The 122,368-nt window shown below is 39.1% G+C and overlaps 1 protein-coding gene across 1 annotated transcript; it reads right to left on the minus strand.

Moving 5' to 3' along the window:
- Positions 1-10,733: 10,733 nt before the first annotated feature.
- CWF19L2 (CWF19 like cell cycle control factor 2) lies at positions 10,734-83,145 on the minus strand. Its single transcript, XM_059824885.1, has 18 exons — positions 83,043-83,145; positions 82,214-82,333; positions 80,694-80,788; positions 77,914-78,049; positions 76,283-76,376; positions 75,031-75,146; positions 72,769-73,487; positions 67,692-67,788; positions 64,603-64,692; positions 61,721-61,730; positions 41,300-41,406; positions 39,898-40,035; positions 23,327-23,539; positions 22,055-22,171; positions 17,697-17,852; positions 16,237-16,317; positions 12,173-12,274; positions 10,734-11,250 (listed from the first exon to the last, which is right to left on the minus strand). The coding sequence occupies exons 1-18, from the start codon at positions 83,082-83,084 to the stop codon at positions 11,110-11,112; spliced, it is 2,574 nt and encodes an 857-aa protein (XP_059680868.1). The 5' UTR covers positions 83,085-83,145; the 3' UTR covers positions 10,734-11,109.
- Between the last annotated feature and the right edge of the window lie 39,223 nt (positions 83,146-122,368).

Genomic DNA, 122,368 nt, shown 5'->3' on the forward strand with positions numbered 1-122,368 from the left:
CAAGGCTACAGGAAGAGATGGGATGTTCTGTGTCTGTAAGTGACACTGGAAACCGTTACAGATGCTTTTTTGCCCCTACAGTCATAGCTAGCTGTTGCCTGACTTCTTGCCTCTCTGTATCGTGAATCATACTCTACTCCCAAGCAGCCTCAGTTCCCACTACTGAAAGAAAAAAAAAAAATTGATGCTACTTTTATTTTCTTTTGCTTGTTTCCTGTAAAATTGCAATTGTTTATAGCCTTTCTGGGTCTGTGCTAATCACTTTTTGTTTTGACTTACAAATCTGTGTAAATTGCTTGTAATACAGACAGTCAAGACCAATGCTTGTGGATCGGTCCCCTGGAATTGGCGACAAAAACATCCCTTTCCTAATTCTGCGCTCCTGTGACAAAGTAACTGAACTGTCAAGTAAAGGAGGTGCACTAATTCCCTAGAAACCGCAGGCCATGGGCAACAAAGGACTCTGAGGGTAATTTAGTGCACTCCACTGCTCCAAAAGAGAGTCACCCCACCCACGCCATTCCCCACAAATGCTCTTCAGCATGTTCTCCAAACCTCCAGATCCCAGGGCTGTGGAGTCCAAAGCAGGGTATGCTACTCCAGCTCAGGCACTGCCACCACTGGCTAGATAAGACACATCACACACGTTCATATATGCTAGTATAACATATACTAAGCAAATGAAAGAAGCTGCAACTATAGTCAGCATTACCTGTCTGGGTTACAATAGGTATTTGCAACATGGATTTGCTTTGCTCATCTTTCAGCATCTTGCTTCCAGCCCCTCTGAGTTTTTTCAGAGGGGAAAAAAAAAATAAAAAAACCCTCTTTTTCAGAGAGTCACAAGTCTCCTTGAATGCAAACATGTCCCATACTAATTTCATTCTGTTTCTGCTTTTTGTGCTTCTCCATGTAGAGCCCTTGCAGACTAAGGTTGTAGGTACCACCAGGAATGCAAAGGAAGCCACTGATGCCTGGTCTGTAACACAAACAAAGCCAGCATTCTGACACCAGATGGCCAAACACCTCACAAACTAGCCCCTTCCTTCTAGTTTAGAAGAAACCCTTACCGTCTTCTTGTATTTTCACATCTCTGATACCTTAAAAATAAGTGTTAATGTTTAAATCACAGCAGTTTACAGAAACCAATATGATAAAGAGGCTTGAAGGTGAATGGGAGAAGTGAGCATCCTCACTGCACAGCAAACTTGCTTCCTATGAATACTACACAACTCTTCTGCGAATCAAGAGCAAGAAAATGGTGAACTGGAGTCCTCACAACCCACTTGCATGTTCTCTCTTCCCATCATTAAAAGACAATCCAGGCTTTCTAGCACTGCTGTTTTGTTAGGCAGGGACTCATTAACCTTTTTAAAGTTAATTATTTAATATGCCATAATCATATTACTGTTCTCATCTACCTGTATTCCTGTTTGATTTGTATAAAAATGTACTAAGGAAGACAACCGCACCGTTTAACTGCAAGACTGAACTTATTTTTAATTAATGGAGAGGAAGACAACAAAATTATCACAGACAGCAGTTCCCACCAAGATTTGATTTGGAAGCTTTGCACAGAAACTAAAAATAAAAGACTGTGCACTCATAAATCATTTAAAACAGTGTTCATGGACAAGGAGCACTTCAAGGAGGATGTGATCAACTGAAGTGAAGGGGATCTCGGGGGTGCACAAGGAGCTGGGATCTGAGAGAACCTTCTAAGTACTCTCAGCAACCCGAGGCCCAAGCGCTGGGTTGGGGCAGGGGATGCTGAGGCATGGGGGCAAATTCCCCTGGTCCAAAGGGACAGCAGTTTCGCAGCTGTCAGAAGGTGCTATGTTGGTCAAAGCCTTCATACGTAGGGAGTTAATGTTTGTAAAGAGCTGTGAAGATGAAAGTCCTGAGGATTAAGATTTCCTTGGAGGGCTTCGCTCTTTTTCTCAGTTTTAAATGAAGTTTATAAAAGGTTTCGTATTCAGTGGGAAATATAAATGCTATTAATTCACACATTCTTCCAGACAGCTATATACAGAGACAAGAATTACTCACACAGATGTGAATTCCATATAATCTGTTTCTGTTCTGATACTGGCTGATATTTTTGCTCTGAAGAGAAAATAACCCAAAAGCTTCCCACAAAAGACTACACATCAGGAAAAATGGAGAGCTGGTTCACAGAAATCCCTCGAGAAGCATGTGCTGTTTGTAAAAAGTGGTAATAGCCAAATTCTCTGTCCACTCTCTGCCTTCAAAAGCATATTAAGTTGTTTAGGGCTTTTAAAATCCCGAATCTATGTTGTAATAGCAGATAATATTTTCCCCAGAGTGCTCAGGAATGGACAGCGGTATATACTTTTAAATTCAACCAACCGGTTTGGAAATCACTGCAAGTACTCATGGCACGTAATTTCAATCTGTGAAGATTTCAGTTCCTGTTAAGTGGTGGTCCTCTCGCTATCTGCTGATAGCAAAGGGCAAAAGAAAGCAGGTAGTTGGCCCTGCCACAAGTATGGGCCAAACTAGGACCCACCTCAAGCTTTCCAGATTTGCTTTACATGGGCAGTCACTTTCCACTCACTCCAAATGCAGTTGGATAAAAATACTAAATACGGGAATACCACATTAATTTTCAACTCACAATAAGCAAAGGGAGAGAATTGCTGAGAACATCTGCCATGAAATACTATCCAATAAGTTGTTTCAATAAAGCTGAGCCATTTCACTGAAATACATTGATTTTGACGAAGTTTTCTTTGCTGACAGACTAAGGTTCAGTGCTCTGATCACTTCTAATTAGAGAGAAGAAAACTCAAGCAAAAGAAACCTCGGATTTCTGACTGTAAAAATCACTATTTGATGTAGAAGTACCTTGCAACATTCGAAAGATTCCTTGCATCCACGTGGAACAAAGACCAATACTATACAGAGATAGCAACACTGCTGGCTAAACCTCTTAACAAGTGCTTCTCTTGGCTAAGAGAGTCAGACATTTGCCAAATTTAGACTACTTCTACATAATAATAGTAAGTACTGGTCCGTGACCAACACAGTCACCAGAGCCTACTGAGTGATTCAATTAACCCATCAGGTCACCTACAGTAGCGTAAGAGGAATCACTCTCTAAGGCTCCATTAACTTCATTGACTAGGCCAACACTATTTTGTGAACTTAGACATGCAGCTTACAGATGGACCCATAAAAGTGTTCTAACATTGTGCTGAATCCCACCAGCAGTGTGTAAAAAAAGATTGTGAATATTCTTGAAATGGGAAGCAAATGGAAACAGATGGAAACAAAAGTGTTGCTTTGCAGCAAAGGGGCACCCGCTTAAGTCTGAGATAGAGAACCTAGCGCATCCTAAACCTGTTGAAATGTAGTGACAGGGAGAAAAACAGCTCAGGAATTAGAGATCTGCCACCTTATCTTCTGATCCTATATGACCACCAGATAGCCAAACTATGTATAAGTCTGAGTAGAACCTGATGTTCCTTCTTCTCCTAGAGCCCTGCAAAAAATATATGTATATCTGCATCAGGTTTAGCTGAGATGGAGTTAATTTTCTTCATAGCAGCTCATATGGTGCTGTGTTTTAGATTTGTGACCAGAACAATGCTGATAACACACTAATGTTTCATCTATTGCTGAGCAGTGTTTGCACAGCGTCAAAGCCTTCTCCCATTTCTCCCTCTGCCCTCCTAGTGAATAGACTGGGAGTGCGCAAGAGGTTGGGAAGGGACACAGCCAGGCAGATGACCCAAACAGGAATGGTATTACAGCAATGTCTGATTTTCTGCCCATTTTTTCCCCACGGAAACACAGAATATAATCCTAGAGTTCACTTGCACCTCACCTTTCCCAGACTATACCGGTTTCTGACTCTTCTAAAGCCACCCTTCCTACTGTTTTTGCTACTTGCAATGCCCACAGCTTCCACATCCATAGCAAGAATAACGGTATCAGAAGTTGCAGCAAGTCCATCAGCAATGAGAAAAGCGATAGCAGGGAAGCAGTTTAGCCAGTGTACACAAGCATTGCAGGGAGCGCATGGATGTGGCATCAATTTCTAATTGCTGCAATACAGTATGCTGCTTAATTTTGTAGATGACTCAGGGGTCTCTAAATAAAATTTTAAAAATCATTTAAGAGCAGAAGTAGAATTCAAAATGATCTCAGCAAAATGGAAAAATGGTCTATGAGAAGGAAACGAAGTCAACAAAGATAAGAGCAAGAACCTAGACTTGGGCAAAAAATACACAGCTATAATAGCAAACTATTGACTTAGGAGCAAGAGAGGATCTGAAGATTGCAGGGAGTCATGGGCTTCTCTACATCATACTCTTGTGAAAAAGGCAAACACTGCATTGGGGATGGGGAATTAATAGGATATTCCACCAAGAATGGCAGTAACCCTTTCATATCAGACACACTGGTAACACCTCACTGAGATATCATATCCATTCTGGAGACTTCTGTCACATCACATCTTTATGAACCAGAGAGACTCCAGAGCACAAAAGAATTATAAGAAAAATAGAAAAAAAACAACCTACAAGAAATACTGAAAGAATATGCACAGCTTAACCTGAAGACTACAATATGGAAAGATGACTTAATTGCAGACTTCAAACATGTAAAAGGAAGCTCCAAAGAATGAAATAATGTTTCACACATTCATAACAGACAAGACAATAAATACTGGATTTGAATCATAGACAATTCAGATTAAAGAGTAGGAAGACAAATGTTTAATGATGAAAAGAGTGAATACTGGAATAAGTTGTCCAGGAAGGCTGTAGATTTTCCCTCCTCAGAGATCTTCATAGAGAAAACACATCTAGGAATGCCACAAATGTACCCGATCTTGTCTTGGGATCAGTTAGATAATTTTATCTCGTGTCGTCCTCCTCTGATTGTGTGGATGTCACAAATCGCTTACGAAAGGCTCAAGGTTTACTTAACACATTTCATAAATCCAGTGTTAACAGATTAAGTACATGAACAAGTAAACCAGAGTGCTGATACTACTCTAACGAGCAGTAGGCATGGTAGTTTTTGTACCTTTTTTTACTGTGTAACAGTAGCAAACCCTCACTATCAACCATGGCAGAGGGTGATTCAGGCAAAAACCCAGTATTTTAGTACAGACTGGTCAATCTTAGTGGCTGACTGGATGAACCGGCCAGTCCGGGCAAATACTTGCTAAGTCTTAGCTTAGGATAAGACAATGCTTGGATAAGACAATGAAAACCTAATTCCTGCAATAGCAGCCACGAAAGAAGAGAAAGGGACTGAAAGAGCACAAGGTCACCACTTCTGATTGAATTTGCTCATGTTAACTTCAACCTAAGAGCCTACATACTCATTCCAGTTGGAGATGCCATCATCCACAAACCCACTATTACTGTCAGTTGTCTTCTTCCACCTCACAGGCAAGTGAGGTCCAAGAGACCTACTGAACTGGAGTCACACATTCAAAGAGTTGTTCAGCACTAAAAGGGAGAACGTTCGAAGACCTGGAAGAGCTATAATGCTTTCCAACAACTACAAAGCACACGCCTGGGGCTGGCTATAAAAAGCATCTAGAGACATGAGAGATCAGTTGGCATCCCCGAATAAAGCCTTGTAAACCTGTGACAACAGCAATGGAGAAGCTGTACAGTGGTAACTGTGTATCTACGCCACATTAAACACGTCAGCTCTGTTAGTTGTTCATATCTTGTCTTACAAGTGCTGCTCAAAGCCATTTTCACATAAAACATCAGAATTAAATAAGATCTTAAAATCACAGAAGAAAGAGCTGGGAGATACTTTGAAAAGTCATCTCGTCCCGTCTCAAGACCAGACAAAATGTACCTATTTATCATTCCAGATTGACAGGTGACCAGTGGTTAGGCATCAATGACCAGAAATCAAAAACCAGAAAATCTTGAAGAAAAATATTGCCCTCAAAGACACCGGTCCATGAAGAATGCCTTCGACTTTACTCTAAAAGGTTAATTGCGCTCCTGTTTTTTGCTAAATTCTTGGGTTTACTGCATGTATGCTCTAAGATACTTGCTTTACAAAAGCTAAAAATTGAAAAAGAATAAATTGATGGATTTTCAATTCTATGACAGAACTTAAAGCAGGTTCATCGGAGCCATTTCAGGACACCAGCTGCCCTCAGACCATATGTACAAAGGCACACACAGCTTGGGCATTGTGGAACGAACTTTTTACATCTACCCACACATTAAGAGCTCAGACTGTGCTTTCTCTGATGTAACCAACACACTCATTTTGTGTTGCGTGATGTGCCTCGGGGCTCTCTGCGTACAGTGCTTAGGTCACACCTAAGAGGCAGGACAGCAGGGAGGGTAAAGATGCTTGTAGTTAAAGATGTCCTGCAATTATGCAGTCCTTTTAAAACATGGTTCTAGTACTTCACAGATGCTTTATCATAAGTCTCAAAATAAACAGAGACAGCTGGGCAGTTGTGCAAGACTGACCATCAAGCAGGATACAATGTTTAAAACTACAAATTCATCAGCTTCTACAATGATAGATAACTCTTTTCCAAAGATTTCCCTGGGACAATCCTAGGATTGTATTATTAGCTTTAAAATCTGGGACCCGAGGAAAGCTTAAATCTTCTTTTAGAACCAACTTCCAGTGTTCTTAATTTGGGAGTAAAATTTACACTAGCTTCCCTGTAAAGGATGTAGCAGCATGACTTTCTTGCATGTTACCCTTCCTTCCCACTTTTAATGACATAAACAAATGCAACATCAAGAAAAGTAATGCTACCACACAGCTACATCAATATGCACAGGAGAATTGTGATGTTAGCAAGCCTGAATTTCTAACGTCCGTTCCTTCACGCTGGATTAGGCTGCCTTGATTTGTAAGGACTAAAAATGGCACTTTCAACTAGGATATTAAGGATCTTGTTTCCAAAACAGCTACACTTAAATTAAGAGTATAGCAGCCTGTGTCTCCACATATTTTCATCCGTTAGTCTAGCTGGACTTATAAAGAGAAAACATGATTTAATGATAAAAATACAGATGCAGAAGACAGGAAATGCTGAAGAAATTTCAACCAAAGACAGAACCCTTAAGGGATCCATCAAAATGCTGCTGCTTTCATAGATCGCAAGAGAGTTGTGATCTCTTGCCATGAGAGTTACTATTTTAACATGTTATTTTCCAGTCAGAACTTGTATGAAATTTCAAACAAGATGGCTGAACTCAGTATGTAAAATCCCACTAAATCACAATTGCTTAGGACTCTGGGAATAACTCATTCTTCGGATTCATGAACAAACTGGGAAAAAAATCAGCCCAAACAGACCTAAAAGTGAATGTTGCTATACTGATTTTCTAGCAAAGCAACAAAAATCAACATTGTTCTCTTTCAGGTATTTTAACAAGGACAAAGCAACAAACCACCACCGTTACACCAAAACTGCACTAAATGCAGCATCTCGCTGTCTTACTCCAAAGGAAAACATAAAAGGAGAAGGGAAAAGCAAGTGGAATATTGGAATATGGACATATATGAGAACTACCTTTCTGAAGAACACTAGTAACAAGCAGAAAGCCTTGCTTTCCATTTTAGCTGAGTTTACCTCAGCTTACATCAACCTCATTTTACATTACCTCAGTTTACATCAACAGATGACTTCAGGCAATCACCTTGACATCAACCAACCACTGGTTATGGATAAGGATAATGATACCATGACCGCTTTTGCATTTCATTTTGTAGCTAATGGTGTGGTACAAATTCATGGTGCTTTCCTTCAATTTGAGCAAAAATATCAGCCTCATAACATGGGTCCTTAATATGAAGACAACTGCCTCATGCTTCAGGCAGCTTTCCACAGCAACCACATAGGCCTGGGGAACACCAGGTTGAATAGTACAGCCTGAGAAAAAGCGAAGAAGAAAGTGAACATCTCACAAGAGCCTGTTTAGCTCATTTTCCCCAAGACAGACCCAGGCTGGGAATCTTCAAGGTATCAAGGACCAAGGCAGATGATCTGCTTGACTATAGCATCCATTCTGGTTCTCTCTAGAGAACTTAGTGACAAATGTAATTGAATAAAAAGCTCTGGAGTCCGAGTTCCTGCTCAGCCCTCACCCAGGGCTTGATTGAGCAGCAGCAATGGTGGTGTGCTGGTGCAACACGCCCTCCTTGAAACCACTGAAAGACCTGGAATGCAGGTGAGAGGATGCAATTCCTTCAGCATAGCAAGGAAATACAAAGAAGGGGAGTACTCCAAGTTGGAAAAAGCTGACTTGATAGCAGGGAAACATTGCATTTTATGCCAGGCACTGAGCAGAAGAGTAGCAGCACATATTATGCGTAAGAATCTTCCTATCTGACAGGGCAGGACATGGCTATGTTCTAACACCTGTTAAATCACATACACAGATTCACATGAAGAGAGAAGTCCCTTTCTGCCCCTGGTTACACGAAAGAGTACATAGGTGCACATTTATAGCAATGTAAGAAATCCAGCTTTCAATCCCTGTCCTCCCTGAAGACACCCGAATTTACATTTTCCACTTCCTAGTGCCAAAATAATTTACGTATTGGGTATTCTTCCAGATGAAGAAGGTCTATTTAAGATATTTTAATATTTATAAGAGTGAGGACTGAAGTCTGAGTGTACCGTGCCTTCCACATAAGTGCCCTAGCAAGCTGTGTTCATTCTCATGGCCTCATGAATATTTAGAGGTACTTATGAAGAGGAACAGCTTAACCTCAAGATACACATCTGGTCTGTGACCAATTACAAGGTACTAATCTCAGTGTATGTGATAAGCACAGTCTCCCATTCTGAAAACTTCTAGTAGGGTAAGACACATTTTCCTGTATCACTAGCTTGAGATTGTTACCCTTACTCCATATTCCAGACTCCTTTCTGGTCCAAAGAATATCAGTAGTTTTGCTGACACCGGAATAGTAAAATGTGCACAGATCATAAGTCAGAGAAGAAGACTTTTCTACATACAAGTTAGATCCTTTGTAAAACACAGGGCTTCTCTTGAGGAACACAAATTTTGAGCAGAAGCGATAGCATTTAGAAAAACTGCATCTCCAGCACAGCATTGGATAAAAACATTTCCGTGGCCTTAAAAGACAGTCACCTCTGCCACTTCCCAGCTGTCCTCGAAGGGGGCAGATGACACCAGAGGCAACATACACTTTCAGAGAAAACAATTTTTAGTCATGCTTTACACCAAATACTGCACTTTACCTAAATTTGCTCCAGTGTTACCACATTCCAAGCAACTACTAGCAGCTACTAGGACATTTCATGTCCTATTTGTTCTGTAGTCTCCTCAGTAGCCTAAGGAAGATCAAAACTTACTTGAGAACAGTAGAACTGCACCTTTTATCCATGGCTTGCTGGTGAAAAATAGCACAAATCAGACATTAAATCACTAAAATTATCATGACAGCTTATTTTTAAGTTATTTCTCTTGCAGTGACACAAATTTACAAAGATTCTATAGAAAATAATTCACAACACAGTAGATTTCTACCTCTACCAGACTTATTTGCCAAAGTGAAAAAAAAAAAAAAGTACTAACTCTTCAGGAAAGTTGCAGAAGACCACTGAGGGACTAGAAATGAACACTTCTTCAACCCTGTAATATTTAGTGATCCATTTCTTAATCCGAGCAGTTCACAATAGGTAACAGAGCTGTACAGGGCAACAGTTCAGCAGGAAAAGAGCGGGAAGGACATTGGGACACTTGCACGATGCCTTAACCTCTGCTATGCTAAGGGCCTTCCACTTGCCACTCAGAGCCTTTCCCTGTAGCACTGCAGTCTTTTGTTTGCAAGTTTGCACCCTTTCCCTTGTCCACTGTGGCACTGTTTTCATCCTTGTCCTTCTGTCCTTGTCCTGTTCTCCCAGCTCTGCACCTGCAAACCCCAAGTCTGCTCTGTCAGGTTTCCCACGGAAAGTGATTGACATTGATGTGAGAATCTCCCTTTTCCCCCCCTCACCCCTTCCTACCCCCATTTTGTAACTTTCACGCAAAAGAAAAAAAAAAAACTAGTTAATAACACAGCAGACAATAGTCCTTTAAATAGCGGACAGGCATTTCCCAGTGACATCCATGCACAAAGCTTAACAATCAATTAACATGCAACTCTTGCCTCTGATCAGAGCGTGCTCCAATCAGCGCTACCAACAGCACAAGCAGGAACAACCAGCAGGGAGTTTGCTGATGAAAACTATATTGTTATCATCAGAAAAGTACTACAGCAGACCGCCTGCCGCACTAGAGAGGATATCCAGGGGAGAACAGTCACCTGGGGAGATCCCTGAGATTATTTTCTTCTTTTCTGGCTATCGGAGAGTGTTTTTCCTTAAGGTTCTTCACCACTCCTCTCTCTTTTGTTTTTGTTTTTTATTATCATCCTAAGTAACTGTTATCATTAAAGCTGTCATTTGCTACCAGCTATAGACTGTCTCATCACCCTTTGTGCAACAGGTCAGCTTGAAAATATTACTTCGTATTGAAAGAAAGTAGAGAAAATGGCATTAATTCTTGTACAGGGGGGCAGAGCAGGTTTATCAATCACATCATACTTTAACATTTGTAGCACTGCAATGACCTCAACTTAAAGAACACAAGGACTCAAATTCAGAAAATAATTTTCTGTACAGCCTCCTTCTGCAACAATGTATTTGTATTAATCAAAATGTTCTTAAAATTTACACCATTTTCTACAAAAAGTCATCGTGATAATTAAGCACTGGCCCTATGCTAAATACAATATAAAAAAAATAAGTTGCCTCAAAGATTATAAAAACTCCAAAAACAGAAGCTACATTTTGAAGAATTCCAATAGCCACATGGATATTATTCTTTTGGCACAGCTAAAAAATGAAAAACTAAAAACAATGTACACCTCTGGCTTGTCAGGCTTGCAGGTTCATGTGATCCACAGTGTCTAAACCAGAAACAGGTAATCAGCAATTAAACAATATCCTTGGTTTTAAAATATATTAGCAATACATAACACACTGGTGTTATTCTTAACATATGAGATATCCTTTAATATAATTTATGGCTTATCTAGTCCTTGACTGCAGGGATGTACTCATTCTTTCTTTTTGGTAAAGTCATATGGTTTCCACCACTGTGCAAACTGCAACACCTTCTTCCTCTGATCCTCAAAATTCTGTCTGATTCCTTTTCTCCAGAGCCGCGGTTCCAAGTCCAGCATGCCACCAATTATTTCCTTTGCAAGTAGAACAAAGATAGATAATGATAAACGCAAAATTACCGTATTACTTAACACTATTTTACCATAGAATATAGAAAAATATGTTTTCAAATTATGATATTATTTATCACTGTTTTCTTCAAGCCCTAGGTATTAAAACTGGAAATTCTGAAAAATATACCAATTCAAAAATGAGAACTTTAGTTGTTAGATGGTTGCCTCAGCAAAATTCTTTTAAGTACAGGACAGCAATGCTCTGCATAAATATCCTAACACTGCAAGACTGTTACTATATTAGTATATTTGTGACTAAAAAGAGAAAAGTTCAGAAAAAAGAAAGCTGCCCACTTTGCTCTTAACTCTTCTTGAAATAAGTTATATTCCTCCCCAATCACTCCTAATGTTTTGGCAATATTGACTCTTTCAATAAATGATGGCTGCAACATAATAAAGAACGTAAGATTTTATTGCAGCTTTTCCTGTATATACTATATTCTCTATACTGCATGGAGTAATTTAACTACACATGTATTATACTAGGAGTTGTCTGGGAGTTTGTTTACGTGTATGCACCCTAGTTTATACAAGCAGAAGCAGTGCACCTATATGAGAATACTATGGTCATGAAAACCCTTTATTTTTTCCTTCTTCTTAAATAGATGCAAGTATTTTCCATCTATTAGACTATACGTCAAGTATCTAGAGTTCCTATTAATTCAAAAGAAACATGGATCTACAATCACATTCTGAGTATCAGCCAGCGAAGAAATCAACTACTATTTTATTCAACAAGCTAAGTTATAATGACTCCCCAAGAAAAGCCAGATAATAAACTGGGATAAGGTACATCAGAGTGACTATTCTGTCAGCATCTGTTTTAATTACTTAAATTTTACAAAACAGAGTATAATTGGTAAATTAATCTTTCCAACAATACCTTTCCAAAGTAATGAGGGAACTTGTGTTGATCTTCAATGACATGAGCAAATCCTCCTTGAAGGCCGAAGTCCACAGAAAAGTATGGTAAACCTTTAGGAACCTATACACACAAAAACGTATTTTTAGATGTTTAACAGAGTGTAGGCATTTAGTTAACCTCCCCACAACTTAAATTTGAAAGTGGCTTTACAGTTGATAGTATTGCATTTTATTTTAAACCTCCTCTCAGACAAAGTTATGAAATTGCTACAGAGAAACAGTAAAACAAACAGGCAAGGAGAAAGAACACCACACAACAACTAGATAAAAAGACACTGAAAACTGAAAAGATGATTGCTGGGTGGCAGAACCTCCAGAGGACAATGCTACAGCACCAGGTAAGAGACGGGGAGGGACCAGGCAGCAGCATGCACACCGAGCAAATGCCTTCCTGACTCCACAGCTCTGAATTACATAGAATGTGTAGAAATTTTAATACTACCACCAGCAAGTCGCCTTTATTAAAGATGAGGTGTTGCGTGTTAACAGGAAATATTTACCCAGAGGAAATGTTGATACTCAGGGGGAAGGGGAAAAGGGGAAACACCTCTATGGAGAATACACTACCAGTAAACCTCACTACATGACTGGAAGTTATCAGTAACTTGCTGAATTGGATAATTTAGTAATTCAGTCAGCCTACAGAGGAGACGCTGGTTATCCTGCCACAAGGAAAGACCCTTCAGCCTGACAGTGAGAAGCGGATTCATTTATTGCTACAGTATTGCAAGTAATTTCTCCTGTTTCACTACAACAAGTTATTTTCCACTCTTTTAATTGCTGAGGATGTTCCTATACAGGTAAGATTTATAAAGCCTCAAATTCATAAGCATTTCCTCTGCTACAGTCCAAATAACTCACAATTTTCACAAGGCATGCTCCATATATTGCTTGAAAATTCACTCTAAAAATAATTAAGATTTAATACAGAGGGACAATGCAGCATAGCAAGAACATTAAAACATTTTAACTTACCTGAAAAAAATCATTAAATAAGGAAAAAATGGGTCGGTGGGTGACACCTTAAGGGAAATGTCAGCTTTATCTTATTTGTGTCTAGCAATGATTTGGGTCTGGCTGGGCTGGAGTTCATTTTTGTCACAGCAGCCCATATGGTGCTGGGTTTTGGACTGGTGACTAAACCAGTGTTGGTAACATGCCAGTGTTTCAGCTATTGCTGAACAGTGCTTGCTGCTGGGTCAGCTGTCCCAGCTGTGTCCCTTTCCAGCCCGTTGCCCAGCCCCAGCTCCCTCGCTGTGGGGAGCAGAGGGAGAAGCAGAGAAGGCCTTGATGCTGTGTAAGGGCTGGATGTTAAGGCTCTGCCTCTAGACACCATAGTCCCAATTTCTGCACACAATCTACCTATTAGATGATGTCTCAGCCATATCTGACCCTCCTTCCAGGCACCATCTCCTAATACAACTCTCCAACTTCTCAAACCTCAGCTTGGTCTCTAAACTATACTCTCATATCTTCCCAAAGGCTACAGGCATTTCTTTTACCCTAAAATAATGTTAAAATCACACAGCTGTGTAACAATTTACACTCAGATGCATTATATTAATTTAAAGAAGTGTTGTGACAATCTGAAAACTGGCCTACCTTCAAATGGGTATATAATAGTCACAAAAATGTATGGCTAAGAAGAGTCTTAAAGAAATCAAATGTCCTGAAGCCCTACCATGTGTCAAGAAAATTATATTTATATACTTTTATATAAATATATAATAATAATAAATTATATTTAAAAATATTTATGACAGACGTTGGCTTTCCCTGGTCTGAAACACCAATGAGCAGAAGATATCCAAAACATGCCTATTTTGTTTTCTGTTTACATCCACCTTAAGTTTAAAGTCCTCCCTAAGTCCTTGCTACAAATTAATTGAATTCCTTCTTGCCTGCACCCAATAGTGCTAGGGAACAACTAAGTACTATCCTCTTTAAAACAATCTCATATATACAGAAAACTAGCATCACATACCATTTCAGCCTTCTCTTTCCTAGACAGCACAACCACTAAACCAGTTTCTTTAGTTAAGTTTTCTAACCTATGGTCTCCTCTTCTGTAACTGTCTTACAACACTGTGCCCAAAACCAGACCCAAATGTTGCAGGTGAAGCCTCCCCACTTTGAATAAGGTGACCTATAACTGACTCCCATTACAATTATAGAATCATAGAATCATTTAGGTTGGAAAAGACCTTTAAGATCATCAAGTCCAACCCTAAATTTAACCCTGCCAAGTCCACCACTAAACTACATCCCTAAGCACCTCATCTATAAGGTCTTTTAAATACCTCCAGGGATGGTGACTCAACCACCTCCCTGGACAGCCTGTTCCAATGCCTGACAGCCCTTTCAGGGAAGAAATTTTCCCTAATATCCAATCTAAAACTCCCCTGGTGCAACTTGAGGCCATTTCCTCTTGTCCTGTCACTTGGGAGAAGAGACCAACACCCACCTCTCTGCAACCCCCTTTCAGGTAGTTGTAGAGAGCGATGAGGTCTCCCCTCAGCCTCCTCTTCTCCAGACTGAACAACCCCAGTTCCCTCAGCCGCTCCTCATCAGACTTGTGCTCCAGACCCCTCACCAGCTTCGTCACCCTTCTCTGGACACACTCCAGCACCTCAATGTCCTTCTTGTAGTAAGGGGCCCAAAACTGAACACAGGATTCGAGGTGCAGCCTCACCAGCGTTGAGTATAGGGGCACGATCACCTCCCTGCTCCTGCTGGCCACACTATTTCTGATACAGGCCAGGATGCTGTTCGCCTTCTTGGCCACCTGGGCACACTGCTGGCTCATATTCAGCTGGCTGTCAATCAACACCCCCACGTCCTTTTCTGCTGGGCATCTTTCCAGCCACTCGTCCCCAAGCCTGTAGCGTTGCATGGGGTTGTTGCGACCCAGGTGTAGAACTCGGCACTTGGCCTTGTTGAACTTCATACAATTGGCCTGGGCCCATCCATCCAGCCTGTCCAGATCCCTCTGCAGAGCCTTCCCACCCATAAGCAGATCAACATTCCTGCCAAACTTGGTGTCGTCTGCAAACTTATTGAGGCTGCACTCGATCCCCTCGTCCAGATCATGGGTAAAGGTATTAAACCGAACTGGCCGCAATACCGAGCCCTGGGGAACACCACTACATGTATGACATTTCAGCTTACATGGCAGAATAAATTTTGTCTTTTTGCTACATTTGCTACCGCTGTTGGTTTAGTTCAAGAGCCATCACAATATACAAAACCTCTCCTACTATACAGCCACCCAATCCCTTTCTCTTCTGCATTTAATGTCCCCCTGTCATATCAGGCTTCATGTCACGTTATTAAAACCCATCTCCTCTTTCTCCTAAACTTTTTACTGTAAAAGTACTATATTTACTAAAAGACACTTTCAGAAATAAAGTATTATTACTACATAGTAGTAAACCACTTGTGGTAAGTGTATATACCACACACCTTTTACTTTAATATTAAAAAGATGGAACAATCTTTGAACCTAACAGTTTCAGCATTATTCCTTTAAGATTTGTATATACAAAGATGTTTCAGTTTAGTATCCAGGAGACAGATAGAGTACTGTTCCCTTGTTTTAGAAGAAAAGACTTATAATGCTATTTATATTTTTGCTTCATAAACTTAACAACACAACAGGCTGTTCTAGGTCAATGAAAAAGACATATCATATTTTTTCCAGGAAAGTAATTTGCAAACCTTTGATCTACCTTAATTCTTAAAGTTAATCAAGAAAATTATGCTGGTACATGTCCTCAAAGTGCCAGCTTTGTTCTCAACCAATGCTTGCAGCTCAGTCCACCAATTGTTGAAATAAATGGGAATTTTTTCCCTAATGTCAGTTAGGAGTTCAGTCAGACTCTTAATTCTCATCATGCCTATGCCATCTCCTGATGCACTAATCTAATTGTGTTCCCTTTCTTCTCTCTTTGAAATAGTTAATAACAAAAAAAGATTAGAAGAATTTGCTGAGAAATTCAGTGTTCAATACATTTCATTACTTACAGCTTTCCGAACATCTTTTGAAGAAAGATCAATTAACTTCTTGTTCATAGACCACTCTTCATCAGACTCCATTATAGCTTTCTGTAAAATCATTTTATCTAAATGTGAAAATAGTCCTTCATACAGCAAGCAAAGAATTAACTTTTCAATGTAGTGAAGTACATCGCACTGCAAGTACCAATTATTTCTTAACAATGTAACTTTATTTTTGGCAACCTCTCTGATTTCCACAACTAACTAACTTTATAAAGGCATCGTATAGTATCTTCAAACTCACTTAATTCTGTTCCTCTTTTTTTGAAATTTAACTTTTGCCTGACACAAATTACCTCTAACAAGTTTCAACTAAAAGGTCACATTCTCTTTTTACTGAGCTCATACAAAACCTCTTATGAATTCATTACACTGTATTAGCCTTTTTTCTTTTTTTTTCTTTTTTAAAAACACTAAGAGGAGAATCCAGCTTAGAAGGCTGATTGCACTTAAAAACCTTCAAAGCTGCCTGTGTATCCTCCATTGTATGGAAGTGGGTACAGAGTAGGTACCTTTTAAATTTCATTTGCTGCGTATTTTAATGGTGGAAACTTCTAAAAGAAAGTTTTATGCAAATGACATTGCATTAAATCTTGTACTTATCTTTTCTTTAGTATTTAGACAAAACACAAGTTTTACCAGCACTTGAAGCATAGCAATGAAATCAACGAGGTGGAGAGTTTCAAATGTGGCAAAAGTTACTGCATTGCAGTTCATCACACTGACTGCTCCACTTCATCAAAACCCAATCACATTATTTCCAGAAAACAAAAATAATATTTCAAAGAACAAATAAAATAATTTACTTATAAAAGGCAAATCATGATCCAGTTGCTGAAAGCCAAAATGCCTCAGTACCAGGCAAAAGCTTCAATGAGCTTTTCCTTACAGGGTAAAGAGAAGACCACCAAAAAAGCTATAGAAGAAATATCTGTCATGTTGTCTAATGTTCATCAGAGACCTAAGACGCATGTAAAATTTGGGCTTACTGAAAAAAAATGGGGATGAAACATTATATATTGGTATTTCTTAAAACAGTTGACATTATTTTCTCATTTTGTGCTTGCCAAGGCACATGTATGGGGTTTTAAGTTTATATCACAGGACTTAAGTGAGAGGTATTGCAATCCTTATAGCACTTCAAGAAACCACAATTCTCTCATCTTCTTCCCATATTTGTAAGTGCAGTCAGACTTGAGGCAACTGCACAGTGACATACAGCTCTTCCACTGACTACTTGAAAAACAGAATTACCTTATAGGGCTTGTTTTAAGATCAAGGAATACGATCAAAGAATGGACCAAGAAGTAGGATCAAAGAATCCATCTTTTCAAGAATAGTACTTGAATATCAAAAAAAGTTTTCCAGAAATAGATGAATTATAATAAATACATTCAAATGACCTAAGAAAAAACATTCTCATGCACCTTAAAGTAGATTGGAGCCATATCTCCTACTTCTTTTGGAAGAGGAATGCATTCATATACCATGTGATACCGTTTCTTCATACTTGTGTTTGTTTCTATAAACACACAGTCTAAGTCTTTAGCTTCAAACATTTTCACCAATGCATTTCGGAACATCTGTTTAAAGGGAAAAAAAAAGTGTAATTTTAATTAACTTTTCAAAGCTTTCAGATATAGTATTTTACATTATTTCACTAACATATTATGTTCATAATAAACTCATAATAAAATGGATAACAGCAACAGTCATACTAGGAAAATTCTGTATTATTCAACAATTTAATATGAACTATATTTCCTATGATACAAACATAGGAAGTCTAGAAAACTATTGTGAAATTGGCATTACAATTAACACTACAAACTCAGTTTTAATAAATACTGCATATTTTTACAGTTGAAATTAAAACTATGTTGAACTTCATAACTGTGATGCTCCATTAAACAACATGGCTTTAACAGTAGGTCCCAAGCTTGCAGTTTCTAAGAAGGTAATGTCTTGGCTTGTACTGACTATAGATACTATTATCCTTTCACTACTCCTTCCAATTAGAGTTTAAAAAAAAAAAAAAAAGAGACATTTCCACTAGGCATGCTTGTCCTTTAAGGAAAATATTAACGTTGCCTCAAAAGAAAGCCATGGCTATAACCACCATCTTCACTGTACGGAAGCTAACCAAATGTAATAATATACCTGGCCTCAACGTACACTTACCAGTTCCCTTTCATAGGGATTAGGTGCTGCACCTGTTCGAAGTGTATTTCAATTTATAATTCTGCTAGCTCCAGTGTCAGGGCCCTGCACACACTCAACAGGCTCTGCAGCCTCTTCCACCTGCTGGGGCTCTGCCTGCCCGTGCACGGGCAGCTCTGACACGCTGCCGCTGTAAGCTGGGATCAGATGCAGCAGAAAGAACTGGGGAAAAGAGCGCTATGAGAAGTGGGGGCCTGGCCCCCCGTTGCTCAGGAGCTGCAGTTAAGCTCAGGCCCTCACTTTTGGTCCTGGCCTGAGCTAAGTTTCAGGGATGCCTGTGCCCAGCCGTGTACCTGGCAGATCTTGGCCCTGACTTGGTGACTTGACCTTGAACCTAAGTCATCGCTGCAGACTTGTCTGGCCATCACTGGGCCATGGCTGACCTTGTCTACTGTCATGGGACCTGCTCTCTTCTCCTGGCTTGCGTACCATGGAACTGCGCCTCGGCAGCAAGGTGACTTCCCCCACCTGCCTTGCCCATCACCTTCCACCTTTGACTTGCCTTCCTGTGCAGCAGGTCGCTCTTGCTGCTCTCTGACTCTTGGCAGTTGGTATTTGCATCCAAGATATCCAAGAGCATCATTCTATAGCTTACAATGTAGATGCTGAACTAAATTATCAAGCACAAGGGATGATTTCTGAGACCATTCAGACTCATTTTCAAATGCACAAAAGATCTGACTTTGTGACAGGGTGAATGTTTCCGAAAGCGTCTCAAGATCTTGCAAACTACATTTTAAAAATGAACACCTTTGTATTATACATGCTCCCTACACCATTTCCACAGTGTAAGACAAGAAATCACTGAAACTGTATGAGCCTCATAGACCACGGGTACCATAGTTCTACAAGTCACATAACTCATAGGTTGTCCTTTTTGCATTGATTTTTTTTTCAATTAACAATGCTTAGAAGTACAAACAACAAAATTAAAAGGCTAATCCCATCTAAAGGTTTAAGATTCCCTATCTTAATGTAAATGGAGAGTTGATGAATCAAACAAGCATAACCAAATACACATATTCATAAACATCATCAAGTACTGAAGTAAAACAGACAGAAAACAAATCACTACCAGGTTTTCAATGTAACAGGACTAGAAATTGAGCTCTCTTCTCCCCACCCCTTTGTCACCTGGCACAGTATGAATCAAACTAGAAGTCTAAGAAACTTGGCCAAATATATATCTTAAGCAGGTATTTAAGCTCTCCAAAGCAGGCCCTTGTGCCCTGAATTTTTCCTCACAAATAAGCTACTCCATGCTGTGACAAGAAAACACTACCACCACCCCCCTAACACAACTGATGAGACACAGCTAGAAGATACTACCCAGTGAATAGATCACTGTACCATGACCGATACGGGACTTTACTGCACAGAGCGACAGGCAACTCTGAATTAATAGCTTGTTGTCTTCCCTCCCTCACGCCCACCCCCAGACCTCTACTTCTGAAATACACCAAAGCAAGCAACTGTGGTGAGGTAAGAGAAACATTAAACCAAAGGTTGGGAAAGACTATTACTTACAGTCGCTACCCTGCAATATCAACTGAAATACAAATCCACTGAAAAGCCTAGAAAATCTGCAGATGTTAGTTTACATTTCCCAGACTGCATTTTCTTGTTTTAAAAAACATTGCACTTATTCTCCAATTCTGAGCAGGCCAAAAAAATGAAGGATAATTAGCACTGGAAATGACAAAACCATTCATAAGAGCAAATAAGAGGGCTTGGCTTATGTTTGGATGCACATGACATTGATACATGTAACAGTTCAGTCAATATAGAACATGTAAAGATTTATATCTTTTCATATTAAAAGAATTACATGCATATTTACTTTGGCTAGTGAGCACATCAGTCTAAAACACACAATATGTTAAATTCAAGTGCTTGAAGGCATACAGTATAAAAGAACCCTTCTTGCATTATTCCAACATATCTTAAAAAAAAATCCCAGCAAAAATAGTTAGCTAAAATATGTGCTCAATACAACATTCTATGAATATTTAAAGAGTGATTTTTTTTCCCCCCCCCCCTCAACAGCAATATAAAATATGGCTCTGGCATCAGAAAATTAGTTTAGTCACCGAGTAAGTGTATGCTCATACTCCTGCTAAAGCCTTCCAGAGTCCTACTACTGAATTACATAGAAGCTGAAAAAAAATCTAAAAAAAAAAAGTGTCCATCACCTCCAAAAGTACTTTGTTCCAAAGAAATGTTTAATCTGTTTATGAAAATATTCACAGGGTCAATGGATAATGGTTTTACCAACTAGTTGCATTTTCTAGCAAGGAAAAGACTAGCGTTGAATACAGAAACCGCTTTTGCTTATCTTTTCTTTATCCCAGTTTCCTTCTCATACAAATTTAGAAAAATTATCAGTTAATAAAGTTAAAAGAGGTTAGGATAAATCGAGGACATAGAATAAACATATTTATCACTTTTCCCCATGCTCTGTTGTTCCTCCTAATCCTACTTGTAACACTTGTTTGCTTCTTGTCCAACTTTCTTAGGCATTTCTGTCATATACAAAAGAACTCCTTTCCCTTCCTGCTTGCGGGGAGCATAATTTACTAGGAAACACTGTATAAAAATTACATCAGCCATGACAATCAATGTGGGGAGCAAATTTGGAAATCTGCCTCTTCCAGGCTTGAGACAAAATAAACATTACTTAAACCATTTCAAACTCATGAATTAACCTGTTTTTAAATCTAAGCAACTGCAAGCAATGAAGCCTTTCTCTAGTCTGAAATAGTCTCCAATGTTTTGATGTAAGAGGTTGCAAGTTGTTTTCCCCTTGTAATAATCCTGATGGCAGGACGGGGGGGGATTGACAATCCCAGTCAATCTTTTAGGTAGAAGCTTGTTACATTCCTCCCTTGTTTTTCCTTTTCCAAAGAAAATAGAACCCGAAACCTTCAAAATGTCTTCAGAAAAGAGTTGGAAAGCATGACCCACCACGCTTGGCACTTTATTCTAATAATTCTTTTCAAAAAAGTAGGAAATTGGATTCTAACACGGACCTCACCAATTTGAAGAAGAATGAGATAGTTCTCTCTCAACTGACATCCACCCAAAACCCAGATAAGCTTAAAAAACCTGAAGATATGTAAACAACGTCTCTTCAGCTTGTGTTTCATTTTAAGTGACCTTTCTGCCCTGACAATCTTTTTCTTGGCACTCCCAAGGAAATCCTAACTCTGTAGCCAGTTATTCCACTTTCTGTAAGGGATCAGCTGTACCTACATCATCCCCGACAGATGTTCCTCTAACCTGGTTTCAAAGACTTCCAACGACAGATGTTCTGCAGCATTCCAGGCAACTTTTTCTAGTGTTTATAAACGGGAACTTATCTTCAGTGTTTACCCTGCATCTTCCTTTTTCAATATTTGACCACTAATTTTCATCCATAATGTGAGAATATTCTACCCCTTAGTGGAATCAGAAAAGGGCTGCCAGACTGGAAATTATGAAAAAAGGTACTTACGACAAGTATATTATTATTAAAAACAACATTATTCTACAAACTATTAGAACATGAGACAGTTTCTCAGCTGACCTGGATTTCTTCCCAGATTTCTTCATCCAAAAGAGTAGCTGCAGTATGGTGTTGTAGAGGGGCTATCAGGCAGTGACCTTCAGTAAGAGACTGGTTGCTTGGTAAAGACAAGTATACCTATAAAAAGCAAACAAAAACTGAAGTGCCCATTTTTCTAGCATTAAAAACTTTCCCATTGCTGAGGCTAAGAAATACATCATTTGCTAAATTCAAACCAATAGAAGCCATTACCTTCTAATTACAGCAGGGTATTAGTAATTTTATTGTTTTTAAAAAGGTCCCATTATCCATCAGTAGCTCCAATGAACTGGTAGTACCCAGAGAGCAGTTCCACCACCAAGGCAGTAATATCAACCTTATAGACCAACTGGTATCCTAACTACTATGAAATCACAGCATTTAGTCCGTTACAATACATTTTTAATATAGATATATATCTGCATTTTTAATAAACTATAATATATATTAAAAATGTATATAGAGAGATATATCCTGCATATATAACTATTATATACACAAATTATATATATACACAAATATGCATACACAGATATACATCTGGATGCATTCTTAATATATATTTATAAATAAATACATATAATTTTATCTATCCATATAAAAAAATAAATGCAATGTACCGTAATACCTATCTATGCATTTAATTCCTTGGCCTACAAAAAGTTTCAAATCAAATGAAAAACATCAATAATAAATTAAAACTTTGGAGAAATAATGACAAAAAAGCCTATACTGAATCATGTCAGATGTTATAAATCCAAATATTTATGCAACTTTTTAAAAAAATTAACAGAAACAGGAAGGTTCCCCGAACCAAACTTCTGTCTATTTCAAAGGATTTTAGGCTTAAAAATGGAATTCTCCACTTAATTTTCTTTGGTATCATTGAGACACAGTTCTTCACCAGTCTAAATTTCCTCCAGTGCAGTGTGATTTAGTCTTCCACAAATCCACCTACAGTCTAATCTCTGCACTCAGATCTTTCATTATTGCAGCTGTCTTCCACAAATCCACAAATGCGAAGTTCTGATATCAAAAATTAGCTTTAAAATTCATGACAGATTTATATCTTATTCTCCCTCACCCTTGAGGAATTTGTGAAATCAATTGGAAGGGCAAGGAAAATAAGATGCAGTACAATAAATCATTTCATAGAAGCAATTTTGTTCTTAAACTTAGGCACTCTAACATCAACACTGCCTTCCTTTACTTCTTTTTTATTTTTACATTCGTGTTAAATTGCTATTTTCTTACCTTGGTGCCAATTGCAATAATAAGATGTTTAGAAAGTTCACTGCTATCGAAGCAGTATGGGCACTTCTCCATACGTGCAGCAAGCTGCTGGTGCTCATGTATTGCTTTTCTTCTTTGTCTTTCTTCCTCTTCTCCACTGCGCGCTCTTTTGGCTGCTTTGGAAACGAACATATCATCCAGAGTGTAGTACTCTCTGTCAGTTTTTTCCATGAGCTGAAAAGGATACACAGAAAAATTGCGTGTATATATAAATAAGCAAGAAAAAATACTTAGCTCTTTATAGTATCCTTTATTGAGAAAAACATGAAGTACATAAGCAGTAGAATTACTTCCTTCCACATGGCATCTGCAGCACATGCAATTATCAGGTTCGTCTCCTGAGAGCAGTCATACACAATCCTAGACAGCATAGGTATTAAAATATAGATGTGTGACAGCAGTGGGAAGAATATATTACTACATTCCATCTTAAGTTAAGGGCTACGTATTTTAATATTATCTTGACATAACTTCAGGTTTAAATAGATACATAATTTTTTAAATCATATATTATCATATATTTTATTACGGTCTTTCCTCTCCTCCTCCTCTATTACAACTATCACTATTCATTAACTCATCTCTTGTGAAATAACTAGACCATGACTCTGCACCTCACATTCATATTCTGTGAAAACATGCCAACATTTATTCTTACCAAGTGAACAGTACTAAGCCGTTTTGTGAAGAAAACAGCCTTTGTCTTCAATAGTTAGTCTTTCTTGAGTGCACCTGTTGCTAGATATGGATAACAAACACAACTAGCACATTACCAGAAAAAAGGTTGAATGATCCACAGGTTTTTGGTTTGCTACTTAATTGCTCCATTTTAGTTAAATGTGCTACATTTAAAAGGAAACTCTGAAAATACTACATTTTACATACTACAAGTGGTATCTCACGGGTTGTTAATAATGGAAACCCACACAAACTGGATATGTATCATCTAGACAGTATTTGGGAGGGATGGAGTCTGTAGATAGGAACTGGAGGAACTGAAGGTGACGCAAGGTGACAGAGGACATGGTAAGAAGGTGGGCTTACAGCAACAGCAGCAAGAGACAATGAACGGAAAGGAAAGCAAGAAAAGTATGGGGGTCATGGGACTCAAACACAAATGACAGTAGATTTCACTAAGCTTCATAACTCACAAAACACTTTATATGTATGTGTATAGCATTAGCCTTTATCAATCTTTTTTTAATGTTATGACAAACAAATCCCATGACATCTTGACTAAATCAAGACTTACACAAATCTTGATTGTAAAGATTAACTTTTTAAAGGACTTACGAAAGTATTTCTCCATTTTCTGCTTTGGCTGCTCTATATAACTTCAAAATTATGTGCTCTTAATACCCTAAACACTCAACACACAGCTAAAGCAAATATAAAAAGCATTCAAAAGAACTTTTTCAAGTTTTTCCTCTTTAAATGAAATCCCAGTGCTGCAATACTTTTATGCTATACTTGACTGTAATTTTACCTTGAACAGTTTCAGTAATCTCCTTATCAAAATGACAGGGAGAAAAGAAAAAAAAACAAAACAGCAAGCTATACAGATTTCTTGTTATTGGAGGTGTTGGTCCTTCAGAGTCTCAGCAGATTTATGTATGAGTAGTTTTGCTCCAAGAATTGCTAAGGAAATGGTAGAAGTGTCTTTACAACAAGTCCTAATATATTTTAGAATACTGACTGGGGTAGCCCTAGCAAAGGACTAATGTTAGCTGAAGGCATTTTGAGGGCATACTGTCATAACTGAAACACAGTCTCCAAATAAAAGAAGATCTTCCAAATATCCCAGGCGCAGTTTGTGTAGATAATCTGATATGAAAAGAAATTAAGACTTTATTTTGTAGTGTAGATAAGTAACTTTCCCCCCAAAACACACACAACTGTTCTTGCTTTTCCTGAACACTGCAATTCTCTAACACAGACCAATAGCTTATTTTGTATATGGTCAGTACTTTCATTACCAAACAACTGAGGAACAGCCTCCTTAATATTACTTTATTTAGCTATAATACATTTAACTTCTTATGTGCATTTCCTACTGGAAGCCACTGCAGACTAAAATCAACAGTTCAATAGTTCAGCTCTGTTCTTGTTCTGTTTTACTACAATGCTGTAATCTATATTTAAAATAAACAGGAGATTCCTGAGCTGTAGAAAAAATACTTAGTGGTTTGGGTGTCAAAAATCAAGTCTCTGTTCTTCTATCATATAAGCATAAGAAAGGTAGAACTGGAGCTTCAGTAGACAAACCACCAATACACACTACCTACAGAATGGCACAATTTTGTTATTACCAAAAGTAAGGGTTTACTTTTTTTTTTTTAAATTAAAAAAAAATCTGCCATGAGAATGCAAATACACATGAAACAAGACAGCTGGCAGACTACAAAGAAAAAGAAGAATGGAAATCAAAATACCTTGGATATCAGGAATATCACATGCAGCACAGAATACCATTACTATTTTGCTTTGGTTGCACTTAGAAGTAGTCATGGAAATTCCTGGTTTGTCATGCATGACCTCTTTTAAATAGTAGTACTTTTCAAAACACCTTAAAAATACTCTACAGATCTTCTTATGCAAGTCCCTTATGTCACAGGAACACAAGTCAAGAATTCTGTCTAGTGATGAAATAAATATTCATCTTCTTAAACAGGATGGCTGATGTCTTTCTTCAACAGTGGATAAAGTGCCATATACAATAAGACACCTGGGACCCAAAAGAGAATGCTCACCTAAAAAGCAGTAAACTTTAAAAAGGTAAGTGTTGTCTAAAGACCAGATTTGGTTTCTCCTGGTACAGTCATGACCAACAGAAGATAATTACATTTCAAATGGTAATTCAGTAAGACAAAAAAGCAATAATGCTGCTGTTCTTCAGGAATTGTACTCTTCCATATCATATTCGACACAATATGAAAAATATTCATAATTCAATGACTCAAACCTAAGAGTAGGTCTGAAGCAATATAAAGTCCAATACATGACCTTAAGTGGAGTCAATGAAAACAAGCTACAAATAAAAAAAATTAAAAAAAAAAAAAGAAAAAAGGAAAAGGAAAAAAACAAACCAACCAACCAGCCATTGGCAAAAGTTGGGAGTCACCCAAAACAGATTCCCCAATTGCACCAGAGACTTCTCCTAGTGCTTCCTGGAAATCCAACAGTAGTATTTCAGAATTCAAAATTAAAAGTCCCCAAAGTGAAGGGAAACAGTGGAAAAGATTAAATAAACTTCACTTCTAATATTACTAAACAGGCTACATACATAAGTGGAATCATGTGCATACATCACTCGTTCAACGTAAGCTCCTAGTGCAGCCTGGATCCCACCCAAGGTCTGTGCATCAGGCTAGAGTAAGTCAGTGGAGAATCTTAAAATTTTTTATTTTTCCTGGAAATAAAAAGATGTGTAGAAGAGTTCTTCATACAGCTAGAGGCCATGGAAGCCAGACAACATTGCACTTCTGGTTTAAGATGTAATAGATGTTGGTCAACAGAATTAGATAAAGCACATTGGGGAAGGAAGTAAAATAAACATAAGATTACTTTGGAGAAGTAAAGGAACAAGAAAAGGTAGATAGCAATGCAGCATTTTGGGGAGAGAAGCCATAGTAAAGGGGTATTTAGAGGAGGAGTATTCACAGATCAGATTCAGATTACCTCTACCACAGAGTCTCTACCAGCAACAAAATTACAGATCCCATTGCAATAGTAACAAATAGCAGAAGATAGTAAGGACTGCAAGGCAGTTCAAGAAACTAACACTCCAGCTTCAAAGACAATAAATAAATGCTTGAAATAAGCAGGGTCTAAGAAAAAAGTTATTTTAAACATTTCAGCCTGCTTGTGCAATAAAAAAATCCAAGTCATTAATAATTCATCTCCAGTTGGATGCTCTTCAAGCGCTATCCCCTTCCCTTGCTGAAGACAAACAGACAAGGACAAAGTGGAAAAATGAGTGGTTATTTTTTTTCCCCTTTTTCACACCTTTAAAGAGAAGTTTACGAGACCTTGATTCAAGCTATACATCAATGCACAGTGCCATTATATTGCAGTTCTGAGACCAAGAGACCAAGTTACAGATGGCCACCCTGTCGCCGAATCTTCATTTCTTGCCACGTTTTATGCCGTGTTAAAACAGGATATATTTTCACCTCTAAAAACAACAGTCATGAAAGGACTAAGAATTTCTTTGCAACTGCTGTATTATCACAGTGTCCTTCCAACACACCTCAAAACAGTTCAGAAAGTACAGAAACCTAAAAACAGGCAAAAATATCATCCAGCAAGAATTGTGTATTCCTACTGAAATAAGATATGATATGAATATAAGTGGGAAAACCCATTCAGCAATGTTTTCTGCCTTAAATACAAACAAAAAAAGACTAAAGACATTTAGTCTGCAATATTGGAATAGTAGCAACAAACATCACTAACACATTCTTTGCCAGTAGCAATGAAAAAAAATGTATTGTTTTTTAAGGCCATAATTCCTTAAATATGATTATCCCTCGAATCCTCCAAATGCCAAACATCAATGCGTCCGAACTGAAATAAAATGTAGCTGCTACCATGGCAGACTAGACAGTACTCTTCAACTGCTATTCTAAATATTGGCCTTTTTGAAATGTTATTTGGTAAGAAAATGGAAATTCGCTTTCAAAAAATTTATGTTCTTACTTCTACAATAAGCTGCCTGGTGTGTTCTGCCAATTGCATTATTTGGCTAAAACAAAATCTCTTCAAACAACTTAAAGGGGAATTGAAAGAACAAGAAGAGAGTGTTCTCCAAAATGCCAGAAGGAAAGAAATAATCATTTAAAAACTGATTTCTTTCAAACATATCTTCTTCCATACAAAAGACAGAGCTAGTACAAATCCAAAGAAGTAACTAGGTTGATGTATTAGATTCCCTGGAAAGCTGCTGTTCTGCATCAGCTCAAGCATCACTCCTGTTAAATGTAAAAGTCAATGCATTTTGGAAATTGTGTATTTAGTTCCATCACTGTGCTGGACGCTGCATTCCCTGTATTTCAGGTGCTGCACAGAGATCGGAAAGAAGCAGGTAGTCACTTTTATATATCAGTTTTAAGTTGGGATGCCCTAAAAAACCATCACTGAACTGCCCAAAGTTGATATAAAAAATTCAGACATCTATAAAGACAATGCACCCAAAGTCCTTGTTTCTACCAGACACTGACCAAAAACAAGAGCTAACCTAAACTGATGTTCTCATAAGACAGACAATCTCCACAGTCCTTTGTCTTCTCTTTCCCATTTTACTTTTTTGTTCTGGGCTCATCTGCCACATTATTCCTTTGTATGTGCCTTCTATTTTCCAACTTTTCCTTCTCTTTTGGCAAGCACCGGTTAATCAGGTGCTTTAAGACTCTTAGCACCAGGCAAAATGACATAGCCTCCTACACCTCATGGTGTAATTGTACAACTGTGAAATCTCTACCATCCATCTGACAGGGGATCCGTTTTCCAGAACCAGGATGCAGTTTTGGTTTAACCAACAGGGACGGCACCACAGTTTTGCTTGCCCTGGCCAAGAAAGGCCTGTAATACACAAACATTTAAAGAGCAGGAAGGGAAGGCATCCAAACTTCTTTCAAGAGCAGATAAAAATCACCCTTAAGGCTCTCGTTTGGACAGATCTAATGTGTTCGAATGTAGCCAAAACCAAAAACAAGGAGAGAGATCACTAACCATTCAGCACAGGAATTCAGAAAGAGATCAGCATCTGACTATGCATAAATGAGAATGATTTGAGAGAGGGAAAAATTATAATGTTGTATTTGCTGATGAAATCCTTAACGTTACAATTAGCATGAACAATATTAATAGATTGCATGAATAATTTCATTATATAACATTCTTTTCATAAAATAATTGAGGTTTTTTCATTTTTTATGTTTCTGAAGCCATTAGGTACCTTGGCACGGGGCTACCTCCAAAAGTAACTCTTGTAGATCTGTGTCAGATACACTCCAGGCTCAGCCTCATTTTTCTGCCAAGTGTTCAGATTGATGGAACTGTATCTCATAGCTTAATTTTAAACTGATTCCATTTTTCTTATTGCTACAGTAAAACCCCTGGAGTCTTGTACACTGCTGGCTGCCTACACACTCCATCCGAAGTGCGCTGCATATTGTGTCTCCTATCTCTCCCTCTGCTGCTACTACTTTTGCTCTTTGGGTACACCCTTTGGAAAGAAAGCCCTACCAAAGAGTTTAATATCATTGTGATACTGAAAGAAAACCTCAAGAGACAGAACTCCTAATTATCAGGGATTATTTCTATATAATACCCTAAGTATACTTTTTTCCCCTCTTCAAATTTCCTCTGAAATTTGGGGATGAAACAGGAAATTCCATTAACGCAATTAGCACAGTAACAAAATATACCTGCATCTTTCTAATGTGGGCTATTTTCAGCTTTTTTGTACACGTACTTTTCTCTTTATTTTCTTACTCTATTTTGTATGCAACTATTGAACTTCTGCTTATCCTGTTTTCTCACTAACGCAATCGTAGTTAAAGTTACTTCCATATAAGCTAATAAAAGTGCATCTGCTTGGAAAATTTGTGAAAAAAAAGTCTATAGATTGTATAAAACATATCAGTTTGGTTTTAAATTGTCATGGCAACACTGACGTCTTCAACTTTAAATGACAGACTTAATATTTGTGGAATGTTGTACTCATATATTTTGGGAAGCTGCAATAAAGAAGACTAAACTATTATTTTAGAATATAAACCTGAGTGACATATGAATACATCTCATCACATTTAAATTTATTCAGCATTTAGCACTTATTGTTTACAACAAAATCACGTCAGAAAACACTTTCTGATCTCAAATAGCATTTGCTCAAGCCAAATCAAGGCAGAATTTTATCATGTTAATTTTATTACAACTCCAATCTCCCTATCACCACAGACATCTGAATTTGTAGGTTTAATTCAACATATAATTCATCATATAGGCATTTCCCAAACCTATCATCCCAGTGAAATAAATTTTAAACACATAGTATCAAAGGATTTTAACATATCAATGCACAGAGCGCTTTTAAGGCCTATGACACTGACAGGAAAATATTATGAATCATGTTGATGAGCAAGGCAGTTCAGGATTACCTTTCAGCAGCAGAAGTCAAGCAATAAACAAACAGCAAAATACTGCTCAATGGTTAGGGACCACGCTCCTTTTTGCTTCAGTTATTTGAAATGAAAACTGTAGATTTTGCTATTTTGGTAATAGGACAGATAAAACTTTATATGCAAGTCAATGAAATGAAATTTAAGCCAAACAAAATACCTCCAGCCACAGAATTCTGCTATTAAAAATGTGATTAGCATTTAACTTTACAGTTATCCCTGGCCATAACTCAAATGCCTAGAAAAGACTGTCCTGCACAAGTCTTCATTTGCAACATATCTTGTAATTTTAACGTAATTCACGAGGAATGCCAAATGCTTATGCAGTCATTTAATATGGGCTGCTTCTACACAGTTCCTCCTGTTCCCTAATCCAGCTGTTACTGCTGTTGTTTTGTTTCCACGGGCAGAAACAGCTTTAACTTTGTGTCCACAAATTATACACAGGAAGTTGCTTAGTGCATTGAACTGAAATGTGGTGTAACGCAGAATGAGGTGTTTGAAATTATTTTCTCTTGGGTTTTCATATTAATTTTTTTACAGCAAACAATGCACATGTGTAATCTTTAAGTAAATATAAAAAGCAACAGTGCATCAGAGCTTTGTTAGAGTTTTATCATGTCTATTAAATACTGTGCTAGAATGGCTTCACCATGTCAAGAAAGAGAAGAAAAAGGTTTATTACATAATAGTAGCAGCAGCAACATTCTGCTTTTTTCACTTTAGCTTTTAAAATGTTTCTGGACTATTATTACAGTTTATGGTGATGGAAATGCAAAGATGTGTAACAGGTAGGTTGGCACAGCAAGTAAAAATTATAAGGCCGAAAGCAATTTTCCATTTTACAGACTTCAGAACCAAGGAAAAGCAACATGCAAATTCCCTTTTTGCAAACCTGTAATACCAGCATATCTCTTTACTAAATCCATACAAGAAGGTCAGCATTACTAACACAGTTCTGTATTTTTCACTGCTCAAATTCATGTTATGGATTACTGCAGAGATTTTTAAATAAAATTAGTTTATAGTCAAAATTTAAATGGTGCGATGAACAACACAAATTGATCTTCCTCACTTTATTTTAGTAAAACGTAATCAAAAAGAAAAAAAAGCCTTAGTGGAATTTATGCATACAAATAGAAGGCAATTTCTATTGAGGTAATGTTCTAGAAATCAGTCTCTATACACCCACAAGCATCTACTGACATAAGTGAAAGAATTACGTAAGTCGTAACAGCATGAATTTGGGAAAATTTAACTACTTACAACAGTCAAGAGCAGAAGGAAGTACAGACAGGTTACTTTAAGCTATCAGTAGTGAAAACCTAAGACTTCACATATATTTTGTACTTTTAAACTGGGGGGGGGGAACCTGTTTTCAAATATTTTATTGACTTTTTTATATTCTATAGTCATGATTCTGTAGCAGTGAGACCCCAATCTGCTTCCCAAGCTGAAGAAAGTAAGAAGTAGAAATACAGTAACTTCAAACAGGTGTTTTTTTTTTTTCCTTTAGACATAACAGCAAAATATGAAAGAATCAGACTTTAAGGCCATTTTTTTTTCCATGTATCAAAAAGATGAGTGTTGGGATTTTAATTTTTGTTTAAAAAAAAAGCTTTTTCACCACTGAAAATTAAAGATTTGGGGCTTTTTCATGATGTTCATAAGTTTGACATAATAGCATGCACGGGACGGCTGTGGGAGAAGCTCTACTTCAAACTGTTTGAGATAACTGACATCCACATCCACCTGCTGGGAACAGAAGCCAAAAAGTAACAGGAGATAAGAGCCTCAAGTACAACAGGGTTGTATTAAAACCACAACTAGGAAAAGAAGAATGGGCAAAAGGGGAATGATAAATCAGAATTTGCTTTTCGTCTAACAGGCTCAACAGGCAAACAAATAGCAAGGAGATGGCATATTCCCTCTGTCTGATCTCACGGAGCTCTTGAGAAAAGGAAACTTAACAGGTGGGAAAAAGACTTGTAAGGACAAGTATGGCTTGACCACAACAGATGTTTAGTCCGTGAATCGGAGTAGGAGTCAGGCATGACACAACGTTACATAGACATTCATTTGCCAATGGGATTAGACAGATGTTTCACGGATAGGCCTTTTGGGTCTACATACTGACATTTCTTCCAAGTCCCATTTAAGAAAGTAAATCCTTTTATGAATTATATCTTTCTATTTCAACATCCCCATCTCCCTTTACAAAACTGCAATTATGTCATTGTCTTCAGAGATTCATAACAACTAGCCTGTATATCGTTTGAAATACCACTAAAATACTAAATATCAGTAAAGTAACATTCACGTGGAGCAGAGCATTCAGCTGTGTAAAAGCCGGAAAATATGTTGGTCTGTCTTTCTCATTCCATTCCCATTCGTGAGAGCAGTGCCCATTTCCTCCATCCTCAACAGCTGTGTGGCTGGAATTTTATTTTTGGCATAGTCTGGGAAAGTGATAAAAGCCCTGGGAAAAATCCATGAAGGAAATAATAATGCTGTAGTCTATATGCTTAGCGGTAACCACGGCTGGCCGCAGCCACAACTGCATGGGGAACTATACTGCTGGCTGGTTCAACACGTCATGGGAGAAAGAGCAAACATGCTTCACAAGACTGAGGTGATGAAGACAGGGAGGGTTTAGGCTCCTCTGCTCACATTGGTAAATTCACATTGGATTAAAGGTGGCAATAAGGGTGATCACACTGTATAACCGAAGAGTTGCAAGGACTGCAGAGCCACCTTGCTGTCAGACACTGAACATTCACTGGACTGAACAAGATATAGACAATATGGAAAAATACAATCTGACCTTAAGGCAGAAGCTCTAAACAAACAAACAAACAAAAAAAAAGAGATATATTTGGCTATGTTATGGTAGCAGAAGCTCCTTAACTTTGTAGCCTAACTTTTCTTTTTACTTAGCTGAGCAGCCAGCAATCTTTAGACAACTAACAAATGCAACAGACCCCCCCCAAAAAAAAGTTCTTTTTGGTAATTCATACAAATTTTGGTTTGTTTTCCATTCAGCTGAAAAGAGGCATCCAACTGAACCTAAGGATGAGCCACCCCTCAAACATCCATTTTCCCACAAACTATATTGGCATCAGGTTTGACATTTGAAGTTAGGGAAGCAAAGACAACACTGTAATGAGAAGCAGTTGTGCAACAGAGAACCTTAAAGGAAGGTTGTTGGTAAAAATATACCCTATATTTCATTCTTTAAAAGCAATTGCTTTGTCTGCAGTGGATAATTTCTTCTCTCCCAGTAGCCACACATAAGAAATCACAACAATCACTCAAAAAAAGCAGTTCAGACGGATAAAATGAATTAAATCATTCAACAGGATTTAAGGGGTAGGATCTCCCTTCTCCCATCTAGGTAGGATATAATTTATAGACTTTTAGCAGTATCCTCCCACTGCTCTTCTGAACGATGAGATTTATTTTTGTGAATATTTTTCTCCACTTCTCAAATGAAGGCACAAAGAAAAAGTAATTTATATGTGTCAAATTTGTATACTATGTTATCAAACTAAAACTGAGAAAAGAGGTTTGGTTGCTAGACTTCCTGCTGGACGTACAAAGACCTTGCTGAATCTATTCAGGAGAGATGCAAGATTTTTTAAGATTGTCTCACTGAGCCCCCAGATCATAATGCAGATAGTCTCTGTAGTATAGGTTTATAAAGTACGTTAAAAAACCATCTAGAATATCTGTGATCACACCCAAATTTTTCAGACTGCTGCCAACACTTCAACACTAACACTGATCTTGTAATGCTGTGAACAAGAATGCATTCTACAGACATGGAAAACTCAGGATGCCTAGGAGACAGTTTCTTAATTTAGGATCAAGAAACAATCACCATCTGGGGAAGACCATCACATTTTGTGGTGACAAGAGATGGGAATCACCTGTACAGAAACTACCAGAAGTATTTCAGATTTTAACGGAGAAGAACTGGCATCTATGATTGCTTCTTTTTGTGAAAGCCAAACAAAAAACCACCTTCAAAACCTAAATGTGACATTGCATGGAACTGAGGACTTCAGTACCATGAATTAAAATTTGGACAATTAAAAATCCTTTGCAACAGATTCCTTGTACAGCTGAAAGAGAAAAACCTCATCTTGGACAGTAATTGACAAAAACATCTACTTTGAGCACATGCTTCAGGACACTTAGCTAGTAAATAAATAATATGGCTCAATCTTAATAGATTAGTCGAGAGCTAGATATTCATTCAAGAAGCTTGTTCTAATAAAATAACGTGATGTAGTGCATCTTTGCCTAGTAACAAAAAAGAAACATCTGACCCAAAGCTTATTGAACTCTGCAGGAACTTCAGAGCATTCCCAAACTAAAATAAAGCATTTGCATAAGCCAGGAAACACAATAAATTCCTGTAACATTATTAAAAAAATTTATCCGTAAACAAAACAAAAAAAAAGAAAGAAACCTTTAGAATGAAACATACTAAACTCAGCTGCTTGCTCTAACTCACTGTGATCATTTTATGTTGCTAAATCAATCTCCAGTAACAGCTAGAACATATGGGGAAAAGCATAAACAAGGCATGTAGAACTGACACTTCTGCTACACACTTGCAGATCTCAGCATTTCACTATGGAAATCCTGAGCCAAATTCCTATCTCCCTATTTAATATTTACCAATGAAACTGTACTTCACAAAGGCGCTGTATCATTTTTCCTCCCACTCACAATTAAGGCCTCCACAGCATCTTATGCTCTACAGTGAGAGTTCTACAATTTCCTTCTCCACGTTAAAAAAAAAACAACCAAACCCAACCTAAACCCCCCTTCACATTAAACTCTGCTCCGTGACCGCTTCACATACGAGTAACAAAAATAGTTGTTTTCTATTAAACTTTCATGCTAATTGTGTGTTCTAGTCTACCAGCTGCCTTTTTTCCCCACCCAAGCTGAAGAAATTTTGGCTTAATTAAGTTTTCTTCAAATGGCCACCATTCTGTACCTTTCACCACAGGGTATGCTTTATGAGCTTGGGTAGCATTCAAGCTATGGGTGCACCATGAGTGCACTACAGTAGCCTTATATGTTTTAAATCGGTCCTAAATTCCCTTTTTTCACAATCCCACCAGCACTGAGACGATGTGTGCAGATTCACAATGACTCAAATCAAGCAGTAACAGTTTGTTGGGGTATATGCCCAGTCCACTCAGCTTCACGATTACCGTAATTTTGCATTCATCAACCCTGACTTTCATCTGAATTTAATGCCTTGATACCTATGGTGGGATCTCTTTCTCCTTAATTGAGAGGTCTATAGCATAATCTCCTGTGTTCGAGTTAGACATCTTAATTCCTGTTACACCCACAACGTCTGTCAGACGTCATTCAAAATAGGACGGATGACTCACACCACTAAAATATGTACGTCTCTCCAGCAACTCTCTAAAGTTAATCTTAAGAATCAGTTCAGATATAAGTTTCACAATGTTGGGAAAATCCCAGCTTTGTGTTTTGAATTTACAGTGACCTCTATTTTTGACAGTCCTGAATAATTATGTAACAGTAACAAATTGTCAGGTCATAAAGTATCCCTTCCTCCAGATGGTTTATGTATGTGTCGAACAGTAGAGATTCCTGATGAATCCACTGGTAACCTCCTTTTATAACAAAAAATAACCATTTACTCCTGCCCTTTGTTTTCTTTTTAAAGATTGCCATTATACTTGCCACCTTCTGTTCCTCAGGATGAATGAAGATTACACTCAGCAGTTCATAGTTCAGCATGTCACACTTGACTTCTTTCAGACCACTTAAGTGAGGACCATTCGGTATTAGTCACTTGTTATTATTCATCTCAAATTCAAGTTTCTTTTTAAAATAATAGATTTCTATAAATTTGAGCTAAAAGCCATTTTGCTGACACTGTTAACTTCAGAGTTTTTCTTTTATTCCCTGTAAATAATGGCTCATGCAAAAGAATCGCTCTGACCTCATTTATAGAGGATATTAAGGCAAATAGTTCATTGGTTCTTCTGGCATGCACTTATCTTTCCTAAACGCTCTAATTACACCTTGATCAGTTTTTTTCAACTCCACATTCCCGCAGGCTTCTTGCTTCCAATGAGTTTAACTCCTAGTTTTATACTTTCAGCAAACTTAAAATAATTACTTAAAATAATTCCCTCAAGACAATTTTTCAACCTTTCTTATCAAAGCTTACTTCTAGGCCTGTTAGGCTCAAGCTCTTTTCCATTCTTTATACTTGGACATGACAAGTACTTTTTAAATAATGGTTGGGCTCTGGATTTGATTTTTCTTTTAACTCCCATAAGCTCTTTAGTCTTCTGTTCACCCATCCTTGGATTTATTTTTAAATAAAAACAATTAAATAAAGTTTTATACCGTTTTGGCAGGGTGTTCACTCCCTTTGAATGTTTTCACCAGTGGCATACATGTGCAATTAGCACCGAGTACTAGAGAGTCCCTCATAATCTGCAAGCATTTTCTCTATACGTACTCATTTTAAACTCCTACTAAACAGACTCCACATTTCTTCATAATTGCCTCTTTTTAGAAGTTAAACACTATATTGCATTTTCCTCTACTATATGGATGCAGAAGTTCAGTTGCCAAAGTTCACCCTCACTTGCACAGAATCTTTATTTTTTAAAACAGCTCCATAATAAGCCAGACCATTTATGTACCATTCCCAAATGGATCAAATTTCACCACTGTCCCAGAAATCCTTACAGTGCAAGTAGCTAAAATCTTTGAAGAACTAGCTGCAGATACAAAGATGTTATGCACACAGGATTTGGTTTTCTGTTTTCTTCAGATTCAGTGATTATAGCTTATACTTTTTAGCAACAGGTACAGATGATAGAATGGGAGATGAGCCACAGAAAGGAAGTAACAGGGGATATTCAGTCCAATCCCCAATTAACATAACTATCCATAAACCAAAAGCAGAGAGAAATACCAGGTAAGGAGGTACCATAAAAAAATTCCAAATTGCTAAAGGCCAGGAAAGTACATAAAGGCTGCATCACTGGAAATGTGACCTGTTCTTATATTCTTTCTCCTAAGCAGTCACTGTTGGACACAGAATATCAGGCTGAGCGAATCTCTCATATACCTGCTCTTACATTAAGTGTTTCAATCATCAAGAACTTGGAAAATTCACAGCATTCCAAAATTGAATAGAAAAAAAGAACAAGAACAGAACCAAAAAAACTATGAAGAAAAATTATCAGAAATTTCCCTTTGAAGACTTACAAAACTAAACAATATAGAAATCTGATCTCCCTTCAAGTTTGCTAGTCTTCCTTGCATTACTTAATATAATGTCAAAAATACAAAAACTAAACCAAGGACAACTGAACATGCTCTAAGAATCAAAAGTTATTTCCAGTTTGAAGTGATGAAACTTGGAATCAATAAATTTATGAATACACAAACAATACTTTTCACAAAGCTTAGAAATTTCAGGGGCAAGCCAAGTTCATTACTGTATAAATGCACACATGTTTCTCAGAAAACTCTGAATGGCTTTTCATTTGAGTTTGGAAAAATCCAAGCCAAAAAAAAAATTCTCTTTCTGAGAGCACTCTCCACTATGTCTTCATAGGGGCACTGCAAACATTTGCTATCACCAAACTGAGAAAGCTCAAATTAGCCTGAATTCTCTGAAAAGAATCAAAGCACACAAAGCAATCCTGTAAACTGTTCAGTTGAAGCAGTCACATGAAAACATCAGAATAAACACAGCACAAATTGAGCACATTAATAATTATTTCAGAAAGACATGTTAATATTGGTTTACAAACCCACCTTCGATGCCCAGATTTGAGTTAAAGATTTTTTTTAAATTCCATTCCACTCATGTTTTAATATAGACATTCATACACATACACCCCCCAACAACCATTCTTCACAAAAGTTACCTCTTTTAAATAAAATACATAATGGAAACAAGACAATACAAGATGAATAAGATCCTTGAGAAAACAGCAACTATTTCTCTTTGTTATGCTTATTATCATATGATGCAGACAGTACAAAGTTTTATTGTGTCCTTACATTGTCATTTTCTTGTAAATGTTTGCATGACAGATATGCTAGTTAATTACAGTTAATAGTTTGCACTTTTAGCCAGGTTTTGAAGCAAAGTTTTATGTGTTTGGGGTTTTTTTTTGGAATGGAAGGTAGAGAAGGAAATCAAATACTGGCAACAAGACATGTTTATTTAACTGGACCCCAAGGGTATAATTTTTTTGAGTATGCCAGTGGGAGAGAATGAGAACTTCTACCAGAAGCAGCTGAATGAGGAGATGCATAAACCACACTACTTTCTAAAGTTCTGAAAATCTCTCCAAAAGAACTTCCTGCCAGATGGTTTATAGCATCAGGTTAAATATTTTCTGCTGGGCACTATCATGGCTTTTCCAATTCTTTCAAGTATCACCTGAAGAAGAATTTTTAAAAGAAGAAAAAAAAAAAAAAAACAAAAACCTATTCTCCAGGATCTTGTCTGCCTTCTAGATAAATGGAAAAACAAATTTTGTCTGTGATGATACTAATTCCATGCTAACAAGCTTTTTGAAAACCTGCTCAGTGGTACACAAAATACTGGAGCAGTAACCTAGTAGAATTTGAAGCATGCTAGAGAAACTGTATGTCATAATCATTGGAAATCATCCCTGTCAAACACTTCCATATCAAGCACAGAAAGTATCCTTTATTATTCAGTTTGGATGACAGAAATTAATCATTCCATTTGCACTGCAGTATCTGTCTGTGAACTGGCCACTATTTTAAGTGGAATCACTCATGGAACTATAAAGTATAAATCTGTGTGGCCTGCGAACATAAATTATCTCATTATCCAGGACATCCTGATGGAATTTCAGGTAGTTTGCTTCAAATCTCATTGATTTTTGTAACTTATAGATGGAAGAGCCATTCTAAACACTAAGAAAATGCTGCTTTTTTTCGTCACTAATTTGAGGAAAACATGTTTTGCTGGGCATAAGTAACCTATTAATGTACAACGCACTCCAAAAGTGTTCACCTCAAAAGCGTCAAATTCTACAGGCAGAGGAACAGCACAATCACCTCTACAAAGGAACTGAACGCACCATATTTCCTGCATGCATACAGGTTTCCATCATTTTGATAACATCTACCAGGACCATCTTACAACAGACTTGATTCATTATTCAAGACAATCAGAATTCTCAACCAAAAGCAACATACCTAGAGCACTGAGGCCTCATGTGCTCCTTGATATTTCTAATAATACAATGCTCAATTAAGAAGCCATACACAACGACACCTTACCTTTGATGCCATATGCATGAACAGTGAGTTTTGATCCTCTGCTGTTCTCATCTTCTCATTTTTGACCAAATCCTTCAGGTTCATACTATCATCATCCTGAAAATACCTTACTCTTTCTTTATCTATATGAGTAGGAACCTGGAAACAAATATATTGAAAATAAATATTAACCTAGTGAGAAAGATCAACTAAAAAATTGATATCCTAATAATTTCAACAAATTTAAAGAATGCCGAATCAAGCTAAGCACATCTGAAAAAACTGGGCTTTATTTGACCTGAGGAAAAGAACACCTTCCCCTTTCTTCAATTGCATCAGTAGGTCTAAATAAAAATATAGCCTCTTCCCACAATCACTATATCCTTTATATCCTTAAGCTATCAGAGCTACATTACCACTCAGGAAAGATGTATAGGAATTCACTGAAACAGTTAATCAGCTCACAAAAATGGAATATTCCAAAATGTAATCTTCATTATTTACAGAAGCTTTTGAATTGTCAAGTCACAGACACTACTGAAACACAGCAATCACAGACGCTACTGAAAACTTGTATAAATGTGGTACCTCTGCTGGGAAATGTTGCCATCTTAGAGTGCACAAGAAAACAGAGTTTGTCCTTTAGGGCAGGACTAAACTAAATCCTGAAGGAGCACAGGGAATGGTCATTAACATGAAGCAGAGATGGCATTTTCCAAAACGGAAACAACAGGAAGATGATGACCAATTCCTCACCCTCTTGTGCCTTTCATTCCTCCATAGCAGTGTTACAAACTGAGCTGTCCTACTAATCAAGAACATACTTGCTAGAAAGACAAGGTATTGTCATCTCGTCTTACGCCAAGAAGATCAAAATATTAGTTTATTTACTGTTGCAAGTAAATATCCTAAGAACAAAACAGTGCTCCAGCCTCCAAGCTTCGCACTGTTCCCCAAAGCATTTTGTTACAAAGATTAGGTCATAATTTTTATTATCACCAGTAGCAGTATTTTTGATCAGGAGAAAAGAAAAGGAAAATTAGCCCCTGAGACCTGAGTATCTCAGTAAAATCTTCCTTATTTTGGAAATACTCATCTCTGCTAATCTTCATTATTTACATAACTTTATGTAATATAAACTACTTGGCTAAGAGACTGTGATCATTTCAAAAACTTACTTTTCCTTGAACGTGCATTTAAATAAGGCCTGAAGTGATACCTAGGGAAACGCAGTCTGAAAATAAACTTAATATATGCTTAATAAATATGTACTCTAACACCTAATTATAATCATCTTCTGAAAGGAACTTTTTAACTACCTATTGACATTCTGATAAGACTCATAGTAATTACAACATCATAAAAGTAAAACTACAAAATCATTTCAGAATTACACTTTAATACTCGCATTTCTAAAACTTACCATCTGTCGATTTCTCCGTCCTCCTTTTGGCTCCTGCGGTGCAATTGGTGCGGTCACAGGCCATGTCCTTCCACTTTGATCTGTTCTGACAAGGACCACTTGTTCATCTTCTTGATGGCTTGAAGCCTGTGTCAGGTTTTAAGATATGTTTTAAAACAGATACAGACAAAACCAAAAGAAACACCTAATCCACACTAAATAAATGTTTAAAAACCTAAAGATTAAATAACAGATTCTTTACATTTTGCGTGTTCACTATAATTCAAAGCAGACAGTAAGAAGACCTTATACAAGGTATTCTTTTCCACATTCAAAAAGAACAGAACATTAAAAATATATTCAGCTAGTTAAGCGCAGAGTTAATAAATCCTTTCCAAAAAGAACCAAGTTTGTATTCTTAGTTCTTTTTCTCATAAAGCTTCACCCCCAGAAGAAATATAATGCTTCTAAAGACTTAAATAGATAATATTGAATTATGGAATTAATATAATGGTGTATTCCTGAAAACCATCTGAAAAGCTGCAGCATTTTACCACTTCTGGGCTTTTTATGGATCGGGAGTGTTGGGGGTTTTTTTCATGTTTGTTCGGTATATTTTTTTCCTTTCAAAACTTGGCTAACAAACTAGCCAAAACATTAGCTATAGCTTTTCAACACATTCCATCATATCAGACTTTTCTTTCCTACCGTCAGTACAGATCACCTTTATCACAATGTAATACTGAAAAATTTTTGATCTTGATTCTAGGATATGCAGAATAGGAGATACAAACAGCTCAACACAAGTATCTCTCTCTATGGTGAAGAAGAAACAGATGTACAGAGTAGATGTACATTGATTATTTAAGTTTAATTAAATTATAATAATTAAATTATAGACTGAGGAAGAAATGACAATGTTTAAATCATCTGCTTGTGTGTTGAAATATATGAAAACAAAAACAAGCGTTTACCTGATATATGCTAAATAAGTCATTTGCGTTTGGATGGCAAACATTCAGTCTCACATAAACTACACTTGTACTTAAGTACTGCTTATACATACCAAAAGAAATTTGGGAATCATTAGGAGGATATATTCCAAACCTGACTAAACCAAGCTCTTGAGGTGCTGGAGATGTGAGGTAAAAGGCACACACAGGAGGGGGAAACAAAGGAAGCTTTCACACACTTACCCTTGGTCCTCATGGTAGAACAGAACTACCAGTTCATCTGCTGGAAGAGCAACACAGTAGGGCACAAGTAATCCAGACCTCAAATGCATTGAGGACAAGTAAAAATGGTCTAAACAGGGACATGGAAGTCAGCAGCTGCCTTGGCTGCAGCAACCACAAGATACTGGAGCTTAAGATTCTAAGGGAAGTGAGGAAAGCAAGTATCAGAACAAAGAAAAACCCTGGATTGTAGGAAAATGGACTTGAGTTTATTCAGGGACCTGCTCGGCTGGATCTCGTGGGACATGGTCATGAATGACAAAGGCGCCCATGAGAGCTGGTTGATCTTCAAGGACAACCTCCACAGAGGATGAGAAGGGTCCATTTGATCTGCTATTTGGCTAAATGGGGAACTTTTTTTTTTTTTTGTTAGAAGGTGGAACCCAATGAGGTTCCCAGGAGGACCACAGAAGCCCTTTCCAGGCATGCAGGGACAGAATTAGGAAAAACCACAGCTGAAGCTGAAACTAGTAAGAGATGCAAAGAACAAAAAGAAGGGATTCTATGAACATACTGGATATCCTTCTACAAGCAAGGACAACACAGGTCCACTGCTGAAAGAGAGGAAAGACCTAGTCACAAAGGACATGAAAGAGGGCAAGACACTCAATACCTTGCCAGTCTTTACCAGCAAGGACTGCTCTCAGGCACCACTGCCTAGAGGTAGTTTGGAGGACAGAAGTACTACCTGCAGGAAAGAAGGATGAACTTAAGGACCACTTAAGCAAACTGGAAACACACTAGCTTATGGATCTAAATGGGATGCATATACTACGCTGGACAAGAGGTCTCTCCCTATCACAACTGAAGAGTAGTGGTGATCGGTGGATGCCTTGGGAAAAAGGTAAATGTATACAGTCACCTTCAAAAAGGTGAAGAAGAAACACCTGGGGAATAACAGGATTACCACCCTCATCTCAATCCCAAAAAAATTACAGCACAAGTCCTTGTGGAAGCCCCTTCCAAGCACAAGAACAACAGCAAGGTGACTGGGAACAGCCAACATGGATTTACAAATGGCAAATCATGCCTGATAAATCTGCCCTCTGTGGTGAGATGACTGGTTCAGTGCACAAGGAAAAGTACCAGGGATGTTGTTTACCTGGAAGTTTGCAAGGTTTTCAATGCAGTCTCATCGTATTTTTGTTGCCAAATTGCAGGGATGCGTAGACTGCAAGATGGGTGGGAAACTCTCTGGATTACCAGGATCAAAGAGTAGTTGTCAGTACTTCAAAGTCTAACTGGCATTCCTCATAGTTTAACTAGCACATTGTTACAGATGCCATTCCTCAGGGGTTGATAGAGGGATCAACACAACTTAACACCCTGGACAATGGAACAGAACGCACTCTCGGCAAGACACCAAATAGTTGGGATGGGGACATGGTTGATAGACTTGGAGGGCAGGGTTGCCATTCAGAGGGAACTCAACCAACTGAAAGAATAGGCTGACAGGAACCTCAAATAAATGCTAAGTCTTGCACTTGGGGACAAACTTGTGCATTGGCAAAGGTTGAAGACAGACTAGGGGGCAACTCTGTAGAAAAAAGGCTTGGGATCCTTGGTTGACAGCAAGTCAAAAAACGAGTTTGTGAGCCAGCTAATCACATCCTGAGCTGCATTTTCCATCTTGTAGATTATACAAAGTAATGAGAATTCTAGAGGCCAAAATGCTACCCTTAATCATGCACATGCAATTTATTACACCAATTTACTACCCATAGAAGAATTGCAAAAAAGTCATTTTCAAAAGATCCCATAAACTAGTAAGATTACAGAGGGAAATGGGCAACTGAAACAAGCTTAAAGCATTCATTCTCCCAAAACTGCTCTAGCTCTGGACAAAATACAGTAGAGAACCATTCTGAAATAACTCTTATTTTTTTAATGATATAAGTATGTAGCCTTGGAACATGGTTAAGTGAAATAATCAGTTTTGTCAAATACTAAAAATATATAAAGTTATATTTCTCCCCTCTGTAAAATATAAATTAATTTATTGTAAATGTATTTTCAGATTAACATCTTTTGTATTATCAGCTAAAATTTCTTCAGCAATTTTCTACTCTATATTTTAATATTTAATATTGTTACAGATACAAAACGTTCTTTAAGCAGACTTCCTGTGTTCTTTATATAGAACATAATACAACTGCTTATTTACAATGGATGTAGAGCTTTGCAGTCTCCACATTGCGTTTGATTTCCTTGTAATCAACACATATCAGCCAGAAATCTTTTATTCTTAGCAAAAACCAGTTTGCTTACCATTATTATTGCAGTCAACAAGTTCTAACCTGTTCTCTTTAATGAGACAAGCAGAACAAAATGCACATCTTACCATCTATTGCACAATTACTATTACCTGAGAAAACATGGAGACCTTTTATGACCTATGAGCCAAAAAAAATGACTGTATTTTCTTTTTTCTTTAATATGCTTATTATAACTGGTGTAAGGGTTCAAAACTTCTAAACAGGAGCAACCTGATCTAGAAATAGTGCAATCAGTCAGCTGAATCCTTTGTCCAACATACATACATCTTTTATTTAAACTGAACAAAGACCAATAGGAAACTAAAGATAAACGGTGTAATTTTCCTTTCATTATCTCTATCAGCATTCTGAACGCAATTTCTTTTTTGCAATACTGGAGTTCACAAAGCACCATGTCCCAGGACCCAAACTAACAGAAGACAGGGCCCAGAACTAGTCCTCTGGTTTCAGTTTTTTAAACTTCCATTTCAAACTTGAAAGGCAAATCACTACTGAAGATGTATCACAAGATCCCTGTCACAACTTACGTAGGGATGCTATCAAAAGAAAGTGCACGTCCTTTCTGCATTATGCTCCTAATCTCTACTTCAGGTGAAGAGGGAAAAGAAAAAAACACCAACAAAAAACCCTATTAGCTATGACTGACAGTTCTTCTGAGATTATTTTACAAAGAGGAAAAACAAAACAGCTGTGAACACATGAAATGCTGGATATCAGAAAGAAAGAATTTCACCGAGTGGTCCTTACCATTAGACACAGATACTTACATAGCTAGAAGGTTAATATGAAAACTACTGGTAATGTTGGATTTTCTTTATCAGAACCCAAGAAGCAAGCTGCCAATTGCCTGGCTTCAGTTCCATCTGTCAGCCAGTGACAGGTGAATGGATAGCAAAATCACTATCACTTGTATGAGAACAGAGGAGATCCCTCAATTTCCTTGCACAGTATGAACATTTTGCCAGACAGTGTAAATCCCGATTATATTGGGCATCTTCAGAACTGTAAGACCAGAAGCAAACACCTGCCTCAAGGAATTACCTACAAGAGAGGTCATCTTAGTTTGGACAGAAAAGTGTAATCCCTGAACTCCTAGTCTACCCTTCAGCACTTAAGATCTTACCAGCATCTAAGTTTTTCTCAGTCGAGTTCTAGAGTCATATTGAGTATGCTTCCAAGCATGCCCAATACTGCTCCCATTTTGCCAGAGATGGATGGCTTAACATCTATTCCATATCCAAACCCAATCAGAATGCCTGGACTAAGCACCCTTATCCCTAAGTTTTATCCCTGGTTGACCTAGTTCAGATCCAGTGCTCATTAACACTCTTGAGTTCATTAAAAAGGACTGCGGCCACAGATTTAATTCAGAAAAATATACCCTTTTGTAGAAATACTCTGGAGGAATATCATTCACTCATTTAACTTCAATGCAGCTCAGGAAGATTATAAATCTGTCTGCCACAACCTCTCTACCCACCAAGCAGAGAGAGGAGGAGGCCTGGAATACCTGTACAGCAGGAGTGAAGAATAGACATGGAGGACTCATTAAGCCAGACAGAATTTATCAGCACCTATGAAAATGGAGCATTATCATATAGTTCAGCGATGAAGGCACCCTCATGGATTCCAGTCCTTCAGACAAAATACCAGGGAGTAGAATGAATATATCCATTTTCCTAAATGACTGCTTAAATACTTCATTATACCTCAGCTATTGCAAACTCCATTTGTAGGTACTTACAGTTACAGCTTACATTACTGTTGCCAGCTGCCTACAAGTAAAGCACAGGAGTGCTAAGTGCTATTCCATATCACTCTCTTTATGCGCCCAGCCCTCAGTCTTCCCATACCTTCATCTGCTCCCACCAACTACCTTCTTATTTGGAATGGAAGTTACTACCTTTTCAGCTGACGAACGTCCGTGCAGAAGATGGACGTCCTGTCAAGAGCCAGGTCAAATCAGCTCCCTCCAAAACAGGGACAATAGTGCATTCCCACTTCATAGGGATGTTCTCAGACTTAAAGATATACACACACACACACATATATATAAAAATAAAAAAGAAGGCAGAAATTCTTCACCAGAAAAATAAGTATTTAACTTTCCGAAAAGAATTAAAAAAAAATTTAAAAAGCCTGAGAGCTTCTTGGTTACACTACAAAGATATTTAGGTAAATCAGTTGATTAAGTTAGAGCAAATAATGGGGACATTACTAAATCTGGTGATATTAGGACAGCCTTTGTCAAATTTTATAAACAATTTTATTAATCTCAATTTGAAGCTATTTTCCACCAAACAACTGATATCTGCTTTACATCTGCCATCCATGCCTAATGAAAGCTTGTCCCAGAAACCCCAACAAAGTCTGAAAAAACCTGTAGATACTGAAGTATGTTAGCTTCAACAGCTTAATTATATTTTTCCAAGAAAAGTCACATAAAGGTAGAAGTTATGGACCAAAAAGCTGTCTAGGTAAGCCAAACTTCTCTCTTCTGTATCACCAAAGGCAAATCTCATTTTGCAAAGCAAACCAAGATGTCCAACACTGGTCTGGCTCCAATAACAATAATGATATTTTCAGAGAATATACATACAAGACTACTTATTTCCAGCATCAGGCAGATACCTGCCTCAGCTGTTACTTTTCCACAAGATAAGGTGTTTTCTCTCTTGGAAAGGGGAGAAGTGATTCATTGCAAGAGGAGAAAAAGGCCATGTGCCTCCACCCCACGCTTGCCATGTGCTAAAGATCAAACCTGGCTAGAAACAGAGACAACCAGAGGGGGAGTCTTGTGTTTTCATGTAATCACTACGCTGTTCAGACAGATGTGAGACCTAGTTATCACAGAATCACTAAGGTTGGAAAAGACCTGTAAAATCATCCAGTCCAACCATCAACCAACACCACCATGCTCATTAAACCATGTCCCACAATGCCTCGTCCACACGCTCCTTCAACACCTCCAGGGATGGTGACTCCACCACCTCCCTGGGCAGCCTGTTCCAGTGCCTCACCACTCTCTCACTAAAGAAATTTTTCCTAATATCCAGCCTGAACCTCCCCTGGCACAACTCGAGGCCATTTCCTCTTGTCCTGTCGCTAGTCACTTGGGAGAAGAGACCAGTACCCACCTCTCTACAGCCCCCTTTCAGGTAGTTGTAGAGAGCGATAAGGTCTCCCCTCAGCCTCCTCTTCTCCAGACTGAACAACCCCAGTTCCCTCAGCCGCTCTTCATACGACTTGTGCTCCAGACCCCTCACCAGCTTCATCATCCTTCTCTGGACACACTCCAGCACCTTAACACTACAGCATTAAAAGCACTATTAATTTGAAAACATAACAAGAACAAAAAAAGTGATCAGCATTAGATGAGCAAAGACAAAGGACAACAGGGTAGAGAAAGAATATAACACGAGGGAAAAGCAGCAGGATGTATACCACACTTAAATGGGATATGAATGCAAATGGAGTATTCCGGATATAATAACAAAAAGGTAACTGATGCAAGTTGCAAGGGCACTGCTCATTTCTTTCTGTGTGTAAAAAATAAAACAAAACAAAAGCAGGTAGACATTTGTGAATATTGTAATGCTTAAATAACCTATGACTTAGCAAGGCTCAGTACTGTGACAGACAGTAGAAACACTTTTAACAGTTGAAGGAGCTGGGAAAGAGAAAAGTCAATGAAAAAGCAAAGTTTTAAAAAACAGAATGAGGGGGGAAAAGAAACATTTCCTAAGAGGCACTTCACTTGACAACAAAAATCTCATCCATCTGCAACATTTGGTTGAAATAAGCACAAAATTTCATTTGCAATAGTGGAAAAGACAAATACACTCACAGGCTAAATATTTTAGACTTAACACAAGATAATCATGTAGAGGTAAATCATAAAAAGAGCAGTACAAAAAGGCAGAAAGGCAACAGGCAATAATTTTTAAAATTTATACAAAGCAGATAGGGAAAGCAAAGACGAAGTTAACACCCACAGAAAGTATCATAGGAAACATGACAAACGTCCTACTTCTTTAAAGACTTTGATAACTCTACAAGTTTGGAAGCTGAGGACATAACCGCAGATGTTGCAGTGAAAACTCAAAAATCCAGAGCATTGCTAATTAGTCTGAAATGAAACAGACCTTTGTAGAGGAAAAAAACCACCTTGTCCCAAACCTACCCAAGCCTACGTGGCCAAGCAGGGATACAGCAGCTCTCTTAAGAGGACTAGTCAAATCCACACACAGACGGGGCAGCAATTAACAGGAGTTGAAATGAGTGGAAGGATGCGCCTCACTGGGGATTCCATATAAAGAGGACCCTTCAGAAATGGTTACTTGTTCAATTATTCCCTGAAAACTGTGAAGGGGCCTGCTAGCCCTATGGAGTCTCCCGAAAGATGCTGACTTCAGGTGAATTAGGTCCCTCCTTTGCCACATCTTTGTGTTGCTGAGACAAGAAAAGGGATGGAAATTTTCCACAAGAAATGGCTGCATCTTTTCCATTCCCTAAATTTCCATTCTCTAAATTTTCACCTCATTGTATAGACAAATTTTCAAGATGACAAATCACTAAAAACAATAGACATTACAACAGCAATGCTGCTTTGCTCAGCAACTGCACAGAATAGTAAACATCAGATTCTTTTGTCAACTTACAAGTATCTAATTCCTTTTTAAAACATCCATCCCAAGATTTAAGTGTCTTCACTAAAATTTTTAAAATACAGACATTTCAAAAAGGATGCCATTGTTGAGCAGCCTATTATTTTCCCAAAATGAATAGAATTCGCAAGGTGTTCTACATATCAGAAAAACAGACTTTATGTGTCTTTGAAGACAGGCTCCAAAATGTTAGATCCTAACAACAGTTGCACTTTCTTTTTTCTTCTCATTTCTGTGTGCCAACACACTAACATACAGGCAGTAGAAGAGTATCTTCTGGATCTGAACCATGGAATGAGCTGGGGTGGGGGCAGAAACTTAGTAAAATAGAGCTGCCTCTATGCCCACTCAAATGTTTCTCCCTTCTTTCAATGCATCTGATAATCAAAATCTTCACTAGGTTTCCATCCTCAGGAGGGTCAACTATTTCACTTCAAGTATCACACTCCCCACAGGCTGCTACAAAACTTAAAACATCTGGCTGAAGATCAAGCAAAGATACAATACAGTAATCAAACACCTAAACCCTTTTTTTTTTTTTTTGCAAAAAGCCTTTTATAGACTGAGAAAAGAAAAATTACCAAAACTGCCCATAAATTATAATTAACTTCTAACTTAGAAGTATGATTTTGGACATGCTTCTGGGATGTTTTTAAGTAAAAATATAATGTTTGATACAGTTATCAATGGTTTATTTCCATTTTTAATGATCATCCACACAAACAGGCGTATGTTTCCTTCCCACCTTTTTACTGTTTAAAGGTGCTGCCTCAAAAATCACTTCCTCAGCTTCCCGATAAATGTCATCCCGTAAGGCCCTTCAAAGTTGTCTATTTATTCTAGCAATAGGAAAGTCACATTTGAACATAGCACTAAAACATTTCATTATTTTAGCATGATATAAAACTCAGTAGCTGCCACCAAACACTAAGCTGCTGTTAAACTGCTGTTAAGTTTCTGTTTTAGAAGGAGTCCTCTCTAGATATGATCTTTTCTCCAGGTGAATGCTCTGATCTTGGAGATGCAGAATGGTTAACAAACCAAGTAAACTTATGTTTTGTGAAAAAAAAAAAAAAAAGCATTATGCTGGAACATATACACAAAATGTATACCAGTATAAGCTGACTTGTGTGGGAATACTTCCATTTTTCCACATGCAAGACTTCAGATGGCCTTACACCCTGTTTGGGGCATTACACTTCAAGAAAGATGCAAACTTGACAGGAGAGAAACTGGAAAAAAGCAAGAAGAATGACTACAGGACAAGAAAAAGTTCTTTTTAAAAAAAAAAAAAGAGTTGGAAGAGAAGGAAGACAAAATTAGGGAACACATGCTGGTAGGCTGCAAAAACTCAAAAGGTTTTGGCTAACAGAGTATGTGACAAGTAAAAGGAAAACAAAAAGGTTTAAATTGCAGTAGAAATTCAAGTTAGGTATTAGAAAGGTTCTTCTAACATTAAGGACTGTAAAACAACAGTACAGTTGCCTAAGAAGAATATGGAAACATCAGTATGTTTTCTTTTTTTAAAAAAAACAAGAAGGGCTAGAAAACTACTAAGAACCATAGATTCATAGTGTACAATGAAACTAGAAAGGAAGACAGTAGGGCATTAGTAAGTTCTAATGAGAGATTTCAGCAGGCTCCCATTTACACAACATAAAATGATGCAGAGGATAAACATTTAGATATAATACATACTGAATTATATGTGTCAGGACCCTACAGCTGGTGGGTTTTGGGGTTTTTTTACCCTAATTTCAAAGAGTCCAGAGTCCTGACACAAGGCATGTAAGACTGACTATAACATTTAGATTTAATATTCCAGAGAAAAGGAAAAGGCAAAAAATTATAGTAATATTTAGCTTTAGAAGACAAAGTACAAAAAAAAGAAGTGGTCCATCAAAGAAAAATTACAAGGAACAGATAAAAGGATAAAATAATTATGGACAGCATGAAGACTAATGTGAAGTCATGTTAGAGACTAAAAGTAAATGCACACTATGAACCAAGATGAATCCAATGGATCAAATATGCCAGGCATGATTATTCAGAAGATTAAAGATGTTATTAGAGGTAAAGACATCTTTCAGAAGTCAAAATCCTGTCTAAATGGAACTGAACTAAAAACACAGCATAAATATAGAAAGTTAATTATATTAACATAAAAAGGTAAGGTAAAAGTTGATTTTGAGGAGGATCTTACTGACAATAAATACTAAAGCTATTTTTAAACACATCAGAAGCAGAAAGCTTTCTGGCAGAAAGAAAAAGATGATCAAATCATTATAGCAGTATCAGAAAATGACATTTGATAATAAATTAATTATTTGCATCCTAAATATAAGATTTTCCTAAGCCACAACTTTTTTTTTTTAAAAAACATAATAAACTTTAGGAATCATATTTAAATTGCAATGTCAGTAAAAGGAATTTTCAAGAAAGTCGCCATGAAAAGATGATTTTCACTAGAGGTCCCAAAAAGAATTCCAATATGTAACGTCCACATCCTTCAGCATGCATTACATCAATTAAACAGGCCTTAGTGCAAAAATAATGGAGGGCGGCAACAGCAACATAAACCTTTACCATGTGCCAAAGGCTGATTCTGGGAATTACAGGGCAATGCATCCAACATCTGTAATGGACAAATTCACACAAGTATAATAAAGAACAGAATTCCCCTACAGCTGAATAAATGTGGCGTACTGGGAAAGAGCCTTTGCAGGGAAAAGCCATGACTCACAGAAATATCATACTTTTCTGAAGGATTTAAAGGAGTGTGGATACCAATCTAACTGAAAGAGTGTACTTAAAACTCTCATTTTATCTGTTGATATTCTCTTTACACATTTATAGGCTTGCATTCCTATGACTCTCCGACACAGTATACAGTAAGACCTATGTGCCATTCAGCATAGCACAAGAATGGAGTAACTACTTTCTTTCCTACTAATAAACTGTGAAATCATCCAGGAGACCTTACAAATATTCTCAGGAACTTTTACCACCTTTCATAAAAGAGGCAATAATTATCTTTTTGTGCTTTATGTAGAGATTCACTTGAGTTTGGCTTTTTGCTTCTGTTTTAACTTGCTTTTAATACCTGGAGAGTGTATTATTTCTTCATGCAGTGGCATGGCATTACATAGCTTACTTTAAACCTCTCAAATTTCTGAATGGATGACTTCTCTTATTAAATAAATATTATTAAATATTAAGCATATTAAGCTATATTATAAGCAGAAATGTTGGTGATAGTAATATAATTGTTGATTAATAATTATAATCAGATAAATATTATCTCTATTTGTATAATTATAAGTACAATATAGGTTTAATACATATATTAAAGTACTTTAAACGTGATACATATTATTAAATGTTAAAATTGAAACCAGAGAAGCAGCTCAGTCACCATCCCTGAATCTTGTGATGACTGCTACACAAACAATATAATTTACAGTATGAAATGAACAAAGACAGTGTGTATTTACAGAATGAGAGGGGAATTGTTTGCTGCCATTAATTAAGGAACATGAATTTTTACTTCAGGCCAATTAAATATGCAAAGTACACAGTTGTTCTCACCAAACATACAAACTGCTTTACAGCGATTAACACACCAACTGAACAAAACAAAGCAGACAAGTCTGGGTTTGCTTTAAATTAAATACATAAATAAATAAAATGCAGTTCTAAAAAAGATTTTTGAATTGTCTGTTTCATAATCCAGCAGGAGGAAATGGAAAAGTTCAGCCACCAGGTACACAGCTTAATTTGAGAAACAGACACTGGAGTAGCTGAACAAAGAGAGGAAGCAGACCAAGCATCTGAGATAGGATCTACTCAATTGGAAGTGATTTTCAATGTTAATAGCTAAAGAGAATAAAATATATTTTAACAGTCAGTATATCGTGGGATAGTGAATAACTAGAGCTAGGAAAAACAAACATGTTTTTTTTTTAATTACTGAGCCAACAAAAAGCTGCATGCTGTGTGAGTTTAGAGCTGTCTGCAAGTGCTTACCGAGAGCTACACTAAAGTGGTACAAGCACAGCATAATGAAGGAATAACAAAGCTCAACAACAGTCTTCAGCAAGGAACAAACCTCTACAACCAAACACTATGGACAAATTAGACGCTGGACTACGCATATAACCCGTTTCCTTTCTCTTACAGTCTATGACCAATGGAAACGCTTTGAATATTGCCTTATTCCTCTATTGGAAAAGTTTGTCCTTGTAATACAATATCAAATAAGTGTCTAGAAGACATCTAGCACTTCTCAGCGTGCTGGACATAGTTATTTCTTCCATTCACTGTCTCCTGTTCTTTTCAATTACTCTTTCTTCTCTCATTTCAGTCACCCTTTTGTTCAGTTCTCAGGTTGCATTTACACACGATCACCACAGTTATGAGAAAGACGAGTCAATCCCATTTAGAAGGAGCAGTCAGCCTCCTAAGGTGCTGGCTACTTGTAAGAGCACATCTCAGTGAGGAGTTCAGTGTAGTCACTACCTGAAGTCCCCAGGTAACAAAAGTTTCAAAGCACGTAAGATACCCTTCAGGGTCTGTCATTTGTTGTGAATAATGGAACTGTCCACTTCAAGGTAATGCCTATAAAATCAGTAGGTAGACCATTCTCCATAGCAAGACCAAGGCTTGGATCTCACAGCAAGATGAAACTAAAATGGTCACAGGTCTGTAACAGCAGTCCACTGTATAAAACTTGTATCTTTGATTTGGGTTTCTTACAGCAGAAAAAAAGTAAGATTAAGGGAAATAACAGCATGAGGAAGGGAAGCAAGAGCAAACTTCCACCTAGGTTAAAAATTTAGTATTTCAAGAAAGACTCAGTAAACATAATAATAAGCATCACTATTAAATTTCAATAGGGACTAAGCTAATACAGAAATGGGATAAGAAAAGGTTTTACAAGATCAAAAAGTTGGTCTGTCATAATCAGGACCTTGGACTTAACAGTGAGGAGAAGCATTAGAAAATCTAATGCAGGCTGTAACAAAGAAATGAACTAGCCTACATAAGAGTATCTTCATCAGGTAGTGCTAAGTTTATGTATAAAGCATGAGACTAAAAAAAAAGGAAAAAAAGAAAAAACCCCATAGCTCCTATTTATGAGCTAAAACATTAATTATTACAAAACTCTTAGGTACTTGGATAACCACTAATTGTTTGGTCTCTATCCCTTCTTTCCCCCAGTCAATGAGTGACACAGGTTAATAACATGTTATGTAAAAATGTAATTTAATCTTATTGATATAAAATCAGTTGCCCTTTATATTCAACAATTATTTGTTCTTATATTATGAAAAAGGGCATATCAGCTAAACTGTTTATTACTCAGAAAAACTAACCTGACCTTCTTATTCATCTCCTCTTTACACTGATTGCCTCCAATCATCCCAGCATTCAAATATCTTCCTATTCATTCTCAGTACTTATTTTCTTAGAGCACCTCTGAGATAGGGCGATCAGAGTAATATCTCATGAGTAGAATGGACACGCATACAAACCTCAAATCAAATTCAATAAGAGTTGTACTGCCAGCCCATGGAAGTAAGATTGGAACCATTAATGTGCAATTTACAGCAGTTTGTAATATGCCCAGTGATGTAGTAGTAACGGGGAAAACTAAAGTTATTAAGTCTAGCTTAAGAATAACCTTGCAAATACAACTTTAAAAAAGGTCTGAAGATGCAGTTTGATATTTTAAATTGTCAGCTACACTTTGAAATGGTTAGTCAGTTAACCATAGCATCAGTGAACCACTATAAATATGGGATGTAAGAAAATAAAAAAAATGCAATGATTAGAAGGTTTGCTTCTATAGCAAGAACATCTAATACAAAACATGTATACTCAGACCATAAAAAAGAAAGGTATTGCAGCATATCCGCTCTTAATATGAAACAAGAATTTGTGGACTTATCATAGACAAATGTCATACAGGAACAAGAAGGTGATAAGCAGAAATTCAGCATATGTAAATAAAAATAGCATTTACTTAAGTAAATATAAAAATTTAGTAACAAGTAAATATAGAAGTCCAGTAAAAATACCGCAAGAGATTTCAAAAATATTCAGGTCTCAATATTCACTATTTAGAAAAGAAATTTACCCTAGCTCTGGTATATGAGGTATTTTCAGACAGTGCAGTATCAGAAAAGATAATTTTACAAAATGAAAGCAACAGATTAACCCAACCAAAAATAGTAATTCAAGCATATGAGGGAGCTTAATAATGCATTTTTATTAGAAAGAGAAGTAGTCCAATCTGAAAAATTATTATTAAAGGAGTATATATAGAGAAGGGTCTTGAAAAAAAAATGGTAGAGGAAGAATGTCGACAATTAGATGTTGCAGAACAAAGATTCAACTCCATATCCTTTTAAGTTTCAACTAATGTATATCCATACCCTCAAGCTATTATCACTGCTGTTACTTTGGGAGACATCAGAAGAAAGCCAAAGACTTGAAAAAGCAATGAGCCTGTAATATCATGTTACCTAGAAGCAATTCCTCTGGGCTCACAGGCAGAACAGAATGGGAAAGCTAATACTGACATTGGTAGTGGCACATCCATTACAGACATCAGCAGAGAGAGCCACTCTCCACAGCCATTAGTGTAGTGCCTGTGAAGAACCTCTGCAAAAATCCCACATGCACAAATATGAAAGCCATGCTGCTAGCTGAAAGTATCTTGTTATCCAGGTGTGCTAGCCAAAAGTCAAATGTCTTAATTCCTTTTAGAAGGATGGGTGCATAGTTTAATTGCTCCTCTTAAACAGCCTATTTCTACAAAATGCTTCTGCTTTATGTTGGTAGAAATGGCTAATGAGACCCAATCTGTGATTACACTAAAGACCAGGTGGTCCCAACAGTCATTGGCTGATCAAATTCTCCTTTCAAAACCTCATTTTGAACAGAGTAATTGTGTTTCATTGCTTAAACATACAAAATACATTATTAATTCATGGTTCACACTTTTATAATTGGTTTTATTTGTAAATTATTTGAAATCCAAGAAGGTGTAATACCATCTGTTTACTAAGGCTGTGCGAAGACCAAGAGAAGCATCAGTGAGGTTCTACCTTTCCATTTCAAACTGGAAGTATCTACTGCACCAGAAAGGCTTTCCAGGAATGGTTTTGCTTATGTTTTTCTTGGTGTAGGGGTGTCAAATTTGTTAAAAACAAAATTCACTCTGAGCAAACAGTGACAGGGTATCATAGAATCATAGAATACTAGGTTGGAAGGGACCTCAAGGACCATCTGGTCCAACCTTTCTTGGCAAAAGCATGGTCTAGACAAGATGGCCCAGCACCCTGTCCAGCTGACTCTTAAAAGTGTCCAGTGTTGGGGAATCCACTGCTTCCCTGGGGAGATTACTCCAACGGCTGATTGTTCGCATTGTGAAAAAACACAGCAGTAAAAATATGCAGAAATTCTGCTTAGTGTTAGGGGAAAAACAGAGCCAGAAAAACTGGCACCATCAACTACAAGTGCTGCATGGCACCTGGAAAGGGCTTTTGCTTCCAGTGTCAAAGCATACTCCAGAGCTTTTGTATTATCAGTTTGAACTCTTAAGAAGTTTTATCTGCTCTGCCCCTTTATACCTGTTACATGTACTGAAACCAGTAAGATATTTTATATCATTTAATTGCTGATACAATTTCTCCAGTACTTTTTAATTGCAAAACCCAATTTCCTATAAATTACATTCAGGAAGTTAAGACAGTGTGTCTTAATACGTTTTTGTCTTCTAACGAATTTTGTAATCTTCTCTTACTGACATCAACAAGAATGTTCCGGAAATACACTCACCAGAAACTGCATATACCTATTATTTTTTAAAAGTATCCACTAATGATATTAAAGCTGTTCTGCAAAAGTATGCCCACTTTATTATTCCCTATTCCAGTTAGAGCTAGTCAACTCTTTGTACAGAAAACACAAAATTTTGCGGAAGAAAGAATGGCACAGCCATCCTGCAGACAAGATTCAAGTGTGATGCTACAGCAGGAATTAGAAATTATGATGAGCTGAAAACATTCGACAGTAAATGGGCCAAAAGCCATCTGTTCCTGTATCTCACCGCCATCTGAAGTTCCAAATGAAATCACAGATTTTTATTGTGCACTTAGTGAGGATAATGAATTCCCAGCATTCTAGTGTTTATACAAGTGTCTCAGCTATATTTTTCTGAGAAGCAGTTTTCAATAATTTTTTAATGATTCTTTATATATTCTAAGTCTAAAACCATTACTACAACTGTATTTAAGTTCTGCAATGGGTATGTTACAGTGAAAGGCCACTCAACCTTCTGTTATTAAAACATATTACAGGTAAATTTTGACAACCAAATATTTTTATTGCAGAAAAATATCTGTGTTTATAGTCTCAATTCCCAAATCTAAAAATCAAACATGCTAGCACACCTGCAATTTTGAATGTTAATTTTCAGGGTGATTTGGGGTTTTTTTGTTTGGTGTTGGTTTGGTTTTTTTTTTTAAAGAAAAAAAACGCATCAGAAGCACTGATTCTTTTTCTTCTTTCTTTCACTTCCTATTCCAAAGTATTAATCACTATGTAAATTTTACATGTATACACACATATACACAAATATGCATGCACGCATACACACACAGACAAACACACCACTTTACTTTTAGATAACTGGCTCTTTTTCCAAGGAATCACTTTCATTTTTAAACTATTTTTGAAAAGGCCAATTTTGAAAACACGTGAAAAAAAAAAGAAACATTCTCATTTTTCCCTATTATCATTATTGGAACCAATAGAGTATTATTTTAGGTTTGTTCCACAACGGATTCCTCTCAGGTACTCCTAATGTCATATGGTTTATTTGTCTCGGGATAAGAACTGTGCTGCAAATAATTTCTCTGGATAAAGATCCGGCATGTTATTTCTTAATGCAGAACTACACATAATGGTATGCAATGGATGGTATTTTATCATAAATAGGATTTGAGGTATAAACCAAGCTGTTGTATTGCTTCCTTTCTGAAAAATGGTGTTAATTCTGCAAAAAGAAGGAAAATAAAGATACATTCATTTATACTGAGCTAGGTTCCCCAGAATTCTCTCTCAGTCCGGACTCTAATGCATCTCAGGAATCCAAATTAAACATTGGACCTTCAATACATCAAAATTTTGTATTGATTTTGTATTTTAAACACAATTCATCATTATTAAGAACTGTCTCTAGCAATGGCTAAGCAGAGACTACTTTCTGTCTCCTGCATACTGATTAGGTGCTAAGGAACGCAGTAACAGGCTTAGTGTTGAGAAGGTTTTTTTCCTTACAGGCCATACTTTGTTTGGAATTGAAAACAGTTTTAAAAGACGCATACACTTATACTTCATTCATCCACCACCATGAACTGAGTCTAGATTTACCTAACTCTGTATCATGTCAATATGTTTCCTGATTAAAAAACACAAACAGAATTAAGTCAGTCTTTAGCAACACAAAGGCAAACTGTTTTTCATTTAGCAGATTTGACTCTAATTCTTATGCAGGGATCATATTGACACAAGTATAATACAAGATGGGAAAAAAATCTGAAAAAAAAATCGACAAGGCAAAGCACACAAATAATGGACATAAATTATTTAGAATCGTCATAAAGAACACTTTCTATGTGTGGATTAAAACATAAAAGCAGCTACACTGGATCAAACCAAAGCCCAACATGCCTTCTCCAGCAGTAGCAAAAGCAAATGCCTAATGAAGAGTACAAAAAGAAAGGATGCATCCAAGCATTTGCAACTTAGCGATTAAGAGCCAGACATCATTTCTGTACAATTCTCAAGGGATTTCTTTTTCATGAACTTGTACAGTCTCTCCTTGAATCTACTTAAGCTTCCAATATCCACAACTTCCTCTAACAACCATTCTGTGAAGCATAACCTTTTCTCCATTTGTTTTCAATCTGCTTCTTGCTCATTTAACCTTTTACCTCCTAATTTTGTACCACCAAAAACCAATGCAAATGATCTGCCTCAAAGGAATGCTAATGCTGCAGATATATTTTGCTAAGTAAAAACACAGAATAAAAGCATAAATGACATCAGTTATGACTGCTACTGACACTGTCAGAGGTAGCATCCTCATAACCAATGCACTGAAATCAAGAGTTGTGTAGCACTTTCAGATAAATACAGAAATACCAACTGTACTTAGAGGTAAACCATGAACACATGGGAGTTATTTTTCAATGCTGAAGTCTCCACAATTTTCTGCTGTCTCCTTACATTCAGTACTCATTTTTATCACCTATCTTAACTCAGAAACACTATGGTACAGCAGCCTTCTCTTACACAGTTTCACTAGGGCTCAAAGTGCAACTTTGCTTTTCTCAAATTACCCAAGAAAATTTAGACATAAATGGTGCTTATGTTCAGATGCTTAATTATATCACAAATGAAGTTAAAATATTTAATTCAGGGTTAGTGCCTTCATACAGCCCAAATGCCACTTTTGCATATTCACCCAGTTTTTTGATTTCCATAGACTCTGAAGGTTGCCTCCTACTCAAATGTAAAGACAGAACAAGCACAATCTGCATTTTAATTAATCTTTTTAAAAAGGGTCTTTGCATATGCATTCATTGTAGCTATATACATGTGACCCAAGTATTTCAGCACGATAGCCTTTAAGGTCCCAAATTTCACTTAACAGAAGCCCTTATTTAACCGTAACCCTACTAAAATTTATCGGACTACACACTTAAGGTAACCCGCAGTGAACAACAGAGGGACTCTACCCAAGCTGAGACATCCACAGTGTGCAACAGACACACCACACAAATAGCTTCTGCATACAGACTTCCAGGATGGTACATTCAAACAAGTCAATGTCTCTCTCACTGAAGCCAAGCGCACAAAACCTGTTGAGACACCTCTACATTTTGCACTTTTAGGCATTTTGTGCTATTAGGCACAGACTTTCCATTTACAACACGCACACAGTCTCCACCCTGTGAGAGCTATCTAATCCCATGTGGCAAAAGTCAGGCTTGTTCGGTGTCTAGAGTGCTTAAATTGTTATTCTGATCTAATTTCACATTTCAAACTAGAAAAAAAAAAAAACAGGATCAGAACATTTATTTAATGTTACTAATACAGAAAATATTCGATGCACTTAAGGACATCAGGTATTGACATATTTAGAGGTGCGAACAGAAGAAATATTAATAAATCTACCTTTTACCTCCCATTATCTTTCTGTCTAGTCTGGTGTTCTGTTTCCCAAAGCCTTGTTACTGAGGAGCTTTCCCAACTTATGGCAGCCTGATACGCAGTGATGTCCTCTCACAGTCCTGCTTACTGTAGAGCAGAAAACTTGTATCTTCTTAACTGCATATTCAAGCATTAAGCCTGATAATAGCAAGCTTCTTGGCTCTTTTAGCACAACTGACTAGGAAAATACTTAGGATAGCACACCATTTCAGAGGCTATTGAAAAACACTTATCCTCTTATTTAGGTTTCATATATATATGTGTGTCTGTGTCTATATATGTATTTATTTATAAATATAGATATTTTTTAAAAACATTAGCTATAGAAAAGAAGTAGGAAGAAGTGAGGTTAAGAAATTAAATATTTAAGAAGATGTGGAAATTATGTAGGGAAAAAAATTAATGTAGAAAAAATTAAACAACTTCAGTGAACCAATATCCCCAAACAACATTCCCTAGTATTTTTCATGAAGTACCAAAAAAGCAAGGTAACAGCTACTCATATGCCTTCAAGAGGAATATATATATATATATATATATATATATATATATATCTCTATATCAAAGCCACAAACAATTTAAGAAGAACTCAAATAATAAATTTTCATCTTTTCTGCACTTTGGACACATGGAAGGCTAGCAGTTGAAAACAAATCAAATGTTAAGACAGGCAAAATGAGAGCTGGTAGTGCATAAAAAAAATGTTTCAATACTGTTGAAAAATGGTTTAAGACAAAGTTACTATTATTTTATCTTTTTTCAATATTGAGAGAATCCAAACATGTTTTAGCCTGCACTGAATTTTAAACTGGGATACCTTCATACACAGAAAACCTGTAACATTATTATTTGTGGGTGTTTACTTTATTTACGGGGGGGGGGGGGACGGGGGGGGGTAAAAAAAAATAAAAAAAATTAAAGAATCACACTAACTACCAAGAACAGAGAAGGAAAGAAAAAAAAAAAGAAAACAACAACAATCCTCTTCCTCCAGGTAAATTTTTGCTACAACATTACCCAAGTGGGCTAACTCAGGATGCAGCTATGGACTTCTCTTCTGCTTCAGTATCTTTTACAATTTTCTTTCTATTCTATTTCAGAAAGATGTATGTATTCATGCTTTTTGGCTTCTTTCAGCTGGAACATCTAAATGCACCGCAAACAGCAGGTCTTAAAACTACAGATTACTTTGGCCAAGAGGAAACCTAGTAACAAAACGGTCTTACCAAGATCTGTACACTTGGTGAAATATATCAGCCGATAAACATAAGGTTTTTAAACACCGAGCATCAGTATTTGAAACTTGTACTTCAAAACCAAAATTTTGGAGTTACTTGGGGTAGAATCCTTGTCTAAATCAAACAAACTATAAAAGCTAGGTTTGCCTCTATTCTCACTTACAAACAAATAAATACATAAAACTAGGATTTAAGCTACCACTTCACAGTCCCTTCAGTCTGTAGTTTGTTCATCACTTTAAGGCAGAATAAACCAGCACTGCTGTCAAAAGAATTGATCCTGTCCTCTGTACAAACCCCAGCCGCCCATGCACACCCCATTATACTAGGCATAAGTTTTCATTCAGTCACACAGTGAACTGAATTGGGAAATTGATCCCTGTTCAATTAATCAAGAAGAAAAAAACCTTCCTAGGGAGATGCATTCAGAACTGCCTTCATTGCTTCCTGACTTACCTCCCCAATTCTCCCAACAGAAATGAAAATAAGGCAAAGACACGTTTTCAGGACCTTTCAGCATGACATTGGCCATGCTGCTCCAAAGAACCAGAGACAGACCTGCCTCAAACAAAATGCTTCATGTTTGTTATTGGTAGCGGAGGCAAAGCTACCAAACTTTGGGATCAATGGGACATCCATTTGGAAAACCACTTCTGTGGAAACTGTTTCAGGTATCTTACTTGGAATATAACTGGCTGAACCGATCGAGGCTGTCACTTTGGTGGTCAATGTTATAGAAAGACCAATTCATACAGTATCAAATACACCTTCACAAATCAGCCTCTCTTGTGTTATGAGATGGTTTCTGAACATCTGGGTTGTTCAGACTCATAATGTGATACAGTTGGCCCTTGATACACAGGAGTACCCAACATATTCTGCCTGTGTCCCAGTAGTCCAAAATCAGTTTGAAGCTATAAAACCAGTAAGACTACCATGGCAACTATCACAGGGACAGGACTTAGTTGCCAGCTTTGCTGGACTGCTCACAGTCAAAAGCCACATAATAGAGGCTAGAAGTAGCCATGAAAGAGGCACAGGCAAGTCATATTCAGAAAGACATGACAGCAAGACTGTGAAACGTACAGGAAGACCTTCACCCTCTGGAAAGCAAGCCGCGGCAGTAATTCACACCCGAGTAACTTCAAGTGAAGGTCAAGGTTTTCACCATGGTTTGGGGAGTCTGCCAATTTACTGCAAGTCTAAGAAGTTGAGCAACTTTACAGCAAGTTGGAAAGAGGTTGGTACTGTTCTGGCATGATGCAGTTCAAGAACTAGCCATTTGCAGAATTACAGACATCAGCCGTATTGCATCTGTAAAGGACTATTTGCATTGGCAAATCATGTAAAGTCCAAAACAGCAGGACTGTCAACAGTCCTGGTTCCCACAAACTAAAGGTAGTTTCTGCAAGACACATGGACTGTAACATAAAATAAGCTTTCTGAGATGAACAGACCTAAAAACCAAGCTCCTACATCTGGAATTATGTAAGAAGCTGATCCTGAGCTTCAGAGAAAGCCAACATGGAACTCCAAAGGGCAGACATTTTGCATCCAAGATACTTCAGAGAGGAGAGTCTTGTTTTTAAATCTCTTCAATCTTCCAGAGAAGCTTATATCAATCACAACACTAAAATGGTCAATGAGGGCTTAGTCAAGCTCCCACAGGAGAGGAAGAAAAAGAAATTTTTCCTTTCTGAAAATTCAAGTAGTATTTACTTTTGGTACTTTTACAATGCCTACATGCAACAAAGCAGAGTCCACCTACACAAAGCTTTTGTAATCTGAAATTCGTGTGAATTCAAGGACTGAGACTTTAATACAATTGTGACAATGTAGTCAGCAAGAGGCCACACATTAACTTCCAGTTCAGTCTGTCTTCTAAAGACTGGAGAAATATTACTCAGTGTATGAGGTCTGAGATAAAGCCTTTTCAGAATAAATATTAGTGGCTTTTCAAACTCAGCTGACTTGCAGCTGAATTTTCACTGTGGAATTGGGGTCAAACTGGTCAAGAACATTAGTTTTTGCCTAAAAGTCTCCTCTGCATCATGAGAACAGAGCTCATAAATGAAGATACTGACCCTGTTTCCTTGTAGCTATATCAAAGTTGGTATGGAAAAAGATTACTGTACATTTCTTGAATGCCACCCTTTAAAAGGAACAGCATTTGAAGTGTCAGCTTCTTCAGAGACATCTGAGTTATGTAACAATCAGCACCAAATCCTGGCAAGCTAAGTAAGATGCAGATCACCTGCTTCGGTGCCTATGTTAGTCACCGCAGAGCTTGAAAGGCAAGACAGCCTAGGTTCCAGATAACAAGGCCTAGGCTTCCTGGGCAAAGAGTCAACAACATGACATATATCAGTTTTATTTTTAATGGAAGATCTGTATCATTGCTGAGAAAATACTACCAATAAAAAAATCCTATGGAAGTTGCTAAAGTTCCATGGAGAAAAGTTTTGTTTACTACCAAAAAGTACAATTTAATTTGAACAGTAACTCATCTAAAGTCACACCTTGTAATTTTCCTAAGTACATTTCATGTTCTCTATAATTCAGCTGCTACCTGTATTATACTATTGTATTCGCACAAAGAAAAAATTAGTATTTTTCCCTTACCTCTCTGCCAGACTTTGCTGGAATCTGCCCTTGAGTCTCCCTCAATTTGCGTGCGTTCTCAAGTTCTGCTTGAAGTTTTGAAGCTAACTCCTTCAAAGAAAGTGGTAGCACTCCATTAGTTTAATCATTTTAAACTTTTAGAGACCTTTATATTAGTATTAATTATTCATTCCATTTCTTCATGTTTTGATATATTTTTTTAAACTCTAGTGACACAAAAGACTAAAGAAAACATGTCAATATAGTTCACACAATTCTTTAACGGAGATAAAATCAAAAAAATTGTTCAGAACAGAGGTATCTAAAGTATAGAAACATATATTGCCATAAAAACACCAGAGAAATTATGCTTAACCATTATTCAGTTGTACTAATAAATCCTTTCTGTAGCTAAGCTTAGATGCTACTTTATGTATAGGAAGGTAAATAAGGAAGCCTGAACACATCAAGTTATGTACCATAACCTTTCCAGGTTATGGTACATATCCTTTTATTTATTTTTATATATATACATACACACACATATACACACACATGCACACAATGGGTCTAGGGAAATATCTCTGATACATTTTTGCTATGCAGTTTCATGTCTCTTTACACCACATGTCCAACTTTGGCACTTAAGACCTTACTTTGGGTATTAAAATGGACAAGAAATGGAAAATGAGAACTGCTTACAGTCTTGTGTAAATTGTTTTTGATGCTCCTGCTCTCTCATCCATCTCTTTATTTAATAAATACAAGCATTTTAGAATACCTTGGTTTACTAAGAATTGCCAGGTGACCACCTATCAACCTATAAGAAATACAACCATTTTTACTCTGACCACTTTGCCAGTTTCATTGATTTGACTCCAACAATCAAGCCTATATTTGTTGCCCCAAAATCAAGTCATGTGATCAACGCCAAGCAGCAAGTCAGTAACAAAAATAGATTCAGAATTCATTTGTCCCGCATGGTCAATCTTGAGCTCCAGCCACCAGGACATGCTGTTATATAACCATCTGTTCTGGTGTGTGGGGATGAACTTGTTTAAACAAGCTATTTTCAATCTGATCAGAGAAAGTCCATGAAAAAATATTTAAAGAGCAAGAAGGCAAAGACTAGTTATTTTATTATTTATACTGGGGGGGGGGGAGGGGGGTGTTTGTTTGTTTGTTTTTTAACCTAGGCTAATTCAGATTGCATATGTAGAAAAACGTATATATAAAATTAACAGTAGAATTGTAATGTTGGCTTCTGCGACATGATTTTGGTCAAAATAAAACAAAACAAAACAGTAGAATAATAAAAGAATCACACTCTCCCCACAGAACACCTGTATATTTTTATTCAAATTACTCTTATTTGGTTACTGTCAGGTTGAAAAGAAAAAACCATGCTTGTGCAAAGTTGTATTTGGACAATGCTATTAAAGCTGAGCAGTAGGAAAAAAAAAAGTTTTAAAATATCTGCTGCTCTCCATAAGAGTCTTTGGAAAACTTTCCCCAGTACTTTATAGCAACTAGTATATAGATAGCTTCAATAATTTTCCCCTGCAGGAAAGCATCTTAAGATACTATCTTAAGTGACTAACACCAGTCCCTCACAAACCTATCATATAACATATAACATTCATAAACATATTTTTTCCTCACTAGTGTATTTTTTGTATATTAACTAGGAAAACTACAGATTAAAACATGCAGGAATCTATTTAAATCATTAACACTCATTACATCTTAGCAGAAAATACACTGCTTGAAGTTACTTTTAATTCATTTCTGAAGTTGATAAGATTTCAGATGGACAGGATTTCTAGGAAAGGTCTATTTGTTCAACTTTTGTAAAGCTTCATACACACGTGTCTAAAGTCCATGGGAAAAGAATCCATAATATAAAATAGGTTTGAAAAGAAGATATTTATAAAATGGACACTTTCTCCTAACAAAATTTAAATTATGTGATAGGGGCTTTGACAAAGATCAACACCATGTCCTAATCCAGCAATAAATTTGTATGCCAAACATCCTAAAATTTCCCACAAATCGAAGAATCAATGGCTCTCAAGAAATATTAATTTGTCACTTGAAGCTGTAACATGTCCTATTTATTACTTCTTAGTGATGCAGATTTTGGTGCAAATATTCTGTCACAAGAGGCAAGGTAAACAGGTGCACTAAAAATTAATTTTTTAAAAAAGAGTACAAAGGCCCATAGTGATAGGATTCACTTCTTAAAAAAAATGTTATTTTACTATATCCTTCAAAAACTGTCAGCAATACTTCCTTAGGAGCAGCTATTCAAGAGCAAGCACTTGCAAAACATAGCTTAAAAACTAACAGACTATGACCTTGTTATAATTGAAACTTCCAGGCAGTACTACTGAATTCAATTAACTCACTATAGCCATACTTCATGTAATAAAAATAAATATATACTTCCAGAGTTTAGAGTGTTCCAAAAGAGATAAAATTCTTGATCCTTCAGGTTGCTGTCTGAAACAAGCCTCCTAAAGCAACATGAAACATGCAGCTCTTTATCTCAGCTCCACCGACCCAGACTCATTCAGGGCAGACATTTGGTGGAGCTGACCACAAAGCATTACATAGTTGTTCTCATTGCAGGGCTGGATGCAATGGCCTATGCGGTTCCTTTCAGTTTTGTATTTCCACATCATAATTAATAAATATACTTGTACAGCAGAGCTATGGACCACAAGCATCTGCTTGTGACAAAGTTGATGAAATAACAAGAGCTCCAGACACTATCTACCTTGTAACACAGACTGGGAGCTTGGTAGTTTTCACCTGCTCCCTGCTTAATAAAAAGACATTAAATCCTATAAAAAAGGCAGAGAACAACTGGTTTTGGATATGCTGACTAGCCTACAAAACGCGGGGACCTGAACCCTCTTATTCTAGTCTATGAACCACTGCATTTAAAGCAGAAGTTACAGTAAAAGCAGTATCTTTAAACGCTACCTGATCAAATTTTGCAGGACTTTATTTGCTTGAATCAATACCTTTTTTCTTTTAACAACTAAATGACTATGAGCTTTAAAGAAAAAATGCACTAAATCATGACAATTTTTTAAAGACATTACCATGTCTCCCATGAGTTCTGCTTTCACAATCCTCGCTCCCAGTCTGTTCATCTCCTCTTCACTAAGGACCCGAGGCAGCTCATCCTTTGATGTATGTCTGTAAAACACCATCAGCACTAAACCCATAGAAAAACAATGTAGTATTCACCTGTGCAATTAAGTATTATATGCCTACTGTACTGGTACATATGCTCCTATTGTCAAAATAATTGATAACAACATATTATAAAAATATATTTGCGGTCAGAAGTTGCCAAGGACTCTGAAACCAAAAAGCATGAAAAAAAAATTTATGAGGTATGTTTCCTTTTACTTTTGAGATCAATTAAAATGAAAAGCACTATCTATGAACACTTTCTCAGCATGAAAAAACAGTCAAGAGCCAGCAGCAAGTATAAGCAGACAAAAAGCAAGGAAAAGAGGAGCAGAAAGAGTAATTTAAACCCTCTCTAACTGTCCTTTCTGGCTTTGGTCATGCTTTTACTTCTCAGCTCCAGCAAAATCACCAATTTCCCAGTTGTTGTTCTCCTGTATGCCGAGTGGCCTTCCACCTCTTGAAAACTACTTATATGCCCATCCTTACCTGCTCACAGTACAATCTTTGCTTCTAAAGACATTATGGCTGATATGGGAGAGTTTCCATGGAAAATTAACTAGTATCATTTTTAAAATATGAAGTCTCCCTAGAAAAGCTACAGCTAATAATAAATAGTATTGGCTCTTAATTTTAATATTAGAAGGTCAGTGTATGAGTTCTTATGATAAGAAATAAGGTCTCTAAGAATTATTGCAAAGAGGCATCAAACAAGTCTGATGCCTCTTTTTCTCTAATTCCAGGAAAGACTAAAACCAACTAACTCTGAAAGTAAAATATCTAACACAAAAGAGATATATGAGTACAGACATGATATTGGTCCCTGCTATTAAAAGAGAGAGAGAGAGAATTCAGTCACTACTCAATATGGTTAAACCTGTAGGATTTGAAGAACGGGAGAACTTTAAAGTTAACTGCCGGATCTCCCCAGCCCTGAGGAAATTACCAAAGCTACTTTTATCTGTTTTGAAGATGCCCAATCCAAAACCCAAAAACTCAGCAGAAACATTTACACTAACTTCACCTGAAACAGAACCTTCGAAGATGAAGTTCTCATTTCTCCCTAACCTATATTTTTCAAAACAAGGCAGACTATTTCAGTAGAGGGAGCAAGAGATGTTTATTACTTCATACACGCTTTTTTTAAGCGGCATTAGCCTTTGAATCATCATCTGAACTTTTGGAGACTAGAGACATTGTTTTGTTTTGCTTTTTATATTGTCTCAAATTAAACTCTGAAGCAGTCACATGAAGTGTGATTTTCAGCAAATGCTAGCTGGATGGACTTTTCCTCCGGGGAGATCCCTTGGACATCAAATCAGCACTTGTAATTAACCTGTGTCATAACTGCCCAAAATGCTTTGATTTATAGGCTGAAGATACTCTCTCTGTGTTTTAGAAGGGAAAAAACTTAAAAGGTACATTGTCAGCATGAGAGATGAGGAACTAAACCAGCAACACCTATTAATCCAAGCCTTCACGTCAATGAAGATTTACTTTTTGCCACTGACTGAACACACTGAAAGAGTACATGTATTATAAGACTTGAAACTTCAGGAAGAAGAAACTAGCAGCATATAAATTATTCCCAACAGATAACTACCCCACATGGCCAAACCTGAAATGTTCGAAGAGCCAGAATTTTCTACAAAATTCTACAAAAAAAGACGATTCCCACTGAGAGCAACAGGAAGACAGGTCATACACAATCTCAAACGCACAGAAGCTTGGGAGTTAAGAGTCAGCTCAAAAGAACTTGGAAATAAATAAGTCAATAAGCAGAGGCTATATGATTTTCCAGGCCTAAGTAACCTCAACTCTACTAATAAATCAGATCAGTAATTGTATAGGCTAAGAAACAGAATTAAAATATCAAAGTATATGCACAATTGGGTTTAACAGTACTAAAACAGAAAACACGTGCAAAAGAAAATATCAGCTAAATAGTTTCTAAGCTTAGTTCTCTTCCGTGAGGAAAATAAAAGAATTATCTTTTCTATCATAATAATTGAATTCTTTGAACTTGAATAAGCAAACCACTTCCATATACAATCTAGTTTCCCAAAATGTGCAGCTCTGTTCAGTTACAATTAGCATTGCACTTACTACATGTGGTAATCAAAAGCTAAAAGGTACAGGTTTTGTACTTGCGATAAAAAAAAGTGATTGACCATTATTTAACAAAAAAAACCCCAAAAATAAGACTGTAAAGGAGTAGTTGCTTCTTTGAAGACAAGAATAACAAGGCAATGGTATCACTATCTTCTACTCAATAGTTACATGCTCTACTAGGTCTGGCTGGGATGGAATTTATGTTCTTCGTAGCAGCCCGTATGGTGCTGTGCTTTGGACTTAACCGGTAAGTGTTGATAACACACCAGTGTTTTGGCTGTTGCTGAACAGTGCTCACACAGCCTCACAGCTTTCTCTGTTCCTCACTCTGCCCCCCCAGCAAGCAGGCTGGGGTGGGCAAGAGGCTGGGAGGGGACACAGCCAGGACGGCAAACCCAAACTGGCCAAAGAGCTATTCCGTGCCACATAACACCACGCTCAGCAATAAAAGCTGGGGAGTGCAGTCTTTCCAAAGTAGCTGCTGCTCAGAGACTGGTTAGGCATCAGTCTGCCCATGGGAGGTGGTAAGTGACTGACTGCCTTTGCACCACTTGTTTTTGTCTTTTTCCTTCATTTGTTAAGCTGTCTTTATCCAAAACATGAGTTTTAACTCCCTTTTGCTCTTCTGATTCCCTCTGCCAGGAGGGGGAATGAGCAGGCAGCTGGGTACACACTTAGTTGCTTGATGGGGTCAACCCATCACACACGCAAAGCAACACCCAGCTGTTAGGTCTTGCTTTCTCCTTCTGGAAGTCATGGAGGAAACAAAACTGGGAATGACTAAAGGATTATATGTCATTTACACAGATTATTTGTTGCTAATCAGTGAAGTATTTGGGTTTTTTTAAAAAAAGTGCATGATATTTATGATGAAGGCTAAGACTAACCATACATAATCGTGCCTTTTCATGTGCGAAAAAAAGAAGCTTCTTAACAGGGTGGGTTTTTTCCAGACATACAATTCTGGTGTATATTTTCATTTTCATGGAGTCTGTGCCTGCACTGCAGTGCAGATGTACTCTCCCAGCTCACCACAGCATCCCTCCTTACATGAACACCTACATTTCCTTATGGAAACCAACGTACTACCCAAGGCAGGCAGCAAACAACTGTGGATTGTGCAGACCTTGTACCTGAACAAAGTCATGAACAAACCAGGACTCACTCAAGAGCTGAGGAAGTCTCATAGGCTCCAGCTCAGACACACTGTGAACCATTCCAATCAGAAGTTTACAAAGTGCATTTAAGTGGTAAACCTCAGGCACTTCAGGGTAATAACTATTTGGGCAACATCTAGAAAAAGAAAAAGGATCACTAAATCTGAATGTCTAACAATGTCTCATACATCACAGCTTTAATGCTACAAGATCTTTTTTTCAGAGTAACTAACACAACTATAAAGATGTATTTCTTATTTTCCAGCAAAATAACATCCAGGCAAATACTAAAATAAACAATAAAACAAGACATGACAAACACTTGTGAGTGGGACTTCCCATAGCGCATACGAACTATTCATGCCAGAATCGGGAACTACTCCTGCCATGATGTATATTCAGACTTATGCTTTTTAAAATAAATAAATAAATAAATTAGATTAATTGAACATCATGCAAACAATTTATCATCCTGCTATCAAAGCAAATGTATATTTCATTGGCTCCTATCAAATTAGAAAATATGGCAAGTAAAATCTGGAAAAAATACCCAACCTGTAAAATATAAAGAATTGTGTAGACTAAGCTGCTTGTTGCTGGTTAGTCATGCAGTACTCATTTAACGTACAATTTTTCTTTGCAAATACACAATGAGGTATCTGCAAATACTACACGTAGGAATAGTTAAAATAAATACTTTTAAGGTATTGTCTTATTATTAGAATCCAACACTTAGACATTAAAGGTAAATTCATAACCCCGCTAGAAGAAGTTTTTTTCTGCAAATAACTGACACAAGCATATAAGAAAGAAGGAATTACACTTGATCACATTTCATCAAATGCTGTTTCCCACTAAATCATTTCATCCTTCTTACATACTCCGTCCAACATTTACTTGTCCAGCTTTCCCAAGCAATTAAATAACACCATGCTGACTCTAAAATACTTTTGAACATGCCTACCTATTATTGGGAAGATCTGTAGGAAAGCATCGACAGTAATAACCACACAACTCATATCACTGGAAGAACCAGCAAGCTGTTAATACTGGAGAACAGGTGGCCTCGAGTAGCGCAAAAGCTCAGTTGCCTACAACTTACTTTTCTGACCACCTCTCCTTACTACTCCCCGTTGTCTTTCACTAAAGCAAGTCAGGCAAACTGAAATTCCTACCACATATTAATTTGCGTTTCCCTTCCCACTCCTATTCATCCTTCCTCTTTTCCACAGAAAATGCACTTTTCTAATCAATATTATCTTCTATTTTTCATATGCTACTACTTTAGCACATGAGTTCATTTCACAGGCAGCAAACCTATCCCTGCTGTATTAATTATTTCAGTTTTTAGTCAGCATTTTCTAACATTTCAAGTTTGTCTTTTATAAATTCAATAACAGTTAATATACTGTTTTGCACATTTTTTTCCTAAGAGGCCAATTTTACTGCAGTGTGAACCGAGATTAGAAAGAAGCAGAAAATAATCTATCATTAGCAATTCTCAAATATGCTGAGGAGACAGGACAAGTAGTGGGTTTTCATTATTTCTACCGTGGTCTGTTTTAGCTGCCCCTAGCCGGAGGGCTAGCCTCCTCCTAACTAAAGAGATCTGATATGATCAAATCTAATACTGTCACAAAGAAAGAGTTTCCAGTATACTTTGCCATGAAAAATACAGCAAATAAAAAGACAGGTAAAGATATTTGTAAAATACCTAGAACATGATGTTTTACTGTCAGATAACATTTGTTTCTTCTCAGGCATATTGCTTGGGTACTCCTGTTGCGACTTCTCTTTTTCATCACTTGGAGTTCTTTCCCAACTATTGTCATCAATTTCTTCCCTAGTACCTGATGATTTTTGATCAGACATTAATTTCTCATTGTTATCTTCTGTGTGTGTTTTGGCCCACAATGCAGTATCCTCACTAGGTTTTTGGAAACGGCTGCACAAAGAGCTATGAACTGGCAGTTTGGAAGAGGACTGCTGTGACTTGTTGTCTCTAGGTGCACTGTAAGATGACAAATCATCTTCAGAGGGTTTCAGAAATTTGTGTTTAATGTTGCTTAGAGATGAACTCTTTTCCTGACTTCGTTTTTCATCAGAGTGTTTTCCTGCTTTGGAACTGTAGCCTCTCAATACTGAGTCTGTGCTACCGTGCCCACGTTCTTGGTCTTCTCTTGACATATCTCTTTTGTAACCTTTGTCTTCTTGCACCCATCCCTTGCCATACTTCTCCCTAGTATAGTCCCCAAACATGTTCCTGTTTCTATCATCTTCATCTCGTGTCTTCTTTTTCATATGCTGTTCGTTCTTCTCTTTCTCATTTTCTGAATAGTCAGTTTTCTTCCATCGTCCACTTCTATAATAATTTTCCTTTCTGGATGCAACCTTTTCAGCTTCTTCTAATCGTGACTGAAATACCTCCATTGACTATAAAAAAGAATAAAAAAAGTCATACTGCTTTTAAGTCATGGGGTATTGTGAAGCTCCCTACAAAGCATTACAACAAAGGCACCATTCTGTAAAAATGTGCAAAGGGCAAGGCATGAGTCATGGAGTGGAAAGGAAGACCAGTATGAAAAAGGGAACTTACAGCCTCATGTCTAAGATGCTCTGTTGAGAAGGCTTTCTGATCCTTTCTCTTGGACTATTTCTAACTTTCACCCCGTGGCTCTAAAGTGCTAAAGCACTCCTGGGAACAGGGACCAGAGCCTCAGAACTGTCTCCTCCTGGCAACCTGGAGATTAGGGGCTTGAACTAGGGAGAAAGGCTTCCTCTTTCTTACTCATAAACTTTGTATTTATGCTCACCAGATGCTCAGCTTCTATAGAACCAATAGACATTCCCACTAAACCATTTTACAATCTAGTTAAACTCTTAAAAACACAGGAGAGTGCATTCAAAATTTTTAGCTTGAAACAGGCTTTGAACCCATTTCTCTGGCTTTCTGGACAAATACTCTATCCACCAGGCAATTATGCAAAATGTGTACTGTTCCTCTTCCCTCTTTTGAGATTAATTAAAAGCCATCAATTACTTTTTTTTTCCTGAAAACATTACATATTGAAGCAAATCAGGCAGGGATCTCTTTCAATCACTATCCTCTACTTCAGCAGCCAGAGTGGTTCACCTTGTTTGAACTCTAGTTTCTTGAGAAAGATTCTTAGAAATAATATTCTTTACAATCACTGGCACTGAATAATTTCTACCAACACTGACCATGTTGGTTTCATCACTCAGGAGTGACTAGAATTCAGTTCAAAGACAACAGTATGAAGTCATACTGTCTTATCCAAGATTTCCACAACCAAACCAACCTAATCAAAAAACCCACAGAAAACTCAAATGTAACACTATGCCTAAGATTTAACTCCCCACACCTTTGACCAATGCTTTTAAAGAAAATAATATAATATGTAGGGAGGGCGGGCTTTAAAGAGTTAATATTGTTATGGCAGACTGTTTTATTAAAAATAAATTTTGAAGACTTTTAAACCCTTCAGAAGCAAGCAGCTTTCTCAATATATCTAGACTGAGCAGATCACAAGTGGCCAGAAGATGCATATTTGGTAAAATTTGACACAGCTCTCCAAATTATCTCGGCATTATTATTATCCACGACATACATTATTATCCACTACGTGCAGGAGAACAAAATATATTTTCTAATATACAACATAATTTTGGAAGCACTCAGGTACTTTGTAACTGGGATCATTTGAACCTCCTGATGTAGAAGATAAGTATTTTGAATTTGCTATAAGATCCCGTATATTAAAAAATATTTAACAAAAAAAATATAAAAGCCTGGGTAGGTTTAAACTCTTCATCACTTGAGAAGCTTCAGAGGCTGTTTTTTCCTGCTTCTTTCCTTATGTCTTACATTACACATTAAGTATTTGTGCCTTTACATGAAAGTAACCTTTTCCAAGCATCTATTAGTATGAAAAAAAATGTAATTGAAGATCCTTACCCCGTATCTCTCTGCTACAATTTCCTCAAAATTTCGTTTCTCCCTCTCAGCCTGCTCCTTCATCCTTTGGTATGATTTTCGTAACCAACTTAATCCAGCATCTTCCACCACTGTAACTAAAGTAGAAAACAATGAGAAGTCGTAGTTTTATATCTCAGTAGTTATTCCTATTTAACCTTATTCTGTATGTGACATTAAACCTTCGCCTAAACTTAATGGAAAAATTGAAGGGATGCAAATGAAAAATATAAAGAATATAATAATACAACTACATGTTTGTATAAGTTAATGCTGGATATACCTCAGTAATACCAATGATGAAATTTAAGCTTCTCCATTTTATCATAGAACACAACAAGCAGTTTCCAAGACAGGAGTGGCATATGACAAGTTGTGGGCTTTTTTATGAAATTAAAGAACCTTCTTATTGTTTCCACTTTCTACGTCCATTCTTTGGCACACCCCTTAAATACAAACAAGTGCGTTCCCCTTCTCAGAAAATTAATTGCTTTCCATTTGAGAAGCTAGCAGAGGTCTTAACATTCAGGACACATACTCACTGATGTCTGTCCCCTCTTACAGATGGCTGATCTCTGTGACTCCTAAAAGTGGGCATGAGGCTAATGGTTTACAGAACAGACTGTCCACAGGGAAAGGCTCCCAAAGAGAAAAGCCACGGACCCTACTGTTCCCTGTTGACAGAATACAAGGGCCCTTCTTATCACATAATAAATGCTTCTCGACATTATGAAAAATGTTTTTCTAACTGCTCTTGCCAGAAATAGGCAGGATAACCCTAGGGTAAGGAAAGAAGTGAAAAGGTTACAGAAATAGTATTTTTCACAAACTGCGTCTGTAATGTACTTCATTTTAATGTGACTCAGACTTCTGTGGTTGAATATTTTAAAAATATAATGTGTGTAATGGAATGAAAGAAACCAAATGAGATGACAACAATTTATCTTGTCTTGGTTAAATCATGCTTTCCTTTAATTAGTTCAAAATGGAGAATTTATGTAAAGATATTGAAGGTCAAACCACTCAAGATTAAAAACCAGGGAAGAGAAATCCTACAAAACAACATACTATGATATTAACCCAATATTCACTACTGAATTTTCATCCAAATTTTACTTTATTACATGTTATTCATAATCCCTTTAGGTCAACATTAGCAGTAACTTGTTAGCAACACAGAGACCAGAGACTGGAGACAGAAAATTTAAGATTACTACTAAAAGTTGCTGTTTACCTTTCTTAACTGAAGCTGCTTCGTCCTTCTCTGGTGGCAAACCTGTACCACCGTCTTTCCAATAGGGATTGAGTTCTCTCTCAGACAACATGGCCTAAAACAGAAATAGTTTTAATGTGTGCATAGCATATAGTTTGTATTTGCCAGAATATTTGATAAATTTTGTGAGACTTGTGTGGGAATAGAACAGCTTACTCATAACTCGTACTATCTAAAGACAGCTAGCAATAAACATGACTCTCCATCCTGAGTCAAAGCTCTCAAACATGTGCTTAGTTGGCACCCTTATTACACAGAAGCAGTTTTACTGTTTGACTGCATTGCCAGTGTAGCAGTTAATACGCACTTGAGTCTGAAGCACTGCTGTTACGGGGGCTTTTAGTCTTACCTCAAGTTACTGCTTTTCACCCTCAAACTAGATAGCTTATTATGATTCTGTCAACTGACTTCTCTGGAAGCAGGCAAGGAAGTCCACTGGAGAAAAGGGTTGATTAGGCATTCCAGCACTGACAAAATTTTGCATTTGTCTGTTATATCGTCACTCATCACCACCACTGGCATGCTGTATGCATCTGTTGTACACACTATTTTGGGTATCAAAGAAAGGACAGACATTCTGGAGTACAAACCACGAAAGTATAAACCTGCATGGAGAGCAAGTGGTTGGGTGGGAGAGTCTATAAAAGTTATGTTCTTCTAGGATCAAGAATACATACAAATTGCCGTTAACCAATAATACATGCTGACATTCTGGTGATTTAAGATCTCCACATTAAATGGTCCTTCAACAGTTCAGAAAACATGTTGAGCAAAAAATTATGTGGGGAAAAAACAAAAAGATTAATCCCTTCTCAAAAGACAACAACTAAAGCGCCGCATACTACAGAAGAACAGCGCTCCAGGTCAATCTGGTTCCTAACCACGACACAACTAACTGGAAAACTTAACAGCAACAACTGGCCCACTGTGAGATGTGAAGACAAGTAAATATTAGCTAGTGATCAGCAACTACGTTTTCAGATCAGACTACACTGCATTGAAGGAGCTGAATGAACAAATGAAGCAGCCAGCAACTGTATGTAAACAGAACCAATTTAATGACAGCACCCCCTCCCCAGCCGGACCCTGATCCACTCATGTGTTCAAGCACAACTGCAGCATGAAAGGCACAGCAACTGCTCCGATTCTTTCTTCAGGAAAAAACAAGCCTCAGCACCCTATGCTTTAACACAGTAACTTAGGTAAGCTTTTGTCACACAAAACAATGGTGCTCCTTTCACACACACCATGGGGAAGAAGGCCAGACCAACACTCTGTCATTGTTATTAAGTAAAACATCTCAGAAGTACTTCAAGTATTACAGAACTTAGTACTAACAAAACTGGCTTTCTCCTTACCTAGAAGACGGTTTAAAGGCTTTTCTCCACAAAGTAAGCCTGCTGTATGAACCCTTCCCATCCCAAACAGAACAAATAATTGACCAATTTAATTAAAATCACTATCACACAACACATCAGGCATTAATTTAAAAACTATACAGACACTTATGTATTTGAGCCAATTCATTGGTTCATTCATCACACAAAATTTACTAAGATGCAGAAAAGAGTTGATATATTAATTCCTCCTACCTGCTCAAGTTCTTGAGCTTTCTGTCGTTCCAATATTTTTTCTTTGTGTCTTTCACCTTTGACAGCTGCTACTGATGTGGTTTTCAATGACATGAAGTCTAAATTCATCCATTCTTCTCTCTTTAAAATAAACACAAAGAATCAGCATACATACTTCCAACAAAAACATGGCTTAGGTACAAATCAAACCAGTGCAACTACTGACAAATGTTACTTACAATAAACAGTACAGGCTTTACAAACACGTATGAAATACTTTAATAAAAAGCAAATATGATTTTAAGGAACCAAATCTTTCAATTTTTTAATATTCACTTACACAAATAAATTTCATAAATGTCTTTCTGTAATTTGAAATACATCTTCACAATGTATTTAAGACACTAGTAAACACACAAACTGTATAGACTGCTTATTATTTGCTTAAACAAATACTCTACATCTAGACCAATTCCTTTTCATCTTGCAAATTCTGATTGCATGACCTCTTACATCTCTTCTACTATATACAAAGCCAGCAATCAGTAACTAAGCATAATTCATACCTCAGATATCTAGGCACTAACTGCACCCTCAAACAGTTACACATCTGTGGAATTTGGATAATGAGGTGGGATTCCTGTGCACAAAGAACCATTAAGACTGACCTTGCTACCTCTTGTGCGACCCGACCCACGGGACTGGAGACTCACCTGGCTAACACAGGGTGTGGGTAAGGAGGGGGGCCTGTGGAGGCAGGATAGCCTTGCTTATGGTCAGCAAAGATAGCAAAATAACAAAAACTTGAATGGTTCTTTGTTTCTTTGAAAGGTTTTGTGTCCGATAACTGACCTTTGCCTCATCACCCGTGAAATGCGTATTACAACTCACACCCCTGCATATGCTAATGAAGACATGCTAAACATGTATGACTATAGCACTCGTCTCTCCACCTAAATCATGCTACACATCACATATGGGGAGGGGAACCTCATAATTTTGGGGATAAAAGACGGAGAAAATGATTGTTAAAGTGGGAGAGAAGAACCTCAATACCTGATGGACCAGTCGACGGGCTGTGTTCTCTTCCTCCACCCCAGGCAGGGACGCCTCTCTGGGTTAGCGCTGCGCCTCTCACCCTCTGGGTGAAAGTTATCCCCAGGTTCTTGTATAACTATCAAGTTTGCTAGCAATATTAACTTTAATTAGTAGCACTATTGTAGTCAGTGAATTTATCAATGGCAATCTCTAATCTGTTTCTGTCGCTCTCAATAAAATAACCAATTTAGATTTTTGTGCATCTGGTCAGTGCAAGTCCTTTTGCTGGGGCTCTGATAAATGAATCAGTGAAAGCCCTGGGTCTCTGAATGACAAATTTCAAAACTGCATTCTTTTTAACACGACAACATCTAAATTCTGTGAACTGTACCCTCAGTAACAGGTAGAAACCTGAATTTACAAAACCTAAGCCGGACCAAGGACATTTTAAAAACGAGGACTACTCTCTAAAGAAAAGCAGCATATAAGGAGCCTAGATATACCTACTACCTTTATACACACAAAACCTGAAGCGTCAAAAGAAAGCAGCGACATATACATTATAAACAATTATTCTACAAAAGCAAGTATTTGGAACACTTCTATGGATATAGCAACCAAAATGACGAGATTACACCTATTTTGAAATATGTGCTCACAGAAGAGTCTTCATATCTTCAGAAGGGTTCAAGTCTGAGTTGTCAGTCTGAACAGATGCTGATGTCACACTTTCTCTGTTATTTAAAAATTTATTAGGCAACACACCAGAGAGTTTCAGAGGTGAAACACAACATTCCCCTTCTCAGATCTCCTCCAAGGAACTGAAAAATAATCTATCTTCAAGTGATTCAACAGTATCTATGCCCACATTAGCAAGCAATGTGGATCAGCAGAAATGGATGTGCATGGGACCTCTGGAGGTCATCTGGTCCAACCCCCCTGCTCAAGCAGGGCCACCTACAGCCACTTGCCCAGGACAGCCTGTAAACATATCCAAGGATGGAGATGCCACAACCTCTCCAGGTAACCCCTGCCAGTGCCTGGTCACCCTCACAGTAAAACAGTTTCCTGATGTTCAGACAGAAACACCCGTGTTTCCGTTTGTGCCCATTGCCTCTGGTCCTCTCACTGGGCACCACTGAAAAAAGCCTGTAGCTGTCTTCCATATAGGCTTCAGATTATCCTTTTCACACAACTGAGGATGTCATGATACGTGACTACATTTATGTTACTAAAATCACAGCAGTTCATTTCAGAATTACTCCATTTTGCTGAATAAACACTGCTTACTAGGCACAGAATTCACCTAGAAAGATCAAAAGAGGCATTGATTCCATAAATATTCTTGCTGAAAAGTTCTACACCTCTCTTCCTTATATCTGTTTAAGCACCACAGAAGCAAAAATTCATTCAATTGTAGAATAACCACTGAAACGATGCAGAAAAAATAACAAGACCTTTAAGTTGACCTCTTCAAGAAAATCAAGCTAAGTTGCTAGAGCCTCAAAACATGATGAAAGGAATCAGTGCTAGGCAACTTTAAGTGTAGTGCCTTGTTAAATACTAAGCATCTATTAGGTAGAGAAGTCTTCCGATGAATGAAATGTAACATTTACGTAGCTAAACAAAGACATTTGTCTGTAAAATAGGTTTTGTTCAACACATTGCAAAAGAGCTGTCAAGAAACCTAAGCACGTTTCACATTTGGTCATGCTGAATTTATTTCTGGAGTAGTTATCAGACTGCTCACCTGCAGGGAGGGTTCTTTCACAGCATCTGATTGCTTGTTGAGCTTCCAAGCCTTTTCTGTGCTATCTGACTGTGACACATTTGACTCAACCCATTCAACTGAAGAATTCTAAAAATAGAGTTTAATGTAAAGAATAATAATATAACCTTAACATACTATTACATGTTGATAAAATGCAATACTTGCTAAGTATATTGATAATCAAAATTGATCCTGATTAGCATTACTAATATAATACTGATTATTATTTTAAAATACCGATAATAAAAATAGAACATTGATATTCCCATAGGAGGTTGTTCCTTCATGATGAAAGCATTCCACCATACTTCAGGAGCACATCAAAGTATGTAACACTAGTGCATACTGGCAGTTTATTAGCGTAACACTGCTAAAGTTAAAACTGTCAGAACAAAAACAAAACTAAAACCAGTTGTATTTATGGCATTACAAAAACAAAATTAAAAATAACCTGAACTCATTAATAAGTATGTTTTACATTAAAAAAAGTAGAATCAGTAACATAGTACAATAAAGCACTGTACATGCTATCTCCTCCTATTGTCATATCCAACTTCCTGCACTTGCAGTTTCAAACAGTGTACTGAGATTTTAGGACTCCATTGAACAGAGTTTCTTTGCTATTTATATGAACCTGTCATGGGAATAACAAACTTTGGACCGAAGGTATGAGCCAGGACTGTGCTGTTGTATCCTAGGACTCACTTATGTGATCTGAGGGGTTTTGATGACTCCCATGGGAAATATGGGACATTTGTGCCTTAGGTTACCTACCACACTGAAAAGCATAGTTCACCTCTGATATCAGTCCCTGGAAAATAAGTTTCATCATACTGCATGTTCCTTCACTCAATAAAAGAGACTCTCCAAAAAGAAAAAAAAAGAAATAATTCAGTGCTACCTGACTTGCACCAAAATGCTGGGAGGATGTTTTACACAACATGGCCAGAAAGCAGCACCCAGATTTCTAATGCAGTCTCTGTACTGGTTTGACAAAGCGCCCCTCAATGTGAAGGCATCTGTTTACAGAATCAAATGCACAAGTTTGAGCCTTCCTTCAGACCCACGTACAACTCCCATGTTGTTGGGAGTTTCCATGGTTGAACACCCATGGAAAAAGGCAGAAGTAACTCATGCTTAAAATCAAAGTCAAGTATTTGCAATTTTAGACCATCATTCTACCATGTACCACTGACTACAGGGAACCTACGAATTTTTCCACTCTATCCTAGAATGAGGATTTTTTTCAATTTCTCTCTGCTGAAAAACTATAAATCCCTTAGTTCCTACTGAGTGAATGCATTATTATAAAATTCACAAGCACTCACATAACAGCATCTTTTCAATTGATTAAATACTCGGTATATTAAAAAGACAAACTTTGCCACAGTTTTTCCCAGCAGAAAATGGTAAGAATGAGTCTTAATTTTACTAACCACGTGTACCTACAGAGACTAAAATGGTGCAGGTTTTAAAAATGTCATTTGAAGGATTTTAAAGTTTCTTACTTACTGAAGAACTATCAAGTAAGTCATCCTTCTTTTCAGATTTTTGTTTCTTATTTTTCTTCTTTTCTTTCTTAGCTTTTTTTGAATGCTTATCCTTTTTCTTTTTTTTCTGCACAGAATGTTCCTACAAGTAAATGTTTATAAATGAGAACCAGTAAACCACATCACCCACATACAAGAAAAACAATCACAACCTACTTACCAAACCACACTGAAAAAGGTAAAACACACACAGCTGGACATAACTACATTTTACTTCTACTACCCTCTCTTTCTTCTATTGGGGGGAGTGGGGAAAGCATGCCTCACATCCATCATCGACTTTTCTTCCCCCTCTCAATATCTTTTTCACTGGAACTAAGGCACTATAACTACACATATCCTGTCTTCTACATTACATTTATTTTGGTCAAATCTATTTCCTCGAGAATCACTGCATCAATACACATCTGTCCTTTGTTGCAATATACACACACGTTTCTACACTAGAAGGATGCGATATTCAGAGGTTCCATTAAGGCTTCTCCTGTGAATGACCACAAACGGGACTGCTACAGAGCCTTGGATCCTCCAGATTTCCCATGGGACTATTCTTGTCTGGCAGCGCTTGCTTATCTGCATTTGGTAGAAATTAAAGTTGGAATTCAGTGACAGAAATTCTTCCTCTTTGTGAGTAAAAGATAATTTCCACTTAAAAAAAGCTAATATCGAAGCATGAAGAATTCAGAAATTGGGAGGTTGTTAAAAATCATCTTAAAGCCCTCAAAGCCTTCTGTTCATACAAACATGCTGTAAAGCTATCAACACAATTCAATGATTTACAGTGCCGTCACCTTTTCCAGTTGTTCCACACGTTCGTTCACATCAGCAAGCATCCACGTATCTTCACCTCGTAAATGCTTTAGCAGCTTGTGCCTCTGCTCCTTTTCATAACTAATTTTGGCCTAAGATGAACAGAGAAGAAAAATAACCAAGTGGAGTTCAGCAGCATTTACTTACAGATGCACCTTTGTAAGCCACACTGACACAACCATACACAATGTTGAGAACTGTGCTTGAGAACTTTTCCTTTTAGAGGACTGCAATAAAAATATTTTTGAATTACATGTTAAAGGGGAAATTCATCTAAAACATATTATGCACCCTCCTTCCTCAAACTACAGCTTTGCAGCTCCTCTAGCACTGATTTCATCTATCGCCCTAAACAAGAGTGACAAGACATTTAACTTCCTTTCTGCATTCTGAGAAGTCTTCTGTTCTTGCAACCTTCATGAACTGCATATGATACGATATGATATAGTGGACTTCTGACTTTCTCTTTCAAAAAATATCTGGGCAATTGCTCCATTGCAAATCACAGGTCACTACCTGTTAATTTAAGAAGTTAGCAAGCCTATCTCTGTGCACATTCGACTTTGAAAATACCTCAGCCAGGTGCAAATCTTGGAACTGCAGAAGTCCATGCTGTCAAGGAGTATACAAGTATATAAGGATTAGCATTTTGGGCTGCAGAATGTTCTTCCCTTTCTGGTTATGGAGATAAAACTAGAAATACTTTTACTACTAATGAAAAAATAATAATCACTGCAGTGAGTTTCAATTCCTGAAAAGGATTCTTATAAACCACATCAATAAAATAACAACCTTTTCAGCCTCTGAAGTTCCCTCTATTACTTTCAGCAGAAACATGACTTTCACAAATAGATTTACTTAAATATAACTTTCCATTAGAAAACTCTTTATCCCAAAGTGCAATATATCACCACACCTGATTAAACAGAAGGAAAGTTATTTTATATTATTACAACCCTAAGTTTGTGTGACACAAGTCTTGCAAGTTTCAGCTTGCTTTTGGTTTTTTGTTTGTTTGGGTTTTGGTGTTTTTTTAAATAACTAAAGTCAAAGCAAAAACTAAAGGTGGAGTTTGGTTTTCATCCTGAAACACACAGTTTTACCAGAAAGTGTTTTCAACCATAAGCCAAGAGATCGCATACAAGTTTAAAAAAGACCAATATTAAAAAAAAAAAAAAAAAATAAAATCTCAGATTAGAAAACCAGTTGAAGTCTTTCCTCCTGGTCAGCTATTAGTTCTCTGTAACAAACTCTAAATACAAGCCTGTGCACTGCCCAAGACAGTAACCTCCCTATCATAGGCCAGTTTTTCTTTTTTGATACAGCCAAGAAGGAAATCTGCAGCTTTCGTACTGATACAAAACGAGGCTTGCAGGAGGATGACCACTACACTGCAAGGGTTCAACGAACAGAAACACAGGCTAAAAGATAAAATTAAATTTTAAAAAAAAAAGCTAACTCATAAGGTAGGAGTATAGGAGTGCTGTTGTATTTTTGAACATTGTCATTAGCAATATTGAAAGTGGCACAAAGAACAAAAAAAAAAAAAAGTACTACACATCTGTGCCCAAACAAAGCATTCTTTTAAACCTTCATCATCTACTTTCTTAGAAGCTCCAGGTGATAAACTTTCTAACGCACTTAAATGCAAGCAAAGCAAGGCTGCTACACAGACTTCTGATTTTAAAAGCAGGAACTTTGCAAAACAAAACAAAAAAAGTTTAAGTCAGCTTGAATAAAGAGGTCAAGCCTGGGACTTCCATCTCTAGAATGAAGCTGACAGTCTACAAGGGTGAATGCTACATCTTAAAATTCAAGAGGCAGGGATAAAGGAAGAATGAGTTAAGAGCATGTTGAGACATTTATTCTGATATCAAAACAGTTTTCCAGTTTATAAATAAACAAAACAACAAAAGAATAAGGAGGACTATAATTCAGAGAGAGTGAAATAGCTGTTAAGCATAACATAGGGTCACCAAAACCACCCAAGACTCCAAAAAATGCAGGTATGTTTCCTGCTACCTCTCCATGATCCAGAGAACTCACTGGCTAACCCTGCCCATCCTAAGATATCTATCCATCTGGGACAAGACCCTTGAAAGTTCATGTGGAAATCTCTGACTGATATTTTTTGTTCTAGTCCATACAGACGATGTTTTAAAAATATATTCATCTGACTAAAATAAAGTAACTAAGCATGCCACATTCATGGACAAGTGAAGGGTAATAACCTCAGCCATGCAACTCACAAAATGTCTACAAGCCACACACACACACAAAATCTAAGCTTATAACTGGACAGAGGTGAAACAGCAGAGATAAAGGGAACTTGAATATAGTTCTAGATGGGAAAAACATAAGAAAAACAGACTCTAAACTTGTTCACTCCACAAGTAAACACGAAGCATGTTTCCAAAATTTAGACTGGGAGAAGGACAGGCTTTCTGCATATTCCATTTGACTTTTGGTTGAGAAAGACCTGCAGCTGGAGTCAACAGTTCCTTTCCACCCCTTCAGCAGCTCTTGGGTCTATAAATCTACAAACACTTCAAATAAAGGCCAATCAAGATCAGCTTGTCAACATGCCTTCATTTAATACGCTCTTTGCCTGTCTAGGAAGATTTAGCCTCTTACCCTTCTCTATATCAACAGGTATATTTTAAATAAAATTACTATTTCCTTCATGTTACCAAAGTTACAAATATGTATTGCATAAAATTAAGTTAACGTTATAAATAAGGCACAAAAGGAGCTTTTATACTTTTTATTAGATCTAAGAATAAACAGAAAAAAATACAGGCAAGTATTTAGGTAATTGAGATACATGATCCTAATAAAAGAGATGGATCATCATTTTGGCTGAAGTATGCAAATACATATTCAGAACATAGAATGACTAGAAAGCATCATCATATTGCAGACTGTTGTCTCCTGAATACTAAATGACACAGGATTGGGCAAGGTGAATCTGTAGCGGCAATACCAGCAGACTGCTAAAAAGAGAGAGACAGACACAAAAGCATCAGGTTAAAGATACAAAACATAGAAGATTCTTAACAATATCCATATGTAAAATAAAAAAAGAGAAAGCTGCCTAGAGATTTAAGAAGATTAAAGCAGTTGTATTTTCACCTAAATTATCATTTTAACATAAGACTAGAAAGTTAGCAGCGATACCCACTGATCCTATCTATCTCTAAAAACTATCTAGCTCCCTCTACCATCAAATTACAACATTCATTTTTATTGTTGGTGAATGGTTTCCCCTCACACACACACGCAATTATTGCAAGTGGGGTGAGGAGGAAAATCTGCTACACTACTTTACTAGCTTCAAACCTTACCTTTCTATTCTATTTGTCTTTTATAATGATGGAAGTCTTACCAGCATCTAACTAGTTTTTCTTCCTTTTCTGTATTTTATAATTAAGTCCCCTGTCAGACTTATCATTCTATGCTACGAAGGCCAACTCTCTCAACACACAGAAGTTAAAGCATTTAATTCACATTAAGGTTCATTTATACTTTGATACCACAAAAATATCCAACAATTTATCGTTTCCCCTTTACAGATGAGTACTTAACATTAGGTATGTTTTAGGTCACCACTGCAATATTTTTATGTTTTTCCTCCATAAATACAGGAGGCTACATTTCGGAAATACCTCTATTTCAAAGTAATGCATTAATTATGGCAAATGGCATGCTACACACGAACAGAGAGGACCATTACAAGCAACAGCCTGTCAAGAAGGGCAAGCATTGTGCTATATTACATACTTCCGTGACACTCTAATAAAGTTGCTCATAGTCTCCTTTGCAACAAGCACAAGGTGAACTATAATGCTGGCAAAGGACTCTGAAAGGTCTGTTGGTAAGGGGCTATAAAGACAATAATTACTCTACAGCACTATGTTAGCAATGTTTGCCAAGGTGAACAGAGACAAACTTTGTAGTCTTTACCACAAGCAGGCCAAAGGGTCTTGGATTTCACAGACCCATCTGAAACAGGAAGGAAACCAAGCTGAGGGAAAGTGCTTTCTGGTTTTCATGAGGCAGCTCATTAAGGCCAGCCTGCATGGTTGCTGACAACAGTATCTGCTAAATGAAGAATAAAACTTGCTCCAAACAGCCTGTAATGCACTGCAGACACAAACACCAAAAGCTGTAAAAATGACACCATGCCACACAAAGAAGAAGCAGAAAAGATCAAAGACACTGCCAATGGCCAAGATGTAGGTCGCACAATAAATGGAGGTTGTTACATGATAGTCCCCCAAAGAGGTCCAGAAGTAGATGTGTCTCACCTAGGGACGGAGGCTAAAACACTCCCTCCCCAGCCCACAGAAACCCTAACCAACGATCTTTCCTGACCCCAACTCTACGTACCATTTCAGATCTCACCAAGGTCAGAGAAAATTTTCCATACCACTACAGAGACCATGTAATTTCCCATCTTTAACTGTGGTCAACCTCCAGCTCTTCAGATGATAAGCATCACAATTAAAAAGCCAACTTCTCCATTCAAAAGAAGAAAAATTCCCTTTTTCTCCAAAAAGCAATCAGAAGAAACCCCACAGCACAACACCAGATCAATACAGCGTGACAAAAACATCCAATACAGACAGCAACAGCTAAGCTGCTCTAATGGCTACCTGCCATTGAAAGGCAGGGCTCCGTTCCCATACCTTTCCCACCACCTTCCCTGCACAGGCCTGTCCCTGCACTCCAGCCTCAACGGACTTCAAGGACTTCCCTGATACAAAATGAATCCCACCAAGAGCAGGGTGCAGCTTTCTGCAAATCAAGCTTCCAAGCTGGTCCTCTGGCAAGGTCACCAAGGCTACCAGTTTAAGCACAAGGAACAACGAAAAGAACGTGCACTTTGGGGAGGAAGGGAACAGGAGGAACAAGTGCGGAAAAACTTTTGGCAACAGCTTTCTGTTAGATAAATTCAAAAGATGTAACACCTAGCTCAGTTCTTCAGACATTAACATAAGGCACCCAAAATCTTAACAATGAGCTTTTATTTCTAACGTCAGGACCACCTTCCATCCTATCGCGCAATCCATTCCACTCATTTACCAGTTCTGATATTCAGCTATCAGAAAGGCTGCCGTGGCCTGTATTACCTTCCCAGCTTCCATCACCCCAAAGCTCAGGGAACCTGAACATACCTATCCTTGCAGTTCTGATGCTTTTATAGCAATTCTCTACCTGAATAACACACTTATTTTCATGAATGCTTAGACTAGTTTTTCTACCCTCAATGTTCCAATTATTGTTACATCCGTGAAGCTTTCCCAAGGAGGACAGCAGTGGAAACACAAGAAAGGGCTTAGCTTCCACCCCAACTTGCCAAATCACAGCTGAGTCAGAGTGCTGCCTGTACTTCCACCTCCTCCAGAGACGGCCATGCCAGCTGGGAACGTCACTGCTCTTTGTCATTTTCGCCTGCCAAAAGGCACAGAAGACCAGTCACTGAAACAACCATCACTTAAATCATTTAAGCTTCTTGTGATCAATAATCATTACAGAACAGCCAGACATGCGATTTAAAGAGCAGACTGTAGGATATGTCAACCTTCAGTCAGAAATATTTGGAAGGCAGTAACAGTTTCTGCTGATGCAGCTGCAGACACAACAGATAAACAGATGCACAATGGTAGCTACAACTGCTAGGAAACTGCAGGCAGATATTTCATGTTAATGTAGGACATCTCCACTCCTGTGGCAGAGGGAGCTCTGGACTTACAGAATATAACAATGCAGACATCCGTCTTCATCACTCACCTTCTAGAATGACCTGTCTGTTAAATCAAAGGTGTTGCTTGCAAAAATGCATATAGAGGTGCTTTGTCAAAAGTTAGAAAACCTTTTGTGAAAAGGCAGTATTCATTTCTCAGTGCTGTTACTCTCCTAATATCACGCAAAGATTTAAGTGAGTATAGTAATACTAACATGCTTATTTCCTTCGATAGAGTGTGTCAGGGATGTAACACTTCATCAAGGATTTAAAAGAGAAAGAACAGAAAGGAGGTGCTTAGTATTACAGCACAGAAGCTACTTCCAACAAACAGCAGCTCTACAACCCTTTAAAGTGCTATGTTTTGCTATTAATTTCTGTCTAAGGAGAAATTTCTATAATTTTCCACTGAAAACTGAAGTGTAAAAGACTGTCAAAGCATTCCATCACCTCAGTAAATACTAATCACTGCAACAACCCAATGGTTAGGCTTTTATGAGGAAATACCTGATCGAACTTCACCGGGAAAACCTACTGATTTCACAGGTCAAATACAGTGAACTCAGTGATACTGTTATACATTGGGGCTTTTTTTAAAATTTTAGGTTGTATTTTCAAAGAAAATAAATCAAAAAATGTAAAACAAAAATAAATGTAGAGGTCTAAGTCAAAAGCATTAAACAATATGTTTCAAAAAATAATGGCTTGCACAACTCAAATCAATTTTTTTAGAAACCTAAATAAGTAAAACTAAACACACAATTTCTTGTTTGTGCAATGAACCTGTTTCAAGGTATCATTTTATTTACAGAAATACCATGTCATAGCACAGATGCAAGAATAATTAAAAACTGAATTATTGCTAGTTTTTACCAAAAAAATGCATTCATGTCTAGGAAAAGTACACATCCCTGCACTTATCAAAACACCCATCAGATTATTTTCCTGTTCTAAACTTGCAAACTAAAACAGTAGTGTCATGAACTATCGCACTCATCAAAACAAGACACTATTTCTGGAGTTTAATAACAATTTGCATGTCAACACTTAATTATTTGATTACTGATCATTATCATAAACATTACCAGCTGCTGGGTTTTACCAATGCAGTTGGGAGGACAGACTACACAAATAAAAGAATACATTTCCAAAATTTAAAAGAGAAATCTCAATCAATGAGTTGGGTGGTATTTTGATTCTTCAAAAGAAGTGTAGGTTCATAACCGGCAAAAAAGATGAAACAGTAAAGAAATTAAAAAACTTCAACAAGAAGCAACTACTTCTGTTCAGCTTCTTTTAAAAGGTACTAAAGAAATCCATTCTTTTTCTGTCTCAAAATATACTATTTATCTAATCTCTTGATTTTTGTGGCTATGGAATCTGCAAGAGTGAGCTAATCCCAGATTCTTCTACTGAGCTCGGTGATTTGGCGAGAATTACTTCTGAAGAGATAGTGAAGGTTCTCTCAGACTCCTCACTGTCCTAACTATCAAGAACCAGAGTTAAAGAGCTCCCTTTTATCTTAGCTCCAACTAGATGCTCTATAGAACAGAAGATAGACTAACAATTTCCAATATTTTATAACTAAAAGCTTCTCAAGGTGACTTGGTTGAACATCTCATCTTTCCAGAAACAGAACTGCTGAAGTATAGTCATTTCTGCAAACTTCTTGGATTATCAGAAGCAAAGACCTACAAAGCTTCCCAAGTGTCTTTCCCAAAGCAAGAAGCAGGAGCTTCCAAGACTGCAACCACCAAATAACTGTCTTGACTACGTTAGCCACATGTGAAAAGTCCCTGTGCATCTCTTTTTTTTGCCTTTGCAAGCAAGACGGTCAAAAGGCACCGAGATAAAGCCTCGCAGCAATTTTCTGCCAGTTCTGTTCCACCACTATAGCAGCAGACAGTCTAACCATAATCAAAGTAACCTAAGTAAAGCAGAGAAAGTTAATACACTTAAGACGTTAATGCTTTCTCACTTACTGATATTATCGATAATATACCTATTTTAATGAACAGATGAACATCTTCAGGATTTCATAAACTTCAGAAATACTTTTCTTCAAATGAGGACTGGTTTTACTTCCCCAGTAAAAAGTAGGGAAGCAACTAATTTGCCATTTGCAACTTTTTTCCTGCATAAAACTTCAGGCAGAGTACCCCCAAGGGGAGGTTAGGTTTTTTTCATTTGTCTGCTTTCTTCTTTTTCTGAACGGACAGAGGAAAAGAAAGATTTTCATGCCTGCTCATGACAAAACCTGGTTTTAACTTAATTCAAAAGAAAGTTTATTAAGAAAAGTTCAAAACAAAAAACAAAAATGGAGTTCAAACTTAGCTAAGTAGTGACTATTGCTAGATGCATCACCACATCTGAAGTACTAGTACATATTATATCTATATCCTCTCTATATATCCATATTTATCTCTCATATGTGTATCCATATCTATCTCTCATATATATATCTATAGCCTATATATATATATATATATATATATATATATATATAAAAAACCCTCTATCTATCCATCTCCAGGCTTTGCAAGTTATAGTGTCTCTCAACTTCAAGGAAGACAGAAATATTCTGTCAGCGAAAAGGTGGCAGCAAGTCAGTTCCATTTCCGAAAAGCAGACAGCAGATTTCTGACATGGCAACTATGACATCCTCATGCTTCCATGTTACAAAATGCTAAACTGATTTTGCACAGAAACAACACAGTAGCTACACAAGAAGCCTTAAAAATTTTGCCATTTTACACAGCTTAATGTTAGGTTATTCGGTCTGTAAATGCGAAGAGGAAAAATGCAATGAGTTTTTAAAAAAAAAAAGTTTCATTCCTAAATTTCTCTATCAGCCAAAATAGGGATAAAGGAAACTCTATAGCCTCCTTTGTCCCACATTGACTTGAATAGGATAAAATGCTTATTATACACGTTTGCTAACACATTCTAAAAGTCTGGTACAGAAAGGAGGAAAACTACCAACCTTCAACATGTCCTCTCCTTACTTCAACTTTTAGTTCTTACTGCAAGGAAAAGAAATAGTTCAAGGACATAGATATGATGATGAACACAGCAATTCAACAAGCAACAGCAACAAAAAACATCTGATCACTAATATACATTTCAGTGCTACTCAATGCATCCAAGAGAATCCCTCAAAGTCACAGAGTCTGACGTAGCTTTAGGTTACTCAGAAGTGGAAAGATAACACCATGGAAAAATAACACAGACTCTAGAACGTGCACTTTCAGTAAGAAGCTGAAAAGTCATATTGCAAAAGTTTCTCAATGGCCAAGCACCTCTAAATGGTTAAATCCTGTAGAAAACAATGTCACTGTCTCAAGACTCCTTCCTACACTCCACAATAAAAATGGACTTGTAAAACCATAGTGCCTAGTATTTCACATATTATACTCCATCCTGCTTCCCTGTATTGAATTTCTCAGCGTTCTCTCATTCTCAGAACTGAGATTCTAAGCTAGTATCCCAACTGAAAAATGTCCAGTAATGTCCGGGGAAGCTCATGAAAGTGGATACAGGGTTAAGACCAAAGTGAGATATCTCCAAATATTCCTGTACCCTCCAGCAATTTGAGCATCAGCAGCTTTTCAGTCAATAACTTTCAACATATATTTTTGCTTTTAGGCTATTCTTGTCTGGATAGAAGTGAAGTGTCAGTACTTGCAACATGCTATACAAGAGCCCCTACAAGCTCTCTGCGCACCATCTCAAAGTTCATTTCTTTTGTCTGCTCTGAGCTGGCTACCTGCAAGTCCCTTAATACGACCTAGTTCTTGTGTTGAAAGAAAGAGCAGATAGCAATTCTCTATTGCCTTCTCTGTATCACTTACGATTTTACAGAACTCTCTCATATTAACATTTTTTACCCTATTTTTCCCCATCTCAAAACTTTTAGTCTCCTTGGACAGCCTGTAGCAAGATCATTTCTGACACCTTTCTTCCTCCTTCTCCAAGGCTATTCAGTTCTCCTTGAGATGCTGGGTCCAGGACTGCATATGTTATTTGATATTTTACAAAAATCAGTAATATGTCTGTGTAACCATTTCCTTTGTTCCTTTCCCAGCAACTTCTAACGCTTGATTAGCTTTTGTCTGAGCAATGATGTAGCATCTTTATAGAGCTATTTACTCCCCAGTTGTTACTCCTGAGTGCTAAAAAGTCAGCTCTGAGCCCACTGTTGTATACAGAAAATTAGGGTTGCCTTCCTCCAGAAAATCGGGGTTGTGCAATTTGTTTTATTTAGTATTGCATGAAAGTTGCAGATATGTTTAAGATTTCCTTGTAGGAGTAATTTATATACATAGCATTTTAAAAACATGCTGAACAATACAATGATGGTCTGCTTCTTGTTCAAATCATAGGAAAAAAAAAAAAAATCACAAAATTCAACACAGATCCTATATACATGCCTTGCAATACAGCACATCTTATTGATAAGAAAACATACCAGATTTAGTTTCATTCTAAAAACCTCCAAACCAGTTTTTCTAATATTCTTCAACAAGGCTGATGAGCAGCATCTAAACCTACAAGAACGTATTAACACTGAGAGTTAGGACCTATGAAGCTACAAAGACCGCTTGAGACATGCCCTAACAGAAGAAGCATAGCCCCTATGCTCAAGATACCATGCTTTCTAGCACCAGCTCAAACTCTGCCAAAACCAGCCTTCGCCCCTTTTCCCCACACATCCTCTGTACGAATAAGTGCTCTCATCCCCGACTTCAACCTTTTCCCTATGAGAGTAGCTTTGGCTCATTGCTGTAGCATTTCTCCAACACTACTGCAACCAAAACTTTTTTCTCAGCTTTACTGCCTCCCTGAATTGAGACTTGCCTAAACACGATGAGAGGTTAAATATAAATTCATTGCCTTTTCCACAGATTGCAGCATACTTAATAACACAATCCAGTTACTATAAAAACATCACTAAAATGTTCAATGCTACATCTCTTACTTCAAATTAACAGTATTTTAGAGATAGTAACAAAAAAAGTAAAAATCATCCACAGATATTTGGAAAGAGGAAGTTATACCAAAATTTTTAAACATCTTCACAGAACACTTTTATTTCATGTTAAACTGTTGATGCAAATAGAAGCAAATAAGAAAAGAGGAAAATTATTATTTAATAAACTACCGCAATAACACCTGACACTGTAAAAAGCTTTTACAAAAAAGTAACCATTTATCAATGTTTTTTACTCAGGCTGGCAGCCTGTCACAAGTGGGGTCCCTCAGGATCCATCAATACTGGGCTCCATGCTGCTAAACATCTTCATAAATGATCAGGATGATGGGACTGAAAAGACCCTCACCAAGTTCGATGATGACACCAAACAGGGTGGTGAGATGGACACATCAGAAGCGCGAGGCATCTTACAAAGACACCTGGAGAGGCTGGAAGAGCAGGCTAGCAAGAACTGTGTCAAGTTTAACAAAGACAAGTGCAAGGTCCTGCACCTAGGAAAACATAACCCAAGAGCCCAGTACAGGTTTGGATCTGTGCGGCTGGGGAGCAGCCTTGCTGAAAGGGACCTGGGGGTCCTGGTGGACAACCAGCTGCACAGGGTCAGCAGTGCACCACTGCAGTGAGAAAGGCAAATCGCATCCTCGGCTGCATCCCTATGAGGAACCTGCCCTATGAGGAAAGGCTGAAGGAGTTAGGTCTTTTCTCCCTGGAGAAGAGACGTCTAAAGGGGGACCTCATCACAGTATTCCAGTACTTAAAGGGTGCCTATAAAGAGGACGGAGGCTCTCTCTTCACAAGGAGGGAGCCACATGGAGAGGACAAGGGCTGGAATCCCCATCACTGAAGATTTTCAAGGCGCGACTGAACAGAGCACTAGATAATCTCATCTAGGCTCCGTTTCCCACAAAAAGTTGGACCAGGTGATCTTTCAAGGTCCTTCCAACCAGGGCTGTTCTACGATTCTAAGAGAGTGGCATTGCCCCAGATAGCGTGCTGTACAAGTGGCGCCAACTGAGAAGAAAAGGTGAAGTAGGATAATGGCGTCCTACATAAGTTTTGTTTCCAGTTAAGAGTATTTTCTGAACATCCAAGAGGTTGAACTGAGCAAAGGAGTGCTCTTAAGCATATCATACAGCAGTTCAAATAGAGAAAAAGACATCTTAATAACAACAACCTTTTGCAGGATAGTATGATTCACTATGACTAAGTTAAAGGAATTTCCCTTCAACTGCTTGTCAAAAAGAGGGAAGCACACAGTGCAGCAGGATCACCCCACACTTGTGAAGTCACTGAAGGGAACTTCTATTGCCTAGAAAAGGCTCCACAACTGTGCAAGGGAGACACCCACATAATATATTACCTGAAATCCTCTTTGTCTTCCTACTTTGCCTTGAGAAGACATCGCTGCTGTTTAAGCCTCAGGCTATTCAGGCCATTTTCCTACTACTTTCTTTCTGAAAATATCTTTACCCAGTAAGATTCAGTTGCCACTTACTTTGACCTTCCTTCTCTCAAAAGCCCATCATCATGACCTCATACTTTTTCTATACCCTGTCCTCCTCTTATACTTTTCTTTCCATACAGTTATCCCCCACTCCTTAAACTTCAAAACAAGTCATGTCATCTAACTGATGTGCCATTTACTATGCTATCGGTCAGTCTACCTACAAGTTACAACAAGAATCAGCAGCTTACCGCATAAGTACCAAACATGCCATATAGGCAGATTTTGAATAAAATGCATCAGGATTAGCACAGGTCTCCAAGCCACAGCAACTCTACCAAAGCATCCGTGAGTGGGAGCCTCCTAGTTCTTGGCTAACACTACAGCAAGGTATAACCAAGCAAGTAACATCCTGGCTCCATGAAAAAAGGCTGTCGCACTTCTGTTCAAGTTATTACAAGGCATTACTACTCTATGACGGGAATGTTGTAATGGAGGAACACTGACTCTTTAAGAAAAACAGTCCAGGAAGACAAGGAGGAGGAGTTGCCTTTTATATCTCATTTAAGGAGAGGCTGAGAGCTGGGACACTTTAGCCTAGAGAAGAGAAGGCCAGGGAGTGGGGGTGGTGTCATCAATGTATACAAATATCTGAAGAGAGTGTGTAAAGAAGACCAACCCTAGCTCTTTCCAAAGACATCAGCACAGAAACACGTAATAAATTAAATACCAAGCGGATCAATACCACTACAAGTAGCAAAACACATGAACTCAGGTGGCTGTCACTCAAAACTAAGTTCCCGGTTGCTTTCTACCACTCCCGCTACCGCAGCCCAGCTCTCCTCGGGGCAGAAAGGGCTCTCCTCAGGGCGTCCCCCTCCTCCAGCTGCCGCTGGCGGGCCTGCGGGCGGGCGGCCGCGGCCAAGGCCGCCCTCGGGAGCTCACCAACGCCGTGCAAGACCAGGCCGTCCCAGCACCCGGCCTGGGGGAGGGAGGGTACTAAGTGGCCCCCAGGGAAAGGCCGAGCCGGGCACCCCACCTGCGCCAGCAGCGCCTCCCGCTGCTGCTGCCGCTGCTCCTTGCGCGCCGCCAAGCTCCGCTCGCCCTCAAACCCGGACGCCATCGCCAGTCCCCGCCGGAAACGAACCGCCGCACAGCGGCCGTGCAGCAGCCCCGCCGTACGGCGAGGCCGGGAGACTGTCGTAAACGGCGTCTCTAGCAACGGCGAGCGGGGCGAGGCGGGGCGGAGCCGAGGTGGCTCCTCCCGGCGCTGCTGTGGGGCGGTGGGGCACAGCGCCCTCCCCGCCGGCCCGGGGCTCTCCGGGGCCCCCAGCGCCCTCCCCGGAGTGACGCAAAGCCCGCCTCCCGCGGACGGGGTGAGGCGGCAGACCCCCGGTCCCTCCGGACACCAGCTATCAGCCCCTCCGGCCTCGCCAGTGTGCGGCCATAAAGCTCTCACTCTCATGACAGAGTTTCCCCAACTTCTCTCATAGCTTCAAAATTAAAGTCAACTTGTGGAAGGCTTTCCACGGCCTCACAGGTGAAGGTCACAGCAAGCGTCGTGTTGTGGCACAAGCAGCTTAGCAGATGCCTGTGCTGCTTGACCGGCAGGACCACGAAGTCCCGGGATGGGGATAGTGACCTCCAGGCTCTCCCCTCCCGCTGGGCCGGAATTACCTTGCGTGAACCCCGGCCTACTCCTCTGGACCAACATTAATGAGAAGTGAACAAGGGAAACATGGCGTAACTGATGCTCACACACTCCGGTGCCACACAGCGCCCAGTGCTCTGCATTGCCACCAGCCTGGACGCGTTCCTGTGCAACCTGCTCTAGGTGAACCTGCTCTGGCCAGAGGGGTTGGACTAGATGATCTCCAGAGGTCCCTTCCAACCCCTATCATTCTGTGAAATTCTGTGACCCACCCACAGACGGTCTCCCAGCCGCTTTCTGCCCCGTTCACAGCTGTTTCGGTGCATCTGTGCTAGCCCATGGCTTCTGTAATGGCAGGGTGCTAGCTGCTGGGGATGTGCCTGGGTGGGAGGAGGGAAATTAAAAAATGTGTGCGTTCAAGCAATTAGAAGTCGCAGTTGGCCAACTGTTTGACAGGGCTGCTATATCTCAGATGAAGCAAATGTTTATCTGAGACATAACTCTTTGGGATGATATCAGAGCGTTATTAATGTGTCTGACACCAAATGGGTTCACAATTACCAATAACATTATTTAGGTAAAGGTCTGAGAAGTGCTTGGGTAATTTGTTAGCTATTTGCATTGGCCAGTATGTTTTCAAAGTGATAACTGTAATTTAATCATCTCCGTGGTGGTATTAAATGTGTAAATTGCATTTGCATCTTTGTTCAATTTATGCTATGATAGTTAACAACATCTCAAGAAAAATCTGTCATAGATGCTACCACTAGGTAGAGAATGCTAACTGATAGAGCTTCACAGGCACCGTTTGGAAAAGCAGCACATGAACTCCCTTTAGGGAGCCATTTACAACGCAAACAGATACCAAAGATGTTCCAGCAGGACTGACTACTGCTATGCTCAGTCCTTAGCTATATGCAGCAATGTACACTGGTTGAGAGAGGAGAAGCACGAAAAGCGCATGTTTGGCCCAATAAAAAAACACTTAAAAATACATTTCCAATACTCCTGTTTTTAGGAGAGAAACCACAATGCAAATACACTCTAGAACCTCAAAAACTGAAGAGCAGTAAAAACTAGAAAGCTATTTTATAAAAATGATCATTCTGCCATTGGGGTTTTTGAGAGTTGACTTGAATTTTGAGGTCAGCAGTTCGGGAAAGGGTGACATAATATGATTCTATTTCCTCTTCTTGTCCAAGAAAAGGATTTTCTCAGAGGAAGCAGGCAAAAACAAAAGTTTAGTCTTATTTTTTTCAAGATATTAGTATGCCTGAGAGCCCCTCACATGCTCAGAAATCTCCAGTGAGCCTAGAGAACAAGTCCTTGGTATACTCATTTTAATGGTCAGCTGGGCACCTCTGTTCAGTCACCTCATTCTCAGTGCCAAAATTAAGCACACTACTAAAACAATAATGCTTCAGAGATACTGATCGTTGCTGAATTCCTAGAGGGGGGTGCTGACCTTGCAGAGTGAATTCCCATTTAATGGCACATTTTACACTTTCTCTAAAAGAAGCTGGTGACTCTCCAACTGACCTGTGTTATAAACCTCCATGGTGCTAACCTTCACTGCTTACCTTCAGCACTCTGATATTTTATTTTTATATGAAAAAGGTTGGAAAAAATCCTCTCCACTCACTGTGATCCTGTGCAGTTTTCTTTAAGAAACGTTGCCTTAACATTTCACTAGGGAAAAGGGGTTCTTTACTTTGAGAGTATGAAACTTTTTTTCCACAGTGCTGCTGGAGTGAGTTGCTTACCTCAATTTTAACAACAAATTCTGAAGTATTGCTACTAAAGAAGCACAATATCCAGTAGGATGCTGGGGAGAGGACAGAGAAGGGGTACACCCAAGTGAAAATGTACTTACTTTCAGTTAATTCTCATTCTGTTCTTTTTTAAAACCACCTGGGTTTCAGTTGCCATTGGTACTGCTGAGCAGTCATTTACATTCGATTCTGAGGGATCACTTAGACTGGGATGGGAATTTTCAAGAAAATGTCAGTCCCTTGAGAAATTGCAGAGGAAAAAATACCCCAAAGAATGACACAGTTACAGGGAAAAGCATTTTTCTTTCATAGAAATTTAATTATGTTTCCTCAGGAGAGGAAAATTAAACCACTGTGTGTAAATTCAGTGACATAAAATGATAGAACACCTTGCCCAAAAATCAGTGCAGTAGCAATGCCTGGGTTATTAGTTGCCCATGCTTTAATTGTGCAGTGAGGGCCTGAATTGAAAAACCAGACAACTTTCTACTGTCCATCAAAAAGAGTGCTTCTGACAGCAACAAAAGAGGTCCTGTGACATTGAGGATTCTGACAGCCTGTCTGGGAAATGAGAGCTCAGCTTGCAATAAAAATGAACGAGGAGACTGAGGTGGATCGAAGAATGATTCACCCGTTGTTCCACGTGCAATAGCAAATCATGTGTTGTCTGCCCCTGAGCGATAGTTATTTTGTTAATTTGCTCAGCTACTTTGAAAACAAGTGATCTCTTCAGCTGTAGTTCGGCAGACCAGGGGAATGGGGTTTAGAAACATCCATTTTCCCTCTCCACACCCCAACTTCGTGACTAATAATGAGAATCATTCATCTGGGAAATTCTGCAGTGACAACTACTACTACTAAATGTTTTGTGAGTTACGCATGTGAAATGGTAATTCGTTCAGTTCATTTCTTGTGGGGCTTTTACATGCTTTTTTTTTTCCTTCAAGAAGTTGAAAACAAAGACTTTTATCAGATGGAAAGCTCACCGAAGTGATAACACCTATCCTGTCCTTGCGTTACTGAGACTGATAACACAGCTTTTCAGAAACTATTTGAGAGAAATGAGTAAGTCTTTTCTGGTGCCTGTTCAACTTGGAGAGGTCCGGAGGTGCACATGTCAGGGAGCTTCAAATCAGCTACTTCCAAAATGAGACATAAATACTGACTCAGATCACCTGGCTGGGGCAGAAATTAAAACCCTGGCGCTTTAGTTTATCAGTCGTTATGCATCAGACCAATGCAATAATAACTCAAACAAGCTTAGGTAGAGAATCAATGTAGTGCTATGGGTTGGGCTGGTTTTTAAAGTGAGATTAAAGCATATTTTTGCTTTTTAAAGGTAGGCCAGTTTCAGAAACCAGGTTGTAGCCTAGTCCCACAGACAGTTGTATCAGCCCATTAGTTACAAGAGCAGCAATACCTTAAGCTGATACTGCAGACACTCTGTACAGAGAAACCACAGCCTTTGGCTGCTCCAGAGACCTTGGGGCTGTCTTTGCCCTTTTCTCCTGCAGTGCTGTTGCTCAGTCCAATGCATGCTCACATGGGCAGCACCCAGCAAACTAAAGGAAGCTGCCACAACACTCCCAGTTGGACTCTGTGTGCAGAGTATCATAGGAGAGTATCCTCCTTTCATTGCAATAGAGAATGAAAAAATACATGGGGATGGGAGTGTGTCTTTCTCTAATGAAATGGTGAACACTCACAGGAAAAAATTGTTGAGACCAGTGAGATCTTGCTCCATGGAAAGGGTTCCAAGGCACTACAATTATCATTACAGTGCTGTAAAGAGAATTTGACTGCCACAGAGAGTGTCCATAATTGTCTCTTTTGGCAGCAACTGGAACAATTTACTTCTCTCCAATTTTCACCCCACAATTCCTGAAATTGCTTTTCATTTTTATTTTATAGTACTGTGTTAGGAGAGAAGGGTAATTTCATATATAATTCTTGTCTCAGCCTTTGACCCAGAAATAGCTGTAAATACTGTCTCAGTAATGTGCCTGACATCCCAAGCCACCATCTTTGTCACTGTTCTTGACAGCAAACCCTCTAAGGAGTGTAACACTAACAGCTTGTCTTGCCACTCACCTCATTTTCAAGCACAAATGCCCCTCCAGGCCCCTGTTATTGCAAACACACAGGCAACACCAAGCAAGCATATCTTCAAGCACATGTCATGGTGTTGGATGCCACCAAGTTGGAAAAGAGACCATACAGTGGGAGGACCTTGAATTTCTTTTAGTGTGTGCTTTGGCCTCTTCTGTCCTAGGAGTTTTAGAGTGGGAAAAACCAAAAATAATATCTTTTGTAGTCAAGATCCACTTGATATTTCTCTGTGATGTGGTTTCAAGCTCTCACCTTGACTGTCAGAAGCATCCTAGGGGGCTGCTGACACACGCAGAGATACACACAACCCTGCAGGGTATCCTGCCTGGATGGTGCATTCAGAAAGGGATTGGTCATACAGGAATAATGTCTTATTATAATGCCTTTATGCCTTATAAAGCCAAGCACATATTAGACAGGGTAGATGGGTAAGAAATTATTTCTGCCACTGTATTTTCTCCTGCCTGTTCCCCCAGGAGCCTACCTGGCATGCCGGCCTGGCCAAGTGATTGACTCAATTGAGAGGATTATTTGGGAGAGAACAGGAATAGTGCCATAGATTGCCAGACTTTGTGTTTACTTCATCTGTGAGACATCAAGAGAAAGAGACAGACTAATCACAGCAATTCCTCTAACTCAAAGCATACAGATAAGCCAAATCTTCATGATCAGCACTGCTTCATTAAAAGGAATTAGTACGAATGTGTTTCATTGCAGATCACCTCCTCATTTACATCCTTGCCACATACAAACTGAGACCCAAGAAAAGCGCACAATAAATAAACATGCTTTTTTTACTACCTTCTTAATAGCATTGCCTGAGAAAGAAGGGTTAGAGATCTTTTACAGTAAAAACAAGAAACAAATCTCAAGCCCATGTTCAAAAATGTGCCTCCCATACGCTGACGCAAGAACCATTCACGGGAGGAAATGTTCGACTTTAATGAATGGCGTGGTAAATCACTGCTTTCACTGAACATGTTTGCAATGCAGAATATGATGATATGGGCTAGAGATATCTTAGTAAGCATTTCAGTATCTTTTTGTTTAATTTTAATTGAATACAGACAACATAATGCTCTGACTCTCTTAGAAACTTTTTTTCTTTGTCTAATGCTTAAGTTAATCTAGATGAGAAGGAGACTGTGTTACTTTGTGAGGAAGCAGAGGGGAAAGTACCCTAACAGAAGTTTTCCTCTGGTCTACATAACCATGAAACCCAGTCAAGCCCAGGGGCAGGATTCCTGCATCCAGCTCCAATGTTAGGTATCACCAGAAGTGTTGGCTGCACTTAGCCAGAAGCAGTAACCATTTGCTTTCTCACAGGGACCTCACACAGGGATCAGGCTTCCTCCGTCCTCCACCGTGGAGGCTTGAAGTAGGCATTGTCTTTGGGCCCACATGCAGTTTTAAATGTTGCAGGTGACAGCCCTCTCTTGCCAGTGCCATAGAAGGTCTTAAACCAAACCACCTACAAGCACCAGATACCTTTTAATGCCCCATCGGGAAGCTCTCCCTGCTCATCTTGAGGGCGCTCACGGGACACGTGCAGGATAACCAAGGGATCAGGCCCAGCCAGCACGGGTTCATGAAAGGCAGGTCCTGCTTGACCAACCTGATCTCCTTCTATGACCAGGTGACCCGCCTAGTGGATGAGGGGAAGGCTGTTGATGTTGTCTACCTGGACTTCAGCAAAGCCTTTGACACTGTTCCCCACAGTATTCTCCTGGAGAAGCTGGCGGCCCGTGGTTTAGACAGGTACACTCTTCGCTGGGTAAAAAACTGGCTGGATGGCCGAGCCCAGAGAGTTGTGGTGAATGGGGTGAAATCCAGCTGGCGGCCGGTCACAAGCAGAGTCCCCCAGGGCTCGGTTTTGGGACCGGTCTTGTTTAATGTCTTTATTGATGATCTGGATGAGGGGATAGAGTGCACCCTCAGCAAGTTTGCAGACGACACCAAGTTGGGAGGGAGTGTTGATCTGCTCAAGGGTAGGAAGGCTCTGCAGAGGGATCTGGACAGGCTGGATCGATGGGCCCAGGCCAACCGGATGAAGTTCAACAAGGCCAAGTGCCGGGTTCTACACTTTGGCCACAACAACCCCAGGCAACACTACAGGCTTGGGGGATGAGTGCCTGGAAAGCTGCCCCGCAGAAAAGGACCTGGGGGTGTTGATTGACAGCCGGCTGGATATGAGCCAGCAGTGTGCCCAGGTGGCCAAGAAGGCCAACGGCATCCTGGCCTGTATCAGAAATGGTGTGGCCAGCAGGAGTAGGGAGGTGATTGTGCCCCGGTACTCGGCTCTGGTGAGGCCGCACCTCGAATACTGTGTTCAGTTTTGGGCCCCTCACTACAAGAAGGACATTGAGGTGCTGGAGCGTGTCCAGAGAAGGGCAACGAAGCTGGTGAGGGGTCTGGAGCACAAGTCTGATGAGGAGCGGCTGAGGGAAGTGGGGTTGTTCAGTCTGGAGAAGAGGAGGCTGAGGGGAGACCTTATCGCTCTCTACAATTACCTGAAAGGAGGTTGCAGAGAGGTGGGTGTTGGTCTCTTCTCCCAAGTGACGAGTGACAGGACAAGAGGAAATGGCCTCAAGTTGCGCCAGGGGAGGTTCAGGCTGGATATTAGGAAAAAGTTCTTTACTGAAAGAGTAGTGAAACATTGGAACAGGCTGCCCAGGGAGGTGGTAGAGTCATCCTCCCTGGAGGTATTCAAGGAGCGTGTGGATGTGGCATTGTGGGATGTGGCTTGATGGGCATGGTGCTGTGCGGTGTTGGGTGGGTTGGTTTTTGGTGTGTGTTTTGGTTGGTTTTTTTTTTTTTTTTTTTTAGGTTGGACTTGATGATCTTACAGGTCTTTTCCAACCTTAGTGATTCTGTGATTCTGTGAAACCCCAGCTCACAAAGGCCAGAGTAGAGAGCTCTGATGCTAGAGGAGAGTCAAATTCATTTCTCTTTAATTAAAAAAGATATTAGACTGGTTGGAGGACTCAAAACTATTTCTTATGCTCTGAATACAGATGCTAGTTTCCAGTGTCTTTGCAATAGCTTAACGTCAAGGCAATTTGAGAGGAAGCAATCTGAAGGAAGATGGGGAACAAAACAAATGGGCCAGATGAAATATATTCTCTCATTCTGGTGGCCTGGTGAGAGACAGTGATGAACTCTAAATAAAACATCCTCCAATCCTTCCTCAGAATATGGGACGCAGAGTGAGGAAAGCAAGATGTGAAGTGAGTACACGCAGCAGAAATCATTAGAATAGCAAAAAAAAAAAAAAAGAGATAATAAGCATTCCTCAAAGAAACCATGCTCTCTTGAAGGGCATAACCCTTTGACAAAAGGGTCATTCTAGAAACTGGTTCCTACAGTAAATTAAAACAAGCATCAGGCTAGTTACCAGACAGGCCATTTACTAAAGGGCTTTATGTCAAAATTTCCCAGCCTGAGATGCCTAAAAAGAATCTATTTTTTAATAACCAAAAATTGCTCTCAGAAAGTATATGTAGACTTAAAGCTTAATTGTTACATTCTAAGAATAATTCCTTTAAGCTCTGTGGAAGTCAGGTCTTTGGTCATGCTTCCTCCTCTCTGGATACCTAAGACAGGAGAGGGTTCAAGGACTCATCCAAAAAGTGAGCAGCATCTGGCCAGTGTGAAGGCTTGTGAGTAATCCACCCCCCCGGACAAGTGCAGACCTGATGATGAGACAGCCTGTTCTTGGAGGCTCAAGGGTTCACATCTCACATTATTCCTTCACATGGAGCCCTCCCCAGGACAACCAATACCCTTTTAAAAGCCAGCGTTTGATTAAAAAAGAGCCATAAAAGGAGATGGTTAGAATTTTTAAAATGCAGATATGAGAAAGATTGCGTAATGTCCTGTAGTGAGGAGCAAATGATCTGAGGAGAGTATTTGAATGGGAAATATGAAGTATTAGGATTTTCAAGGGACTCGGGCATGGCATTACTTGTGAGTCAAGGGATTATTTCAGTATTGGTATATTAGGAAATCTGATGTGGGTGAGAGTTTAGAGGCCATGAGGCCAGAGAGAGGAAACACGTACGTTAATGAAGGTGAAAAGATGGACAGCACGCACAAATAAGGCCTCAGAAAGGGATGTTGTGCACAGAAGATTGTTTTGGAAAGGACAAAAAAGGGAAAGAAAACAGCAGATTTGTGTTGCTAGATTTACAGAGAACAAAAGAATGTATCAAGACTATATACTGTGCAAATCACTTTTGGAAACTAAGCAAGAGGCAAGGGGAAAAAAAGAATTAACAACCCCTTCTCTGTTTCTCATCCTCACCATCTTTAACTTGAAGAATAAGGCAGTGTGAAAAGCTGGGGAGCTTTGAAAATGGAAAACAGAAGGCAGGATTTGCCTTCCAATAGCAGGCATGCAGGATTCACTGTAATTGTTCTAACAGAGCTTTAGATATTGTCAGATTGCAACTGGAATGATTGCTGAAGAGAGCTGCAGCATACTGTGAAGGACTCTGCCTCCCTGAGATGAATACTTTAGCAGTTCCTTGGTTGCAAGCTTATACTTTGAACTCATCCAAGGCTATGAGAAGTCTGACACTAAGGACTGATGTGGTTTTGAGCAGTTGAATGTCATGAGAAATGCGCTTCTCCATCTTCTGCTCTGCACAAGGCATCGATGATCAACTAGCTGAGGAGACAGGATGGCTCAGCAATAGACTATGAGCTATTTTTAATGTTAATAATTTCTAAACTCTCTCTAGACCTTAGAATCACTATTTCAGTTTTGATCTAGATTCTCAACAAGACATCACATGAAGAAGCACAAAAGCATTTACAAAAATATATATTTCACAGTAATTTATTCTACTGTCTTATGCTTTGGTTCAGTAGTTTTCCTTTTAATTTATATTTCAGTAGGAATATAAGACAAAGACATAGTTGATTGTTGTGACAGAAGATTGATTTTCTTTTTATTTTTTAGATAAAGGGCATTAGTCTTACAACAAAGGTAAGCTTGCCATCATGTTAGAGTGATAATACAGAGTGTTTCTGCATTGGAAGGAGACATTTAGTTATTAATATTGCAATGACACATCTCTCCACCTTCTTTGCTTGTGAATTGGAAATTTCTTGCCTTTGCTTTTGTAAAATCAAAGGGGGTTTGCTGTTTTGTAATGGTAAAGCATAGGCATAGCCTGCTTAAGGGGAGAGACAAGTTTCATGTCAGAGAGGTGCCTCTGTGTTCCTGATCCAGTCAGTGCCCAGATGTATCTCCACAAAGCTGCCTATATGGAGGGGCTGCCTACAGAGGTCCTGATGCCCTCAGACCTATGAGCACCTCCACTCCTCTCTCATGCTACGTCAAACCTGGCTGGCTAAGCCGCCTTCCTCATAGCCTGATCCAGAGCTCGCAGAAGTCAGAGGGGCAACTCTCCATCAATTCCCAGGAGGCTTTAGATAAAGTCCTAAAATAACATGCTTGGACCACCTTATTTACTGGAAGTGAAGGGAAGAAGAAACAGATAGGACAAGAAATCCCACTGGATTGTCTCTAGCTTCCTCCTTTTGTCATCCTCGGCACTTCAAAGCCACAGCTATGGTTGACAGGAAAAATGTCTAGTTTTGAGAGTGAACTCACACAATTTCAGATATTTGATACTATGACAAAGTCACAGGTTAGACTAATTTAAACAAGGCTACCTTCAAAATACCTTAAAATCATTGCAAAGTTTCTAATAATTTTACAGGATCTACACCCCAGTAGTGGTTTGCTGCAAGTGCAGAAGTACAACAGGGATACTGCAACCTTAAACCCCCTCTTCCTTTGAATGAATAAAAACCAAATTATATTTTGTGAAAGTTCTTAGTTATCCTTGCAGCCCATAATTTTACTTATGACTCTTATCTCTGGTTACATTATCTATTAACCACAGCCACCCATCCGCATGCAAAAACTTCCCATTAAAATAAAAGCAGACAACAAATCCAGGGCTTCAGTGACCAAATACATTGACATGAATGACTATAAACTCTGCAACTAGCAGGAGTAAGAGAACTGGGGTGTAGATGACCTGTACAAAAATTATATTGATATTTCACTGTAGCTCAGACATCATCTAGCCTATTTATGCCCATACATTCATACTACTCACACACAGGTTAGATAATCTGGTGAATCGGGGTGACTACAGGGCAAGTTGCTTATTTCACAGTTCAAAACTAGGCTTTTCTTTCCTCCTAATTTCAGCCCAGAAAGGAGTAACACTGATGCAACAGTGGCTCTTACCTTGGGAACAGTGGGGTCCGTCTCCACCAGATGAGAACTGCTTCTGCATGACTGGGTGCATCAGAGCACTAAAAGCTAAGAGTAGAGCTCTCACCCCCTTTACTGGGAAAGCAAGTGAGATGATACAGGCATTTTCCCAGGGTAAGAGCAGCTCCTGAGAAGGTGTGAAGGAAAAAGCTCAAGGAGAGCAGTATTGAAGGTTCCCTTCAGTACCCAAAAAATGACGAGGACATAAGAAGTGGTCTGAAGTAAAGCAGGGATCAGATGAGCCTGGAGGAGCCTGTCACTCTCATCTAGGGTCCTGCATGCACAGACACAGGCGCACACACACACACACTGGGCAAGAACAGGAGCGCTTCTGGGACTTTTAGGTGCAGAAAGATGGTATTGCTGGCCGTTGCATCACATACACTAATTATTTTTTTTTTCCCCACTTCCAGGACTTCTTATGACCTCCTTTATCTTTCACTTAACATTGGTTCACGATACACCCCAAAGACCTTGAAAACAATGGAAAAAGAGGATGTGACAAAGAGAGGGTCAGTAGAGGCACATAAAGAGAGTGGTGAGACAGTGAAAGCGAGAAGCTGGGAAGAAAACCTTTGCAGTAGCACACTGGATATAGGTATCTAACCAGACATAAATGTGGTAAGATTACATTGGTGAGGCCAAAGGAAAATAAATGTTGCAGCAAGCAAGCCATAAAAACCTGCAGCTCGATAAAGGCTAACAAACTCTGGTTTAGCCACAGTGAGTTGTGTCTGCCAGATAGCCAAAGGAAAGAACCATGATTTTAGTCTGTCATAAGGAAACAAGTCCGGAATGGAGAGTTTGACTTGCAGCTTGTCTGCATACCAATGATAATTAATTTTGTATTTGTGGATGAGACCACATCAAGATAAGGAGAAGAGAGGAACAAGGGCAGAGCCTTATGGAGTCTATCAGGAGAGGAAGGAGAGGAAGGAAAACTTACTCAAGGACATGCACTAAGTGATTAGAAATGCAGGAAATTCAGGAAGGAAAAGCATCACAGGAGCAAGGGGAGGACAAGATTTCAAAAGAAGAACAGCTGGCATTCTCAAAGGTAAAACAAATGTCAGTGAAGATGAGGCTTCAAAATCTTGGCTGAGAAAAAGTCTTAATTTTGTAACCGTCTGACAGGAGACATTGAATATTTTGTACAAAATCAAGTCAGATAGATAAATAACACTATAAAGTCCCTATGTGTCTCTGGTAACTATTCAGAAAGTTTTGCTGTTGGCCTGAGATGTAGGCTTAACATCGATGTCTTTTAAAGTTGGGTGAGGTAGCTCAGCCTAGAAATCTGTATCATGCTTGTGGACGAGAGCACCACCAGGCACAGGAACAAGCTGTCTGCATTTCACAAGCATCTCTGTAGCAAACATCTGGTGAGGAGACAGGCAAGAGAAGGAAAATTATTCATTTGTGACCACTTGAGATGTCAGGTATGGCCTTTCAGAGCAGTTTGGACAAAGCCATGCAATTCTGATTCTACCCCAGGAGGACTCATATTAGTTAATGCAGGGCAAGTTATTTGCATAATAAATTAGGGTCCAAATGCTGCTGTTGTCAGTGTAATCACTTCATATAAAGCGCATTAACACACATAAAAGAGATTTGCAATGATGAATTAAATGTCTTTCCCTCTTTTCTCCCCAGTAAATTATAGAAAACCATAGTGACACACAGAAGGGATAATGACAAGAAAACCTTAATTGTAGCAGCAAGAAGAATACACAAAACAAAGCACACTAGAGACAGTAACTATTAATCTTCTTTAGTATTTCTAGACAAATCTTTACCATTTTCCCTTTGCAAATAGAAACTGTTTCTGTGATATTTACAGATATAACATATCAGAACTGGAATTCTGAGACTAAAACTCATCCAAATTCCAGTAAATCTGAAAATCTTGTAACGTATGGAAAATGTTATCACTCTAAATCTCTCATAACGTAAGTGTTTGAGATAGTTCTCCATCCACCCAGTATTTCCCATACTGTCAGAAGAATACTTTGTACAATTCAGAACATTTGCTGTATCCAGTGACAGCTGCATGACATTAATTTCTGGCACACGTTTCCCCAAACGTGCTCATCCCCATTCACTTTATATGGAGCATGTCTGAGCTCTGCTTAGGAGAGACTTACCTACACAGCTGACTTTCTGTATTGTTTTCAGAAGTTCTCTTCATCCTGTATGCACACCAGCAGCTTGCTATCATTCAGACTGATTGCTGTTTTTCTAGCCTATATTTAATATCTCTGATAGACGTTTACTTTAATTGCTCCCACTGGGATCATGCCATTTAACTGATCACTATTAGTCTCCACTCTCTCCTGTCATGCTCTATTGATATTAAATTGTAGTTTCTATTCACCAAGCTCTTCCCTATAGCCTGTTCTTCTAATCTCTCTGCTTTTCCATTTCTTAGTACTTTAAAGCAACTTCCTGACTTCCTACACTTCCTTATGCTTCTTGAAGACTGAAATCATAGAACGGTTTGTGTTGGAAGGGACCTTAAAGATCGTCCAGTTCCAACCCCCCTGCCATGGTGCAGGGACACCTTCCACCAGACCAGGTTGCTCAAAGCCCCGTCCAGCCTGGCCTTGAACACTTCCAGAGGTGGAGCATCCACAACTTCTCTGGGAAACCTGTTCCAGTGCCTCACCACCCTTATAGTGAAGAATTTCTTCCTTGTATCTAATCTAAATCTACCCTCTTTCAGCTTAAAGCCATTACCCCTTGTCCTATCACTACACACCCTGGTAAAAATGTGAGTTAGTTACCTTATATCCAGTAATAACGTGGATGTGATGGAAATCAACTCTCTCAGTCAAAAGCCAGTGCAAGATGCACACTTGAATCTTACTTGTATATATGAAGCATGTCTGTATTTGTATTTATATGGACTAGAAGGTTCAGCACATGGGAAGTTTCATATATCATGGTTCTGTCAAGGGAAGGAGATGCCTAGTCCTGGCATAAGAACAGGACATCACCATTTACCAAGGCATAAAGAAAGACAGGAACAAATATTAGAAGTCAGGGAAATCAAAAAGATAAAAGTCCAGTGAGCAAAGAGAAGGAGATTATTTAAATGAAGACCAAAGCAAGTCCCAAATAAGATTTGGGGCATAAAAGTTAGCACTGTTCTTCATGGTTCTTTCCTCAAAAGGAAAACTTAGAACTCAAGTGACCCATGGCCATGTGGTGAGGTAGACAATTCTAAGATAAGAGGACAGAAATCTTTCAGGTTTGAATTTGGGAAAGTACATCAAATGTGGTTTCTTCCTTTTGGCATTAACACCTTTGTTGTTTAGATTTTATAAAGAAACACTTAACATTTGTTTTTCCCTTAATGCTGTTTGACTTAAGGGTGACTTCAATGTAGGTAGCTAACAGGAAGTTATTACACTCCATTCTAGTCTTCAGACAAGTGAACAGGAACATTTTCACAATGCCCAACGCTAGCCACCCTTTAGGATATATAGCAATGTAACAGAACATGCTTCCTCTGAGCTGCATGGATTACTTCAGGAGCTGGTAATACAAAGGCCTCCATGGAAAACATTTTTTACTGAGAGTCAGCACTAGCAAAAAGACCTCCTTGGCCTGCACCAAGGTTAGTGGGGAAATGCACACAGAACTTATGGTATCACAACTTTTGAAAAAAATCTTCAAAAAAATTGTAAGTTATTTGGACAAAGCCCTGAGAATCTTGCTCTAACTTTGAATTTAAGCCTGGTTTGAGCAGTAGGTTGGACTACACGGCTCCAGAGGTCCCTTCAAACCTGATTCTTTCTATGATCCTACGCCTGACCCTTGGGCACTTCGTAACACCCCCCATCAGCCATTTGCATTGTTTTGCTATTTGTACCTTCCCAGCTACCGAAGTTTCATTCCTGTCTCTGACTCAGAGTTTTCATCTCCATCTCCTCTTCGACCTCTACCTCTCCCCCTTTGTTACACCATGTTGGGCAAGAAGAGACTGGTAACATATGTTCAGCATTGGTCTTCATGCCCTGACAAACAGCTTCCTCCTTTCCAATCTCTGACTTGCAGCTTTTCAAGCACGAAGTGCCTATTACACTTAGGACAACATTTTAGATCTTTCCACCTCAGCGGCTCCATTGCTCATCGATTTTTGAGGGAGCCTCTGCAGCTACCTTCTTTAAATACACTTGCCTACTCTCAATCTTCTTCTTGTCATCATTCCTCCTACCTGGGCCTATTTTGCTCTTTCATATTCTCGCAGCACAGGAACCTCACTACTAACAGCATGTGAAACAATTTCTCCACTGGTTCCTCTTCCAAATTATTTTTTTGTAGGGTCTATCAACTAATGTCCCCCTTCCTCACCTTTCTTTGCTTTCTCTAGGGTCCCCTGTAGACAGCTAATCAAGCAACACCTAACCTTTATAAGCCTACTGTATTATATAGGAAAGAGCCTGAACTAGGCATGCCTTCCAATGTGCCAGGGATCTAAGGTGAGGGTCAGCTGAGAGGGATACTGCGATGTCATCTATCATAGTCAAGCTGCTGAAAAGAAATCCCCTCTTTTTTGACCAGAAGAACCATGATTTCTCTGCACCCAGCTGTCCAGGCACGTGGGAGAGGTGCTGGTGGTGGACACACTCTTAGTCCATGTTCTGGACAGCATCAGGGTATGTCACCAGCGGAAAGACATAGCCTTTTTTGTATTGAGTGGCAGAGATCTCCGACTCCCACCAAAACTGTATCGAAGTGTTCAGGTTTTGGAGTCTCTCAATACCAAACTGTACAAATAGTGCAGTTTCAGCAGAAGAGGAAAATCCTTGGCTGTCCTATCAGTTTCGGTAGGGCAGGGATGTGGGAGAGTTCAGAGGGGTAGGCTGCACATGTGCATTACCAAAACTCCTGCTAACCAGCAGAATTTAGCACCGACTCCCCCCAGCTGTGGCTCTGCAGGCAGAACATGCTGGCCACAGGATCATGCAGACCAGTTTGCAGGCACAAAACCCCATGGTCGCTGCAGTCCAAGCCGGACAGGGAGGAAAAGCAAAGTACAGTATTGCCTGCAACAAATTACTTATTCATTTTTTCCAGCCTGTAAGACAGTGACATTTGGAGATCATGGCTTTGTAGCAACCTTGTGTTTGTTTGATTAAAATAGCGCTTTAAGAACAAAGAAAGGGGGGTGGCAAGGGCAGAAGAGTAATACGGCATAAAAATGTCTTTTTCCTCTTTCACCCTTAAGTTGCAGCAACACAATCCTCTACTGCACTTCAGAAACCAAAACTGTCAGACTAGCAGAATCTTTGCCCATTCCTTATTCTCCCAGTCTCTATTTGAAGACGTCTTTAAAAAACAGAACATCCCCCCTTTGGGGATTAGTACAAGACAGTGAGCAGTAGCAGCCTGAAGAATTTTAAAAAAAGATCTACAACCACATGCCTAAGTTAAAACCTAAGCACATAGTTGAGCTATTTCCTTTCTTTTTTGAATCCCTCTGAAACTGCACTGAGATCTGGGGTACTGCTGAAGCAAGTAGCTGCAATGCAAAGTGCTAAATCTAGTTGACAGCATCCAGATGTGGCAGTAACTTTTGACATAGCATCTTGTAAACACATCTGGTAAGAGTTACCGGGGTGTTTTCTCTAACCACTTAAGAAAAAGATACGCACACACACACACTGAAAGTTTGTTTTTACCTTAGTCTGCAAAACCTTAGTCTATATTACACGAGGTAAATGCCGAGTTCTTTGCTGTCTCCTCATTTGGTCTGGTAATAGCAGAGAGGGTCTGGGGAGCACAAGACTATACGGATTCTAATCTCTTCTTATAAACTGGTTGTATGTTCAGCCATTGTCCTGGTGGCTTTACTCTTCATGCAAAGCAGCACCACTGTGTCTGTTTAAAGGAGGCACTAACTGATGGCCATCGGCTGGCACACAGAGCAGAGCCGGACAAACGGAATGAAACAGAGGGAAAGCAATTTTGTTCCAGCTTCCCTGCAGTGGGACAGGAAGACTAGAGTTGCCTTCGGAACAAAACAAGAAATCAAGTCGTAATCAGAGAATCTGCAATCATAGAAAGGTTGGGGTTGGAAGGCACCTTCAAAGATCATCTAGTCCAACCCCCTGCCATGGGCAGGGACATCTTTCACTAGATCAGGTTGTTCAAAGTCCCTTCCGATACAACTTTGAACACAATTCTGTCTCAGATCAGGAATAAGGAATGAGAGGGATGTGTTTGTCCCGCACAGCAGGCTGGTTCTGTCTGCACAGTAATGTACGGGTTTCTGTAGGGCAGAAAACCATGCCAAATTTTCCTGCCAGAGGACATTTCAGAGAACTTTGCCCTAAATTCTGAAAAAGTGCTATAGCACTGAAAGGATCTGTTGCCAAGAAAAAGGATTGTATTTTTCCTTCTGCTTCTCATGTAATTCAATATAATATGGAGGTCAAGAAACCTCTGCAAAGTCTGTAGCTCTATTGTCTGAACTACCACATCTCTCTGCAAAAGGACAAACTGTGAAGACGAGGTCCTCAACCAGCCACCCCCAGAGATGCAGCACAACCATGGTGGCCCATGGCAGAGCGACATCAGAAGGCTAAATTCAGATGGTGTCTTGACCCTGTGCTTGGGAGACACAGACATCTAACTTAATGCCATACAGGACATCTCTCTCCCTGGGGGATTTTTAGCCTTTTTCCCTCTCTTGGGGTTAAATCAGGCCGAAGGGGTCTGGCAGCCCACTGTGGATGGCAGTCTTGGGCAGAAGGCAGTGCCAGGCTGGGTCTCGAACCTACCTGCCTGATTTAGCACAAGGATTAGTGTGGCAGAGGGAGATCTTGCGCTTTCCTGGGAAGCTGGTCCACCTCGTGTACGTGCTGTCTGCGCTAACACAGGGCTGCTTTGGGGCTTGGTGACTTTAGGGCCAGCGGAGGGTTTGCTTACAGCCCCACCACAAATCAATCTCCTCAGCTTAGGAGGAACTTGGAAGCACAGAGGTCCAGCTTGGGTGAAATTCCCTGCACCAAGGGCTATCACGGGTATTTACACCCATAGAAAATTAGAAAGATCCAGGTAAAACCAGAAGTTGCTGGCTTTATCCTTGTGAATTCATTTCAGAGAAAAATGCATATAGCAATATTAGAAGTGGCCATTTCTTTCTACAGTTTTAAAGTCTGGATATCTTTTCACATGAGAAAAGTGCGAAGATGAGGGGCAGGATGAAATTGCAGGAAGCTGTACTGCTTCCCACCCATGCCCACCTGTTCCAGAGGCTTGGGATGTGACAGCAGGTGACAATAAGGGGAGAGAAGCAGATAGAGAAGGTGTCACCTCTTCCCTCCCACTGCTCCATGATATTTCTCTTTCTCTTCCTTGACTCCGGAACAATCCCCTTCAAACCCTGCTCCTGTGCTGGCCTGCCAGCACCTGTTCCCTGCGGCAGTGAAGGACCTTTGCAGGGAATCAGACCATGAACCGCACAGGAAGCTCTTGGCCCCAGTCTGCTGCTCCCTGTGCTGTCCCCTCCCTGCTGCAGCAAACAGCTAGCGTGGCCATGCCGGCAGCACAAACGCTGGAAGAGCATGTCTGAAGCAAGAGAAATAGAAAACAAGGGAGCAGTGAGGGAAGCACACAGGTGAGCGATTTGCTGACAAGGGTCAAAGGGGGGGGGGGGGGGAGGGAGCAAAAAGCTAAGCAGCTCTTCACCTACTTCCTATCTACATTTCAAAGCTGTGCCCAAGCCTCAGGAGGTGGCCCCTTCTCAAGGCATCCTCATCACAGCTCCACAGGACTAAGCCCCTCCTGTGAAGTGTGGTCCACTTCTGTTTTCACCACGTGCGATGCTGTAGAAATACATACCAGGAGACCAAGCTTCTATGGCAAGAGCTTCTCAGAGCTCTTGACCCCAAACACTCAACTTTGTGTAGAAGTACACTCTACCTATTTGCTGCCCCTTGTGTTGAAACTGTGCCTCTGAGGTGGAGGGAGCACAGAAGGATATGAAGGATTGTAAATTCAGCTCTTGAGCTCAGTGACCTACGAGTTTGGCACAGAAGGGTTTTAGGGGAATCTGTCTTTCTATGATTCGCCTGAGCTGCAGAGAGCTGAGGCCATGGCTGTCCCCATGAGAACAAATAACCCAACACCAAAGCTGGTGTCTTCAGCCTCCTTGAAGCTCAGAGATACCTTGAGTTTTCTGGATCAAATCATGAATCAGACATAGCACGGACAGATGCGAGAGACCTGTCTCTGTTCAGGCTAGAAAGATGCACCCAGTATCAGCAGCCAGGACTGCTTTGGACCCATGATGCAGGTGCATTATAAATAGTGTCATCCTGTCCAGGAGAGCCTTTATTTTCAACATGGCTGGCTTCTCTCTACATCGAACTACCATTCTGTTTGTCAAACCCTCACTAAAATACTGCCCCTTTGAACAAGTCTGCAACATGTCTGAGACAAGATGAATTATCCTCAGCTCCAGACATTTTGTTCCTGTATCTCTCAAACCACTTTGAATACATAAATTGGGAGAAAAGACCGTGACCTAAATATCTGTATCTCTTGTACAGATTAATTGCTTTCTCTGCTAAGAGCAAACTGATGGTCTGCAAGATTAAAGGCTGAATACCTGGCAGATTCTTCTGAACTGCACACCTTCCTAAGTCCTCATCCTGCTCCAACATTTCCTACCATGCAATAACTTTTCCAGAAGAAAAAAAATGGAATGCTGTTTGCTAACACAGCAATGTGTGAATTCTCTATCTTGACGGCTTGTAATTCAGCTGTCACTTCTTAAAAAAGCTTATTATAAACACGACAATATACTTGTAAAAAAATAAGGAGAGATTAGGCAAAGCAAAAGCTTGGGAGGGGGTTAAATACCATCTCCTGCCACCTGGACCCTCAATACAGATCTGCATGGGTCCATGGAAGAACCTGGAGCTGGGGTCATCTCAGCTGTCTCAGACCTCTTTCCTCCTGCAAATCGTGTATCTCATGTAGTTTTTCTCCGTGCAGCCATCTCAAACAGATTTTTCAGCACAGCCAAGGGATGGGATCTGCAGCTTAAGAGAGGACAAATTTCAGTCTGTCTTTGCTAGTGAGGAACACGCCTGTGGAACCAAACCCCATGTGAAATACAGGTGCAGAGAAGGAGCCAGCTGCACTCGCACTACACAAAGAGCACACGCCTCAGAGAATGTACAAAATAAGGCAGAAGGAAATAGGGATACAGATGAGGGGAGCAAGGAGTCACCCGGCAGTGGGACAGGCAATAGCTATTGATAGCGCACTACTCCAGTATTTTCTAGACATCACTGCAAAGAAGAGAAATAAGGGGACAAGATAGTACGTACTATTAACCATAAAGAGGACAAGGCAGAAACGTTAACCAAACCCCATTTTTGGAATTTGCAGAAATGCGGACCCCAGTAACAAGGGAAATTTGTGGGCTACACACTGAGACCCCTCCCAGATTCACATAAAATGGGAAAAAACAGACTAACCAGCCAGCCCAATGGCTGAAGCATGGCTTGCCACAGGGGAGAGTACTTGGTATTTTTCTGTATCAGCTTTTTATTTTCATGTTTGATAAACAAAGAATTTACTTAAAATGAGAGTTTTGTATTGCTTCTTGCACATAGAAATTGCATTTTTTTCCACATGCAGAACTTCACTAAACACATCCACAAATTCTTCATCATAGATTTCACCAAAATCATGTTGGAAACTGTTGTGCACACAAAAATAAAGATCTTGACAAACTCCATTAAAAATAGAGAAACAGTTCTGAAGAAACAAACACCAAACAGAAAAAAAACCCAGGCAAGCGCAAATGTGAGACTTCTATTGCTCAGTAAAGACCTAAATATTCTCTTAGAATGATCATTTGGAAACTTCACCAGAAATAGGTTCTCAAATAGATTTTGATGCTTTGATCAAGGACTGACATATAAATCTATCAAGAATTCTTCCACCACATTCAAATTGTTGGAGAACTTCCAAAACAGGGAAAGTTGCATTTTCCTCTATGCAGAGTTCATATAGCCTTGAGAAGCAGTACAAGAGCTCATCTTCTGCTCACTCTGCTGAGGCCAGTCCTTCAAGCTCTGAAGAGAGGCTGTGGTCTCCAGGCAGCTTTTCAGGGCTCTCAGTCAGCAAAGCAACAGTCAGCATGTTGTCCCTTGCCACCTGCTGCCCTAAGCCTCTCCCTTCTAAGCTTAAGTTAAGCACTTCAGGGAAATCCAGCCTCTCTGAGCTCTGAGGGAGTTTTGTCACTGGCATCACTGCACCAGGACGTCAGTCTGAAGGACCTCTATGAAGTTAAGAGAAGGTCTTGGTGCTCTGCAGGTTTCATTTTTTGTCTGCTCCCGGGTCAACAAATCACATTGTTTACTCAGCTTTAAGCATGCAAATGCTCCGAAGCACTTGTTTTGTCAGGGCAGGACAGTGCAACAAACATCAGCGGACATGTCTGACGCAGGGTCAAGTGGGGTGGTCTGGTGGTCCCTAGAACAGGACGCTGGAAAGAAGTGGGACAGTGACCCCCAAAATCAACAGCCACCTCTGGTCACACCACCAGGCGTTTGCCTGCATGTGCCCAGAGCTAAACCAAGGGTCATATTTGGGCCAGAGCAGAAATTCCCACCTCCCTACTTCTGAGTACACTGAGGCACTTGGAGGATCACTGGGACATGGGGGAGGACTGCCAAAGGAGGGGCATTGGCATTCACAGCCCAGGTCATACCCACATGGAGCTCTGCCTTCCCTGTATCTTCTAGACTGCAAATTAATAACCATTTAAGCACATTTTTTATTTAAATAAGGTCAAAAAAGGAACATAATTTTTATGAAAAACACTGCACTGTGAAACCTGTAACATTTAAATCCAACTGTTGACCTTAAAGAGTTTCAGCTCATTATACTTACAGGAGGTAAAAAGGGGCAAGTGAGTACTGCAGAGGGCAGCTGTGGTGGCACTGTGTTGTAATGATATGTCCTCGATAAACCTCTGCACTATATTTTGTTAACATCTACCTGCCGTCCTCCCTTGTCATGTTCTCCTTCACCACTTGATTCCTCTCTGAGCATCTGAAGAGACTGCCTGACTTTAATCAAAGACCTATTTCATAATGTTTTCAGCCTCAGAAGATGTCAGAGTTCTTTCAGCTCTTCCAATGTCTTTGAAGAGCTGACATGCTCCTGAGACCAGCCTCTGGCTCACAGCACTCGGGAATACAAGGAAAACCCCCTTTGGTAATGAGTTAGGTACTGCATGTTCAACCCACACATCAGCATTGCCCAAGCCAATGTTCCCCATGCCAGAACCCCCTTCCAGAACCAGGACCAGCTGAGACCCATCTGCACCAGGCTGCCTGGGACAGGCAGAGCAACACTTTCCGCTCTGAGTCAGGGTGAAATGAATGGGAAATCACAGAATGACAGGGGTTGGAGATCTGGAGATCATCTAGTCCAACCCCCCCAGCCAGAGCAGGTTCACCTAGAACAGGCTGCACAGGAATGCGTCCAGGCAAGTTTTGAGTATCTCCAGAGAAGGAGACTCCACAACTTCTCTGGGCAGCCTGTTCCAGTGCTCTGCCACCCTCAAAGGAAAGAAGTTCCACCTCATGTTTAGATGGAACTTCCTATGACCAAGTTTGAGCCCACTACCTCTTGTCCTGCCACTGGGCACCACTGAAAAAAGACTGGCCCCATCCTCCTGGCACCCACCCCCTAAGTATTTATAAGCATTGATAAGATTCCCCCCTCAGTCTTCTCTTCCCCCGACTAAAAAGACCCAAGTCCCTCAGCCTTTCCTCATAAGAAAGATGTTCCAGTTCCCTAACCATCTTCATAGCCCTTTGCTGTACCCTCTCCAGCAGCTCCCTGTCCTTCTTTGTCCTGTCACAAATGCTGCTGTGTCGTAGCTAAGAGTAGTTGGCTGAAAGGAATACCTCGCACCACGAATACTGACGGTATTTGAAGGCTGATGGCAAAGTCTGACTCTTCTCTCAGACATCCCAAGTGCTTCATTGAAGAACTAGTGATAGAGAGAATCTGACCTCTTCAATTTATGCAGCAGTCAAGAAATTATGTTAATCACTCTTGGCAGTCAAGAAATGCTTAATGCCACACCAGACACTGCTTAATGCTGCCTCTGCTGGGGAAGCAGAGGGAAGCGGCAGAGCTCTGGGGGAGCCACAGGGCCTGAGAAAAATAGATCACTTTGTTACACGAAGCCCACATTGGACTATTCAGGATTTATGTCCACTTGGTGAATTTGAGCCCTGGGTTAGAACAGCGCTTAACCCCATGCCCAGCTCAGAGCCAGCAGTTAATTCGGAGGCAGCACCTCTGTGCTCTCTCCAGTCAGAACAAGAGTACGTTCTGTAATCCAGCGCTACTGCAGACCTGATTCCTAATTTGCCACACAAGGTCAAGACACAGCAGCACTTCGGACTGTTTCAAGTAGTGCTTGCGTTTCTTGGCAGCACATTGTATATACTTACAGAAAATGCACCTACAGGCAAACGGAAGAGAAGCTGCTGTGCGCTCAGCAGGAATCCAGGCACCGACAAACACATGGCCTTGCAGATAAAGAGCATAAAAGATGTGGTCCTCCTACTTTCTTCTACATGAATGCAATTCACAGTAATCAGAAATAATAGGCAGCCCAATTTAGCAAGTTAGTCACTGCACAAACACCCAGCAGAGGCTGTCCTCTGTCACCAGTGACACACGGATGCCGTGTGGCACTGTGCCAGGGAGCCGTTCGGGCTAGCTCCGGTCCTATCACAGCCCACCTGGGAACTGGGTGCGCTGCTGCATGCAAACACCGTGTCCCAGTACTGAAGCCAGCTCAGAGGCCTCAATGCAAAACTGTGGCATGCAGGGCCCTTCTGAAAACTGGCCCCCAGTGGGAAATGCAACTTTCTGGGAAGTATCTCAGAGGGAAGAGAGCATGCTGGGGCATCCCTGCAAAACACAATGCAGCCTTAATAACTGGTAGGCAGGTTTCTCAGCAGTATGTAATGCCAAGTAAAAGTAAAATAACATCCCAGGTCTCACAGCTGATTTGCCACATTTCCTTAAGTTTTCTTAGCTTGTATATATATCTCAGTGTTGCCATTTACTCATGACAACTATCAGCATAGCACCCTCCTGCATGTCTTCCAAGGGCCACCCTTTGCCCACAGCATGTCAGCTGGGAGCAGAAGCAAGGACAAGCAAGTTCCCCTCTATGCCAAAGGAAGAGCAGGAAAATAGGAAACAGCAAAAACAATGATTGGTAAGAGACAAACAAAGGGCAAAAGAGGAGCAAAAAGCAGAGCCAGAGAACAGGTACCAGCCCTACTGAATATCAAACACATGCAATCACTGCCCACAGGCTACACTTTAGTGTATGGGAACCCCCATACCTACTGCAAGAGCCATGATTAGCCCCTCTCACTCCGACAGTGCGGGGAAGCCCAGCTCCAGGCAAGGGCGGGGAGGAGGCAGTTGTCTGGAGCTGGGAAATGAACAGTTTGCTAGGCTGTAGAAGTTTTAAGATTAGAGGGGTAGCGTGGTCCTGCAATGCAGTCAAGGAATGGATCACATTTCCATCTCTGCCTATGGCATCAACCAGTTTACTTCACTCTTTAGACTCAGCTTCTACTTCCCATCTTGGACGTGCTTAAAATCAAGGCTTGGAGTGACAACTGCCTTTTCCTGCATGCCTGCACACCCAGAGCACCATTCAAACAGTGAGTTGCTCCCGTGATACAAACTGCACGATCGATAGTGTTAGTTCTTCACTTTCCAACACCATGCCTCTGCTAACGACACCAGGGCCTGCTCACATCATGAGGTCTTAATCAGCAATGCCCAACAGCCTGACCATAGATGTTATCAAGGAGAAAGGAAGGCTCCTCCTGCATAAAGTCACCAGCCATGCTGCATACTAAAGAGCCAAACTGCACCTGTATGGGAAGTCCAACACTTCCCAGCTATGTGGTGTTTATTGAATGTGTGCAAACCAACACCTAAACATGCCCAAGAAGGCTCATCTGCCATGGACATGCCCCTCTGCCTCCCTGTGCCCCAAAGAAATCAGCTAGGACAGAGCTGCTGCTATGTGGACATGTGCAGCTGTGGAATGAGATCTCCTTCCCCAAGGGCTCTCTGGAAGCAGACAGCAATCAAGGCACAGGCCAGATGAATTGTGGTGGCAGCAAGCTCCTCTCTTACCACTGTTGTTCCCCTCAGATTTTCTCCATTATATGATGGGGGGAAATGGCAGATCCTAGGAGAAATGGTGACTGGGAGCAAGCTGCCAGCAACCCTTTAACCTGCAAGTCTGAGGCAGGCAGCAGTAGGCCAAGGGCACATAGCTGTCCTCCAACTCCCCATGATTCAGGATGGGCACTTCGGTTTAGATGCCATTAGTTACAGCAGCAATGACCTGCCTATACCATAGATCTTGATACAACTACAGGCAATGAACCAATGAAAAGGGCAATGAGGGCATAGCAGTACTGGTTTTCAGAGGCACCAACAGCCACTCACCATGCAAAAGCCAGTCCATTACATTTTAATTCTGGAAATGCATTGCAGGTGGCACGCTCCTTTGATAACACAGGAGCTGTGTTAAATAAATTGTGCTAGTCATTGCAGGCAACAGCAGCAAAGGCTGCTGTGAGTCAGCCAGCCCAGCATCAGTTCCCCTCTACTCCAGTTCTTTGTTCTTCTGAAGTACAATAAATAAAAATTGTTGCACTGCCAACATTTAGGGGTTGAAACTATCCTGCAGAAAATCTGCACCAATATTGCCCTCACTTTAATCTTTTTCCTGTTTTTTTTCCAGGGGCATCTGAGCTGGCACCACACTACAAGCCCTGGTGCTGCTGGCACAGAGCCCTGCACTCACAGGAAGGCAGGCGATTAGCAGAGCTGGTCAGGGTATTCAAGCTCAGTAACCTCACACCTCAGAGGAGCTTTCAGACAACACTAGACCAATCTGGGGAGTGACAGTATGAATTGTGGGTGCTTGAGGATCAAGGAAGAGAAAAAGGGCTGTGGTATCCCACTGGCATTCCAGTTTCCCCCTGAGGAAATCATTAGTACCATGACCAAGGAAAGAGAGTAAATTCCAGGCTGGAAGAGATCTGTGACCCCTGACAGACACCAAAACAGGCAGGACCCTCTACTCAACTTGAGGCAATGTTTTGACTCTTCAGCTAAACTGCTTCACAAGCCATTCATTCCCTCCTCCCTGACCCACGGTTTTATACACCAGACAGCTTTACTTTTCCTGCCCAGAGCTCC

The sequence above is a fragment of the Gavia stellata genome, chromosome 1, assembly GCF_030936135.1.
Source record: "Gavia stellata isolate bGavSte3 chromosome 1, bGavSte3.hap2, whole genome shotgun sequence".
NCBI lineage: Eukaryota > Metazoa > Chordata > Aves > Gaviiformes > Gaviidae > Gavia > Gavia stellata.

What these genes read in the sequence shown, in the direction of transcription:
- CWF19L2 (XM_059824885.1), bottom strand. Translation starts at nt 83,084, where the DNA reads ATGCTTGCTGATGTGAACGAACGTGTGGAACAACTGGAAAAG. An exon ending in TGGCTCCAATCTACTTTAAG is followed by an intron (nt 16,318 to 17,696) that starts GTGCATGAGAAT and finishes ATGATTTTACAG; the next exon opens with AAAGCTATAATGGAGTCTGA. An exon ending in TCCCTCATTACTTTGGAAAG is followed by an intron (nt 11,251 to 12,172) that starts GTATTGTTGGAA and finishes CTACTTGCAAAG; the next exon opens with GAAATAATTGGTGGCATGCT.